Raw genomic sequence first — 114,706 nt, 5'->3', positions numbered from 1 at the left:
TGTGACAAATTAACTCATTATGGGAAGCATGTATGTATGTAGGTAGGAATATTAAAAAAAAAACTAAAAGAGATCAGTGAATCACTATAAATTGTATCTAAAATTACTGTGGATTGCACTGTTTACGTTTAAAATTCATTGTTGCGATAAGTTTTGGCCAGTTTTCTTTCACTGTTTTTTCATTTGTTTTGTTAGGTACATGACAACATCCTTACCATATATTTTTATGTTTTTTTTACATGTTACAGCTTTCCCATCTCTTTGTTTTTTCTGGTACAAACGCATCAGAGAACGCCTCACAAATAAACCAAAGAATACGTTCATAATTCTAGATCCATCTCAATTAAAATTAAAAAAACACTAAAAGGGCTTAAGAAAACATTATAGCCACAAAGTGTAAATACTGTGGACTGGATCAATTCTTATCGCTTGAAGGTTTGCTTTAGTGTTTTCTCATGCTAAGTTGGAATTCATGGAGATTTATTCCCTGTTGGTTTGTTGGTGTAGAATGAGAGTTTTTAAGCTGTTAGTTCTCGGCTGTGTGTGCTTCTATAGACGTGGGTGTGGCTTTAAAGCTGGGCTGGCTGATGGCTCTATCCAGGAGGAACATCGTCTTGGTTTCAAGAAAAACATTGGGCATTCTGAGTTCATTCACTGTAGCTTTAAGCAGTGTTTCTCATGGGAAGTTTGTTCTATTTCACAACATGTTTTGTTTAATTTCTTCTATTATTTTTATGTGTTCTTCATTGGTGTGTTTTCTTTTGTTTTAGAGAGCATAGAAGTGGTCACCACGAGAAAATCTAGCTTGATTTTAGGAGTCCTTTCTTCTGGATTATATGTGTTCTCATTATGCTACATTAAATGCAACGCCCACTTGGTTAGATTTGATTGAGAGAGTAGGTGAGTTATTTGTGATTAGTAATTTGGTCAGATTTTATATATTATTGCAGTGATTAACTAACTAGTTTTGGTTTGTGTTTTCTTTTGCTTTAGAGAGCAGAGACGTGGCCACCACCAGAAAAATCTAGCTTGATTTTAGGAGTCCTTTCTTCTTGATTGTATGTGTTTTCATTATACTACATTAAATGCAACGCCCACTTGGTTAGATTTGATTGAGAGAGCATGTGAGTTATTTGTGATTAGTAATTTGGTCAGATTTTGTATATTATTGTAGTGATTGACTAACCAATTTTGATTTTTTTAAAATTAATTTAATTTCCAGTTTGCTTTTTTATAAAATATCACTTGACGGTGAAGCTTTATTTATTAAGTGGCTTGGCATAGATTAAAAGGTTATTTGTAGTTTTTACATGACTGGTCTGCTTGTATTTCTCTGTGCTGGTACGCTTTTTTCCAAGAATTAAGGTGTTGATATGCATTTAGATGTCTCAGTTGAGGTAGTTGAGAGTGGGTTGGTTCAGCATGCTGATGAAAGAAGAAGAGGAGTATGGTTTTAAACTGTTTCAGCTGACAGACATTTAATGCACGTTAAGGTTGGCATGTTGCTGCCATTGTGATGTGCAGTTTTTCTTGAGCAGGAAATGTGGAGACAAAGTGAAGGGCTGATTTGTTAGTTTAGTTCTGACTTGGAAAAGTGATGGGTTGTCCTGTTGGAATATTTTTTAAGTAATTTATTTCATATATATATATAGTTTAGTTCTGACTTGGAAAAGTGATGGGTTGTCCTGTTGGAATATTTTTTAAGTAATTTATTTCATATATATATATATATATATATATATATATAGTAGGCAGGCATGTTCCCTTTTCCATTCAAAATTCGCAACATAAGCATCGGGCAAATTCTTGAATCTGTAATGGGATAATTAATTAGGACAAGGTTAGTGATCTTCCCTCATGCACCTACCCCCAATCACTGTCCGGTTCAAGGTACCATATATACTACTACTACTACTTAATTAATATATCCAGCTTTGTATTTATTTATTAATTAATATTCTTATATATGTATATATATATTATCTCTATGATGGAAAGTAAATGACTTGAGGAAACCTCAGTTTAGTCTCGAACAATTAATTGGCTCATTGAAAGTAGAGAGGAAGCTGGGAGTGTGTGTGTGTAGACTAGATTCATTGAACTTGGACATACGTGTGTGTGTAGATTCATTGAACTTGGACATACGTGTGTGTGTGTAGACATCCTAAGAACTCTGCAGTACTTGTCTTGTCAGAAGAGCAGTACCGCGGCTATTTTCCACGTCCAAGAATATATATAGGAAATTAATTAAGGAAAAGCATGGCTGGAAAATATGTATCCTTGATCTTGACATTCATAATTTACTTATTACGATTAATTGCTCAGCCTGTAGTCCTTGAGCAATCCAATCCTTGACTACTCGAGCTTTATTGGTCATGCATGCATATCACTGATCAACCCATGCACCTCTAATCTCTGCCATTCTCGTTAGAACATTATAATTAACAATCTCCCTTAATAAAAACAAAACATTAAATATTGATAACAGATCTTGATAAGCACTATCCGATTGATCGATGCGTTTGAAATTATTTCCAAGGTTAATTAATAATTGAATTTTAAATGAAATTCAAATCTAAGAATCGTATAAAAATTATAAATTAGAGATCACCTATCTTCAATCTATAATTTTCTTTCTAAAGAGGTGAAATTATAAATTAAAACTAATTCCTTTAATATACCTATCTATGCATGATCTCCTCTTTATCTGCTATTAAAAAAAAGTAAAAAGTAACGTATAAAACAAAATAAAATGAATTAATTTTATCTATTTTAAACATGAATTCTTCAATTTATCTATCAGTTAAATTCAAAATAATCACTATAATTAAATAAATTCAATTACAATAAAGAATCGATTCCGACAACAGCTATATATTCTTATGCTATTATATTCTAATTCCTTGGGGGTATCGTATAAAGTATATATTATTGTTATTGTTATATATTGTTACTGTGCTCAAGGATCACCTTAAGTGATATATATGTGTACATGTTGGGTCATGATGAACAATTAGCGTAGAATATACAGAGCTATGCATGCAGGCATCTCCCGAAAGGAACCCAATCAAAACCTTTTTAATTTTATAATTAATTAAAAAGAAGGAAAAATAACCGCATGTGTGTGAGTCATTCAAGTGAGTGAGCTGTGTTGATCGAGTAGTTAGACTCAACTCCATAGATTAGAAAACGTATTTAAAGAGGAGAAGTCAATAAACGCATGCACATCCGGCCCGCGTATCGTTTTAATTAAGAAATAAAATACTGAAAATCAAGCAGCAGCAGCTTCTCAGGTAGCCAAATTTAGAATATGGGCGCCGACAGGCAATGCATGCGTGCCAATTAGACAATTATGAACCTAGACCTTAAATAGTAGAGAGATTCTTTCAAGATTAACGTTATCAAGCCCACATACACACATGGACACAGTCATATATAGTCATAGCTAGTCCCACACACTTCAGCCCTATCCACCTGCCAGTTATATATATAATTGTCTTCACAATATCGACATCTTTGTGTCGCCCTTCCTCTCCCTTAATCTGAATACATTCAGCACTGTATCACCACATCTTAATTTACACCATCTTCTTCCTTAAGTTTCTGTTTAATTTCTACTGAAATCGATCATTCTCCTCACACACACATATATAGCATCAAAAGATTGGTTTCAAGAAAGCATGTACTAAAAGGCGAGGAGCTAGAGAATCAAGAAAAGTATATAGCAGTACTGCTTGTCAAGGAAAAATATGGCTAACACTGGCCCGGAGAGGTTCGAGAGGGTAGCTGCAGCTTTCAACGAGGCATCTCGGGTTGTTAGGCTTTACGAGAGTGGTGGGAGCGAGCACTTCTCTCCCGACAACAGTTCTGCTGATCTTGTGATCAATTCTTTTATTGAAACAGAATATAGGAATCAATTTGGAGGTACTGGAGGAGATCAAAACAACAAGGGTCATCGAGATCGTCTTGAAGACTCATCGGATTGCTCTTATTCTGAAAACAAGGAAAGGTTAGAGAATTTGCTGAATATCATAGATGACGTGAGAGAAAAGATTTGCAAAGAGATAGGGTTCATAGGAGAAAGATCATCCCAAAGCTTTAAGCATAGATTGATGTCTCGTTTACGTGACCGCGGCTTTGATGCTGGTGAGTGCATTTTCCCTATCTAGTATATACACAAACAAACAACTATATGTTTTTCCTTCTCGATCTGTCTTTCTATTAATTCGTTTTTTCTCTTACCTCTTATTTCTGCTAAAGCTATTTTGTGCTGTTGCAAAGAGAAAAGACATCAAATTGATGCTATCTTACTTGTTTTTTTCTCGTATCAAAACTATATAAAAAAAAACCTGCAATACCAAAAAAAAGATGCCTTAATTTGCTTAGATAACTTGTTTTACTTATTTTCTCTCATATCATACATACAATTTTTTTTTTTTTTATGAACATACGAATTATTTGAATATGTATGTAAATACAATTTTGCTCCAATGTCGGATGCCGACACTTATCTTATTGGCAATTTCATTTATTAACCATTTTGACCAATCAAAATTAAAATGTAGTAGCAATGTTACTTATTTGTCATCTAATTTTGTTCGCAATCGATCTGTCCTTGTAAAGGTCTTTGCAAATCACGGTGGGAGAAATTTGGGAGGCTTCCAGCAGGAGATTATGAGTATGTGGATGTGAATGTTAGTGGAAATCGCTACATTGTTGAGGTGTTTTTTGCAGGAGAGTTCGAAATTGCTCGTCCCACCAGTCGTTACGCTGAATTGCTTGATGTTTTTCCCCGAGTGTACGTTGGGACGCCTGAGGATGTTAAGCAGATTGTGAGATTAATGTGCAATGCAATGAGAGAATCCATGAAAGCCGTGGGAATGCACGTGCCACCTTGGAGGAGAAATGGATACTTGCAAGCAAAGTGGTTTGGTCATTACAAGCGGACAACATTAAATGAAGTGTCAACAAGAACGTCAGGATCGAAGTCTGATCACGAGGGCACTCCTGCAAAACGAGCTACTGGGTTTGAGACTTTGCCAGTCAGAGTTTATTACTGCAGAGATGATATCGCAAGTAATGGTGGACTGGGAGTTAGCCATTTAACTGCTGCATTCAGAAGCAATGGCATAGACAGGTGATCAACTGATCATGATCGTTGCCAATTTAATTTCCAGAAGATTGCTTTGGTAGCTACCACTAGCTAGCCAAAGGCCAAGGCCACGGGTAAATTAAGCACTGTGTATAAGGAAATAATAGCATTTGTTTCTTTGGGTTATACTTTTGATGATTTAGTTTTGTAACTACCTCCCATTTGGGAATCTTAAAGGGAGGAATTTTGCTTCGAAAGCGATAAAGACAAGGGAAGGCACTTAAGTTTGGCGTTCTGCTAGTATTAAAAACATCCAAATTGAGGTTTGGCATAAATCTCCACAGATATCTCCACAGATATCTCCATCTTCTTGAAATTACACTGGTAACTGCTGCTGCTTCAATTGTCTATAATGATAAAATGAACAAGAATTTCATTTGGAAAATATGCACATAAAACAACTGAGCTTCACACCCTATATGAAATTAACATGGTTTATATCCTCAAACAGTGCAGGACGTGTCAGAAACAAAATCCCAGATGAAATTGAAATAAAAGGCATTTCTTTTTGTTACCGTATGTAATTTAAATACTTATACAATTTAGGACTCTATTAATATTAGTTGTAGAGATTATCTTTTCATATATAGATGCTGAATATCAGGAATCAATTAGACTTCATGTATAGAAAACACTCATGTATAAGAAGCAAAACAGGAAACTAGAAGCAAAACAGGAAACTGACAGGGGTAGTTTTTTCATAAACAAAAGCTCACTTGGAATTCTTGTTTTCTCATTATACTGACATGGTATCAGAGCAGGTTATGAATCTTTATCTGTTTTGATCTTCTTCTTTTTTCTTCTCTTGAAGGTGTCTTTGTGACTCTCGGTAGTTTTTATGTTATTCCTGGTTTGGTTTTCACTCTTTCCAGTTTCTGATGTTCTTGGCTTGGCTTTAATTCTCGGTAGTTTTTTGTTTTAATTCCTAGTTTATTCATCTTTCGGCAATCTCTGTTTTGGTTGTTGGCTTGGAATCACTTGGCACTTTCTGTTGAGTTTCTGGTGTGCAATCTTCTAGTAGGCTATTTTTCTTTCGAGTTCATCATGTCATCTGAAAGGTTAGACTCGTTCCATATCCGATTTAATGGCAAAAATTATTCTGCTTGGGAGTTTCAATTTCAATTATTTGTCAAAGGGAAAGAATTGTGGGGTCATATTAGTGGTAGTAATCCCGCACCTAACGATGCCGATGCTTTGTCTAAATGGGAAATCATGGATGCTCGGGTTATGTCCTGGATCCTTAGCTCAATAGAGCCTCACCTTGTTCTCAATCTGAGGCCTTATAAAACTGCTGCTACCATGTGGAATTATCTAAATAAGGTTTACAATCAAGACAACACGGCTCGACGTTTTCAATTGGAGTATGCGATGACTAATTTCACACAGGGAAGTCTCTCTATTGAGGAATATTTTTCTAGTTTTCAAAATCTTTGGGCTAATTATTTAGATATTGTTTATGCTAACGTTCCTGCTGCAGCTCTCTCTGTTGTTCAGGTAGTGCATGAAACAAGCAAGAGAGATCAATTCTTGATGAAGCTCCATTCTAATTTTGAAACTGCACGTTCCAATATGATGAATCGTCTTCCTGTACCATCTTTGGATGCTCGTTTGAGTGAACTTCTTCATGAGGAGCAGCGTATCGTCACTTAGGCTGCTATGGAACATCAGGCTAATGTTAGTGCACCTGTTTCCATGGCTTATGCAGCACAAGGGATGAATAAGGGTAGAGACATGCATGCTATCCAATGCTTTAGTTGTAAGGCTTTTGGTCATATTGTTAGGGATTGCCTTAAAAAGTTCTGTAACTACTGCAAGAAACAGGGTCATATTATCTCTACTTGTCCTATTCGACCTGAAAGGAAACATGGTACTGCTTATCATGCCTCCATTAGTGCCTTTAGTTTTGCTGTATTGCCTACTACCTCGCCTGTTGTTCCTATAGCAAACCCAAATACACTTACTCCTGAAATGGTACAACAAATGATCATATCTGCTTTTTCTGCTTTTGGGTTTTCAGGTAATTATAAATTTCCTTCTAAACCATGGTATTTGGATTCTGGTGCCTCTAACCACATGAACAATACTGTAGCTTCTCTTTCCAATGTCAGAAATTATAATGGTAATCTGAAAATTAATATTGCTGATGGCAGTTCTCTGCCTATCAGTGCTGTTGGTGATCTTTCTCCTTCCTTAACTGATGTTTTTGTTTCTCCTAATCTCTCCACAAATCTTAGTTTTGTTGGTCAATTGGTTGATAATAATTGTGATGTCCATTTCTCCTATTCTAGTTGTGTTGTGCAGGATCAAGTGTCAGGGAAGATGATCGCGAAGGGGCCTAAAGTGGGACGACTCTTTCCTCTTTACATTTCTTCTTCAACTATTATTCCTAGTTTTCCTTTACTTTTTTTTGCATGTAATGTTATTAGTTCTGGACATAAAATATGGCATAAACATCTAGGCCACCCAAACTCGGATGTACTTCGCACTTTGTTTAAATCTGGATTATTGGGAAATAAAACATGTTCTTCTCTTGATCTTTCTTTTAATTGTACATCATGCAAACTTGGCAACAAAAGTAAAATTCTACCTTTTCCTCATCATGCATCTCGTGCCTCTCAATGTTTCGATATTATTCATAGTGATGTTTGGGGAATTGCACCTGTTGTTTCTCATGCACATTACAAGTACTTTGTTACTTTCATTGATGACTTTAGTCGCTTTACTTGGGTTTACTTTCTCCGGGTTAAGGCTGAAGTTTTTTCAGTCTTTAAGCGATTTCTTGCACTTCTTGAGACTCAATTCTCTGCCAGTATCAAGATCTTGCGTTCTGATTCTGGCGGCGAATACATGTCTAATGAGTTTCAGGACCTTCTTCAAAGCAAAGGGATTATCTCCCAGCGTTCTTGTCCTTCGACACCACAGCAAAACGGTGTTGTTGAGAGAAAAAATCATCATCTTCTTGATATGGTAAGAACTCTTTTACTTGAATCATCTCTACTTCAGTTTATTTGATCAATCGCTTACCCTCTCCTACATTAAATCATGTTTCTCCTTTCTTTAAGTTGTTTGGTCATTCTCATTTATATTCTGATCTTCGCACATTTGGTTGTGTTTGTTTTGTGTATCTCCTTACTCATGAATGACATAAACTTATTGCTCAGTTTGTTAAGTGTGTTTTTCTTGGTTATGCTATCCCTCAAAAGGGTTATGTTTGTTATGACCCTCATGTTTGTCGTATACAAGTTTCTAGGAATGTGATTTTCTTCGAAAATCAATATTTCTTTCCATCTCATGTTGAGTTGTCATCTACTTCTTTACCCTTTTTGCCTAATTTTTTTGATTCCCCAACAATTATGGAAAAGTTCAAACCTGGTTTTGTATATGAAAGACGTCGTCGACATGAGTCTGATTCCACTTCTTCTGTGCCCCCTTCCGATCTTGACCCGATACCTGATCCTGCTCCAACTTCCACCACTCTTTGTCAGTCTACTCGTCTTTCTCGACCCCCTGATTGGTATGGATTCTTCTCTCCTGTCTCTCTTGTCACTACTTTATCCACTATTTACATTCCATCTTGCTATAAACAGGTTATAGAACATGAGTGTTGGCAAAATGCAATGCAAGCAGAACTTCAAGCACTTAAGGAGAATCACACTTGGGATATTGTTCCTTGTCCTCCTACAGTCAAACCTATTGGGAGTAAATGGGTTTTCTCTATAAAACTTCGTTCTGATGGCTCTTTGGATCGGTACAAAGCTCACCTCGTAGCTCTGGGTTACAAGCAAGAATATAGGGTTGACTATGAGGAGACATTTGCTCCTGTTGCTAAAATGACCACGGTTCGAACCATCTTAGCAATTGCCGCTTCACAGTCATGGCTATTGCATCAGATGGATGTGAAAAATGCCTTTCTTTATAGTGATATCCAAGAAGAGATTTACATGAAGCTTCCCTCTGGTATGACTACTTCTTCTCCTCATGATGTCTGTAAGCTAAGGCGTTCTTTATATGGACTTAAACAAGCGCCTCGGGCTTGATTTGAGAAATTTCGCAATACACTTATTTTCTTCCATTTTACACAAAGTCGGTATGATTCTTCTCTCTTCTTCCTTATGTCTGTGTCGGGTATAGTCCTTATCTTGGTTTATGTGGATGATATTATCATTACTGGCACTGACTGTGGTTTGATTACTAAGCTTCAACAACAATTACATGCAACTTTCCATACGAAAGATCTTGGCCAGCTCACATACTTCTTAGGATTGGAAGTTCATCATCGGGCTAATGGTATTTTCGTGAACCAGCATAAGTATATTCAAGATCTTATCACTTTGGCTGGTTTGGAGGACACTTCTTCGGTTGATACTCCTATGGAGGTCAATGTCAAATACAGGAAAAATGAAGGGGACCTTTTAGATGATCCTACTCTCTATAGGCGCCTGGTTGGAAGTCTTATCTACTTGACTACTACTCGACCTGATATCTCCTATGTTGTTCATCAGGTCATTCAATTTATGTCTTCTCCTCGACATCTTTATCTTGCTGCAGTTCGACGCATCATCCATTATCTTCGAGGCTCGCCTACTCGTGGGTTGTTCTTTCCTACCGACTCCTCACTTCAACTAGTTACCTATAGTGATGCTGATTGGACTGGGTGTCCGGATACACGTCGATCTACTACAGGTTGGTGTATGTTTTTAGGGGATGCCTTGATTTCTTGGAGATGTAAGAAACAAGATCGTGTTTCTAAATCCTCTACTGAGGTCGAGTATCGTGCCATGTCTACTGCTTGTTCTGAAATTGTATGGCTACGCGGTCTTCTTGCAGAGCTTGGGTTTCCTCAGACTACTTCTACCCCTCTTCATGCTGATAACACCGGTGCTATTCAGATTGCCACCAATCCCGTCTTCCATGAGCGCACCAAGCATATTGAGGTTGATTGTCATTCTATTCGAGACATTTTAGAAAGTCAGGTGATATCTCTTCCTCACATATCTTCTGATCTCCAAGTAGCTGATATCTTCACCAAAGCTATAGCTCGACAACGGCATCAATTTCTTGTTGGCAAATTGTTGTTGGTTGACTTACCAGCATCAATTTGAGGAGGGATGTTACCGTATGTAATTTAGACACTTATACAATTTAGGACTCTATTAATATCAGTTGTAGAGATTATTTTCCCATGTATAGATGCTGAATATCAGGAATCAATTAGACTCCATGTATAGGAAAACACTCACGTATAAGAAGCAAAACAGGGAACTGACAGGGGTAGTTTTTCCATAAACAAAAGCTCACTTGGAATTCTTGTTTTCTCATTATTCTGACACCTTTCTCAGTGAAAACACGAAGAAAAATCAGAATTTAAAAACCTATAAAAAATTAAAGCAGCTTTAGTTAATAAAACAATAATTAAAACACAAATCACAATAAACAATCAAATTTCAACTATTTAACCATTATAAGAAGAATGAATAAACACCCTATACTCCTCTTTTTTTTAAAAAAAAAAAAAACCCCTTTCCCAGACTTACTCCGCTTCCTTCTCTTTTATACTCGATATAAACCATCTATCATGTTAAATTGTTAAGTAAACAACTTCTTCCACCCCTCCCTTCCCTGATGAACCAATCGACAATAATCTCGTGCCGACTCTAGCATCAAAAAACAAGCCCCACTTTCCTAAAGCTCCCTTTACTGGTTCTACCCCCTCTGCTTCCCTGCAAACAGAAAGAGGAAGGGAAGAGTAAAAGAGGGATAAGGGTTTTATTTTTCAAAAGCAGCCCCCTCTGCTCTGAATAAAAAGAAGGAAAAGGCAAAAAAAAAGAAGAACGGTGATTCTAGACGGCTCAACACCTAATTTGAGATAGAGGGAAAAAAAAGACTCGTAAACAAAAATGGGAAAAACAGTGTTGTGTGAGTGGGTATACAGTGTTTTTCCCACACCAATTGGTTTTTTCTGTAATGTAATGCTGCAATTATAACTGTTATGGAAGTGAAAATTAAGCAGCAGGGTAGAAAGGCAAACATCTATGGCTTTTGTCTATCGCTTGACTCTTTCTTTCTTCGATTAGTCCTTTTTCCTAACCCTCGGGAGCTAGGAGTCCAAGCAAAGCAGTTGGGCGGTAGAGGCACGGGCAGGAGTTTCAGTTGACCGAGTGGATCCATAACTACCTACGGCAAAGACAGTGGCATACTTTCCAAGTCGAGAGCTAGCATCAGAGGCAAAGGTTGGGAAGGCGCGGGTACAAAACCATAGAGATTATTTTGCCAGCAAGGTTGGATTGAAAGAAAGCCATTTTTTAATGTTGTCTTCAGAGAATTGATTGCCATGGTACCACAGCCTTCCACTAGGCAAAGGCAGAGGGCATTAGAAAAAGCTTATCCGCGTGCTTTCGCTTATAGGAAAATACTTGCATTTTTTTTTATCAACAAAGACGATTCAAACGACAGCTAAATAAGAACCAAGAAGATGATGTTTTAAAATCTAAAATACATAATTAATATGTTAAAGTATTTCAATTTTTTTTAATAAAAAAAACTCCTTAAATATCTGTAAAAACAATCCAATCAAAAAAATTTAATAATCATTCAATTATAAAATCAGTATATTTATAAACAAAATAATAAATAACTTAAAATAATAAATAATTTCAAAAAACTTTAAATTTCAATGACAAAAATATTTATTCTTAAGTTTTAAGTTCGTTAATACTCTAAAATCTTTGTATATTTGTTTTAGAAAAAAGAAAGTTTGTGTGTGATTTATCTGGATGGTTTAGAGGATATTTATACCCTATGAACCTTGTCGTTTCCATGAAAAAGAAAAAGCCGTAAAGTCTTATGCTTTCAGTAGCATTAATGGGAGGAACAACAAAACTCTTATATATTATTAATGAGACCGCACGTATAGGGTCCCTTAATAGATTTTATTCACACCTATAATCACACCTATAAGTATAGAGAAATCATTATCTTACTGTATATAATTATTTTAGATTGAGAGATACGATAATTTATCATGTCTTTAATATTATATTGTAAATAATCATCTAGAATCAAGCATAACGCCTTATAATTGGTAATATTTAAGTTTTTTTGGGATTGACATATTTGTTAGACTCATGTTACTTTAAACTTGACTAATTGCCAAGTCCAAGCACCTTGGACTTGAATGTCCGCCAAGTCCAAATACCTTGAGTCTAACATGTGTGTTAAACTCACATTACTTTGAACTTAGTTGTCCATCAAATCCAGGCACCTTGGATGGTAATATTTACCAAAATCATATTATTTTGAATTTGGTTGATTGCAAAGTCTACGTACATGGACTTGATTAATTATCAAGTTTAGGTATATTAAGTTTGATATATTTATCAAATCCATATTATTTTAAACTTGACTGGATGTCAAACTAATATATCTTAAACTTGGTTAATTACTAAATACAAATATTTTAAATTTAGTATATTTGTCAAACTCACGTTAGTATAGACTTGATAATTACTATAAATACGACTGATTGTTAAATTTATATATCTTGGGTTTTACATATAACCATATTACTGTGTATGTGATTGAACATCGAATCCAAACCAAGTACACGTTGCTTGGAATTAACTACCTGTCAATTGAATTTGATATATTTATCAAACATTTTTTATTTTAAAAATATTTAAAATAAAAATCATAATAAAAAGTTTACTGGTCAAAGCCTATAAGGTAATGGGCCACCCAATTTCTTTTTGTTATACAAGTGTTGTGGTGAGGGATATGGCTTTCAAAATGATTAGATTGGAGATGGGATAGATAAAAAGATGTTCAGAATAGACTATTAATATAAGATCATTTGGCCTCTGATGCTCTCTCCATGGTTCTGCTTTAACATGCTCCTCTTTTCTTTTCTTTTGAAATGTGCAATGCAAGCAGGAAGAGAGAGAGAGAGAATATAGTCACGGATAGACGCAGACTGCTGGGAGATTCAAAGCAGAGAGCCTGGAAAGTGACGATTGATTGATTGATGTAAGAGAGGGGTCCTCTTTGTAAACAATATGAGTTTAAAAGAATCTTATTGATTATATTCAGTATCATCACATGTACATTTATATTGTTTACAAAGGGAAGTTGTTACACGAGATAAGAAGATAAGAGAGAATTCAAAACCACTACAATAAGTCATGCATGGACTCCTCTGTTTCTGTTACAATGAGATAGAAGTCCTGTATGGACTTTCCTCTATTTCTGTTACAACCCCTCTCAAGCTTATGGGGAGAGAACGAATCATGAGCTTGTCTCTGAGCAGAAGAAAACGAGTTGTGGTGAGACCCTTTGTAAAAATATCTGCTATTTGATCAACTGTACTGATATACTGAGCTGAGATGTCTTTAGCAACAATTTGCTCACGAATGAAGTGATAATCAATTTCGATATGTTTTGTTCTAGCATGAAAGACAAGATTTGATGCCAGAGCAAGAGCTCTAATATTATCAATCCAGAGGGTTAGGGAAGCTGTCAAGGGAAGATGCAAATCTTTGAAAAGCATCCGAATCCCATAGAGCTCAGCAGTAGTGATTGTCATGGAACAATATTCAGCCTTTGTATTAGAACGAGCAACAACAGGTTGCTTCTTCGCCGCCCATGAGATTAAACAAGGACCTAAGAAAATCCCGTAGCCCGTGGTGGAGTGCCTATCATCCGGACTCCCAGCCAATCCGAATCACAATAGCCATGTAATTGCAAAAAACCTTTTGAAAAGTAAATGCCATGCTCAACTATAGATTTAAGGTATCGAAGGACCCTTTTTGCAGTTGTAAAGTGTGTAGTTAAGAGAGCATGTAAAAATTAGCAGAGTTGATTCACACTAAAGGCAATATCAGGTCTTGTCAAGGTACAATATTGTAATGCTCCAACTATGTGACGATAAAGTGATGAGTCAGGAAGAGGATCACCATCAAATTTTGATAACTTCTTACCATAAATACATGGAGATTGATATGGTTTAGCTCCTGTCATGTTGGCACGAGTCAATAAGTCAACAATATACTTAGATTGATGCAAATGAAGACCATCTCTATTTCGGTGAACCTGAATACCTAGAAAATAGAAAAGCAATCCTAAATCCTTTATTGAAAATTCATGTTGAAGCTTGGTAATGAGATCAGAAACAACAGTTAGCTTATTGTTTGCAACAATAATATCGTCAACGTAAATCAGAACATAAATACGCACTGCCTCTTGAAAAAAATACAAATAGTGATGTATCCATAGTGGATCCCATAAAACCAAGATTAAGAAGTACCTGGGAGAAACATTGAAATCAGACGCGAGGAGCTTGTTTCAAGCCATAAAGAGATTTGTGGAGGTGACAAACAGAATCAGACTGAGATGAATACATAAAGCCTGGTGGTTGTTCTATAAATACTTCGTCTATCAACTGTCCATGTAAAAAGGCATTTGAAACATCTAATTGCCGAATAATCCAATCATAATGAATTGCAAGAGCAAGAATGAGATGAATAATAGCTGGTTTAATAACTAGACTAAAAGTCTCAGTGTAATCAATGCCATCTTGTTGCTCAAAACCCTTTGCCACAAGCCTTGCCTTATAACGATCAATAGTGCCATCTTATTTTTGTTTAAGTTTGTAAACCCACTTGTTTTGAATCACATGTTTATAAGAGGGTCGTGGACACAAAGTCCAAGTGCCATTGGATATTAAAGCATTATATTCGGTAGTCATAACATCTCTCCAATGTTGGCTCTTTGAGGCCTGTGAAAAGGTAGTTGGTTCAGGAGGAAGGATGATAGTATGGAGGGCTTTGAGAGGATGTTTTGTAGAGTGATAGAGGTGAAAGTCAGAGAGGTGTTTAGGTTTGAGAGATCCAGTAATGCTACGAGTAATCATTTGAGAAGGCAGAAAAGAACACTCTAAGGACGGTGGTGTAGTAGAGGAAATGTCTGGGGAGAGAGAGGGTATATATTCTGCTGGTGCAAATATCTCAGGCATATGATGTGGGGATTCTGGAACTATAGGTGGCAAGAATAAGATTGGTGGAACTAGAAGAGATAAAGAGGATGATGGATCTTGTGGGGAAATATCTGCAGATGTGTTAGCAGCAGGAGAAATAGGAGTATATAAAGTTGAAGTGAGTGGAAGAGATAAAAACTTACTTGTCAATTCTGTGTGAGAGATAGTAGAGGGACAGTCCTGTTGTGGGGGAGTAGTTGAATATAATATCCTTAGCTGGAAACATATGCTCATCAAACATGACATGTCGCGAAATATAAACTCTATTAGTTAAAGAATCAAGACATCAATATCGTTTAGAATTGGAACAATAACCCAATAAAATACACTGTTTACTGCGAAAAGATAATTTATGATCATTATAAGGTCGCAGTAATGGATACCACACACAACCAAAAACTCTAAGAATAGAATAATCTGGTTCTGCATTAAATAACTTGGTGTATGGAGTATTGTTATTTAATGTTGGAGTGGGTAATCTGTTGATGAGATAGATGGCAGTAAGAAAAGCATCAACCTAATATTTGTTAGGCAAGTGTGAGTGAGTAAGAAGAGCTAAGCCAGATTCAACCACATGATGATGCTTGCGTTCCGCTATACCATTTTGTTCGGATGTGTATGGACAAGAAATTCTATGAACAATACCATTATTTGCAAGAAACGTTTTGAACTGAGAAGAAGTGAATTCTCCACCCCCATCAATTTGTAATTGCTTAATTTTTCGAGATAGAAGATTTTTAACTAAACATTTGAATTTAATAAAACAAGCATAGACATCTGACTTGTGTTTCAATGGAAAGAGCCAAGTGAAACGGGAAAAATCATTAACAAATAAGACATAAAACTTGCAGCCACTAATTGACTCTATTGAAGAGGTCCACACATCAAAGTGTATAAGCTCAAGAGAAAAATTTGATACGCAACTAGAAATTGAAAAATGAAGTTTTTTGCTTTTTGCCAATTGACATGGCTCACATAAAGATTCTTGTCGTTGTGAACCAGACATAGACAACTGAGAATGATGTAAAAAATGTTGGAATACAGAAAAAAATGGATGACCGAGTCGATTATGCCAAACTGAAACTAGAGCTTTGACACCAATAAAAGCAACCAAACTGCGACTTTTATTCGATGAGAAATGTTTCAAGTATATCGGATATAGACCAGCTTTACTCGGTCCCTGCAATAGAATTTCTCCCGTTTGCATGTCCTTCACAAGTAAACAACTAGAAGTAAGTTGAAAATAACAATTATTATCAGCACAAAACTGTTGAATAGAAAGCAGATTAGCAGAAGCTGAAAGACAATGAAGAACATTATTTAAATGAAATGTAAACGTAGGTGTTTGGATAAGTGTGTTGGAGATTTGCAAACCATAAACAAAAAAAGAGGAAAGTCTATGAAAAAGGATCTGTTTAAGAGTGTTAGCCAAAAAGCTCTGATACCTTCTAAATAATATAAGTTCACTGATTATATTCAAAATCATCACATGTATATTTATATTGTTTAATGAGAAAAGTTATTACATAAGATAAGAAGATGAGAGAGAATTCAAAACCACTACTAGAAGTCCTGCATAGACTCCTCTGTTTCTGTTACAATGAGATAGAAGTCCTGCATTGACTTTCCTCTGTTTCTGTTACACTCTTGATAAGGCTAAATCCTATGCCATTTCCCTCTGCTCTCCCGTCTAATCTAATCTAATATATCTCTGTCAAAGACAGACAGACAGACAATGATATGAATAGATTGTGAGAAGCTCGGTAAGCAGATCAGTCAATCGGAGATGGGAAAAACCACCTCACACAACAGCCGGCCAGTTAGCATCTCATTTGATATAGCTACAGCCGCTTTGGCAATTCAAGGAGAAGGCCATTTTTTGTGTGCCTCCCCTTGGTACATGTAGCTTACCCAAAAACATCCCAATACACTAAGACTTAAATGAATGAAAGCACCGTGACCGGAGAAGAAAAGACGTGAAAGCGGGGAGGTGTGTCTTCCCGGTGCTAGAGGCTGCTTTTTATATCAAGTCTCTCGCTGGAAGAAACATCTGAGCCGCACATCTAAAGCTCCATGCGAAGCTTGTTTACGTCACTCCATGCTGTTGCCCTGCCCATTCAAAGATGGACCAGTTTTCCTTTTCCACTAAAAGGCCCATTCAAAAATAAAGTCATTTGGACCACCTCCTCTACCCTCTTCGTCTTTCCAGATGGCTAATGAAATCTTCAAAGGCGAAGTAGCCACCGAAACCAATAATTGGATCAAATATCAGCAACCTCTCCTCCTCTCCTCCCCTCCCCTCCTCTAGAGGGAAAAAGAGATAGCGAAAGGCAAGGAAAGAGTCAAGTTTTGAGCTCCCAAAAAGAGTTACGTAACCGCCCTCGCCATCCTTCTCCATTCACTGCTGGTAGACATAAATAACCCCAAACCGCGTTCAAAATCAAACCTTCGAAAGCCCATCATTCCCCTCTCTCTCTACATTTGTTTTAATAAAAATAATAAAAGGAGGCAGAGAGAGAGAGACGAGAGAATTTTATTTTCCTTTTCCTTTTCAATTAGCTAATTGTACAAGAAAGGAAAGGATAGGAGAAGGATTACTACTAGTAGTGGATCCGGCACCGGTTTGAAAGTAATAATGGAAGGAGTCGGGGCACGGCTGGGGAGGTCTTCCACTCGCTACGGGCCGGCCACGGTGTTCAGTGGGCCGGTGAGGAAGTGGAAGAAGAGATGGGTCCATGTCAACCCATCATCCAACCACAACAGCTTTCACTCTCATCACCATAACGCTACTACTAATGCTGCTGCTGCTGCTTCTTCTTCAGCCGCTAATCATTCGAGCTCTTCTAACGGTAATAACGGCTCCCATCTGGTGCTTTACAAGTGGACCCCTTTGTCTCAATCCAACGGTTCCTCATCTACTACTAACCACTTCAACGGTAATAATATTAATACTACTAACGAAATTGCTAATCTCTCCAATGGCGACGTCACCGAGGAGCCTCCCAGGCGTAAATTCAAATACATCCCGGTATTGTTTTTCGTTTTCTTTTCTTTGGTTCAATTGGATTAATTGTTTTTTCTTTTTAGTATCTTGGTTTTAAAGATTACATGGGATTTTGTGGAATTAGGTTGCCTGATTTAGATCTGGATCCTGGATGAACAGTGTCTTTTGTTTTCTCAGTAAAACCCTAGCCTAACAAATAGAGGAATTCTGGAGAAAATACTTAACGGGTTTTGTTAGATTGTCAGGATTTTACGAGGGCTTTTTGAATGTTTTTGTTTTTCTTGCTTGTATTGATGTTTATTTGAGAAAAGCGAACTAAAATAACAAATGCCAATGGCGATTCAGGCTTGCACAAGGGACAGTTTGGGCTTGATACTGAAAAGGATTGCAACTCCAGTAGGATTTCAAAGCTATAATTCTCAGTCACCCTAGGACACTGTGGACTTGGTACCGAAAGACTGCCTCACTGGTAGTATTTGTAGATTGTGATGTAGACACTTTAACTTTCTGACATTCCTTTTCAAGTTTACTTTAATTTGCTTTTTGGCTACCTTCTAGAGTTTTTAGACATGTACCTGGGTATAGATTCCATCCTCATTCTATGGGCAATATAACAAATATTCCATTTCGTGGGTTTTCCCTGATCCCAAAAGGTTTTCCTAAGTTAATTACGAGGAAAATGACATTGTTGGATAGTGTCAATTACACTACAGGTAGTTACAGTTATAAAGCCTTTCAAGGATGCAATTGGTACAAGAAAACTTGCATGAGTTTTACACCTGTAAAGCACAATACGTTTGGTTATGTGATAATCAGTGTAGTTATATAGTCAATTACACAGAACATGGAATGATGTTCAGCTGAAATGAATGAGAGAACACAACTGTGTTTATGCTAATTGTCTATGGTTTTCGTTTTTCACTAGCTTATGCTTGGTTGACTAGCACAAACAAAAGGGTAAACTAGAGGTTCAGTGATGGTTCAAAGTAAGGTGTCGGTGGATGCACCCGTGGCTCAATTAGAACTTGGGTTGGTTCGAATTGCTAGCATATATGTCAATTAACTTTAGGATATTTTCCTTCAGTTCAAAGTGTTTGGTACCCATGCCCTTGTTAAAGTTAATTGGCAGTTTGCTGTCTTAACTTGATTTATTTGAATGGTAGTGAGGACAAAGCTATTGATTTAGCAATGCAAATACCTTTTTTGGAAAATACAGTTATCATGCATCAAATCCTCTATAAATCAAATTATTCTCATGTTCCAAGCATGTTCAATGAGGCTTCAGAAATTGGATGCCCTTGTAGCAATCAATGAAATGCTTTATTGGAGAGATTTTTAGAGCCTCTTTGCTTGTCCTTATTGAATACAATTGTTCCTTATCCTCAAGAATAAGAGAAAGTGAGAAACTAAAGCTTGTCATTATGTGCCTACAATTGTTGTGGGTTCAGTGTGAAAGAAATGCTTTAGAATTACTAAATCACAAGGCAGTAGCAAAGTTTTGTGAGGCTGTCTGTATACTGGCTACTCTCATTGCAATGCGAAGCTAATGACATCTACCCTTTGTTTTTTTGGTTGGTTCGCAACTCAATATTATAGCAAGCCAAGAGCCTGAAAGTTGTCTTGTTAGTTTAAGTTGAGTGCAGTAGATCATTATTGGAATGTCAAGATGTACACATGACATTTATATATCTTACATTGCGGGCTTTAAAATCTCTGGGTGCTTAGAGTGATGTCCTACATCATATGTCTAGGGTTACAAAACAATGCATCTAGTTATAAACAAGTTCTGTGGTCACCATTCATCTAGCTTTGGAAGACATGGTGCTTCATTGTGGCATGAAGATGGTACTGCCACACATTTTGAAACAGTTGCGTGGACAAAATTCTTGTATAGTTTTTCTTTTATTCTATTTGTCACACACTATTAAAATGTCGGTGTATTTAATGCACATAAGGAGAGTGGTTTTTAATTGTTTGGTGATTGGTTGAACTATGGGCCAAGCAGTAATTTTATTGAAGTTGCTGTTGATAGAGAGACATTGCAATGAAATTGTGATCGGAGAGCGCAAGATTTGGAGACTTTTTTTCCTGGTACAATTTTTTCTTAATTGACTGAAAAAAAATACGAGAGGCTGTCTGGTACCTTCAAATGGTGGCAAGTCAGTGGTGATAATCTTTTCGTAGTTCCTTGTGTAAACTTGAGTATGCTGGTGTAATACTTGACTTAAAGCTAAATGAAATAGTATGGTAAAAGCTTTTCCAGGTAGGGGCTTTTTATAGAAGCCCATAGATCTTCACGTATGGGACCATGGATTTCCATTGTGTTATGGTGGAAGAGCTTTTGGAGATTGTGAACTATGTAGGAAACAGACAGGATTGCGTACCTAAAGCATTACTTTGGGTTCTATTGTAAGAGCAAAACAAAAGAGTGTGCAAGGTAAATTTTTGGGTTGCACATTTTTGGTGTACCGGACAGTTTTTGCTAATGAAGATGAAATCTTAAATTTCATCAGTCATTGATTTTAGTTATATTCCATGTGGTGTTGTTTTTTCAATAAATCTGGCAGTTGGAAATGATATAAATACAAAAATTAACAATGAGAATAACATAAAAAAACTTTTGCTGTAACCACAAATGATATAAATACTACCTTTGTATTAGCTTTACTTGCGTCAATAGCAAATTTTTATGCATGCCTTGGTAAAAAAAGATTTGGTTAGGAGTATCAATACTGTCACATGAATCAATCTTGATCTTATAATAGGAATAAGAACAAGAGATCTTTCCCATTTGTTTGATTTTTTGGATGGTATGCTGTTGCTGGCGACATTCATAGAGATTTTTGCACTCTACATATCAAAAAGAGGAAAAGGAGTATGACGATAGATTAGTGGAGACCCATAGGGAAAGAGAACTCGGCACTGTTGAAGTGGCATTCAGTGCCTACCATTAATTAGTATCGTGGGTCCAAATGAATTGTTTTAAAATTTAGGGATTGGTATTAAAATGGGTCATAAATTAGGATTTATGGCATGCTTTGCGATGCTTCTGCGATGAGGCCAGATAAAGACACTAATTTGCATTTGTCTTGTTAACTAAGCTTATTGTCTGTTATTTGGCCTGTCTGACCATGCAGGTTGATTTGCTAGAGAAACAGAAAAAAGAGGCTGAAGAACAAGAGGCATCAGAAAAGTTTGATGATGAATCGAAACCAAGTGATACTGACCGTATTGCTGCAGGGCCAGTTTCCAAGAGTGACAGTGCCGATGAAAAACCTGACATCAATGATGTACCCATGGAAGAAAATCAGGTGAATGGTTAATGTATTTATATTCTTATTTACCATCCATATAGGGTGTCTTGTTTCAAAAGTCCATAAATTCCATATGGCCTAATTTGACACCCACAATTCACTTCTTAGCTTTCCAAAGGCAAGCATGCTCGGTATGCTGTTGCTCCACAATATACAGAAGTATTGTGTGAGGAATGTGATGGAATGTTCTCATTTGAAGTTCTTATCGCAAGTTTCCATCTAATTTTGGTTTGAACATGCTTCTATCTCAGGATGGTAATCAGGTGGTACGACAAGACCTGAATGAAAGCACTCTGGATTTGAGTCTAGGCCTGCTCTCTTGATGGTGACTTATTCAAAAGACCTGTCCAGAGATGGGCAGTTGAAAAGAGTGAAATAGAATGGTGTTGATACATTGCGGAACCATTTCTTAAGATTATTGACATACAGGATTTTTACCAAATGGTGTATTTTGTTGCGAAATTGGATACAATTTTCCCTATGATCTATTTGCCCGCCAGTTACTGAGGGAAAGGGTGTGAGTGGCAAATGCATTAACTTTTAGTTCATTTGAAGACCTGTACTGAGCTGATTGCATCTTGTAAGATGAAGACATCTATTTTTTTAATTATTGAACAATTGATTTTCCCCCTTCTATTTTTCTGGTTTTCTTGAAATGTCATTTGAGACTTGTGGTTTTGTATGCCCAAAGGTAAAACGATAGTCGATTGAATCTTCTGTTCCAAACATAATGTTAATGACTACTTTTTCTAAACTTGAAAGTGATGTTAGGATTGATCTATGAACGTGGTGGTTTCTGGTTTCTAGACCAACCACCATGAATTTCATCCGTGTAACTGCTTGGTAAAACTTGGATTGATGCAGGCAGGACTGATGTGCGCACAGGCGGTCTAAATTTAAGGAAAAGCTACTGGTGGATCTTTATTACATTTCTACTTCTATAGATCTCTTTCTTGTTATTGATCAATCAATGCATGAGCCAGTGAGAGGTTTTTTCTATTAATTTTTTTTTCCTTTTAATTTCATGTATGTATTGAATTCAACGATTTTAATTAAAAATACATGAAGGGAGCAGGAGATGATCTCAATCCGTTTTTATTATTGGAAGGCATGCTAGATAGACGATGATAGCTGGTTGAACCTATGCGACTCCAGGGACAACAAAAATTGAACGATTGAAGAGCAATTTACGAAGTAAGATTTTACAGTTGCTCAAACTAATAAGAACTGCAAGTTATTCACTGAAAAGGAAATAAGCAACAGATAGCACTTGTGGTTATCATGGCTTTAAAAAGCACAACGAAATCTTCTTCCACTTACCAATTGCCGTGTCCAAATCACAGCTAAACCAAGCCTTGCGAGAAGGCAGAGTGGCTTCCTTACAGGAGATTCAAAGTAAGATTATTCCTTTGCAACCGCAGCTTCTGCCTCAGAAAAGTAATCATGCCTGGAGATGTAGAAGTGGTTATAAATCTTTAATGGCAATAGCTAAAATGATTCATTAATTAAAGAATTCAAGCTCTGCTTCCTGTATTTTTCTACTGATTTGGCACATGCTTGTTGCTCCCATAGAAAGATTTACAGCACAAGATTTGATCACAAAAGATATAGAAATGGAAGTGGGAAATTCAAGACGAGCCATAATTTTTCAATTACGAAACACAAGTGATGTGCATGGTGGTGGTATTATTCCTAGGAGATGAGAGGAGCTTGAATGGGGCAATCTGGTGCCTTGCCCAACTTATCTCTCATCTTTCCAGTGTTGATGGAGATCTATTCATCAAACCCAATCAAGTTGATAGGAGGAGTATCTTCTTCCTTCTTTTTAGTATTTTCTGCTATGAATACCAAGGTTATTTTCGATAAAGAACAAGCTTAAAAATCCAAAACAGAATTCTCCTCTGCTACGTTTCTTCTTTGTTAAAAAATCCATTGCATTTCACTGAATAATAAATACCACATCTTCCATTTAATTTCTGGAGGTTCCCCATTTTATATTAACCAGCACTGATAGATTCCCAGAAAGGTATCGTATTCCTCCTATCCAATCATAATCACGAATAAAATTCAAGATTTTCCAATGAAGGCTCATTCGCAATTCATAATTCAGTTGTTGTGGTAGCATGAATATCCAATGCCATCCCTCCTGGATTCATTTTGTAAATCAAAACCCACAGAATCCTGTTCTATATTTCAAATTATTTGGTGGACCGAAGAAAGAAATATATTGCCGCATTGCTTGCCTTCCCTGTTCAATGGCCTACCCATACCTGCCGGCCGACTTCATCTCGTCTAGAGTAGACAGCAGTCATCAGCGCTTCCTCCTTTTACTTTTCCTTCCCTTGGCCCAACCAATTAAACAACATTCACAAAATACCCTCAGCCGACGTCGTTTATGAGTTCCCTATAAATATAAATAAAGCAGGCTATTTTATCAATCTGCGGGCCCCTCCTCCTAGGGAGAGACTAGAGGAAGAGAGAGAGAAAGGAGGACAGAAAAGAAGCGAGGAGTGGACTATCTATCGCAAGGGAGCACACAGCAATGGATTCCCAGACGCAAAACACATCTCTGCAGCGCCTTCAAAACGTCGAAAAGGTAATTTATTTGTTTAATTGATTTGACGACTTGAAATCTGGTTAGCAGAGATTAGTTATTTGTTTTGGATGGGGGCAACAGACAGTGGTTAGGGTTTTGGAGGTAGCAGGAGCAGTAATGGATGAGCTTTCAAATCCAACAGGTCCTCGAAAAGAATTCATCAACAATCATTGCCGTGACTTCATGCAAATGATCAAGGTCTAACACCTTCTTCCTCTCTTTTTTTTAAAATTTATTTTCTTTCAATTATTATAATTTAATTGCTGTAACGAGCAGGATATTCAGTTTACTTTGAGGAATGAAATAAAAAGTGCTTGTGAGTATCGTCCCTTCGAGAAGAGTGATTACACTTGTAGAATCTCTAATGAAATCTGTCTCAGCAAATTGGAACACATCCTTTCTCAATTGGATCTCATCACCCAAACTATCACTCCTCAATACCACCATGCCCATGATTCTACTGCTTCCTCTCCCATGGATTTCTAGGTACTCTCTATCTCCCTGGGCTCTCACCTTTACTTGCTTCTTTCCCTCAATGCAATCTTTATTTTGCAGGTCTTGGAGAGGAGATTCTACTTTCTGGTTTTTCCAATATCTGTAAGCATGTGCCTTTGACTATGCTGATTGTTTCTTGATCATCAGCTACTTCACATGTGGGGTCTCAATGTTGTCAAACAATCACCCTTGTTCTTTTGTTACTGCCACCTTATCTAAACCTCCTGTTTAAATTTTCTTCATCTATCTATCCACTTTACTGTAAGTTTTCATCTTAGACATATGTGCTAGCTCCTCGATAGACTAATGAGCTTTTTTCATACATTATTGGCGTGTACTCATTTATTTATCTATTCCATTTCTGATATTGATTTTTCGAGTTGCCTAAATTTTTCAAGCAAGCTCACCTTGTCTTTCCCGGTTCTTTTGGTTGTCCATTTGAATATAAGAATCATTTGTTTATACAAATAGCTAAAGAGTGTAAATTAACTAATGATGATTGTCATTCAATTATCCTTTTCTCAATATTCTCTAATACTCTATGTAGTAACAACAAATTGACGACTTTAGGACTCCCCAGCATTTAGATGTAATTCCAGTTAAGTGTGGGGCTGCTCTGAGCTGACACGCACGGTGGGGGGAGGGGGACAATGCACATGATAAAACCTTTTGCAAATCATGGGGCTAGCTGGAGATTGTTGGTGTTTGGGTTCTAAGAAAATGAGATTGGGGATCACAATGCGGACGATGAAACCTTTTCGGTTGCAGTTATCGCTCTGCAAGAAATAGCTTTATGGCCTTGTTGCAGCCGCTGCAAATCATGGGCCGGAGATTGTTGGTGTTTGGATTTAAGAAAATGAAAGCTAGTATTTGGTGAGCCAAGTTTTGTAACCATCCAAGAGATATGCTACGTTTGCGCTGTCACATGTTTGTTTCTATCAGCAGAATAGCTCTGAAACTTGCTTATATCTGCGTATTCATTTCATGGAGCAAGGTGAGCCCGTTTTGGTACCCCTTTTTTTCGTGTCAACACCCATTTCATGGAGCAGAGCACGCGTTACATCAAAACTCACATGGCATTTTGAAATATCAGAAGGCCCTTTTGTATGTAGGTGCGAAACCGTCTTGATAAGGTTAGTCATCCAGCCCATCTTGTAGAAAGCCAGACTCGATTGCTCGAGGCCTTTGTTGTATGGATGGATGCATGCAGTTAGGGCTGAGCATTTCCGGTTCGGTCCGGTTTTAAACCAAAATAAACAACCAAACTGAATTATTTTTTTTAATTTTTTGAACCGAACCGAAAACCGGTTCAAACCGATTAATTTCGGTTCGGTTCGGTTCGGTTTTTTTCCATTCCAAACCGGTTCAAACCCAATGGTCCTCTACCAACACTGTTCATCCTCTTCCTCCTCTGGAATATAAGAACCCGCCTAAAAAAGAAAAATAAATGTTGGCCTCTATTAGAACCATCAACACAACCAAATCCAATCCACATTATAGATCTGGTTGTCTACCACAAATCCTATTTTATTTCAGTTTTCTTCACCCCACGATGCGTCATTAATGTTAAGAAAACTCATCACCAGATCCAACAAAGGGAAAACCCAAAAACCAGAGAGGGGAAGAACAAGAAACAACAAGAAAAGGAAAGAGAGGATCGGGGTTCCATCCACCAAATCCAACAAAAACAAACAAAGGGAAAACCCAAAAACCAGAGAGGGGAAGAACAAGAAACAACAAGAAAATGAGAGAGAGGATCGGGGTTCCATCCACCAGATCCAACAAAAACAAACAAAGTCATTGTTGATTAATCTATGCTTTCTCAAGAACCTGTGCTTTCCAGGAAGAAGCCACAGCAAGACAAAAGTCTCGTAGATGGTAGAGGGAGAGGAGAAAAATCAATGTGGAGAGTAAAGTGAGAAATGAGATATGCAGAGAAGGGAGGGGAGGGGAGGGGGGCGGCTGATGGGTAAATGTTATTTAGGGTTAGAAAATATTCTATTTATAGTTGTTTTTTTTTTAAGTGGTGCTGGTTGAACCGGTTCGGTTCGGTTCAATCGGTTTCAGACTTTAGAAACCGAAACGTAACCGAACCAGAATTTTTTTGTGATTTTTTAATCGGTTAATTCGGTTTTTTTTTTCGGTTTGATTTTTTCAGTTATTTTTTTCTGATTTTCTCGATTTAATCGATTTATCGGTTTTTTGCTCACCTCTACATGCAGTCACTAGTTGGGTGCCTCTCTCAACCTAAAAAATGAAATGGGTACTTCTCTTCATTAGAAGGCTTAATAGTTAATAAATCTCAGGGGCCTTGATAAATTGTAAACTGGTGAGAGTGAACCCATAGGACTGGTTTCGTTGTTGGGGCAGAGTGAGTGTATAGCAAGAAGACCATGGCACATCGACCCAGTGAGGATCTTGCTCGGTCCAGAAAGGGTTCTAATAGCCCAAACTATTACACAACAGAGAAAAAAGAAAAAAATGGAGACACCTTTGATGCAAGTGCATTCAGCTTTGGTTGCAGCCAGGTTGTCTCTTCAAGCTCGGTGAGTTCCTACGGCATCAATCATGAGACCCGAATATTCTTCTCTAAAAGCTCCAAGCCCTTGTCGCTTCTTCGTATGCAACCATGGTCCAAATAGCATGCTAACCATAACGGTTTTTGGACTCAACTAAACACATCTTCACCCCCTCGACGTGATGGATTCCCTCTGAATATGTGCGCTTTTTTTTAGCGAAGTAGTGATGGAGGGTTTTTTGTTTTGGTAGGAATAGAAAAGAAAATTTAATCATTTATGGTTATTTTTATTATATAAAAAACTAATTAATCATATCATCTAAACTTTTAATTTAAATACAGATTTTTATAACTATGGAAAATAATAAATTTGGAGAGAAAAATGCTTAACGGATGCAGCCGTTAAGTTTGGGTCACCATGGAAGACCAAAAACAATGCACCAGCTTCTGCTGACACTGACAACAAGAAGAAGGCCAATAGCAATTTTTTCATTGACCCTCCTCTTGAGCACTGCTGTATTCTTCATAGCAGGTCCAGCCCAAAAACCCATATTTCTTCTTCTTCTTCGTCTTCCTCTTCTCAAACCATGGCTGCTTCTCGTCGCTTTGTACCATGGCTTCATGGACTGGGTGACTCGGGCCCTGCCAATGTACTCATCAAGACTCTCTTTACTTGTCCTGAATTTCGTACCACCAAATGGTCTTTCCCTTCTGCTCCCATTTCCCCTGTCTCCTGCAATGTAAGCCCCACACCATATTCTTACATGCATTATCATCATATATTATTTTTTTTAATTAATGACTTATGTGAAATTTAACTAATTCTACATATTTTAAAATTAACGAGATTCAAACTGATAACCTCTAGGAAACAAATCCAGAGTCTGTTTTTGTTATTATTAGTTGTAGAGTTCAGATTTAATCTAGTTTGATGGTTTCTGCTGGTATTGGTGAATCTGAGTGAACTTTTTTAGTTATTGGGCCTTCATTGTTATGAGTGACATCGATTTTTTTCTTTCTTTCTTTTTGATTGATCTCTAATCTGTTGAAAATATTTTTACAGGCCCTTATTAGCTGATAGCGTTTGTATTTTCTAGACTGATAATGGCAGAGGATCGTGGTCAATTGCTTGTGAATTAACTTAGAATGATTCTGTGAACTTGTGAGGTAGAGTATGCTAGCATTTTTTAATATTGGTTGAGGATTCACAGGGAGTGGAAGATAGAAGGTTGGAAATTTGATGTCTTTTAGTCAATTTATGAGCTGTTAGTTTGGTGGCAGGGAAGAGAAAGCATAAGGTGAAGCTACCAAAAAGAATTAGTGTGAAAGGAAATCATGAGAAGTCTATTTTAGTGCTCTGAGTTTTCAGTAATGCACAAGATTCATTGCTTTTGGAATTTGAGATTGGACTGCACATTGAATCAGCAGATAGAATGCAGCGAGTCACCTGAAACAAACCAATTTAATGGCACAATTCACTAAGAGTTTAAGAATATCACATCATGTGGTACTTTATGCTGGTCCTTCCCTTTTTATTCTTTACACTGTTTTGTCACAATCAATCTGTTTTGTGATTGGTCATGCCAATTATATGGCTCATCACTTTTGGGTATTGGTTATTTGGTTTAGTTCCTCTTATGCTTACATGCCTTGTATAATCATGTGACTGTTTGTTGTTTTTCTTACAATCTTATTAATTTCGGTGATTTAGTTAAAGAGTAACTATTTCATTTAGTTAGGGATAATTGAGGTCAGGGCTTGTTCAATTCAGCTAATCTCTGACTGGTGATTTGAATGGATTTTATAGTTAGACAACTCGATCATTGTTATGGGTTTGGGGTTTTTTGCATTCTAAGGAATTGATTTGCTTTTTCGTGGTTCCCTCTTTATGTGGTTTTGAATAATATTTTCATAGGGCTTTATATGAGAAATTTGCTGAACTCTATGTGTGTGCAAAATTGTTTGAAATAGCTGTTGCATGTTTGTTCAAAATGGTTAGGCTGGTTATGGAGGAGAAAGGCAAGAAAATCTCTGGGCAGCACACATTCTCTAGAATTTCTCTTAGATTCGAACCCTGGCCTCTAACAGCTGCCTTTTCTTCCTCGAGGGGATAACTCCCAATTGGTGTTGTTGCTGTTTCATTACCAATGGTTTAATTCTGTTTGTTACCAATCGCTTATCAATTAGGAATGTCATCAGATGAATGGCGTGATATACAATATTTATCGTTGTCGATACTGATTCATTAGAATGTTGGAATTTGGTGGGGATTTGACAAGGACGAGAAGTGAAAAGTCTGGAAATGCCATGTCTTTTATCAATTTACTTGTAGGTGGTTGTTTTAATCGTAACAAATGGAGAGCACAAATTGAACCTAACAAGAAGAGTTAGTGGAAAAAGATGTCACCGGGGAACCTTCTTTCGTTTTAGGTACTGTGAAGATTACATAGGACATTGGATCAGATTCATTGCTGTGATTTCCCAGAAACAAATTAATTCTTCATTAAGGGTTCAAGAAAATCATATCGTGTGGTACTTTCTGTGTGTCTTTCTTTTTTGTTGCTCTGTTTTTGTTACTTTATTTTTCTGCTTTATGATTTTTCAGAACAATCAGGTGGATTACCACTCTTAAATATTGATGTATTTGATTTACCTCCACCTTCATTGTTTTTGGTCACTTTTATCTCCAATTTATAATCCCCTTTTGTTTTTTGGGTGAAACAGGTTTTAACATAGTGCCCATATATGTGGTTTATTGATTATAGAGTTTCAGATCATATTAATCTTCCTAATTTCCTTCTTTTGGTTGCTTAATGTACCCTTGCCCCCTTCTTTTCAAAATTTTTAATTTTTATTCATGTATACCAATAGATGAGCTCATTGTGTATGCAACCTTACAAGTTGTTCATTTTAACAGTGAGATATTTTCAAATTTCTTGCTTCATGCAACCCAGTTCTCTACTAAGTAGTCTCTGGCTTGTCCTTGTAGATGGCGCTAAAATGCCATCATGGTTTGACATCCACAAGATACCTGTGACAGCTGTAAGAAAGTTTTCTACATCTTTTCAGATTGGTCTCTTCTTGATCCCAATTCTTCTGTCTTATCTTGTAACATTTAACCTTTGCATTGGAAAACACTTTGTTTTTTTGCTGGAAATAAATGGTGTTCACAATGGATTTATTGTTAATTCTTGTGGTTGGATATTTCTTTTCCTTGATTTCTGCAAATTTGCTAGTAGTGAAAGCAAATGTGTCTTCCGCCTATTGTTCTTCTTCTTATGTATAACCAGCCAACTCTCCATCTTTTCCTAAATAAGCTGGAAACTCTTTGTATAGCATTTCTGTGATAAGCTTGTATATTGTTGCTGCCTGGTGTTTCTGCATCAACTTTTGATTGTTCGCAGGCCAAATTATCTTAATCTTCTGATACTGAAAGAATTGACCTATGATCTTTTGATATTGTAGCTGCAGCTTGATTGAATTATTGCCCCTATATTAATGCCTATAATATCTTTTGTTTCTTTGTTTGTTTCTGTTTTAAAATACTAAATTCTGTGCTGGGATGATACACTCACAGAGTACCCATTTATGGAATAAGTTATGCAAGCCTTATGCGATGTTGCGTGATAAAGAAACACAATAGTTTATTTATCCATTTTCTTTTTACTCAAATCTTGAGACGATCCTTACAGTACTTTCCTCAAATATCCAAGATGAAAATGCTGGTTGCTTTTGATGCCATAACAGATAAGTTGCGGATTTTGTGTGTTGTAGTTAAGTTTGTTTTTTCAACATCCTTCAGGATTCTCCAAAATATGAAAGCGGTTCGTTGAAAGCTGTTCGGAATGTGCATGCAATAATAGACAAGGAAATAGCTGCTGGGACAAATCCTGAGAATGTATTTGTGTGTGGATTTAGCCAAGGAGGTCTCTTTACCGACACCACTTTGAAAAATGATTTTGTTTTTTTTGGGGGACTCTCAGATTCTAACGTCTTACAGGTGCCTTGACCTTGACTAGTGTTTTGCTGTACCCAAAAACTTTAGGAGGTGGCGCAGTCTTCAGTGGATGGGTTCCCTTTAATTCTTCTATCATGGAACAGATTTCAGCAGATGCAAAGAGGGTACTTCCAGCGATAAACACAAGTGCTATCAAATCTCAGAGTTGGAAAATGTTGATTCCCCAGAATTCTATTCTAATATGGTTTCCACTGCTGTCATCATATTTCTGTGATAGGAATATCATATTTCTGTCATCGTATTGCCAGCTACCTTGATCTTAGTTACAACGTGTATCGCTATCCAATTGACTTGTAATTAGGAATATCACTTCTTGGATTTCATAAGATTAATCCAGCTTTCAACTGCGTGCAGACACCGATTCCGTGGTTGCATGAATGGCTGAGCGAACAGTTTTGTTTGAAGCTGGACAAACAAGGCCTCGTTTCCTTGAACAAGCTGGTATAAGCTGCGAGTTTAAGGTGATATATCTTGATCTCTCAAATTTTTCTGTTTGTAATCATTCAATGCATGAAAACCTTGGTTATCCGAAATTGTACTGGTTTATCCTGGTCCTGGTCAGTCAATAAGCAACGAGGAGTTAAAATACCTGGAATCGTGGATCAAGACTCGTCTGCCAAGTTCTTCATAGAACTTTGGGTACTGTTGGACTTGCATACGTTTACTGTCATAGGTCTAGGACCTTTAGGAGAGCCTGTCACATGTTTTGGGGGGGGGGGGGGGGGGGATGAGATATTATGCATGTTGTGGCAAAATGATTCCAGTTTGAAGCAGTCAACTACGGAAACATTCTGAGCATTTTCATTTACTGATGGTGGATGCTGTATTTCTTCAAACTTTTCTTCCGTCGACTTTTGTGGGTTGACGGGGTCATAAAATAAAAGGGGAACGCAAGTTAGTGGCTTGAATTGAATCATGCTCCAATTGAACTGAACTGTAGTGAAACAATCCTGCTCAGGGATGGACTTGCATGGAAGGCAGGAGGGAATTGATAAGCTGGCCCCAATTAGAGCTTGCGGTCAAACTGTTATGCCAAGACTATGGAAGTGCAAAACGCGAAGGACTCACCAATCCAAGACTCGGCTGTCAACAAATTTCATGGAAGCTTGTTATCACTTAATAAACCATAAAAAAAAATTAAAAAAAATTCGAACATGGTCAAACCGTCCAAAAAGTTTAAGCCCAGATAAGGTAAAGTTAAGATAGGAGTTTTTTTTTTTTTCCAAACTTGCATACGTGTAAAAATTATTTCCAAACGAGCATAATTCAAAGTGATACACACGTCACGGCTAGTAGGCTCAGATTTTTCTGTTGTGGACGCGAATGGTACACGCAGAAGGAGGGTGAAAATTATTTGTTGGTACGTATAAAAGTGACAACAGGTGAGCATGTCACGTGACTTACTTAGAATTTGAGTTAGTTTTTAGTTTTTTTTAAAGAAAAATTAGCCCTAATCTGACCATCAATGCCACCAACTCCAATTAATTGAAAAGTGGCGTGTATAGAGGGACATTGAAGGGAGTAGACAGGAACCAAAGGCAAGGTCCCATCACATCAGTACTTGCTGCTTACTTTCTGTCTTATGATTCACTCAAACTCGGAGTACCGAAGACAGTACCTCTCTCCTTCATCTGACAAATATATAGCACTGCCCACACACTAACTTGTACTCCTCATGTCCCTCCAAAACTATGTCACCAACCCCTATGCTATCATAGTGTGTGAGGGTGTTTTATAATAACCTCTCCCCTTCATCTTTTCAAGGTCTTTTAACTTCCAGTCTTTGCCTCTGCTAGATAACCCCCCTCCCTTCTCTGCTCCCCTCCCCTCCCCTCCCACAGCATCCATTCTATCCAGCGTATCAGCTATGAAGAAGCTATACCGTAAAGGCAAGGTGCATCCATCAACGCCAGTAATATCAGACCACCTGTCCTTTCTTCCGGTCACCATCCTTGCCCTCACAGCTGCTCTCTCCCCAGAGGACAGAGAGGTCTTGGCCTATCTTATCTCCTGCTCAGGCAATAACAATATCTTCTACAGCAACTGGTCCAATATTAATAGCCGCAAGAGTAGTTGTAACCAAAAGACAACTTCTTACACCAAGAGCAGCAGCAGCAGCAGCAGTCATGACCACCCTCCTATGTTCAACTGTGATTGTTTTAGGTGCTACATGAGTTATTGGATTAGATGGGACTCGTCTCCTAACCGGCAGCTCATTCATGAGATTATTGATGCTTTTGAGGATTGGTTATTGAAACAAGGTAAGAGTAGTGCTACAAGCGGCAACAAGAACAGGAAAGACAGGAAAAGGAAGGGAAACAGTCGAGGTTCTGGTGAGTTGATCAAGAGGCCAGAGTTGCGAATGAAGGACAAGCAGCTGGATGAGTCTGATTCAGTGGATGGAAATAGCAGTGGTAGTGGTGGGAGTGGAGTTGGTGGTGATGGTGAGGAAGGGACAGAGAAGGGGTCTGTCAGGAGGCTGGTGAGCTTCATCGGGGAGAGGATTTGGGGTGTTTTGGGTTAGTGAATTAGATCGAAACAAAAATGGAAAAGGCCTGGTGGATTTGATTTGTCGTAGAACCTGCAGGCTACTTTTCTGACATTTCAATGTAAGATCATAAAGGGAAGGTTCTTCTTCTTGTTGTTTTAATTTCCCATCTTTTTTCTAATTTATAGTGTACAAATATGGTGGCTTAGTTCTGAACCCATCAACAATTTTGATGGTTTTTTTTCCTAGCGAATTCACATACTACATCTTTATCTAGCTAGCCTTCTGATTTACTTGATCAAGTTAGGTGGTGGTTCTCATTGGTATTAGTAGTTTTTGTTAATTAATGCTTAATATTAATCTTGGAGTTCACTGCTCCATTCAACATTCAAGAATTTGATTTAAGAGGAAAACGATTCGAGAATCAACCCTCTTCCTTTTTTACCATTACATTTAGAGAGTTTTCACCCAAAAACGGCATGCAAATCCATGAAATTTAACCTGGAGAGGCATGCCTTGGCAAATGGTTTCCAAGTTTGTAAATTGTGTGCTGATGGCAGAGATGCTAGGGCAAGTGTGATTCCGTGAGTGATTAATAAAAGCCTCCAATCAATGAAGAGAGCTTTATAGGTAGCTGCTAGCTAGGCGGTGTGAGTGGGTGATGTTTGCCTTGCTGGTGGGAACGGAATGGAATAAGTAGGTGTCATCGTCGTAATCGAGGTCGGCCAAAGCATGCCAAAAGAAATCTTCGATTAAAGCAAAGGGAAATGCATGGTCTGTAATTAATGGTTATTGCCTTGAATGGATGGATCTCTTTTTCTAAAAAAAAAAACGAGAAGAAAAGAGGTCAGGCCACCCTAATCCCCACCATTCGTGTCACCACTCCCGTCCAAACCTCTTTTCGGTGTTCCCTATGGCCAATAGTGGCATTCCCTTCTTCTTCTTAATTTCTACCCTCGGACCTTGTGAACCAGGCCTAGAGCCCAAGAAATTAATGGGTTTGGTATGTAGTTTTACACCACATGCATGCATGTTGATGCTGGTAATTAACTGGCATTTAGCAGCGGGTGCCTCCCCGATTGGAAACCCTAGCAATACTTCGTTGCGAAGCACCAATCACCATCTAAGATGGTGTCCTTTCGTATGCAGTGATGACTGGGTCTGTAACATGCTGCCTCCCTTCCACTACTGACAAGTCATTTCGTATATTTTTCTCAGTAAAGGAGAAATCAAAAGGATATCGGATAGCACACCTAACCATCCTTCCTTTTTTCCACCATGAACTATTTTTCAATGTAAGCATATATATATATATATATTCCACACCACGCTTGATATTAATTTTAGCTTTGGTGTGGGGAGGCATCTCTTGATAGACCAGCAACAACTAACAACCGGAAACATGAATGATTGGGTTGTAATGAAGAGAGAAACGAGAAACGTATCTTGATTTCATGGTGCGAGGGACCTGGTCAAGAGTCAATTCCAATTGTCATTTCCCACTGAAGCTCATCATGGCTTGTGTAATGGCGTCAAAAAGGTCTCTTTTTTGCTGATGATATTCGCACCCGCAGCTCTGTTTGTTTTCTCCGTATAAAATTGTTTTTAGAGTAATTTCAATTTAATTTCTTTAATTATTTTTAATACGCTGATGCTAATCGAGTCAATGAGTTTTATAACTGGAATGCGAATCTCTGCCTCCACTGTGTTTGCCCCTAATCTCTTCCCCTGGACATGCACACACCCCATACCTTAAATTATACTAAATGACTACCGCGTATTGCTTTTCAGATCTCTTTATTTTTAATTTCAGTATATCAGAATTATATTTTTTCCCAGCAAATATACTCTTAAAAAAAAAACGGAAAGTATTCAAAACATTTTCTTATAATTAAATTATACATGAAGTCGTCATAGCAAGTGGCTCTCAGTGATTTTTGAAGCGTGTTTGTTAATTGCAATCAAAAGTTTGAATTTATTTTGGAAATGGTAAAACAAGACCCGATGATACTCAAGGCAGTATCTATCTATCGATGACATGATGTTACACATTGACTCTCTCTGTGGGTAGGAATCAGTCAGTCAATACTTCGGTGAGAGTCGACGGCCACAAAGCAACAAGAAGCTCATCCACATTTACCTCACCTCCTTTATCAGCAGCTAATTCCATCGCAGCTTATCTTTGCTCCCATTTTTGTGTGTGACCCACCTTGAGATAAGTTAACCTGCCTGGTTTTGACTTGGTTTTCTGGCCTTATATTCAAAGGAACAAAGAGGGGTCACATTCCATACAAAAAGCCCTTCATAATTTACTACAGTTCATAGATCAAGCAGCTTGCATCTCCATCAATTTCCTTCGTTGGATAAGCCAACTTCTGGTCTCATCACAGTCAAAAGTTGAGAAATTCATGCATGCTTAGGATTTGAGGTTGAAGAACTAAATATTGTAATCTTCTCTGAAAAGGGTAACTCATGATGCCCATGCTCCTACTGCAAGTGTCATATCGTCCTGCTTTTCTCAATGGCATGTGACCAAGCTGCCTAAAAGGCTCTTTAATCGACTCAAAAGCATATTTACACCATAACCCATTACTGCATAGACCACCTTTTTTTTGTGTGGATTTTAATTTATTTCTCTTCTCGGTCATAAATCAACTCCCAACTACTTTAGTGAAGCAAAAAAATAAACAGTTATGAAGAAGACCAATATGGAGACAGAACATGGTCATCAAAAGCAACGGCACTATGTAATGTAAAGAAAGAATCTAAACTAGAGGATATGAAATTATTTAGAACGCATGGGAAACAACTAACAACTGCTTGGATGATGTTACCCTAGGACTACTGATGAGAAAATCATGGAGAAAAAACAAAAAAGAAAGAAAGAAGAAGAAGCAACAAAAATGCTGTAGGTATCAACTATTTTTATTTTTAATGGATGCTACTTGGACATAATCGATTTTCTATCATGATTTAGGGCTAAACCTAACTTTACTATTTGTATAGAAAATGATGATCAATTATTACGGTTGAAAAATGGTGGTATTAGGTGGAGTTTCCTATAACTGGATTGCTAGCTATCATAGTTCCAGCCTGCCTAACATTTCACCTGCTAGAAGGGAAGCAAGCCTTCAAATCCGGGATACAAACTGCAGAATTATTTATTCACAAGATCGACCCCTCGATGTAAAAGAAAACAATGATGTATGAGCTTAATAAATATTGAAAACAACATTGTTATTTATACATTAATGCCAGGCCTATGATTGAAGGATCTAAACATAAAGTTTATTTTTTTAAGCTTCCAAGGATGGTCCATAGCATACGTACAAAATAGATACACCACGTTATCGAACTTATAGCATCACAGCAGCATCCATATCCAGTACTCTATACCCTATAGAATTTGGCGTTCATTATAGTTCTTAGGAAGTGAGACAACCTTCTTTGGTCAATCCAAAGTTGGAAACTGGGACCCATTGAAAAAACCTTATTGATTGATATGCCTCCACCAGACCATAACCTCAGATGACTGGAAGAACATCGTGTGCAAGTGAATGGCTATAAAGGACTAGAGAGATGGCAATACCTTGAATTGGAGTCAAGCATGTACAGTTACAGATGAGCTCATGGATACACAGCCTTTCAAGCGTTCCAGAATGACATTCCGGTTGACAAGTCCCGAGTGTGAAGTAAGAGGAAGGCCCTCTTTGACACACTCATCGTACTTCTCCAAAGCAGAAACAATGTAACTGAAATCTGGTCGCTTGGATGGGTTGGCTGCCCAGCAGCGCTTTATCAAGTGTGCAAGTGCAGGCTGGCAACTAGCAGGCAGTGGAGGCCGCTCGTTCTGCCAAAGAAAAAAACTAGTTTAAATAAAGCTGGTGTGAAGCTGTCCTGTTATCCCAAGTTCTGATTAATTACATTTCAGGGAAAAAGCTGTTCTGGGATGTTACACCTAGCAGAGGTCCTTCATATTTCAAATGACCATCAGGTCATGTTCTTATGGTTATAGCCCCTAACATGACGAACCATGAGGTTCGGTTTTTATCAGCCTTCAACATGGTTCAATTGATGCCGACAAATCCTATTCTTGAATGCACAGATCAAATGTTCTTTCAGAGTACTACAGAGCGGTACAAGTTCTAACCAGTAACCTCATAGTCTTACCCCTAACACCAATGGTATTTGTCTGCAATTTAGATTCTTCATTGAAACAAATTTAACAGAGCATTAACTGTCAAGGTCACAGCGCATGACAGATGAAAAACATTCAATTTTGAAAACAGTAGTGCCAACAAGTAGTCAGAAGCCCAAATCTTTTTACAGTATCACGGGGAGAACAGAATTAATCTATTCTTCCCGAGGAGAAAATGTTTCAGATAAAGAAAGAAGATGATTCTGTTTACAAGCCTCAAGGATAGAGATCACTAGAGCGGAAAATCAACATTGTGTGACACACACTCTTCGAAACTTGTATTTCAAATTGCACTAATCTAAGCAAGTGCTGCCGCAGTAGTTATCAAAGAGATAGCCATATCAAGGCCAGCATTTTGCAGTGATTTGTTTATAGCTACATCTGGAACTGTTATTTCTCACCACTTCTAAGCTCTCAGAACTTTCACTTGTTAGGACTAGAAAACAACACCGTCCAATGTTATTCTTCAAAGACAAATACGAAATCAAATGGAGCCCTCTATTCATTATTACTGGTATTGGTTATCCAATGTTCACCAATGAGTGATTTCACAAATAAATTCAGATATCATCTTAATAGCAAAAATGAGTGCAAAAAGGATGTGTTCCTAAATAAGATATATATTTTGAAATTAGAAGATGATCAAAAGCATAGCTAAACTACAAGAACAGATAAAATCTCTTTCCTTCTCCTGCCAATTTTTTTCATGCAAGAGGAGACAATCTTACCATTTTAGATGATTTTTCTCTGAGATTATAGATCTCTTTGACCTTATAAACAGACGATTAACATGGGACGCTCCCACTGCTTCAAGTTCAGTATTTATTTTTCATTATGGAAACATCAAACTTTAAGAAACAAGAAAAGCATGCAGGAAAATCATTTTCAATGAAAGCTTGTAATTAGCAAATGCTTGTTGATGTGAACAGAAAAAATTTGCATACCTTCTCTGCTACAGCAAATGCAGCTTGCACAGGGGTCATTCCTTGAAAGGGAAGCAAAGCTGTAGTTAGTTCCCACAACACAATCCCAAAACTATACACATCAACTTTCCGAGAACAATGTTTCTCCTTGATCATCTCTGGTGCCATCCAGCGGTAGGTTCCCTTGTTCCCTTTGGTTTCTTGGCACTGTGTTTCTAGACATGATGTACCAAAATCAGCAACCTTAACCCGCATTTCATCATTTAGAAGCAAATTATTTGATTTCAGGTCTCTGTGGATGACTCCCTGTGAATGAAGATACTCCATTCCTCGTGATATATCAAGAGCCAATCTCAGAATTGTTTCTGTTGAAAGTGAGTATGGCTCTTTCTTGTTGAGATACATCCTCAGAGTTCCTTGTGACATGTACTCTGTGATGATACAGTACACGGGTGGCTTTTTACAAGCTGCAATGAACTGTAAAGAAGGCAGTTAGCCATCTTGCTATAAAACGTTCCAATTTTGATAAGCTATCACAAAGTGACAATGAGATCAGTTATTAATGGAACATGCTTCCTCCACCTAATGGCAACTGAATAAATCAAGATCACTGCTATACTTTGTTCTAAAGCATCAGTAGCATGAGAGATCACAAAATCAGTAAAGCTTCAGGTTGAGGTACGAAGAACAGACACGGATAAGAAATATGAGGTTGTTATCAAGCCAGTCCCGCGGAAATTTGAGGCTGTTTCCAAAAATCAGGTCACCCAGTATGACATCTTCCAAAGCTTGAAGACAACAAAGGATGAGAAAGAAAGTACACTTAATTAACAAAGCTTTCACATTGGAAAAGATTTCCTGCTCAAAATCAAATTACAAAATTAAGCATGTTAGACAAAATTGTTTTATAAAATTAAGAACAAGCACTTGTACAGAAAAAAAAAAGAAGTATCTAGCCAGTGCCAGGAACCACTGATTACATTTATCAAACAATACATAAATAAAAAAAACTAATATCTAATTGATAAGAATGCAAAACAATCTTAACAAAGTTTTCACATTGGAGCACAAAACCAAGCATGATAGACGCAAGAAACAGTTCCATCAATTTAAGAAGTAGCTATTTCATAGTTTAGAGATCAAAGAAATGCTGCAGGATTCAATTATTACGTTTAATTATTCATTAGCATGCTAATCACATCAACTAAGCCATTAATAATTAAAAAATAAATTCTTTTGCTTTTAATTAAATTGGAATGCAAAACCACACATACCTGCACTATATTGGGATGAAAGAGACGCGAAAGCAGAGCAACTTCACATTTGAACTGCTGTTCAAGGAAAGCTCTAGTCTCCTCCTTTTGGGTTGGAATTCTCACCATTTTGACAGCAACCGCTCGCTGCTTGTAAATTCCACGATAAATCCTACTATGAGCTCCAGAGGCAAACTTGTTGCCTATAAATAACTGCGAAAGGTCAGCAGTCCATTCCTCTTGGTCCTCCTTTGATGCCTCCCAAGTCTCTACATTCTCAGATTCCAAAATCATTGACCATGACTCCAAACTGTCAAATCTCTTCCTCTCCAAGTTCTCCATTTCAGAATTCGAATGGGATTTTGACGAGGAAGAGATTTTTAATGGTTTGCTCTTCGATCTTCGAAGTCGAAATGCATGGAAACATGAACTCGCCATTGAAGAACCTCCCTTGTTGTGTTTGATATTAGCACCAAAGATAGGGTGTGTTTTTTTTTTTTGAAAGACGCAAAAAAAAAGTGTCAAAACAAACAATCAAAAGGAGCTTTCCTCCTGAAAGTGTGAATTGATTTTAGAAAGTGCATGAACTGATTCAAAAACATGGGTTCTGTAGAAAATTGAAAAAGAAAAATGGGTTTTCATGAATTGATCAAAAACAGTACAAGAAACAGTCATGCACACATTCATCAGGTTTTTTAGTACATGAAAAAACCAGTCAAATGACGACTTTCCATGATGAAAATAGAGAATATAACTACTGAAAAACAAACAAGCAAAGGCAATGGAGTTTCATGACATGAAGAATTGGAAAGTAAAGAAAAGATAAAATTCATGAAAATGCAGGGGTGTTATTGTTGCAAAAAAGGAAAAAAAGAGAGAGAGAAGAGAGTTTTTCACGGCAGGGTCAAGAGATTAGGTCGTTTGGCAGTGGAAAGATAGATGAATTCAAAGCAAATATTTCAGGGGGGTCTCGTGACTGCTCCGTTCAAAAGTAAAGGAAAAGGCCTTTTAGTTTCTTGAGATAGCTATAGAAGCAGAGAGAGAGAGAGAGAGAGAGAGAGAGAGAGAGGGCTTTTTTCTGGACAGAATCCAACTCCTCTGTTTCTGCTGCGTCTTCCTTGCTTGTTTAGTTTTTTATCATCATTAATGCTAAGTGGCCACAGTTGCAGAGATTGGGTTTCGATCATCATATGAGATCAGATGATCCTGATTGATAAACATCATTACTCCACTTCTTCAAGCAAATCCTTGCATCCCCATGTTAGGATATTGAAAAACTCAGACTTTAGGATAGATTCCATCTTTAAATTACTACTATTTATGTACCTCACACAAGTGGCATTTACAGGTGGGCAACCCTTGATAGGACAAGTGGCGCATCATTCACCATCTGACACCACTTTCTGTTCTCAACTATGTTCTCTTCTTTCGGAGGATATGGTCTTCGCCACAAAGATTTCATCAGAGACAAACAGTTTTCAAACATTCAACGGCGTGTTTTGCCGGGCGGTTTACGCTGAATTAAAAAAAAAAAAAGGTATTTTGTAAATTAATTGCTACCGCAGATACCATCTCATGAAGGTTAAATAATTGATGATAGACTCGTATGTTATGGTCTCTTATGAGTACGATCAGGTGATGTAATGGATGTCTGAAACTGTTCTTGGCTTAGGATTTAAGTTAACTATGGATTTCTATTGTAAATGGATCAGTCGATATGATATGAAAATGAATTCAATTAACGTAGGCTCTAAGCCAAGGGCTATATTGGCAACGGCTTTCGCAGTCTGCATGTGATTTGCAACGGTAAACGATGTTACGTCCCATAGGCGAAGATCTTCTCATCTAACACCACTAGCTAGCAAGTGGCATGCGAGATAATTAGTTCATACTGATGAACATATATTTCACTTCATATTCTGATTTTATTTTATTTTATTCATATTTTAGCTAATGTTTTTCGATTTAATTACGCTACTTCTCAATTAACTCTACCTAAAATTCCCACGTAATTTGGAAGAAAGAAAGGAAAGGACCAAGTGCATATACCTTGGATAATAATGGAATTGTACTCGTGCTTGCCAGACCCATGATCACCACTTTATTCCAAGCCATTGGAGCTTGTATTAATTTGAGGTGGAGTTTAAAAAACAAATTAATTAAAAGTATAGCTTCTCTTTCGTTTTATTGTGGTACAAGTATCAAAGAATCAAAGCAGGAGTTCTTCTCCCCTCCATGATTGGCTTATAAGCTAAGTCTACTAGTATTCCATGAGTGTATAGGATAGGCACTGTGAGCATAGAATAAGGTTAAGCAACAAGGACGTCGTTGTCCAAAAAGCAATGAAAGGGACTTGCCCACCTCATTAATTCTCAAACTCTCTTTCACACACAGAAGTATTCCTTTCCTATCTTTTGATCAGAAACAAAGGGAAAAGATTTTATGATTTGTATCATAGTGCCAAAATAAGTTGTTCGTCAATTTTACTTCCTTTTCTATTCTAGCTGCACAGTTCTCATGAAACAATTAAGATTGATGTGGATGGTCATTGAAAAAATCTCTTGCCCATGCGCGCAGTTGCTTCTCAACTCGTATGGAAGTGTATGGCCAAATCCATTTGCGACCCCAGATTGATACAATCCTTATTGCAAGTGGTGGCTGCTTGCCTTGTCTGTGTCAGCTATTCTGCCATTGTGGACTGGATCGGTCCTGGGATAGTGCTAAGGAGTCAAAACGTGTTTGCAATAGAGCTCGCCCTTTCATTTGATGTCAACACGCCGGGGCAGGACCAATAAGAAAGGATAACAATTCAATTTGGGCAGCTTGAAGAAAGGTGCAAATATCACTTCTAGTGGCCCGAAGCCTGGGGTGCTGTTGATAAGCTTAGATCAAGATGCAATGCTTCTCAAATCTTTCTTCTTTTTAGGTTTGAGGCCAGACGCCTCTGTGCCAAGTCCAGCTAGCTTGACCTTAGCCCAGGAATGACAAATTAAGGGATCCGTCGCACTAGACCTACGACCATCATTATTATTAAATTGTTAAAACTCATACGCTACCCTACCAAGACATGATAAATATGTCCTTGAAATCATCCAAAAAACCTATGTATTGTTCAGAGTCTAAACCTCGTGTTAATACATACAACTACTGCAAAATCATACCTTCCATTTCCAACAATGTTGGCGGAGCGTAGCAATGGCAATAATAATATTGTGTGCCTATTAATTAAAATCATGTTGGCTGAGCTGAAAGTGATTCTATTACCACACTTAAAATCCCGTTTGGTACTGGAGAGATTGCGGTTATATTTGCCTTTGAGTGTAATCCCTAATTAACAGCACAAGAACACAAACAGCAAAGCCCCACATAAAAAGCTAGCTATCGCTAATTAAATGGAGGGTTGCAAATGAGATTTGCAAATGACAACATATATGATCACGGTAGAGAACCAATAATGTGATAGTTTTGTTTGGCAAAAATGGCTAAGCACAAAAGGAAGTATAGAAAAGAATCTGGTGCCATTAAAAGGGATAGTGGAGAGAAACAAGAGCACCTTGAGAGAGAGAGAGAGAGAGAGAGAGAGAGAGAGAGATACAATTACATAGCAATACAAATCTACTACAAGAAAACTACAGATTTCTTTTGTATTACGGTAGTTAGTTTTTATGATGGTTGCGGTTTTAAAACATAAATTTAAATATATATATATATATATATATATATATATATAAATTATAGTTTTTTTAACAAAGAATTATTACTGAATTAGAATTCTAAAAACAACAATTAATTGAAAAGGTCTCTCTCACACACAATCTTATTATTGACTACCTACAATAAAAGGGCATATATATAAATCTCCAAGTCTTATGTTTCCTTGACAGGATCTTGATAACGAACACTTAATATATATATATATATATATATATATATATATATATATATATATATATTAATCAAATTATCTCTTCTAAATCAAGGAGAAAGTGACCCCAGTTCTTGTAAATACATCATTTATTTTTATACGTGTGTGTATGTATATATAGAGAGAGGGTGGTCCTGGCTCTGAATCGAGAAATCCCAGCATCTCTCGATCGGAAGAGGAATAAGACTTGATTTTTCATAACGTGAGGTGGAGACCATCTTCCACAAAATGAGCCTACCTCCCCGCAATCAAGTTTTGATAAATTGGGTTATGCCATGCAACAATTATTACCCTTTTTTCCTCCTCGTGAGTGAGAGAATATATTAAAAATAAATTTTAGAATACTTTTATAAATAAAATATTAACCAAGAGACTTGGTGTCTGTTTAGTAATACAATGCTATGATGTTTTCAAAATATATATATCTTAATTAAAAATATATTAAAATATATTTTTTGAATTTATTTTAATTTTTAACATTATTACATCATATAACACCTAAAAAAACATTAATTTGATATTTTTTTAAATGAAAAATAATTTGAAAAATATTTTTAAAAACGTTACTAATTAAACACATCGAAGACTCACAAATTGAATGATTTCTTTCTTTACCTCCAACTCAAGCTCTTGGAAACAAATATTTTTTTGTCTTAATTTCGCTAATCTTGTGATTAAAAATAGATTATGAGATAAAAAATTCATAAAAATCGGAGTTTTAGAGTTTTAAACTTTAATGATAAGAAAGAATATCATCATCAAACTAATTTGCTCTACAATGTTTATGTCTATTTCCTCTGGTTATTAGTAGCACAAGTTTACATAGAAAATGAAGCCCTTAATTATTCCCTCTCATCATTTATGAATCAAGGGGCCGGGGACAAGAAAAGATGCAAAGATGGTATATATATAAGGCTAACGTAATTATCAGAGGAGGAGGAGGAGGAGGAGGTGCGTGGAAGGAAGCTAGAAAACAAAGAATCCTTTTGTAAAACGAAATGCTACCTTCTTGGACAGAACACGAAAATGAAACGACATGGACAAGAGTTTGTACATGATTTTCAAAGGTAAAAATCACCATCTTAATTAGAGATCGATGGGCCCTGCACTTTCTATCCAACACAGAACAAATTAATCGGGAGAGAGATGGAGTTTTCCTAATTGCGTCAATCTATGCTGGTTGCAACCATAGGAGCTGGCCCGAGTTATATTAGAAGTTGTTTGAACTTTTGTTTCTGAATTTTTTTAAAAAGAATATTTATCTTGAAAAAATATCAAATTAATATTTTTTTAGTGTTGTTTGATGATTTTAATATGTTGATATTAAAAAAAAATATATGTAAAAAAATTATCTTGATATATTTTCAAACAAAAATTATATTTGAAAGCATATCGCACCACAATTCTAAACACACATATTATTTTGATGTATTTTTAAATAAAAATACTTTGAAAAATAATTTCTACTACACTCTCGAACACTCACTTAGTTCATATCAAGCAAGTTAGGTCACGTCTAACCTAATTCTTCTACTTTGGTCTATTATAACAAAAGTTAAAAGAATATAGTGTTTTACTATGCAAATTGCATAGTGAAACTACGATATGGCTATTGATTGGAAAAATCAATCGACTTTGTTTTAAGAGCAGGGAGTTTTTTTTTTCATAAGATCTATTAGTCATTACAAAAAAGAATAGGGTTAAATTGTTTTTTTGTATTATACAATGTAATTACCTTATTACCCTTGACAACAAAAAAACATTAAGCCTTTGGTCAAGAGGATTTTTCGTCATTGACTTAATTTTTTAAAAATTAAATTATATCATTGCCCTTAGAATGTAAACAACTTTGCCTTTGATGGAGGGGTTATTTTGTCTTTACATTTGATTATTTGATAGTTATTAGGTATTATTAGAGACAATAAGGTAGTTTCGTAAATAAGCAAAAAAAAAAACAAAAGGTTTAGAAGCGCATTAACAATATCCAACGAGTTCAAATGGCGTGTGCAACACCATGGCGTGTGCAACACCATATATTGGTCAAAACCACGCTTCCAAGGCAACAACCAAAGCACCTCGATGTCCCCTCCATGTACAAGTAACACTCGCCGGTATACACGTGTGTAGCCTTTTGTTTTTTTTTTCTTTTTCCCTTTTACTCAATTTTCATCCTAGCCTTGAAAAAAATTTAAATCAACCCCTAAGGTTGTCCTAAAGATTTCGTCTATATTCTCTTTGTTACAATTTTGTTTATTTAGAATAATTTATGAAGTTATGATTTTTTAATTTCATCTCCAATAAATATTCTCACAAGCCAGATTTGATTCATATTTTTTTATTACAATTTATTTTATTTTAAATGATTTTTGCAATGGTTTTTTTTAATAATTTCATCACTCTTGAGTTTTTTCTTATGAAATCTAATCTTTTTTTATTGTTATATTTTTTTCCTTGCAAGATTTTTTTAAGATTGATTATTTCATCCTCCAATATTTAATTAGCCTGGTGTTTAGTATTTTTAGTTGAGTTCAAGTCTTAAATTTAACGGGTTGCGGGTTTAAAAGATTATTAAGCTCTTTTTTCGGCATTTTGTTATTTTTTTTCACTTTCTATGAGATTTTTTAGTCATCTTGAAAATAGCTTAGGTTGCTTTGGTTTTTGTTTTTCAGGTCTTTGTTAAATTTAGTTTTTCTAAAGGAATTTTGATTTAAAATTATTTGATTTCATCCTCCAACATTTATTTTTTCAAGTGTTGAGCTTCTGAGTTGAGTCCAAGTCAAGAATTTAATAGATTATAGGTTTGACAATTTAACCCAACTTTACAAGTTTTTCTCGGCCTTGCTTGGTTTTCTTCTTCTTTTTTAAGCATTTTTTTTTTGCGATTTCATCCTCCAACATTCTTTTTATTCACTTTCTATGAGATTTTTTTTAAAATAATAAAGGTGCGTCGGGTTTTTTTAGGTTTTTGTTATATTTAATTCTTTAAAAGAAATTTTGTTTTCGTAATTAAATATAATGTATTGATTCATCTTCCATAATTTAATTTGACCGGTGTTGAGCTTTTTTATTTAGCCAAGGTCTACAATTTTACAGATTACGGGTTTGAGAGATTAACTTGGATTTGCAAAGTTTACTCCGGTTGGCTCTTCCACCAACATTCTGTTATTTTTGTTTATTCGCTTTCCATGGATTTTTTTTGTGGTTTTGAAAGTAATAAGGGTTAGCTCGATTTTTTTCTCCAACCTTTGTTGAATCTAACTTTTTAAAAATAAATTTTATTTTTTAATTAAATTAAATTAATTTAATTGTGTGAAAGTAAATATAAGATACCTGATTCATGATTTTTTGTGTAATCTCTTTCAATTATAAAAATTTTAGATTTTTTTTCTTTATTTTAAATCGTTGATATCACATGAATATTTTTTTTAATGCTGGTAAAAAATTAACCCGGCCGGTAGTTAAGTGTATTTTTATATAACCTAACTCCAACCATTTCCCATTTTTATATGAAGAATTAATCAAATCACTATGCTCACATCAAAATTCCCCTAAATTATCAACTCACTTCTCTTGCTCTTCTGGTTCCTTTTCCTCTCCGCTGGGTAAAGAATTTCACGCCATGTTATAATTAAGTGTATTTTCAAGCAATACAGTTTAATTTTCACTTGGCTTGTCTACCGGAACAAAACACCATTTCAAGCCAAAAAAAAACATAAAACATGATGTAATTTAGCTTGAAAAATGCAGCAAATCACGTAGATAAAAGGGCACTCAGCCACCCTCCCTGTTCTTCTTAATTGTTTCTGATTTTCTTTTTTTGATCAATAGATAGCAGTTAGTTTAATACCCCTAGGATTCTGTCAGCAGAATGATTCTTTAAACTGTCTCCACAACAAGGATATATTCGTCCAACTTTGACAGCCATTGAAGCTGCCTGCCATCTCCATCACCACCGACGTGGTTGAATTGCAATCTTCCAACATCGCCACATTCCCACCATGTGTAGCTTGAAGAACTACCACCATCCTGCAATAAATTCTACTGCCGGCCGTAGAGAGTAACTACATCTTGATTTTTAACAACCTTGTCATCTCCAGACATTAACCTATTGTCTGCTAACAAATTTCTGATTTTCTTTCCCCCCTTTCGATGATATTCCTACTTTCGAAAATTGAAGCCCTTTGCATTAACTAATTGATTGAAAATGTTACTGTTAATGTTATAGAATTTAGTGATGAGGTAGATCTATATGTTTAACTTCTATTTATATTTTAAGATGTTTTCTAAAAATATTTTGGATTTTAAAAGGTGTTAAATTGATTTTTTTTAGTGTTTTTATATATTGACATTAAAAATATAAAAAATTAATTTAATATTTTTTAAAAAAACTATTTTAAAAAACAAACAGTAAAAGAAAACCTTACACCCCTGTCAATGAATGAATGAATGGATGGATGGATGAATACTCGGTGGTATTTTGCAAGGTTTTACTGGACCCACTTCACCTTCCAAAATTAATTTCTTTTGGCTTTCTGATTGTGATTGGATTTATCCTAACCGTTGAATATGCCTAATCAAATTGCACAGGAAATGATACAAAATGTACAAGATCTTCTGGGAAGCAGATCTACAATGTAGGACCTATTATCTAACAAACAACTAATTCCTTGTAGGACCATGTCCTCGGCACCCTGACGATGACAGATGATGATAAGGAGCTTTCGCTCTATGGATAGAAATCGCTTCGTGGGTACACCAGTCCAATGCCATGGACACGTTCCTCTGCCCTCGCAAATCCACAATTCACTGCACTCCTACACACTACTACTGGTAGCTAGCCTGCTCATTTACAGCTCAACTAAAGAACCGCACGTCCGTAGCCATCCATTTGCAATCAAGATCCATTCTCATGGGGTAACTCCCAAAGAGATGTTGCTTTTCCATAGGGCTGTATGAACGATATATAAGATGAGTTTAACGCCACTTAGTTTGGGAAGGCAGGAGCAAAAACACTTGCAACTACAAGCTATAAATGAGATGAATGGAGCCATTGCCAAAAAAGGGAAGGCAGAAAAAGAATGGAGGGAGTCGATATATAGAAAGCTACTCGGTTCAATTTGGTAGAAACTTTTCCACTGTAACCTAAACATTGAGCAAACTCGACCAACAATAAATAAGAGAAAAAAGATTAGAGAAAGGAAAATCTGATCAGCTCTCATTGCTGCAGCAGCTTTACTGTGCTCATCCTCCTTTTCCACACCCAGGCCCTTCGTCTGGGAGTCCATGCAAAAGAAGCATTAGCATGGTGATGCAAGTATAAAAAAGGAGGAGTCCACTTTTCTCCACTGTCACTATATGCATGGATAAAATGGTCAAATAACTCAGCCAATTGTAAGCACAATCAGGCTCGTGACATCGAATCATCCCTTCAAGTTCCCACACCCCTTTCTTCAAAAAGAGGAAAAACCTATATAGTCCCATTACCATACTGTATTATACCGCCCATACTACTACTAATTGAAACCTCAACAGCACACAAAAAGAATGAAAAAGAGTCAATAGTCCCATTCTCAACACACAAAGACATCATTATCACATTTCCCAGACCCTTTCTAGTCATTTTACACCCTCCTCTACACCCTCTCTCTCGCTCGCTCCCATCACCAAAACACACACTTCTCGACCACCATCACCAAGTAACTACTAACCCCATCACTCTGTCTTCCAAATACCCTGTAAAGTCTCAAACTTTAAGCCAATGGGTACCCGAATTCAGTCTCACCAGCTCAAAAACGGGTTGTTCGTGTCTGGTCGACCTGAACAGCAACAAAAAGAGAAACAACCCACCATGGCTGCACGCGCAGTGCCTTACACAGGCGGTGACATTAAGAAATCCGGCGAGTTAGGCAAAATGTTTGACATCCCAGCAGTGGTTGAACCACCAAAGGCACCACCTTCACGTGCTTCTACTTCTTCAAGTGGATCCATCAGAAACTCTTCTTCTGGTCCTATTAGAAATTCTTCAGGTCCGTTGAACGTTGTCCTACCGACAGGGCTCTTCACCTCAGGTCCACTTGGTTCCGGCCCATTGGGCTCTGGCCCACAAAGAAGATCGGGCCAGCTTGACAACAGCGCTGTCGGTTCGGGTACAGGATCCGGATCAAGCAAGGCACTTTATGGGTCAGCAGTGACTAGCTTGGCTGGTGATGTGAAGGTGGGGTTTAGGGTTTCAAGGCCAGTGGTGTGGGTGGTGATGGTAGTGGTGGTGATGGGGTTGCTTGTTGGGGCTTTTTTGATGGTTGCAGTTAAAAAAGCTGTGATCTTACTGGCTGTTGGGGCTGTTTTGGTGCCTTTGATTGTGGGGTTGATTTGGAATTATGCATGGGGAAGGAGAGTGTTGTTAGGGTTTGTTAGGAGATACCCTGATACTGAGCTTAGAGGAGCCATTGATGGACAGTATGTCAAGGTTACTGGGGTAATCTCAATGTCTCTCTTTACTACTACTATTGTTTATTTATTACTATATGTGTTTCTCAATCTCTGTGTTTAGTGCTAATTATGGTAAGAGTATCAATTAAACTAATGCCAAAAAATTACCATACCGTCCATTATTGTTTTATTATCTTCTGGTCAATTCTGGCGTTCATTAGGTCTATTTTCGTGGTATTTTCTAAACTTGTAAGATTTATCATAGATACGGAATTTGTCATTATTGAATTTCATTTCAATGGTTGGTGATGAAGAAAGGCAGCGATGGAAAGAAAACTGAAAACTACCAAAATGAGAGATTTATGGAACAGATTGTGGATGGGAACTTGAATCTTATATATAAAGGGTTGATTTGGTGGTGTGTTCCAAAGGATTATGTGTTAAATTTCATTGAACATAATAATTTTGTAGAAAGGTTTTTTTATTTTTTTTAGCCGGAGGATTTTAGAGGTCTTGTGTATCAATCAAAGGACTCATCTTTCTGGATGTAGATGCAAACTTGCAATATTATTTGGGTGTTATAGAACCCTTTTTGGCCTGGTTGCATTATCCAGGTAACTAGTCTGGAGTTGTTTTCTGGGCATTCACCAAAGAGGAAATTTTGGTCTACTTGATGGGTGGAGTTGAGCCATCTAAGCTATTACGAGTTATTTCTTGCATGTATGTTGGGGTGGTGAGTGGACCATAGTCTACTTCTTTAGGGGCTAACGTATAGAATCCTGAAAGATGTCATAGTTTGCTTGATGAATTATTGCGAAGTGATTGTATTTTTACATGCCACTCTAGGAATTTACATTTTTGGTGGAGAGTCAAATTTGTCGGTGAGTTAAGGAAATTTCTTGGAGGTTTTAAATTCACATAACAACAAATGTTGAGGAAATGCAGGTGTTATGGTTGATTTTTGTTGTTGCATGTGCAAAGTTAGAATTGAAGGGAACCAAAATTTGCTTCTGTCAGGGTTAAAGGATAAAAAAAAAAAGTGAGATGACTTCCAAACTTGCTACGAGAATTAATATGAGGTTCTTATTCTTTCTCTAGAAGAGCGGTTGAGTCTTCACCTTGAGTCCCTTGTATAGTCTTTGGAGTATATGTTACTGCAAGTCAGTTGGTTTATATGGAAATATGAGGAGGAAAAATGCCAAGGACTTCTGTGGTGTAGAAACAATTACTCTGAGAAGTCTCTTAGAGGCTGTTGCAGAGTCTTGTGGAAAAAAAGTTTTCATTACCAGGAATAGGGGATCAAGATGGTACGACAGATTTGTTTAATATGACAAAGATTTGCTGAGTTGAAGTTACAAGGGCATTTTTAAAAATAGGCAGGGGTGGACTGAGTGGTCTCCAGCTCTTTCTATGCAAATATAGTGGAGGCTTGATTGAATAATTTCCTTCTTTGTTGTTTGAACTAAAGCCATGTGAAGATGACAAAATGGATGCCTTGTCTATCAATCCTATTAGTGTCTTGAACATTGAAGGTATTCTTGGAGACTTAGCTTCAACGTGGAAAGTGGAAATAAGCCCTTGTTTATTTGTACACTCTGTAGACTTTTGTTAGGTGAACAACTTAAATGATTTAATAGGGCCAAGGCAGTGCAAACTTCACTAGTTGCTATAGAAACCAGTCATCCCTTATTCTATGGCCTCCATTTTTTGTAGAGTATCACATCCTGAGAGTTTACATTTATTATTGCAGTGATGCAATGCGCAGCTTGAATGTAAAATTTAGGATGCCAAAATTAAAAGATGAAAAGGGGTTTAAGAAAGTTGAACAAAACAAACGGCTAGTGTCAAAATATAAAATATTTTTGAGGGGGCAACATTGTACAAATTTGAAAAGCCTTAAATGTTGTTTCACAGTTTAAGCTACCATTTTTAGCACTTGCTTCAAATTTGTACTTTATTCTTGCTATATTATGTCACAATATTGTGTCTGGTTTATCTTTTTATGTAGGTTGTCACCTGTGGCAGTATACCTTTGGAGTCATCTTACCAGAAGGTACACAGATGTGTATATGTTTCAACAGAGTTGTATGAATTTAGAGGGTTGGGTGGAAAGTCTGCCCATTCAAAGCATCGCTTTTTCTCATGGGGATCCAGACATTCAGAGGTGAGTTTGCTCACGTTGATTTGTGAAAATATTGATGTGAAAAACAGTTAGCAAATGATGATTCAGCTTCAGCTCATGGCACTTGGGTTTTAGTAAACGATAGCACAGAGTTAAATTTACTTAAATGCCTAGGAACGTTTGAGCAATAAACAAAGCACCTGACACTTAAATTATGTTCCTATACTGAGGCATGGCCGCGTGGAGCTGACCGAGGAAATGTAAGTTACTGATTAGGGAATAAAAATCAGGTTCTGGGCAAGTTTATATGAAATTGGAAGTCAATATTTACCTGTACTTCATGTTTCACTGAATGCCTTAAGTTTGTAAACACATGCATGACGATAAGGTAATATGCACAAGGAGTTCTTCATTTGATTGGGCCACTGAATGTCTTAATTAGTACATAGCTATTTAAGAAACCAGAAAATGCAGATAGTTCTAATTGGTGTGCCATTAATGAAAAAACATAACTTGACTCCCTATGATTATTGAAAACTGGGAATACTATCTTTGGTGTCTCATAATGCAACGATAGCTTAATTGTGTGCATTATTTACTGTAGCTAAGGTTTTTTTTTTTTTTTGAGAAAGCCTCTAATTCAGCATTTGTTATGACGCGTTGCTTCTGGTGAACAGAAGTTTGTTGCTGATTTTTACATATCAGATTTCCAATCTGGACTAAGAGCACTAGTAAAGGCAGGCTATGGAGCCAAGGTTGCTCCATTTGTCAGGGAAGCTACAGTAGTGGACGTGAAAAAGGAGAACATGGACTTGTCTTCCAGCTTTTTACGCTGGTTAGCTGATCGCAACCTTTCAAGCGATGACAGGATCATGCGTCTCAAAGAAGGGTATGGCTTAAGAAAAGGGTTTTACGAACTGATTCCTTGATTTGGCAGTTCTAGTGAGTTTTCTTGGTTGGGATACTTCTGAGATATGTTTGCATCCAGGTATATCAAAGAAGGGAGCACTGTAAGCGTGATGGGTGTTGTTCGGCGACACGATAACGTGCTGATGATTGTCCCCCACCAAGAGCCTCTCTCAACAGGTTGTCAGTGGTTCCGATGCCTCCTCCCAACCTATGTTGAAGGCCTTGTTTTGACATGCGATGATAATCAAAATGGTGACGTGGTTCCCGTGTAGGTATTTAGCTGTTCATCTTAATCAAAGTTTTCTTTTGAACTGGATTTCACTAGTAAATATTTGAAGGGTGCCAAGCAAGGCAATGATCAAGCACCCTCCAAACCACTCTGTACTTACCTTCCTTTAAGGTTTTAAAGGAGCATGTAAATGGCACAGAAGTCGCAGAGATGGAAGAACCATGAGCATGTAGTAGTCAAGCATAGTCTAATTTATATGTGCTGTGGATGGAGAGTAGTATGCAATGGGGAAAAAGAACACCCAACGGAAGATGGTGAGAAATGTTGTAGGGTGGTAGCGCTAAGCATTTTGATATTGGCTGATTTGTGTACATAAGTACAGAGCCGCGCTACGGGGTATGGAATTGTTGCCTTCTTCTGAACTATAATCTAGCAAATGCACTGTAATTGTATTTGGGTTCCTCTTATAAATTATAGAGGTTTTCATGTATGTTTGTTTAATAGGGACGCACCTCTTGAAAAGCATGAAATTCATGCTTTCGGTGAGGTGCGCCATGCACCGCACACAACCACATTCTTTGTGTTTGTGTTTGCGGTTTTTTTTTTTTGGGATTGTTTAATTTAATTTAATTTATTTTTTTTGTGTACGATTAGGGCCTTGTATTGCCTATTTGCTTGTATTGTGAAAATGGCATCTACGTTAACATCCTGTTGGCTCTGTAGCGTAGAGGCGCGTATATTATATTCAAGGGGCAATTACCCTGTGAGTTTGAGCATCATCGTAAAATTTTCTTATCTATCAGGTTTAAGCTGGCACTGAAAAACTAAAATATGTTTCTTACGAGAGTAAAACTTTAAGATAGGGAACTTAGTCTGGACGGCATCCCTCCGGCAACCACCAAAGTTTCTCTTGTTATGTAAGAAGCATCATCGGATGCCGAAAGGGCAACTGCAGAGACCATGTCGTCCGTGGTACCAAGCCTGTTGAGCAAGGCCTGATCCTCAATCTTCCTCTGCAACAATTAACAATCCAGTCCAGTCCAGGACATGTCAGCGACTGTTCCTTTTTTAAATTATTCAAACAACTCGAAGACAGAAATCTGAACTTACAATCGTCTTATTGCTTGTAATGAAATCAGCAAGGTGTGTTGGTACAATCCCAGGAGCCATACACTTCGCACGAGTGTATTATGCACAAAAATGACCAGAACAAAAGCATGGTGTGTCTACACAAGCACCTACAGTCTTTCAGATAAGGGTAACAGCTTCAAGTTCATCATCATATTTCAGACATAAATGGAAGAACACAAGCGGACAATACCTTGGTAAGCCCCAATATTATGGATGGATGAGGATGCCACCTTCTGTTCTGTAATGTGATACACACCGTAGCATGTCTATGCCTTTCTGTTCATTTGAAACATCGTACAAACGACTTGCTTGCTTGCTTTGACATCGATACTGTTTCTGACAACGAGTCAACGACACTTGCTGGTGTCAGATTATTGGCCCTTCTATTCTTAATTTTATCATACTTTGATCCTCTTACTATTTTGTTTTGCTTCCACCCCCTGTGCTTACATGAGACTTTCGCCACTGCCATCAAAGAACTTCAGGAATGGTGATAATTAGCTCCTGTCATGATTTGCTACTTAAGTAAACATACATGGTTGAAATGATAGTATTTATAAATTTGTGATCATAGAGGCAACACCTATTTTAAGGAACAATATTAACTTAATTTACATTTTATTTTTCCATTAATTCTAAACTTTAGTATGGTACTACTATCTACGGATGATTTACCTCTATGAAGCATATAAAATTTATTGTACACAAATCAATATATTTTTACAATATTATAAGATTGTTTTTTTAAACATATTATCAGTATTAAAATGAACCTACTCTTGTAACTACAAAGTATTTTCTAAGAGTATTTTTTTATTTAAAAATATATTAAAATATTTTTTATTTTATTTTTTACTTCAGCATAAAAATCATTGGAAAAAAAAACTAAAAAACATTAATTTGATATTTTTTAAGTCAAATTATACATTTTTAAAATATACTTATACATAATCTCAAATACAAAAATAAAATGTTATGTTTTTCTTTTCAGTGGCGATAACAAAGCCAATAGCCTAGAGAGAGATCAAGATTTTTATAATGTCAAATGAGTTTTGATAGAGAGATGGACCGTGAAAGAGAAAAACACATTTGAACACACTAAAAATGAAAATAATATTTTCAACTAGATTAATTTTTTATCTTTTAATTTATATATATTGATTATATGATGATTACACATGACTTTTTTAAATATCTATATATGTTGATTTTTTTTTCTGAGCACTCATAAGTTTATTAAATTTATATTCGCATTTTATTGATTTAATTTTATTCGGTATATTATTTGTTTGCTTTGATATACATATATGTGAGAATATTTGTTATGTCTGGATACTAGGATACTTGTTAAAAACTTTATACTAATAAAGAATAGTTAGTCTATGTATACTTAATAGTCTGTATACTATCCTTCCATAGTGACCGAGGTTGCAAACCTCGTATATTATTGAGGTTGCAAATCTTGTTTGTTATCAGAACTTTAAGGTTTCAGTTGATATCTGTTATCTAATATGATTCTACTATTATATATTAATATGCTTAATATGTACATACACACCTATTTGAGTTCTTATATTATTATTGTTATATCACAATTTATGATTTATAACTTATAAATATTTATAATATATATTAAATGTTTTTCCTCCATTAAATTAGTTGAACTCATTTATTAAAATGCTCGAATACTATTATACGGTTTTAGTTAAAGTTTGAGTTTTTATATTATAATAAATATTATGAAATATTATTTATTTTGATTAGTTTTAAAACATATTTTGAAAGTTCATGAGATGAGATGATATAATTTTTTAAAAAAAAATTAATTTTTTTTTAACACCCTCTTGCGTTGCTCGTCACCGGCCTAGAATTAAGGATAGACAAAACGGTGATTGCAAGGAAAGCACAACAATCAATCAAAACAATGAATGAATAAGAAATCCAAAATTTCTGCAACGCATCATCATCCCTTTCAAAAACTGGCAATCATGCTTAAAATCCAAGCAAGCTTTTCAGCAAAGCTCCAAATGTTATGTTAACAAGCATGTAATAAAATATATTTACATAAGACAAGTACGCGTTAATTACCACAGCACTTCTTGCAACGAACACCCTTCTGCCTTCATCACACCACTCTGTTTCACTTCTGAATTTGCAAATTCATCTTCAAGATTATTGATAAGGCGTTTTTGAGTCTCAGTCTTGCCCATTAGAGAAGGCATCTCCTTGAGATGGCTAATTATATATGTAGGCATGCTCATTGATCTGGAGGATGCAGATACCATCTCACCATTAACTAGCTAGTAGTTTCAATAAAACTATAACTGCCCAGGAATTAGATATATACAGATATACAAAGCATGCATTATAGAAACACACAGGTGCTCATTAGACACATGCACAAAAATGAGAATCACATACGGATATGCATGTCAGGATAAGCAGAAAACCACAAAATGGTGAACATACTCGACGATCACAAGCTTTCTTAGGAATATCAAGCAAGTCCATGAGAAGGTCATTCTGTTCTTCTTCAAAAAGATCACAGAACATTGGGCTGGCAGTTTCTTCATCAATAGGTTTGTCATTGAATGAGCTGCAAGAAAAACAAAAGACTAATAGATTTAGAATCTACAGTGGCAAATAATGCCAGGATCTCTTAAATGACATTGGATTTGAACAAGTAGAACATCTAGGGTCGACCATGTAGATATAAGTTCCACAATCGACAGAAATCAAACATATATGAAAGGAAAATCTTGCAGTAAAATGATAGAAATTAATCAGATGAATATAACGAGAGAAGAATAGGCAGCAGCAAATGAAATGGTCAAGGGGGCAGCATGGCAGTCTAAGGAGAGGTTAACACTTTAAGAGCAAATAATGCATGAAAGATCAGAAAGGGCATATACACAATATAAACACGAGAAACTTCAGGAGTATTCAGAACTTTTCCAAGCGACCACATTAGTGCCCCATAACTCTCATCAACTATAAAATGATGTCAACAGATAAGCAGGTTACATGGCCCTGTTGAACTCAGTTTTTAAAAGTGAAAGTAGGAGAAAACAAGCATCTAACCTGTTGGGTATTGACTTGGACAGCCTTGTTCAACACAACACGTACGTATTTTGCCATCATTGGCTCGTAAAGATGCAATTACTCGCCTAAACTCATCACTGATATCAAGTTTATAAGGATCAAACAAAAGAGAATCAGATCACCTTTTTCTGCAAACCATGATATAACACCAGTAAAATCATAACTCCTTCGTGCTCGTTGCTTTTCTCCAGAGAGAACCCCCCAAGAGTGTCAATAATTGTGATTTCATCTAGCAGCTGCATGTGCATCGACAGCAGGAACGGTAATAAATAACAGAGTAGAGAGTAGATCATAACAGCTGAGAAAAATTAAATGCAAACGTAAACTTACTGGATGAGGCATTTGAGCACACTCAAACTTTGATAAGAATGCTCCTCCAAAACTTGTTAAGCCCCTAAATGGCATATCTGCCTGAACAGCAGCAGTGTTCCCAGGTATGCTTCTTTCGTCAGATGCAGACTGAAGTTAAGAAGACTATGAGCAAGTGGAAACAATGATAAAACAAACTGAACATCCATCATGAAAATAAAATGAGGTAATCATAATTAATGATTATCATCAAGTCACAAGATCTGTTAGCAACTCAAATGATTGGTTACTTGGAGGCTTTTGGTGTATTGGTATGAGCTTGATAGATGTTACAAAATGCAAAAGCCATGAATGTAAAAAGATATAAATGCTTTCAAAATAAAACAAGAGCATGAAAATGTTTATACCATTACAGCAACAAATCTGTCAGTTGTCGGCTCCGGTCCAATGTGAGCTCCGGCCAATAAAAAAAAATGAGAAACAAGCAACCAAAATCAACATGACGCAGACAAGAGTCTTGCAAGATGTTACGAACAACTAGTTTAATCCAATTATCTTTGTTTTGGTAATGCTGACCAAATAAAGCTGCACCCCATATATAGTGCAGATAATAAAGCAACATGACGCACACAAGAGTCTTGCAAGATGTGTGTATGTAGGTGTCAAGATGCTATGATAACAGTTGATTTATAGCCAAGGCAAAGAGAATAAACAATCAAATTACGTAGAACTATCAAAGTTGAAAGATTCAGTAATAATAAATGATATAAAATGTATGCGCAAACACTCACCAATAAAGGGGAAACAAAATCATTAAAACGATATGTAACTTCCAATGGCTTTAGCTTTTCTCTATACAATCTTGTCAAGCCATCAATTATCGATGTAACTGAATTGAGCGGCATCTGAAGAAAAACAAAGAAGGCAAGAAAGGGAGATCATCAAAAAAGCAAATCAAAGACACGATCATTTCATCAAGGGACGAGTTGCTAGGAACAAGAATCTAGCTAGTGCAAAACTATTGCAGCCACAAATTATAGATTAAGCAGTTGAAGTATGATCAGTCATAACAGAATTTCTATACAAGTATCCATAATCCCTAAGCAGTGTAACTTACAATCTTTCGACAAGAAAGAGGTTGGCAACCAAGAACAGAGGTCAGGGTTTCTTCTTCTTCTCTTCTTCTTCTTCTTCTTCTTCTTTTTTAATGAATTATGACGGTACATTGGTAGATGAGGCTCACCTTTCTAATTGATGATTTTGGACCTGATTGCGGAGAGCCTGTTGATAGTCGTAGCTGCATGGAATACTGACCCAATCTAACTAACGATCAGGGCAGCCTATAAAACCGAAGCTGGGGAATTACTTACCATTAATTTCAAATGTTGAACTCTTATTTTTCCGGAGAAAATAGAGGGAAATATTTAGAAATGACCCCAGCATAAGAAAACGAGATAAAGTACACAGCTTACAGCTAGTAAGTCATCAATGCCTTCCATCGATGGCGGCTGGCATGTGAATGAAAAACAACATTATTATTTTATATTTAAATTTTATTAAATAAAAAAAATAAAATTTAAATTTACAACCATTATCAAAACTTTAATATTATATTAAAAAAACTATTTCAATCCAAAATCTTAAACTATTATATAAAATTTTAAAATATAATTTATATTATTCTTTAATATAATACCTTTCATACTCTTTTGAATATGAACAAGTGACTGCATCTCCCCTCCATCTCTTTCGATCCCTCTTTTAATTTAATTTAATCAATTTCAGGAGGTGCAACACAAGCATAAACTATGATCCCTCTGTCTCTCGTTTCAAGGGAAGTAAATAAGAATGAAAATTAAGAACTATATAACGTTAGCAACAAAAAAACATAACTGGCTAGTTAGGCCTGTCTTCACTTTGATTTACAAGTGAAGACAGGCCTAACTAGCTAGCTAGCCAGTTATGTTTTTTTGTTGCTAACGTTATATAGTTCTTAATTTTCATTCTTATTTAAGAATGAAAATTAAGAACTATATAACGTTAGCAACAAAAACATAACTGGCTAACGGGCCATTTTCGATTTATTTTTTTTATAAAGGAAATCTCAATATATCTACCCGTTATATATCTCATATATACGAGTTTCAAACATTAAACAATGTCACTCCCTGATTCATTCGTTATCAGTTAAATATTCTGTTTAATTTACAAGTGTTTGTCAAGTGTTTTTATTAAAATAAAAACCAATATATCATAATAATTAATCTTGGTATAAAATTATTATAAATTTTAGTCTTACACAAGTACTAGTGAGTGAAGTGAAGAAAAATAAATTTTTAAAATACTTATTATGGTCTGATGTTGAAATGGTCAAGACATATCAAGGCTTGTTTTAATTTGATGTCGTCTTGGATGGAAGCATGCGCCTGTTTGATAAATTAAATATTTAATTATCACTATTTAATTATAGATGGAGGAGGGTTACAAGGATAATACTGCGTACGTACACCTCCAAATCCATGCATGTAGCCACGAAGACTAGCTAGCAGCTAGCTAGTAAAACGTAAGAACTAGGCAGATGCAATTAATTCATGCAGATACTCTCATATATATCTATCAATACCCTTTGCGTTGAGGCCGGAGTCCAAATCCAAGAATCTGGATGGAGAGTTGCTTGCCTTCTCCAACTCATCAACCCTAATTCCAACATTCTTCTTAAGCTCTTCCATTGAAGCCACATACCGCTCAAGCTCCTCCAATCCCATGTCTTCTATACTTAGATCCCACCAAAACCTATCCCGTCCAAACCCAACGTTCCCACCTTCTTTCATCGTCTCCACTCGCTTCTTTTCCTCCTCCTTCTTCGCAAGGGCCTCTGCATATTGCTTCCTGCTCTCCTGGACCACTCGATGATGACTAGCACTTGTATTCACTGATCTTCCCTCTTCTGTATTTTCGCTCATATAGCGGTCTATAACGGTGTCCACAGAGGGAAAACCAAAGGCGAAGGCCTTCTTGCCCGGAGAGAATGCTATAACTGCTGCCTCAGCTCCGGTTAGGACGCAGAGCTCACTAGCCTTGTTAAAAAGACCTTTGCGACGCTTTGTGAAAGTAACTTCTAGGGAGCTTTTGTTTTCTATTTTCTTGATCTCGATCTTTTGGCGGCCTAGGCTTTGCTTCTTGATCACTTTGGTGGCCATGACCTTTGATTAATTAGCTTGGAAGCGATTAGGGTTTAGGTTTTCCCTTGTTAATTTTCTAGAGAAGGAATTAAAAAGCAATAAATTTTCTTACGGGGTTAATGCTAGAGCTTTATTCATGAAGGCAGCAATATATATATATATATATATATATATATAAAGAAAGTTAATTAATTTTATAAGCTTATGATGAGTATCTTGTTATCTTTTTTAATTATTAAGAAAGATTATTTCCTTTTCTACTTCTGTCAAAATTTGAAAGTTTTTAGCAGAAAACTCTCAATTTCACTCTCTTTGTTTTATATTTAGAAAATATATATATATATATATATATATATATATATATTATAGAACTCCTCTCGTATTATAATATTTATATTTATTATTGTATATTAATCTATATATAGAAAAGATTGAGTATCTAACATGTTAAAGTTTCTATTTCTTTTCAATTCAATGTTAGCTGAGAGTTTTCAATTTCTCTTTTGAATCAATTTTTTTTTTTAAAAAAAACAAGTGCTTGATTTGTAGGATTATATGTGCGCATAATTACAGATTTTTTTCTCCAAAAACCACATGTGTGTGTGTGTATCAGAAATTATAAGAGCCAACACATGGCCCTCCATGGATGATTTCCAGGACATCTTTGGGAACATACATGTGCATGGGTTGGGTAGCAACTTTAGCCCATTAGGTCTTGAATGTATCGAATAAGAAGAGCCTGGTCTAGATTCGATCTTAGTTCAAACTAGGCTAGGCTCAAGCTCGTTGGTTTTTTATTTTAGGCTTTTTTATATATAAAATAAATATGTTTACACAACAATTTTTAAATAAATTTAACATATTTTTATCTGTCTCGACCATCTTTAATATTTTATTTCAAGACCGCAACTAGCTACAGATAGCTAGGTAGACTCACGAGCCTGCCTACTGGTCCCCAAAGGATTTGGTTGGCATTTGAGCAAAACAAATGAGCCAATAACATCGCTGCAACAAGGACGACCCAAAACCAGATTGGAAAATCCAGCAAAGAGACAGCCACATATTATAACCTTGTGGTTTTTGGTAGACTATCCCTCAGAATTCAAACCAATTTTCTCTCCAGAAAAAAACAATTAAATGAAGGCTTAAACTGTAGGAAATTCTTTCCTTATATTCATTTAGGGACTATAATACTAGGAAGAAAAGCTTGACAAGCAACCACATGAAAAATGAGCTAAATCCAAGATTTCTCTTCCCTTTACCGTATTAATAACAAACAAAAATGTAATGCAAAGAGTAAAATCTTAAATCACAGAATCCTTGGGCACTAATTGTGGGAAACCATTGATATATGCATTGCATCAAACGACATGATCTTCTGCTCTTAAGCAAGGTTGTAAGAAGCTGAAGTAGCCATCTAGTCGCTCATTCCCCCCTCGGAAAGCAACAGCAACAGAACTGCATGATCATAGTAGTATTGTTTTCATAAATGAGACAGGTCAAAGTGGAAGCATAGCAGAGGAGAATATTGAAGTTTATAAGTTGTTAAGAGCTTTTAGACTTGAAATTGTCTTAGAAAATTCTCTCCAATAACTAGAACATCTGCTGCATGCTGCAGAATATTTAATATGTTATGGTTATGAAGTTGATCGTATGAAGTGAATTAGCCAACACCTTAATTACCTTTGATCGAGAGGAAGAATTTCCCTTGTTTCTTAGACTTACTGGTTGGGTTGGCACAGAAGGAAATGTGGTGGATGCAATTTGTTTTTCTTCTTTCACTCTGTTGAAAATCACAGTAAAGCCTTCCCCTGACCTGGGGTCTGTTTCATCCCATGCTCCAAATTTGGGAATTGATGCTGCCCTGTGATGCTGCCATCCCCATTTAACTTAAGAAAATTAAATCAAAGTTGCGGTAGCAGAACGACTGCTTGCAGTATGAAAATGTCTAAAGGAAGAAAAGAGTAATGATGGCTATTGGTTCTGCTGCTGAGGTCTTTAAAATTTCAGGTTAGAGGGAATTCTACAAATATTAGGATGCTATCAGAAGACTTACACCCTCATGATCAAATGGATGAGTACTTCCACTTCTCTGTCTAGAATGTCGTGATGAAGACAAGGCTTTATTTCCCTCAACAGCCAAACCAGTCTTCTGAGCCTGCAACAGTGAATGGTCAGAACTACTTTTCTCACTTCCTGATTCTGATGTCAGGTTATTGTGCCTTGCATTCTTTCGATGGTCAGAAGGGCTCATCGAATGTGCATTGTGCCCTTTGAGTCCCTCAATGTTCTGTTTCTCTGAGTTAGTTCCCTCAAAGGCTCCGGAAGCAAAATCAACATCATCTTCCATGCCCCCACTAGCATACATGAAGGCCTCTGGATTCTCCTCCGGATCATTTGGGTTCATCCTCACGCCGGATTTCCCTTTCCGTGCGTTATCAAAATAGGCAGTGTATGGCACATTATCTTTATCCCAGCCGCCGAACTTTGGGACATGGGACCGTTGCTGTGACAGAAAATCATGGGAAAGAAAGGGGAAATGTTGAGCAAATTCTTGATTTCAATCTCGTTACGACCGTGGACTAATGTATGCAAATACTTACAGACTACAAACTAACACAACAGATTGTTATACATGAAGATTGGAAGCCTGTTAGGGCTGTAAGGAATCGATGGATGAAGATTTTTTTAGGCCAGCTCCTGGCCTGGGTTGGTAATTGTTTATTGTTCGGAAAGCTATCATCATTTCTTCCCTCTAATAGTTTGAATTGAAAGAAACAAAAAAGATAAACAACTACGAAGAATCCAAGTTTAACACGTGCAATATATATATATATATGCCTCATCAAATCTATTATCAAAACCATTTAAAATCCATTACAGGAATTTTTACTTGAATCAATATTTTTCAAGCATCAAATCACCAAGACATAGCATAGTATAGCCTAGAGTGCCAAGTGAGTGAGTGGAACAGCTTTACTTCATTTGAACATAGTATAGATTATGGAGGGAGTGGTTGCTGACAACTAAATCATCTTATTACGAAATACCATTTCAAGCTAAGATTATTCAACATGGTACAAGTTTTATCAGAAAACTAAACCTGCTGCAAAAAGGGCTTACTAAGATGCTTAAAACCTGGACTGATGAAACATATTACATCATGTAGGACTGTGAAAAGAAGATCCCAATACTGAGAAACATCATTAAAACATAAAAAAAAAGGGGTGGTCATGAAGAAAGAAACCAAATACTATATTTTAGTTGGAAAATCACTTACAGACATTGATGGATCAGATGATTCAAAGTGGTTGAGAGACGAAGCACTGGAGAAGGAAAGGACAAGAATGATAACGAGTTTAGCTTGGAGGCATTTAAGTTGAAGAAGTCCAGGAAATGCCTAGGAATGAACCTGCTGTGATGGCAAAGTTTGACACAGTAATTCGATTCTTACAAAGTTGACAGAGCCAATGAGAAGACATATGGAAACACCTAAGCCGGTAAAAAATTGAGGCGGCATCCTTCAAGAAATACAGGATCTTGTCCATCATTTGCTTTGAATCAATGTCTTTTGTCCTCATCCTTGCAACAAGTAATGTTTCTACATATTGTGCTAGACTTTCTTACAAAACGGGAAAAATGTTTTTAAATTTGGCAATCTTTCTAGGACTACCAAAAGAGTTTTTATTTTTTTTCTCTCGGGGAAAAAAAACTATTACAAGAGTCCTGTAATGAACATGTTTGTTTTATAAAGATAATGGATGTTAGAGATTGTGATGAAAGAGGGTATTAGGAAGGATAGGAAAATCTAGAGATTGAGACCGTAGGGACCTCTGTAAATGCTCAAAGAGTGCAGCTCTTGCTTACAATGTTGGCCCTATTGAAGTGTTAAATTAAGACAAAACACTATTGAAGTCAAACATTATTCATATATTAATTAACGTGAAAACATTATAAGAAATTGAAATGATAACTACTAAAATCCTTAGTGTAGAAGAAAAGGGCAGGCATTCAATTTTAATAAATTGGGGGGCTTGGATATTCTCATCATGGGATGGTGACGCTGTGTCCAATTCACATGGCGTTGATCCCTATGCCCAAATAAACTTGGCAATTTTACTTCTTCCACGCCAAACCAACGTGATTGATTTTTTTTTTCTTTTAAAACAAAATTATTTTGAATTAATCTCCATGCCCACGAATACACTTAGGTTTAACAAATTAATTTCAGGCATTAATTTAACTTCCTCGTTTGTACAAAGTCCCATTACCTCTTTACCTGTGCCCATCGAACCCCAAGTCGACTGTGACAGGTGAACAACTATGTCTCTTTGCTTCTTCTTCTTTTTTTTATGAATTTAATTTATCTTCACATTAATTTGTTCTTCTCCATGGTGTGTGTAGGATCCAACCTCCTTTTGATTAACAAGTAGAGATGTTTGCTTAGAAGAATAAACTAGAAAGTGTAGCATTGGATTAAAACTAAAAATACACACACACAGAGATATATAAGATAACAATAACATGAGAAGACAGGATTTGAAAACAAAGGAAACAATCATTAAAATGGAAATTCAAATACCCTCTTGAATTTTCCATGAGTCGAACTTCTTAAAAATACACACACACAGAGATATATAAGATACACACACAGATGTTTGCTCTGCTGAATCCTAGACTATTGTATTGCTTCCAATTAGATGTGCCACCTCCAATTCTCCCTTCATTTATGAAGCTTGGAAGCTGATCGAGCTTCCATCAACTCAAGGTGGTTTCATTTCCAATTCACTGTAAGAAAACACTCTTCGATATATCAGCTGGGATTGGGAAGAATATCGGTTTTTTACAGCAAGAATATTTCGTTGCTGTGAATTTGTTACACTGCATTTCTCACCTGATGGATGAGGTGGAAATACAAAAGGAAAAGGAAAACTGAAGGGTTAGCATTCAGTTAAGACTACAATGTTGGCAACTAAGTAAAGTCTACTTTCAGCCCTCAAATCTAGAGCACTTCTACAAGCTTCTGCAATCTTTGCAGCTCTCAATTCTCACAACTTCCTTCAAATTTTCAAAGCAGCATTTATGAGGGAACTCACATTGGGATCAGACAGCAGTTATTTTGTTTTTTCCAGACACAACAACAATGTGAAGTTATAGCTAATTTGTTTTGGATCTTACTTGTACAAATGCGGTTTATTTTCAAAGCTCAATGGAACATTTTCTATTTATTTATCATTATAACTCTTAATTATTATGTTGTTTTGCATCTACCATGAGAAATTATCCAAGTGGATATCAATATGAACTAGGACTTAACGAGAGGATTAAAACCAACAAGGATTAATCAAGGATACCCTTTACTTCTATAAATACTGCAGTCCTTCACCTCATTTGAGGGATACCAAGAGAAACCTAAAACAGAGAGCTTTGTTTCTCATTTGGGAATTTGCTAGATTCAGGATCTGATAGCGGAGGTAACTGCATGGGAGCGTGAACACATATATGCGCGTGTGATCAGTGATCAGGCAAGGCTTAAACTTTCTACTCTCTTTTCATCATGAATAAAATATAGTGTGTGATTGACAATCTCAGGGCTGATATGGCTAGCCAGTTATTGCCACCAGTTTTATTTTATTTTGGATATTCATATCCATTGCTTTATTCTGCCAAAAAGCTGTGTTGTATTTTTACATTGACTGTTGAATTAAGCTTATAATTAATTGCGGGATGATCTTGGGATTTAAATCTATGACCCCCCACCCCAGAAAAGAAAATCTTGGATCAAGCTGTCAACTACACGTTCCCAGGAAAATCACAACTGAAAAGGGGCATTATGATCATCATCTATATGATATGGTTGCAAGTCTTCTCCTTTCTTGTGATCTTTTGAGTTCTAGATACTAAAGAATATCCAACCTGTCACAGATTCGATGTATGTACACAATGACAACAAATACATGAACGAACAGTGGCAGATGCCGACATGGATTATAACACTTACTGTGAAAGCTTCTGTATTTTACCAAGTAATAAGGGAAAAATCGATTTGATCGGCAGCGCCACATGTCCTAATGTAAAGGCCAAGCTTAGAAAGTTTCTTTTCGGTCCTCTTTTCTCAGTTGTATTATTGAAAGGGTTCATTCATAGATTCAAGGGGAGACTGGTATGCTAAAACAAAAACAGAAGAAAAAAGGAGTAGTGGCTTGGGGCATAGCATCAGCGGTGTACTTATCCACACAATCGAGGCTAGCTAAAATCAATAAATGAATCATAAACCAAAAACAATCACTGAAAACTCAATAGTACACTTTGTTTTTTTTGGGCAAGTTGATTGAAATAGACCATAACTAAATAATAATAATATTAATAAAACTTGAAACTCAATCATTGTATTATTATTATCTAAAAAAATAAATTGCTTTGTTTACTGTACCCCAATCTACAGTAAAATATGTTTTAAGCTGTAGTAAAATTATCTTTGTATCCTTTGGTCCAAAGAAATTAAGCCTTTTGGGTGGGGGTGTTCACCTTTTTTTTTATTTTTTTTACAGTAAAAATATTATTTTACCCCTAAAAATAATAAAATATAAAATTGTTGACTAAAAACTTTCTTGACTTTGCATAAGCTTCTTAAAAGTAAAAATACACATTTTCTTCTAGTTTAGATTTTTGAATTTTAATATACAGTGCAATTATATCTTTAACCTTGAAAGAGACAAAACATAAGCTTAGTATTTTGGGGTATTTTGTTTTTACTTTCATATGGGTATTTTGTATAATTGTCGGGCTGTGGGGGTATTTTGGTATTTTCATATTTTTCCTAAATTTTTTAATGTCTAAAGTTGTTGGAGCGTGCTCAACACGTGGGTGGTACCCATGTTATTCAAATGACACGTGTGATGTCAACCAATGGACCTAATTGGCCTTTCATCATTTTCCTATATGCGTCGTCGTGTCCTCTTTCATTTGAAGTAGCTTGTGGCAGCTGACGGTGGTTGGATTGTTGATAATGGTCTTTTGAATTTTTCCCCTTCTTTTCTCTCTCCTGATAGGTAATATACACCATTATCCTCTTTGTTTCTTACTTTTCAATTTCAGTCCTCATTCTATTAATTTCTTATTTCGTTTCTTTTCCATTTATAGAAGTTTTTATTCTTTTCAATTTAGTCCTTCAATTGTAATTTCTCATATTTTGGTTTTTCATTTCAATCCTTATTTTTTAAAATTTTTAATTTTTTCATTCACATTTTTGTTGAAGTTTTTTTTTCTTTCAATTTCGTCCTTCAATCAAGTTTTATGTTGCTTTATTTTTTTTAGTTTGACCCTCATTCTTTTGATTTTTTTCCTTTTATTAAAGCTAGTTTTTAATTCAATTAAACCCTCCAATTGAAAATTTTTATTCCTTTAATTAATGCTTTTTCTCAACCTCATTTTTTTTATCCTTTTATGTAATAATTTTTTTTTCTGATTTCATCTTTCGACATTTAATTTGTTTGGAATTCGGCTTCTGCATTAATTTTTTTAATATTGGTTCTGTGATTATCTTCAAGTTTTTTCTATAGTTTTATCTCGGTCTCATGAACTAGGTCACGTTTTTGCATGTTATTTTTTAATATAAGTATTTTCAGTTTTCATGGTCCTATTTTATTTTTCAAGTTATTATTTTAATTCATCTATAATTTGTTTTTATACAAATGAAGTTTATTTTTTAAAATAAGAAATATTTGTTTTTAAATTATATTGTTGATGCATTCGGCCTTGCGTAATACTTTTTATGACGTGGGTTTATTCAATCAGTTTCATTTGTGTTTATCTTTTAAGTCATAGGTTTTTTAGGGTGTAGATTTATCTTTCATTTATTTAAATATACTGTGTGATCTTGTTTGTATAGGCTTTTTAATTTGTACTTTGAATTTTTTATGTAAAAACATATTGACGCAACCTGCATACTCAATATTTTTTTTAAAAAAAAATTATAACATGCGGTAAAGTGCAAGTTAAATAGCTAGTACATAAAGCTAAACACATGTGGTGTTTTTACTATTCATAAAAACATTGTTCACACTCTCACATTTTACCATAGATTACAATAGTGCAATTTTTAAAAGTTTTCAATTTGATCCTTTGATTATTTTTGCACAATTGAGCCCTTTTGAGACCAAATTACAACCTAATTACAGGTTTTTCTGCAAGAGAGTGTTGAATTGAAAGAAAGGGGACTAAAGTGAAAAAAATAGGTAATATAGGTGGCAGAATGAAATTTTTTATCAAAAATTCATTTGAAAACCCAATCTTTCTTAACTATTAGGTGACTGATTACTTGGATTTTACAAAATTGGTTAGGAACTTTGTTTTTTGGTACCGAACTGTATTTTACTTATTTTCAATCCTTTTTCGGACGTTGGAGAGAGAGGATGTCGCCAGATTTTAACATAGAGAGAGAAAGTGTTTGTTAGTGAGGAATTCAGCCATTAAAACGGTTATTTTTTTGTGTCAAATGGTTCCATATGATTAGGGGAGTTAAGATTATGTATTTTTTTTACCTTGAAAATACCTAAAAATCATATATGAGATTAGGAATTGTGTTTTATTTCGGGTTTTAGGGTTGTTTTTATGTTTTTTGTGGTTATGGATTGATTTAAAAGAGTCTCTAGTGTGTTTCCTAGGTGTTTTAAGTCAAAAATAGATTGAAGATGAGTTTTTTGCTAAAAAAAGAAAAGGCCCTATTTTTCTGGCCATTATAATGGCCGGATTCTGGGGATGAACATATGATGCATCATTTCTTTTTTTATGATGCATAAGGCGGACGACGTATCGTCCACCCCATTAAACTTAAAAACATTATAGGGCCGCACATAGGTCACTGCTTAATTGGATCAGACATTGCATGCCTAAATTTAAAAAAAAAATTGATTTTTTTTTAAATAATGCATTAGTTGATTTTTTTTCAAATAAATTTTGGGTTTATTTTTTAATTAATCTGTGATGATTTTTTTAATGATATTGAGTAGTTCGAATTGCATAAGGAAGGGTGAACCTTACTGAGGTCAGCTAATGCTTTAAACTACTCAGGAGTTTTTTTTGAATTGCATAAGTGACCATTGAACCTTACTAAGCCTAGTTCCCCTGTACTATGGGAATGGTGCCTGAGCTAACTTGCATGAGCGATTTCTCAAGCGGTATCCAGTAACTCAATGGTTGCTTGGTATGGATAGAGGATTTGTGTAGCGAGATGGGACTTCAACTTTTAGAGGAGATCCCACTTGTTTCTCCTTCCTTCATACTTAGGCGTGACGATAAATAAAGATGGGGGGTGGTGACCCTTAGAAAACTTTATTTAAGCTTCACACGTTATACCTAAACTCAACATAGGCTTCAACCGATATAAATATGGGTCAAGGGCCAATCAGAAGCTTTTAGCTCTCGATTGGTAAGCTATTAGAGCATCTCCAATGGGTGTGCTAAATGGAAAGCTAAATATTAAAAAAAATATTGTTTTGGCTTTTTATGTTTATTTTGCACACTTCAAAGGAAGTGCTAAACAAAATGCTAAAATGCATTTTCTCTCCCACAAATGATATATTTCTCAAAAGAGCCAAAACCAATAAAGTGGGGCCACTAAAAAAATAAACCAATTAAATGTAGCCACGTGGAAAAAAAAATAACATCAAACTTATTAAGAAATAATAAAACACTCGTTTTTTCCACTCCAATATAAATGGCTTTTCAAATGGCTTTTTTTCATTGGAGTAAATATAGTAAATAAAGCTATATTTATATTATTCAAAATGCTATTTTATAAATTTAGCTTTTTAAAATATCATTTTGCATTAGAGACGCTCTTAGTCTTAGTGAGAAAGCAAATTAGCTACAGTAGCAGCAGAGAAAGAAGCCCTTCGGGAGCTTAGCATTAAGACCTCCAATAGCTGAAGAGTTGGGTTCTTCTATATAAATGCAATTTCATTTCCTAGTTGCTTTAGTTAGGTCGTCTGTAACTCCCAATCGAGTTCATTATGTATGTTGTCCCTTATCAATACCACCCCATCGATGACATGACTTGATTGTTCCTTTTCGTTTCCAGGCACACGCGCTAGATACGGACATTGAATGTCCTCACCGATCAACCGCTTATGAATGTTGTGTTTATTTTTTAAAGATGTAGGTATGATTCTTGTGATTTTTTTAATTTATATATATTAAATTTGTTTTTTTAATATTGATTTTTATAAGATTTTTTTTAATGTGCATCCTTGCATTTGTTTTTATTTTTATTCAATAAATTTTACGTGTGTGTTGGTTTCTATTACAAATTTTATATGTTTTTCTATTACAAATTTATTTTGATAGAAAAATTCATTAAGCATAACATGGTAAATTACCTATGTTGCGATGTTAAATATTTTGATCTTCATTTATCGCTTAATTTTTTAAAACATCTCAGTATTAGATTGGTGTTTTTTTTTTTTTTTGCGGTTGTATATTTTTTTTATCATGTAGTTAAGTAAAAAATAATTTTGAAAAAAAATTATAATCTCACTAGAGTCCATAACCCGGTTGACAGATTTAGTGTGTTAGTCCGAGTTACCTGGTTCATAAGTTTGGGGAGTTCACTCACTAACCAAATATTTTTTTTGGTTTTTGGTTCGTTAATTATTTTTAATATTTCTTTCTTTATTTTATCCTTAAATATTGGATTGATTGTAAAATAAACTGTATGATTTGTTTTTTGCTTTCTTTAGAGTTATCACTGTCTTAAATAAGTTTTTATTTTTAAGTTGGTACTCAATTTTGTAATCATTTAATTAAAAAAATAAATTATTAAACTCAATGGATTACATGACACAGTTTGCTTAGGAATTAAAATCGATCTGTCATTGTCTTAATAGTTTTTATGAAAAAAGTTATTATCTTGAAATTTTATTAAAAACCAAGCCGTGTTTTTACTGGTAATTAAAATTACATGTTGATCCATGAAATCAATCAATTTAATTCGAATCAACTCCCGTATGCTTTCATTTGAAACTCAAGTTAAACAAAAAATTAAGTTATAAGATTTTAAAATTCATCTATTAAGTCAGAATTAATAACACAATATAAAAAAATTATCACATTCTTAACTATTTCTTTTACATTTTAAAACATTACCACGCTCTTAACAATTTTTTTACATTTTAAAAATTTAATCACACTTGTGACAGAAACTAATACAAGATTATAATCTTTGGATGATTAAGAGTTTGATAAATCAATTACCATGTCATAAATATTTTAAGCTGCTGTTACACTAAATATATTTTATTTTATTTTTATAAAAATACCATACAATGCATTAACAAATATTAATTTTTCTCATATCTAAATTTTTACCCTAAGTTTAAAAAATAAAATTAAATAATTTTTAAAATTATAGTCAAATAAAAAATATCTCAAAACACACAACTAGATACCAAACGGAGTCTGTCCGAATCCAACCACAAACATCACCATTACTATGTTTGTCAATTTCACAGTTCCTATTTCCATTTCCTTACCTTAAAATAATAAAATCAAATCAACTCACACTTTTCTTCTCTCCTTTTCTTGTCTTTTAACAATTTGATAATTCCTCCCCCCCCCCCAAAAAAAAAATGATTCTCTCTTCTTCTTCTTCTTCTTCTGCTACGGTATTATTCACAATCTCATCCTCTTCCTCTACTACTAAAACCAGGAGATATATTGCTAAAACCCCACGAAGCCCTTTTCTTTTCAAACGCAACTACAACCCCGCTTCACTTCCATTCCCTCCTTCCACAAGGAGGTATTCTTTTATTATTTTATTGTTAATCAACTACAATAATCATCAAATTCTTCATCTTTATTTACCTTACTAATAAAAAGTTTTTATCTTTTCTAGTACAAAGTTTTGTAGAGTTCAAGCAACTGTATTAAAGGAAAATGAAGATGAGAAAGTTGTTGTAGAGGAATCATTTAGACCCAGCACTCTCACTCATGGCCCGGAGGCCTCACCACAACCTTCATCCCCTACTGAATTAGACAAGTGGGTTGTCAAGCTTGAACAATCTGTCAATATCTTTCTCACTGTAAGATTTCTTGAATTTGTTTCCATATTACAAGGGCTTCTAGTTTGTTCTTGGCATAATTTATTTAATTGTTCCCATTTTTATTTCTAGTTTTTTTTTAATTATTATTATAGGAGAAAACACTTGGGGCTGTAGTATCAAGTATGTATTTGACTGTTGTTTTCGTTTCTTGATTTCTTTTATGTCAGGATTCGGTGGTAACGATTCTTGATGCATTGTATCATGGCCGTGATTATGCTAGGTTCTATGTTTTGGAAACTATTGCTAGAGTTCCTTATTTTGGTGAGTACTGCTCATATTTATTGATTTCTCTTTCAATTTTGATTAAACCCATCAAGGGTTTAGTAGTTTGACTAAACAAGTTTATGTTCTTAAATGTTATAACTGAGGTTATTGATGGGTTAGAATTTGGATGGTCATGCTAGTTACTGATAAAATGATCTTTTTGATGTGGTCTACTTTCGACAAGAGAGAATTTGACTCCCCATTGATTCATATAGACATCATACTTCACTTCCAAAATGCAATAAGAAATCATTGCAGTTCATCAAAATTGAATTTGCTGACTTGGTTTTGAGGTTTATTGAGTTGCTCTCTTTATGCTATAGATATATTGAATTTGATGGTAATTGCCAATTTCTGAACTATGGCAGCCTTTATATCTGTTCTTCATTTGTATGAAAGTTTTGGGTGGTGGAGAAGATCTGATTATATCAAAGTGCATTTTGCTGAGAGCTGGAATGAAATGCATCACTTGCTTATTATGGAAGTAAGTAGTTTTCGTAGTTTTATTGGTTACATGTTTCTTTTATCGATTCTGTTAGGAGGACATTTTTTCTTTTTTTTCTGTTGGTCATGGTCTCAAGTTCACTAAATGTTGTTATTTTCAAACCCTTCACTGATTCAGTTTGTGATTCCTTCCATGGGATGGCATTTGAATAATGAATGGTCTGTAAATTTAATATAGATATAGTAAAGTTAGCATGAGAATAGTCTATAGTAAATTGAAGAAGAAAATAGAAACTGCTCCTTTTCCAATGAAGATTGGTTGTAAATACAGAATACACAAACTCAACCTATGGCGCACTCATGAGTCATAATCATGCATGTGCAAGTACAAACCTTTGCAGGTCCAATCTATTTATATGCGGTACAGTGGCTCCAAGTAAAAAAATACCATACCAAAATCCTCATGATTCTGATGGCCTTGTAATTTGGTTGCAGGAATTGGGTGGCAATTCTTGGTGGTTTGACCGCTTTCTTGCTCAGCACATGGCATTTTTTTATTACATCATGACAGTCTTAATGTATGCATTAAGCCCAAGAATGGCATGTAAGTACTTGCATCTGGATTTTGCTGGTTATGAACTGTCTTGCATTATAACATCCCACTCATTCAATCCTCTAGAGTCATGAGAGATTAAATGATATGAGAGTTTATCATTTAATGAGAACATAACTGAAAAAAATGATGAACCAGGTGTTCCTGTATAAAATTTTCAATTCTGACATATTTTTGGAACTCTTGCAACCATTATTTGAATTCATAGAGCTCAAAAAAGCCCCATATTTGTTGATTTCTATTGTTTTGGATTTTTTTTAGTTTGGAAGAGGATAAACTTCATTTGCTTTATAGCTACTTTTATTTTTTTTTTCTTTTTTACTGTTTTTCTTTATGTTGCTTCAAGCCCACTGGAAAAGCACCTTAAATAAATCATCTTGTAGACAAAATAATTGCTGAATAAGCCCACCCTCAGTCGTTTATCTCAGATTGGTGAGTAATGGGTTGTTTGGGACTCAAACCCTGAACTAGTTAGATGGGGGAGCAGAGAATTTATATGTCAAAAAAACTTGATACTTGTTTCAAAATTTCTGATTTTGGTAACTTTAATTTACTTTTATTGCTTTATCCCCATAGGAAGAACTCCCAAAATAAATTGTCTAATAGACAATTCCATTGCAGAATAACCCACAAGTCATTTATCTCAAAATGGTGATTTTGATAAATTCATTTTGATCATTTTTTCAGATCACTTCTCTGAATGTGTTGAGAACCACGCATTTGAAACTTATGACAAATTTATCAAGGCACAAGGAGGTATGCTATGACTTTCATATGTTCGTAGATGATATTAGAGTAGTTTCTTGCACATCCATCATCTGCGAGTATAAATGTTGAGAAAAAAAAAATTGTCATTATCTTGCTCTCACTTTTTGCTGGTCAGTTGGCCACTATCACTTCATTTGTTCGTCTTGTACATGTTTCCTTTTCTTATTTTTTGAGAGGAATTATGTGAATAGTGTTGCCTAACCCGTAAGATGACCTTTTATGTGAATAGTGTAATATGATCAATCACTTGGGAGTTATGACACCTCTGGATGCTATTAATCCATGGGTTGATGATACTTAAAAACCTTTATATGTATGCAAATGCATTCAGGCCATGGGGCACCCCAAAAATCTATCAGCATGCAGAACAGTTTGATGAAGGATCTCTATCATATGCTTAACATTATAGAATATAGATTCTATTTCGTCCAAAATCAATGGACTTATTCTGAGTTGTTCTGGTTGCTTTGCTTCATTGTAGAGGATTTGAGAAAAATGCCTGCACCTGAGGTTGCTGTAAAATATTACACTGAGGGTGATTTGTACTTGTTTGGTAAGTTTTTATGTAACAAACTACAGTTGCATCATATATGATGTGAGAGCATGGCATAACAACTCTATTATGATCCCTTCCAGATGAATTTCAAACTTCCAGAGCTCCCCATTCTCGTAGGCCAAAAATAGGTAAAATAAATTTCAAGTCTTTTTTCGACAATTTTTATTTTAAAGAGGATTTTTTTTTGTTTTTTTTTTTTTTTTTTTTGGGGGGGGGGGGGGGAGTTAAATTTACGTAGAGACTAACAGAACTTTTGTTCGCTGTTTTTAAAATTTTCCTTTTCTTTCCAGAGAATTTGTATGATGTATTTCTGAACATCAGAGATGATGAGGCTGAACATTGTAAGACCATGGGGGCCTGCCAAACTCATGGAAATCTCCGCTCTCCACATTCATATCCAGAGGATGCTTTCGAAGATGATACTGGCAGTGAGCTTCGTCAAGCAGATTGTGGAGGGGTTGCTGATTGTTTAGAGAAATCTGTAACATCTCCTCCGTCAAAGCAAAAGCAAAATATTTGAGGAAAGGAGAACAAGGAAACAGTATACACTTCAGGTGATGAATAGTGAGAAATTGTATACACAAACATAACAAAGTTACAAATTATACAGGCCTTTAAGAGTTGTATATGAAAATTCAATACCCCTTGAAGTTGCGTTTTTAAAGTAGTTTCCTGGATAACAGAGTTGCCCACTTGATATGGTCCCCTGTTATTGCAACTGCCTAGAAGGCATAGACTCTGATAGAATTTAAATCCAAAAACCTGGCTCTAGTGCTTTTCCCGGATCCCTGTTGGATTGACTGGAACACTGAACATTTAAAGCTTCTCGACGGTCACAGGTCAAGTAAACCGAGCCTGTGCAACCATCTCTTTAAAATCAAATGGACACAGCAAGCCTGGTATCTTCAACACAGGAATACCAGTGCTGTCTCAAAAACGTCATTTTGCTTATTGCTTGGTCTGGGTGGGGCTCACGGGCATGCGCAAAATTTTGTTGCAAATAAAGCAAGTCAACAATCAGAAATGAAACAAGAGTTCCTGTAGAACAATTTATGTGATGACAGCTTGTCTTACTGGTCGCTCAACGAGTTGATTTCTATTGTGGCAAAGGAAAAGAACCAAGGGGAATGCTTATATCAATGGTGTGTGTTTAAGATTGTTCAAGGACACTAAAAAAACCCAACAACACTCTAATTGGTCACAACTTGCAAGTCCACTTACAACAATCAAATGAAACTAGACTAGAATGGAGTGGAGGAACACATGAGAACAGTAGCAGAAACAAATTAAGACAAGAAGATTAACAGAAGACAAGTGGGATCCACTGCTTGATAATAGACAAGCTAAATTTAATCTTATTGACAAGAAAGCATGTATCACTTTTTTTAAAATAAAAAAAAAGAAGAAGAAGAAGAAGAAGAAGAAAGAATGAACCAGGGTCAACCACGTCGTTTTGATATGAAACTTCTCTACGTTTTGAGACCAAAACTATCCCCCGCCCAACGTGGGCAGTTTGCACCCTCACAAAGCACATTCTTTACTCTCTCTAGTTAGCTAACAGCCACCTTTTCTTTTTCTTCCTTCACCACAAAAGAAGGGCAAAGCATTCACACCCTTCAACAACTCCTCCTCCTCCACATGATCGCATCACTCACTCACACCCACCACACAAAAAAAAAAAAAAACAAACAAACATGGGTGGAGAGAGCTCTATGGGGGCACTTGTCCCCTCTGTGAATTCTGAGGCAACAACCTCCAAAATGCAACCACCAACGGAGGAGTTAGACAAGGATATGCTCTGTCCTATTTGCATGCAGATCATTAAGGATGCTTTTCTCACTTCCTGTGGACATAGCTTCTGTTACCTGTGTATTACTACTCATTTAAGAAACAAGAATGATTGTCCTTGTTGTTCTCATTACCTCACCAACAACCATATCTTTCCTAATTTTTTGCTCAATAAGGTTTGTTCTTTCTTTCATTCTTTCTCATCTTTGCCAAATTTTATTTTTATTTTGTAATGTTCTGCTTGATATGATAGTTTTAAATGTTTAGAAAACTAAGCTTTTGCGTCCACAATTGTGAAGCTAGCTTATTTACAGCTTTATAAGTATTGAATGATGTAGTTATTGGAGAGAACTTATGCTCGTCAAGCAGCCAAGAATGCATCACCTTACGAACACCTTCGCCAGGCATTACAGCAGGTCTCTTGTTGTAGTTTTGATGGTTAATTGGGATTCAATATTATCTACTTGGATAAATTGTTGGCCACGTCTTCTTGCTCTTTTGGTTTTCTCTTTATTTTTTAATGATTTTCTTGGGATTCTTAGACAGGGTTGTGAAGTCTCAGTTAAAGAGCTAGATGGCCTATTGACCCTCCTTGCAGAGAAGAAGAGAAAGATGGAGCAAGAAGAAGCAGAGAGAAATATGCGGATTTTGCTTGACTTCTTGTGCTACCTCAGGAAGCAAAAGCTTGATGAGCTCAATGAGGTTCCTGATTTTTTATGGCTTTAGGCTAATTTGTAATCTGATTTTCTTTAAGTCGAGAAATTTTTGTAGGCAGTGCTACATTTCTATAATTAGAAACTTAAAATCATATGCATTTGGTACAAGAGAATATCAAACTACATTGATTGTGTCTCATATTTCTTGTCGGTACTAGTTTGATTGCTTACTGGTGTTTGATTAATCTGCAGTTGATAGTCATTTGTGCCCTTTGCAGATTCAAACAGACCTGCAGTACATTAAGGAGGACATAAATGCTGTAGAGAGGCAAAGGATAGAGTTATGCAGGGCAAAGGACAGATGCTCACTAAAACTTAGGATGTTTGCTGATGATCCGAATTCTCAGTTTGTTACTCAATCAGGACCAGTTGCATCTAAAAAGAAATGGGCCCAAGCACAGGTAAGTGATCTTTTGAACTTGCATATGTGCTAGTCTCTTCATGTTTTTAGTGGTTGTGTGATTGCATAAGGGTTTCGCATTTGTTCTTAACACTTGGTTGGCCAAAATAATAACCGTCCCAACCTCCCGGGCTTGCAGCAGACTTGGATCATATCATTGAATTTCTTGCAATAGTAGCTATGCTGTTTAATTTGATTGGATATCCAAGTAGGTCATTATTCATCTTCTCTCGCTACAGTTCAATGATTTGCAAGAATGTTACTTGCAAAAGCGGCGAAATTGGGTAAGACAAGCATATAAAGAGGAAGAAAAGGATACAGATATTATGAATAGAGAAGGATATAATCCAGGTCTTGAGGATTTCCAATCTGTGCTGACCAATTTTACTCGATACAGGTGGATGGATTTCTAAGTGTTGATTCTTTGTTTTACTTGCAATTTGAAAACTGCTTTTGTCACTTATACTTCTGGTTGGTTGTTGTTTTAGTCGGTTGAGGGCCGTTGCTGAACTGAGACATGGTGACCTTTTCCACTCCGCTAATATTGTGTCTAGGTTAGCTGGAATTTCTACCACTCTCTTGTAATTTCACATGTTTTCTGCTTTGCTCATAAAGTTTACATTTCCCATGGTTTTTCTTTTCCAACTTTTATATATACAGTCAAATATCTTAATCATTGTAAAATCACATTATGCTGCAGCATAGAATTTGATCGTGATGATGAACTGTTTGCTACTGCTGGAGTTTCTAGGCGCATTAAGATTTTTGAGTTTTCCTCGGTAAGTGTGGGAAAGAGGGTTATAGAATTGAGTCGTGAAGTTCATTCTTCTTCTAGTTTGTAGACCAGTGAAAATTTATGGACTCGAACTCTTGTCATTCAACCTTTGTGATGTGGCTAAGATGTTATTGAGGATGTGTATAATATTACAGAATGCAAGTACGCTGTAACCTAGCCAGCATTTTACAAGTTTGTTGTTGTGTAATGAGATTTTTTGTTTCATTTCTTTCTAGGTGATGAACGAACCGGCAGATGTGCATTGTCCTGTTGTGGAAATGTCCACGCGATCTAAACTTAGTTGCTTAAGTTGGAACAAGTATACGAAAAATCATATTGCTAGCAGTGATTATGAGGGTATAGTAACTGTTTGGGATGTAACTACTCGCCAGGTACATCATGATACTTCATTTTTGTTGTTCCGCCATATATGCTCATGACAGGCTGACACCAGTGAAGGAAACTCTGGATATAGTCCTACGCTTTAATGTTCTTATATGAAATCGATGTTGTTCTCAGGCCTGAGATCTGCAAAGCTGGAATGCAAATTTATGATTTTTCCGTTGCTCTGTAAAATGGCCTTAAAGTTCCATAAACCTGTCATTTCCCAATTGTTTTTTTTTTTTTGGATCGAGGTGCTAAATTACACTTAACAAAGCCTCTTCCCACCAGAGCATAATGGAATACGAGGAGCATGAAAAGCGAGCTTGGAGTGTTGATTTTTCACGGACTGAACCTTCAATGCTTGTATCTGGCAGTGATGACTGCAAGGTATTATTGAAGTGATCCAGAAACTATTTTTCTTGTTGGTTATAGACTGAAGACTGGTTTAATTATGCATCCCTGCTGCTTAGATATGATTCTATGTTGAACAGGTCAAAATTTGGTGCACACAGCAAGAAGCAAGTGTTCTTAACATTGATATGAAGGCAAACATTTGTTCTGTCAAGTATAATCCTGGATCCAGCATTCATGTGGCGGTATGTCTCTGTAAGATTCTCGCTAAATGATTCGTGTTCCTTATGATTTTTTCTAGCACACAATGAAAATCTTATGCCTGAATTTTTTCCTTTGAAAGCCCGTGGCCTAGAAAGATCCACTAATATCATATTTTCCATTAAAATAAAAGCAAAGAAATAAAACACCTTTTTCTTCTTTTCTAATTAGAGAGCAAGCAAGAAACTTTCCAGCGCCTTTTCAATCATCCAGTTTATGTTGAAAATCTAACTGGATGGAACACATTAGATATTCTTCTGAATGAATTCATGCTTAAGAGAAATGACACTTGATATTCTGCAGGTGGGATCTGCTGATCATCATATTCACTACTATGACTTGAGAAACATTAGCCAACCGCTATATGTATTTAGTGGGCATCGGAAAGCTGTTTCATATGTGAAATTCCTGTCTAGCAACGAACTGGCTTCTGCATCTACGGACAGCACATTGCGCTTATGGGATGTAAAGGATAATTTAGCAGTAAGTTATGATGGTACTTTCAAAGAAAGAAAATACAGTCCTCTGAACAAAGCACTAGTTTCATTGCTTTCTATGGAAATGTGCTTGCATCTGTGTTGTACTATTTTCCATTTCTCTCCATGGCGCTTTGATCTTGAACCTATTTCAACTAACTTCCAGATTTCCATGATCCTTTTATTTTTTCAGTTGCGGACATTTAGAGGCCACACAAACGAGAAGAATTTTGTGGGTCTCACAGTGAACAGCGAATACATTGCTTGCGGCAGCGAAACAAACGAAGTGTTCGTGTATCACAGGGTTAGAAAACATTTGAATTGGTTTCTCTGGCATAAAAAAAATCCTTTAATAACACAGTTTTGCCAACAATTGCAGGCTATCTCTAAACCCGCAGCTTGGCATAGATTTAGTACGGATTTGGAGAACGGTGAGGATGATTCTGGATCGTATTTCATTAGCGCTGTGTGTTGGAAGAGTGATAGCCCTACAATGCTAACCGCAAATAGTCAAGGAACCATTAAAGTGCTTGTTCTTGCTGAATGAATGATCTAACTCTTTAAATCCTACTCAACATTGACTTCTGTATCCAGATGGAGAATGCGTTTTACTGTACAAATTAACTGGCAAGTAACATGCCTATCACTAGGCATGAAATTGGCAGGGATTAGGAGAGTGTGCATTCCCACCTACGAAGAAGCCTTCAGTTGTGTTTGCAATATCTTTTTTTCTTGCCACTCCAATTTCATACATGTCAGAAAACTCACTTCTTTCAGCTCAGTTGCCAGAATTTGCTTTGAACAGTTCTATTCAGGTCTTGGCACTTTGGGGAACAAACTTTAATGGGAAATTGCCATGCTCAATTAGCAATCTCAAATCCTTGAGAATCTAAGACCTGAGTGGCTGCAAATTTTGTGGAGTTATCCCATCATTACTTGCAAACCTTACCTAGTGAGACTAGAATTACATTTATTTTTGTGTTTTAAAATTATTTTTATTTTAAATTAATTATTTTAATATTTTTATATCATTTTAATATGTTAATATTAAAAATAATTTTCTTGGTGCACAAAACAGTTCCACCAACAAAATTCAACGTTATGTTCCCAGCTGCATATGGAAAACAACTCTCCAAACCTTAGATTTGTCCCACAATCCAATTGATGTTTTTCCTAAAGCTCTTCCTTTTACCATGCTAAACAGCACAAACTCTTCTTCTCCCGTGCTGCAGCTGTTGACAATATCTTGCTGTGACTTAAATAGCTTTCCAGATTTTAGAAAAAATCAGAAGCGTTATCTCGACCTTTGAGGAAACAAACTGAGTGCTCAAATACCCAACTGGATATGGAATTTGAGTGTATCATATCTTAACCTTTAGGAAAACTCCCTGGAGTTTTTGAACCAAACTTCACCAGTTATTCCAGTTAATTCCTTAGAAACTCTTGATCTTAATGCTAATCTATTGCATGGTTCATTCCCTAAACCTATGTGCAATTGCAGTCAACTCTCTTTTCTTGAATGTCTTATAACCACTTTAGTAGTCAAATCCCGGATTGTTTGGGCAATATTCCATACCTCAGGGTGCTGTCTTTACGAGGAAATAACCTCAATAGCATGCCCGATCTTGCATTAGAAAGAAGTTTGCACTTGCAGTCACTCAAAATTAATCCATGGCAATAAACTGAAAGGTTAATTGCCAATATCCTCAGACAATTGTTTCAAGCTCGAGGTTTTGGACCTTGGACACAACATGATACGTGACAAAGTTAGTCATTTCATATTAAAATTTAGCCACGTGAATTAGCTTAACATTAAATTTATAATTTTTAAAAGTTGAATATCAATTTGCTTTAAAATTAGCTTAATATCAATTTGCTTTAAAATTTAATTCATATTAAATTTACAATTAGCTTAACATCAGTTTGCTTTAAAATTTAAAGTTTAATTTAATATAAGGGTAAGCCAATTTAAAAAAAACAAACAAAAAAAAACCCATGGGATTAGGTTTCCCGGTTTTTTCCTTAAAAAACCGGATTTAACCGAACCGAACCGGTTTGGTTTGAACCAGTTTCCGGTCCGGTTCAGTTAATTTTATACAAAAATACTGTAATTCAGTTTGGTTAGTTTTTTGAGTCTAAACCGAACTGAACCAAACCGTGAATACCTTTACGTGACATATTCTCATTCTGGTTGTGGCTGCCACCTGCATTGAAGATTCTTTTGTTGTGAGATATTAAATGTTTTGGTTGAATTTGACTTTTTTCAGTAGTGTGAATATTTTTCCAAACTTGTCAAATTTTTTGAGTCTAAACCGAACTGAACCGAACTGTGAATACCCTTATGTGACATATTCCCATTCTGGTTGTGGCTGCCACCTGCATTGAAGATTCTTTTGCTATGAGATATTAAATGTTTTGGTTGAATTTGACTTTTTTCGATAATGTGAATATTTTTCCAAACTTGTCAAATTTAATGGATTTAAAAAATTATGAGATTTTTTTTATCTCAGATAAGAAAAGACTCAACTCTCTTGAACTCATTCAAGAAAATAAACATTTTTTCTTGGGCTCGACCTAGAAAATAACTCTTCTCCCTTCAGCATGATAAAGGGAAGGACGCCATCTTTCTTGGGCACAACCAAGAAAATGACCCTTCTCCTTTAGACCCGGCCAAGAAAATAACTCTTTTCTCTTGGACATAGTCATGAGAATGACCTTTTTTCTTAGGGCTCCACCAAAAAAATAACCAAATATATTTGGATTCAGTCATGTGTCGAGCCTAGAACAATAAGGGTTTACAAGTTATCAGACCCAATATAGTTGGGTTCAATCAAAGAACAAGCCTAGCTCCCTTGGACATAGTTGAGGGACAAACTCAGCTGTCTTTGACTCGACCAAGCAAAAAGCCTAGCTGTCCTGGGTTCAACCAAGAAAAAAACCCAGCTCCCTTTCTCGTGCTTAGTTTAGTGGTAGAGTTCTTGGATGTAGTCTAAGGAAAGAGCTTAGCTTTTATGGGCTCAACTATTTTTTATATCTTGCTTTCCCTACACCCCTAAATATAAAAAAATCTTTCAATAGCTTGCCATATCTATCCTCATTAAATGCTATTATTTCAAGATGACACTTCAGTTCCTTCTCTCCATAAAAGAACAAAACTCAGGAGTTATAAATATTCTCACGAATCTTTCAAGCTCCAGATTTACAAACTTTTTATTTTTAATATTTTTAGCATATATATTTTTAGAGTCTATTTTTCTAAAATATCATTGTAATTTTTTTTAAAAAAATATTTATTTAAGCATATGAAAGTTCTCAAATCCATAAAGAAAAAAAAATTACAAGTACCAGTAATCAGTCATATTAGCTTACCAAGCATAAGATACAAACTATCACCCACATTAGTTAAAAAAAATAAATTAAATTGCTAAAACCAAAAGAAAAACATCAAATATCATGTTCCTCGACATGTTGAATTTTGGGATATTATCACATGCCATGGACCTATCTTCCAATGAAATTACGGGTAATCTATCAAAGAAAATGTAAAAAGTTTAAAAGCTATGCAAATTTACAGGTGACTATTATGAACAAAGGGTTGGAAATGCATATGGCGAGAATACTGAGCGTGTCCACCTGTCTTGGCGTCTCTCAAAACAAAATTCCATGGGGAAGTTCCTGAGGAGAGAAGAAATCTCAAATCACTGAAAGCCCTCTAGCTACTTGTCTCCAACTTCCTTGGTCAAATGCCATCATTAATGATGAACCTAACCAAGGTCGAGTCCTTAGATCTCTCACAGAACCAACTGTCTGGGGAGATTCCTCGTCAACTTAATTACAAGCCTGACATTCCTTGCTGTAATGAACCTCTCATGTAACCGACTGTGATAATTGTCAAACGCTTCTTATGAAGGGAACCCACAATTACGCGGCCTCTTTTGACAAGGAAATGCATTGTTGATGATCCCATCCCTCCACCAGTACTTGTCAACGATGACGATCCATGGACAAAGTATATGCTTGATATTTGGAAAATTGTGGTGATGTGGTGTCTGTGGATGCGGACTAGCAATTGGTTTCTCTATGGGATATATAACATTAAGTAAGACGAGGATCAATCAAATGGTTCACTGATATTCGAAAGGAAAGCAAGGAAGCATGGGAGAGGGTTCAGGCAAGGTCGTCAGAGGAGGCCTCGAATTGGAAGGTGATCGGAGTTGGAAAGCAGATATTAATTATCACCAGGTATGTAAACCATGCGTTCTCAAGTAGAAAATTAAAAAAGCTGGCCGTGGTTATTAAATTTGGAAGTTATTTCTGTGAAGAAATATTTATACAATGAGTGAACTAATTTTTTTTTATGCAGGTGGAAAGCGCGCACTCGTTGAAATTCGACTCTCTCTTCTACACTCATTCATTGATGAAGCAGCTTTTGGAATAGATGAATTATAAAATTCAGTCTTGGGATCGACAATAATTTGGTACGAAGTTGTGGAAGCCAGGAGCTATAACATTGGAAATTAAACTCCATAATTAACAGAGCTTGCTTTTTAGCACGAGGGATGCTTTGATGCTCCATTCTCTACTCTTGCAAAACCACACATTTAGAGCTTTTAAAAAGCTGTAAAGCTAGCCTTCAATTAATTGTGGTCCTAGCAAGTGACGATGATTATTATTATCACGATAGACTTGAAAAATGAAGATGCTGGTAGCCTTGAGATTTCATTGTCAGGAGCTTCCTACTTTTTGGGGAGGCTGATAACCCACATAGAAAAAAATAATCGTCTCATCTCAATCAAAGACTGGAAAGTGCTATAAAGGGTGTCTGCCCAATTTGCACCAAGCTTGGCCCGGGATAAAGAATAAAAAGAAGAGTTTCACAGGAAAATCATCGGTCGAGGGTTTGGTTTTGACCGGATTAAACCTGATTTGATTAAATGAACGAATTAATCTAGATTTTTGATTAGGATAAACAGATTTTTTTCTTTTTATGTTTTTTTTTAATCTGGACCAGTTGAGCCCTCAGCCGACATGTGCTTACAACTATTGGGGGGGGGGGGAGATTAGTATCAGAGATTATATATATTACATAAGCTAGCAAGTAATCCTCCACCATCACGTCCTCAAATTCATTCTTTAAGCAGCAGCCACCACCACCACCACCACCACCAGTAATGGAGGCTCCCATTAACCTCTTTTATCATTCTATTAGTATTGGCGCTGACGTCTTCAGTACTTTTGCGTATTTATATATTAAAGACTTGTCTATTAAAAAAAAATTCACTGCCCTTATAGACCTGCACCCAAAGCATACCCTGCCGGCCGTTGAGTGCCCAAAGAATAACAGCTAAAAATAGTTTTTTAGTGCCTAGATTTAAAAAAAAAAGCTATTTTGATCCTTATGTTTAATATTGTTTTATAAATAAATCCTCAACAGGAAGGTTTTTGGGTTTTATGTTAAATCAAATTGGAGTTGTTACGTTAAACTCAATTTATCTTACAGGTTAAGTGCTATCTAATCAAAATCAAAAGCTTTCATTTGAATTAGAGAGTGCTTGTCGGTGTAGTAGTGATTTCTTTTTAATTAACTTTTTATTCTGAAATATATGTCAATGATATTTTTTTATTTTTTAAAAATTATTTTTAAAATCAGCACATCAAAACAATCCAAAACATATAAACTATATTAAATTTTAATAAAAAAAATATTGAATTTTTTGAAAGCACGATTTATATCGCGTTCCCAAACACATTCTTAGTTTCATAAATAATGTAGTGTGTAATAGTGATAGTGGTTGTTTTAAATTTTTTTTAAAAAGATATATCAAAAAAATATATTTTTTTATTTTTTAAAATTTATTTTCTGTGTAAAAAATAATTTAAAAATATTAAAAATATTTAATTTCTTTTAAAAAAACAATTTTTTCAACAATATAGAAAAAAAAAAAACACAAACAAACAAAGACTGCCTGAATACTCAGGCACAACACGCGAAAATATTTCAAGGAAGAGGAAAAAAAGGGAGCATGTTACACACTTGTCAGTCCATCATTGGGTACTAGAGTTCAAAGTTGTGTGCAATCTAATCTGAAGAATCCCATTGATGGGGCGAAGCACTCCTGTCTTTCTGCGATCCCTACTTTTTAAGGAAACCCCTCTTTGCAGATTCATTCTTATAATTATATAAAAAAGATCCTATCTTCTCTCTCTTTTTGGCGCGAAAGCGGAAAATGAGAGTTGGTAGCAGGAGTGATTTAGGAGGGGGAGAGAGAGGGAGCCTGATTGAGGTATCGCCGGCAGATAATAATCGGCCGGCCATGGGAGAGGAGAGGGAGGGAGAAGAAGAGCTGTTGGTGCCACCGCTGAATTTTGCGATGGTGGATAATGGAATATTTAGGTCGGGTTTCCCTGATTCTGCTAATTTCAGCTTCTTGCAATCCCTAGGTCTACGTTCCATTCTGTAAGCATCCACCACCTTCATCTACTTTACTATTTTATTTTAAATGGCTTTAATCTTCTTCTTCATCATCTTCTTCTTCTTTATAAAGATATTTGTGCCCAGAACCATATCCAGAAGCAAATTATGAGTTCTTGAAGGATAATGGAATTCGGCTTTTTCAGTTTGGGATTGAAATGTGCAAGGTAATTTTTTCTTTTTAAGAAAAAGTATTTGCTTTTCTTAAATTTTTTCAAGAATAATTACAATTTTGGATTTTCAAATGTTTGGTTGATTAATCAAAATGAGTGAAAGTTTGCAAATTTAGTGTTCCATAATCTCATGTTGATGTAAAAACATGACTAAAAAGATGGTATCAGGATAGCCCGGCTATGAAATTTTTAAATAATAATAAAAAAAATTTCACCAGGAAGAAACTTCTTTATTGTGCAATTGACTAGGTTTGAAACAATATTGGCCTTCTTCTCTTAAGAGTTGAGATTTGTAGGATTATATTCCTTGCATTTGAAACAATATTCTTCTCTCCAAGTTGATGGCAATTGATAATGCGGAGTGGACAGGAACCTTTTGCAAACTTTCCAGAGGAAACAATCCACGAAGCATTGAAAGTAATCCTTGGTATCTTGAAAGCTTCCAACTTTTTAGACTAGTCGTTCGCAGTTTGCTTGTTTTACAATATGCTCATGCTCGTCTTTTTCCCATACCAAATGTAAAGAATCACCCTGTCTTAGTTCATTGCAAGCGAGGAAAGGTACCTTGCTTATATTACTTCGCTCTGCTTTCTTAGAAAAAACGTATGTGCATGTGCTGATAGTTGGATCTTTGATCTATTTCCAGCATCGTACTGGATGTCTTGTGGGATGTTTGAGAAAGTTGCAAAGATGGTGCTTGTCATCTATATTTGATGAATACCAGAGATACGCAGCAGCCAAGGCTAGAGTGTCAGATCAGAGGTTTATGGAGTTGTTTGACATTTCAAGCTTTAAGAATTTACCAGTCCTTTTCCTCAACCAGATCTTCTGCAAACAGATAATATATAAACCTAGCGAGGATAAGAGTGTCTGTACGAGATTGACGAGTGCAGAAACTGATTCGAGTTCAATGGTATCGGAAGCTAGAGCATATCAGTATGCCTAGTGTTCTGTTTCTTCTTCCCCCCCATCTTATTGTGTTATGCTGTACCTGATGCAAATGTCTAAGGAAATTGGACCTGAAACCCAGTATCTTTACATGGTTCTCACTGTCCTAAGCAAATTAGTACAAACTTGAAATCCAGTATTTTTTGAGAATTTTTTTATTTTTTTTTTGTTGTGTTAAAAATAAAAAATAAAATAATATTTTCATGTATTTTTAAATAAAAAAATATTTTAAAAAGAGTTTTCCAAGTCTAAATTTGAATCAAGGGCATCCAGTTCCAGTTATGTTGCTGATTCCTTGTATCCGAAAGACGCTACATCGGCAGAACTATATTAGAAGACAATTTGAATAAATATTTTCAAAACCCAAAAGCCAAAAGGAATTAACCAAATCCTCAAATATGATTACCTCCGATCTTTTCAAATGATCGAAAAAGATTATTTTTAATAACAAAAAGAATCAATTCAATAAAAAAAACAATTCATTGTAAAATGAAAGTGACAGAAATGTGGACGAGCAACAATCGAATCGTCAATCAAAGAATGACGACTGAAACGATATCTCGGCCATTACATTTGTTCTACCTCTGTTCTTTCGAGCGAAAGAGACACTGAATCCGTCTCTCATCCCATTGACAGAACTGAGGCTTTGATGCTAAAGATCTTCACTTTAAGCAAAAGGAACACGACCCCTTGAAGTATAGACCAGAAAACTCAAGCTTTGATGCATAAAAACGTTGCTCTAAACAAAAACAAAGAAAACAGAGCCCCGTGTAAGGGTCAGGGAATAAAAAATGTTGTTTCGATGTTAAAGATCATTGCTTCAAATTCAAAAACAACAAACCATTAAGACACAGGCAGAAATTTTTTTGAAGTGACACCGCTAGTTTCTAGGGTCTGCGGGGTGGTTTACAGGAGGTCACAGAGGTTTTTATAAAGGAATGATAAAACCCTAGAAGCCTTTTTACTATTACCATATCACCCTTTGAAATTCTCATATTGACGTATCTGTGCTACAACGTGTTTATCTCCCACTAGACTAGATCCTCTGGGCCATGCATGATGTGATGAATATCCAATTGGGTTGCTAGCCCAAAAGTCGGATTTTTCTCTTCTAAAGGATCGTCAGATCAAACGGCTGACAATGACTTCACAACGGAGTCCATATTTGTTTATTGGACCCAATAAACTGATCCCTACCAGCATCTTCTAGGGTTTTCTTTGAAGGTCCCCAAAACCCCATCTAATCCTACACTGAACTGAACTCCAGCTCAACGTTTCTCAAAACCCCTCTCAAACTCAGCTTTTTTGAGCCTTTTCAAGCTGTAAAGGTATCGACTGTTTTTCAGTAACTGTAAGTACTCTTTTCTCTATGCCCCTTTATAATCAGAGCTCAAAGATTGCGACTTTCAATGTTATTTTGATTGAATTTAAGCTCAAGTAAGTAATTTTCCAATTGGGTTCCTGAGATTTTGTGAGTTAGGGAAGGTTTAATCATATGGGGAAATCTGGAGGTAAGAAAAAGAAGGGAATTGGTGCTGGTGCAAACCAAGCATTGAGTGGGGAAAATAATGGTAATTCAAATTCAAAAGCTATCCCAAATGCTAATGGGGGTATTGGTTTAGACTCTTCAATATTTTTGAAAAGAGCCCATGAGCTTAAAGAAGAAGGGAACAAGAGGTTTCAGAACAAGGACTATGCAGGTGCTCTTGAACAATATGACAATGCCCTTCGCTTAACTCCCAAAACACACCCTGATCGTGCTGTGTTTCATAGCAATAGGGCTGCTTGTTTGATGCAAATGAAACCTATTGATTATGAGACTGTTATTGCTGAGTGTACTATGGCACTTCAAGTGCAGCCACAGTTTGTAAGGGCTCTTCTTAGGAGGGCTCGTGCATTTGAGGCCATAGGGAAGTATGAAATGGCTATGCAGGATGTTCAGGTTTTGTTAGGGGCTGATCCGAATCACCATGATGCTTTGGATATTACTCGGAGATTGAGGACTGCGTTTGGTCCTCGCCAAGAGGCTCAGCAGGACCTCCAGAGCCGTCCATCCCCCGCTGCCTTAGGGGCGTCTGCGGTGCGTGGTGCCCCCATTGGTGGTCTTGGGTCTTGTTTACCAGCCCGGCCAGTTTCGAAGAAGGCAGCTGCACCACCTGGGGGATCTGTTGTATCTCCTAGTAATAAGATGGAAAAGCCTCTGATGGATTTGGTCAGTGAAAATGGTGCTGTGACCAAAAACCAGTTACCGAAACTTGTGTTGAAGCCTTTCAGTGATTCTTCAAAAGCTTCTGCTAATCCAGGAAAGGATAGACAGGGAAAGGAGTCCCTATCTTCCTCAATGTCGTTGCCTAGACAGGTTTCATTGTTGGCAGTTCGATTAAGACCATTGAAACTTGTCTATGATCATGACATAAGGCTAGCACAGATGCCAGTTAATTGTACTTTTAAAGGGCTAAGGGAGATGGTGAGCAAGCGTTTTCCATCATCCAAGTCAGTTTTGATCAAATACAAAGATACTGATGGGGATTTGGTGACTATAACATGCACAACTGAACTCAGATTGGCAGAGTCCTCTGTAGACAGCCTTCTGGTAAAGGAGCCTGATGCAGATCAAACAGATTCCGTTGGAATGTTGAGATTGCATGTTGTTGAGGTGAGTCCAGAGCAAGAGCCAACATTACTGGAAGAAGAGGAGGAGGAGGATGAGAAGCCTCTTGAGAGTGAAGAGAACAAGGGGGGTGAAAGTGGGTCGCATTCATCGCTTGGTGAATCTGTGTTAGAAGTGGTTGATACTGAAATTGACAAGGCAGAGAAAGAAACTACAAAGGAGAAACCAGGAGCTTCAGAGGATCCAGAAAGCAAGGAAGTAGAGATGGATGATTGGTTGTTTGAGTTTGCTCAACTATTTCGCACCCATGTTGGTATTGACCCAGATGCTCATATTGACTTGCATGAACTTGGGATGGAGCTTTGTTCAGATGCTCTTGAGGAGACAGTAACAAGTGAAGAAGCTCAAAGCCTTTTTGATAAGGCTGCCTCAAAGTTCCAGGAAGTGGCTGCTTTGGCTTTTTTCAATTGGGGAAATGTCCATATGTGTGCAGCAAGAAAACGCATACCTGTAGACGAGTCTGCTGGAAAGGAGGTTGTGTCTGCACAGCTTCAAGCAGCTTATGGCTGGGTAAAGGAGAGTTATTCTTTGGCCAGGGAGAAGTATGAGGAAGCACTCTCAATCAAGCCTGACTTTTATGAGGGTTTGCTGGCATTGGGGCAGCAGCAATTTGAAATGGCCAAACTTCATTGGTCATTTGCTCTTGCTAATAAAATAGATCTCTCAAGCTGGGACTCTGTGGAAACTCTTAAACTCTTTGACAGTGCAGAGGAGAAGATGAAAGCAGCAACTGAGATGTGGGAGAAGCTGGAGGAGCAGAAAGCAAACGAGCTAAAAGATCCAAGTGCAAGCAAGAAGGATGAAATGTTGAGAAGAAGAAAGAAACTAGGAAGTAATGTTGAATGCGAGTCCTCTGAAAGTGGTTCTCAGGGTGAGATTACGCCGGAAGAAGCAGCTGAACAAGCAGCAGTGATGAGATCACAGATACATCTTTTCTGGGGTAACATGCTTTTTGAACGATCCCAAGTTGAGTGCAAGTTAGGAATGGATGGTTGGAAGAATAAACTTGATGCTGCAGTTGAGCGCTTTGGGCTTGCTGGAGCATCTGACGCTGACATTTCAATGGTTTTGAAGAACCATTGCTCCAATGGAGATGCAGCGGAAGGAGATGACAAAAAGGTTCAGAATTCAAACACTGATAATGTTAATGGAGCAGATAAGAGTGAGGTAAATAAAGTATGATAGAAGTATAGACTGATGTTTCCTTAGTGTGAAATGGCATCCATGAATAACCTCCTTGTGTTCCCGTTAATGAACATAAAGCCGGGGGAAAGAAGTTCTTTTCTCTCTGCTGGAGGATGAATTCTGGAAATGACTGTTTGGGTCTCAGCATTGAAAAGGAGTGTACCCCAACAGATATTTACAATATTTGCATTGCAAAGTCTTCATGTTAACTTTGGAAGTGATGTTTTTCTGTTTGAATACCAATGAGTTTTCCATAAACAATTTGATGCTCCTAGGATTTTTGACATTAGCGTGGTCAAATAATGAATTCTTGATTTTTATGGAACACAGCCTATACTGGTTGTAGTTGTTGCAGATGGTTATGCTTTAATTATCGATTCTCTTAGTGTTTTAATTTGTTGATATTCTGGTTGTAGCATGTAGGAGTTTTTTTTTTTTTTTTCCCTTAAGATAGAAATGAAGATTTGGTGTTGAATCAAGTTAAATTTTCTTCCTTTTTAAAAGGAAGGAAAGGATTCCATGTAGTATGTCATGTTAACGTACCCACGAGCATCCAAGCAACCCTTCTGCATATCCTGTTTCTGTTACTGCTGTCCATCCATTAGACTTTGAGGATTTCTACTCTTTTTTTCCCTTGATAAATAACCTGGCTGTACTTTAACTCAGTCGCCAAGGATGAATAATCTGTTCTAAAGTTTTTGAGTTTGCTATAATACCATGTTCTTCATTTGTGTTGGTGGGTGTTACCAGTTGTCCCTCCTAGAGAGAGTTTGGTTGATGCCACCACTGTAATCAAGCGGCACATTAAAATGGACTGATGCTAGAAGACCTAAACCAAGAGGTAGTGTGAGAGCTGCTGATGCTTGCTTACCCCCCTCCAAATCACCACCCACCTTCTATCTTGTTAGTTGAATTGGCGAACAGTTCGTTGAATAATCACATGATTGTAGTCTTGCTATTGGCAAGTGAAACTAGCTGACATTTTTATTTGATTAGATTCGTTCAATGATAGCAACAAGTCACTGTGTTGAATAAATGAATCGTTTGGAGTGATTAGCCATCTGTCGTTTCGAAACTGTAGGCATGACCGTGCAAATGAGTTGGATTTTTTCTTTATTGATGGTTTGACTTGACAACACTTGTATGTTGTTGAAGATATTCAGATTGCATGATAGATATTTGATAGCGAAACATATGGCAGAGTCGTCATGAAACATGAGCATTTGCTTGAAATGAAAGGGGTAGGTCAATTCTGTGCATGTTTCTCGCAAACTGTTCCTCGTGGCTGGATTCGTTTAGCCTTGCAAGTTGCAACTATCTTTCAACAATTTTTTCAACACTCGGAAGATGGCGTTCTATAGGGTTGTGCGAGAAAGGAGCTTCGATGTGAGACAAAACACTCCCCTAGTCTCTCTGGTGGTTGCGTATGAACCATTACCGTCATAATTTAAGAGGATGGCTGGTATATACGCTGTTATTCAATGAAATCAAAGCACTTTGTTGCCATTAAATGACAATAATTGTTGTTATAATAAAAATAATCGAAACTCTTTGTGTTTTTGTTCTTGGAATGGTAATGGATATGTTACATTAGATTCAAAAATTTATGTTTTATAAATATTTCGGGATGAGTTTGAATGGGGTTTTGATTTCGAGTAAAATTGTAATCCTAACATGTAAGAAAAGCTTATTAATATAAAAGGTTCATTTAGAATTATTAATGAATTCACGATGACAGCAGCCACGGTCTTAATTTAATATTTGCCAACTCTGTGATCTGCGACTGCAAACTGCTATTTAAAACTATGGTCGTCAATTCTCATGCCAGCTTCCTCCCCCTTGTAAACAAAACAAGAAAGAGAGCAAAAATCTTGAACGAGTTTCGCCATTGTTGCCTACGGGGCTCAAGGTTGAGAGTAAAGACAGCAGAGAAGCAATATTTTAAAGCAGAACACTAGCACATGGTATTCAAGGACAAATTACATGTCAAAGTCTCAAGGAGGATTTTGGAAATGTTCTTCTTTCTACAACATAAACTCCTGTTGAAACCTTAGCCACCCCACCCCTTACACATGATCACATGAACTACGTACTACATATATAGTCCAGGCTTTCAGCTTATTCAAACACTATCAAGTTCCACGCTAGAGCAATATAGATAAATTAAGACTTAATTAATCCCAACACTAGAACCTCAACACTCCCCATCAGCACAAACACAGCACCCACTTTCCATTTCTCTAAGCAGTTGCAATTGGACCCATGTTGATTGTGGATTCTACAGCCTTCATAGCTTCAAACCTTGGCTCCTTGGCTTGGAACTTGAGGCCTGCATAGAGCTTCATATAGTCCTCAAACACAAATTTCGGGTAGATTTGGCTTTCCTTTTCTTCTTTCTCAACCAGTTCTGGTGCTGGGTAGATGACAGCATCACTTCCCGGGTTGTAGAATGATGCTATGGACATCCTGGTACCATCTGTTTGAGCTAACACACGGTGCAACACACTCTTGTATTTCCCATTGGTAATTACCTATATTAACCACACACAAAAAATTAACGGTTTAATATTGTGGTGGTGAGTTTTTTAAAATATTTTTTATTTAAAAATATATTAAAATAATAATTTTTAAAATAAAATTATTTTTTTTATTTTTTAAAATTTAATATTGATTTTAGTATGTCACGATCTAAAAATACAAAAAAAAAATTGAAGCAAATAAAAATTAAAATAACTTCAAATTTTTTTAAAATAAAGCTCTTAAAAAAAAAAAAGATCCGTTCATCCACAGGGGAGTAAATAAAATAAAGAATAATTTTTTATTTTTTTTCTTCTTGAAACAGAAGAAACCATGTAGACAGACAAACAGGCACTGAAAACTAAACCATGATGCCAAATTTCATTAAAGTTGTCTTCCCTTGGTATTCCTGTTAAAACACAGTCGCCCATTGTTCATGATTTGATCAGAACTCCATATTCTCACACTTTAAAGCCACAAAATGAAAGCGACCAAAAAGAATGGAAAGTAGTGGTCAGGATTAAAGGGAGAATAGTTGTACCTCAAGTTGGTCACCTAAGTTGATAACAATGGAGTGTTTCATGGGCGGAACATCGATCCATTGGCCATCCTTGAGCAGCTGGAGGCCACTGACCTTGTCATCTTGGAACAGTAAAATGATGCCCCCAGCATCAGTGTGGGCCCTCAGACCTTTGATCAGGTCTGGTTTAGGGCATGGAGGGTAGTTGCTGACCTTGGTTCCAAAAGTCGGTCCCCTGGAGCCACAAAAGACTTTCCTCAGGTACCCCTTTTCCAACCCAAGATTCTCACACAGCAAGTCTAAAAGTTGCTCGGCGAGTCCTTCCAATTCCAGTGCAAACTCCTTCATTGTCTTTCTGTTATATTCAGGAAAACAAGTAAACAGAGACTATTAATGAATAATGATCAACATTCATCAAGATCTAGCCCAGTTCTTTTCCTGGAGCTACCACAGAAAATTGAAATCAGATGTAAATGTAAATGTTGTAACCTGTAATCTTCTCCGAGATCAGGGATTTCAGCCAAGTTGGATTCAGGAAGGTGGCGCAAGAAGAAAGTGCTTTCCCAGTCAAGGTCATCGATTTCAGATTGAACAGCCTCAAGACCCTTGCTAGCCACCATCTCCTTAAACCTTTGCTCCATGCATTTCCTATAGTGCTCTTTTGTGAGTCTCTCCACAGCATCCAAGAGATCATGAGATATCCCATGGTTCACCAACTTCATTTGCAAGTAGTGAACATCAACAAACACATCAAAGAGACTGTTAGTATAACTAAAACGTACAAGCTGCTTCGAAGATACTTCAAAGAATTACATAGTTGATAAACATATACAGGTTAAAAAACCTTCAGATACCTCAAAGAAACCCCAGTTCTCACAGGCATCATTGATCACCTCCATGGTTAGCTTCCTCTCTTCACCATTAAGCTTTGACAAGTCAATAACTGGGAAGGTCTCCATTCTAAATTTTCTCTCTGACTATATATCTACTTCTCTGACACCAAGTGTAAACTCTTTCCACTCTCTGATGTTGTAACTCTCTTATGTATGAAATGCGTTGATGGGAAGATGCAATTTATAGACCCTGAAAAGAAGCAAAAAAGGAATAAGCTTAAAAGTTGGGGTAGCTATAAGAACTTGAAGAAAAAAGAGAGAGGGATCAAGTAAATTAATAAATCCAAATCTCATGGAAAATAAAATAAACAGAACTCGTGGAGCATGTATGGAGATCACATCATGATGGACCCCTACAACTTTTGTCTTGAAGTGTAAGCTTAAGCTGGCTGGCTGGCAGGCTACTGCCATGATTTTATGATATTTTGTGACTTGTGAATTTGTTGTAATCTCTCTGGCTAGCTATAACCTATGCTTTTATGGGGTATGACAGTACCCCACCTATTTGTGGCTGTACACTTCCTAGCTTACGTTCTTTTCTTCAGGACTTGACCAAGCAAGGGCCCGACCAATAGTGGCAATTCCTTTTTCCATGCATCCCCATCTCTCTCTTTCCTTGTGTTCGAGTGGCTGAAAGATCAGGCCACGTCCATGTCGACTAGCTAGAGAAGGTGTCCACGAAATTGCTTCTTCTTTATGTTTTTTTTTATATTATTATTATTGAGTAATGTTAAGGGGATATGTTAATAATAGAATATTTCACTTTTTATAATTGAGTGGATTCACCTTCTTCATAGTTAAGTGAAATCCTAATCCATAATTTATAGGTCTGGCCAGCTAGAAATGAGTTAAATATCTACAATGAAACTAGCTAGGTTGGATTGTGATAGCATTGCTAGTATGTTTTTGCCTACACTTGATTTTTCATATATAGTGCGGCTTAATGGCCAAGTGTATGGATGAACCAGAAATGACCTGCTTCGTGGAGCTGAAAGCATCCAAGCTGTGGTTAAATCTTGCTCGGCAACCATCTTTCTGTAAAGCACTTCCTCAAGGATCTTTGAGATGAAACTCGAACGGATCTTCTCTGGGAAAGCTCGGGAATAGGTGGCCATTAATTTGAGGGATCATGAAGGAAGAGTTTTGTGTACCTTTTTCCATTCCAACATTAATTCGGATTAATTAAGCGGAAGTGCTTTCTTTTAGGAAAGCTTGCCAAAGCCCCTTGTTGCCTATGGAAGTTGATTGGATTCTCGAGTGTGATTCATTAATTTAATGTGATAAGCTAGTTAAAAGATTCTTCAGGCCAGTAAGATTGCAAGATGTCTTTATCGTACCCTAATTTTCTTAGCTTAGGAGATGTCAAATGAACTTGTTGATGGAAACTAATATAAATTTTAATATAATCATTTTGAAATTTTACTAGAACATTCTATATAATAAAATATGTTGTCTTTTCATTTCACTCCTTTAATTTTTTTTATTTAATCCCTTAATATTTTATTATTTCATTTTTTAAATAAGATTAAACAAGGTTAAAATAATGATTACATGAAAATTCCTTTTTAAAACTACGTTACTATTTAAATGGACCGATCAATACGTTTTTGGCTTGTTTAGATCAAAGAAATCATACCAATTTTTTTTAATTTATTAACATTCATAGTGATCAATTAATCTGGTCTTATACACACACTAATGGAGTTTTTAATATTTATTCACTAATGGAGTTTGTAATCTTTATTTGAAATATTTCATTACATGCGAGCAAAAATAACAACACTCATATTTATTTATGCAATTATTAGCTTCTTAGCCGACTCGCAACCAAGCGCAAACTCAAAGATTGTTATATTTTTATTTCCTTTCTAATTAGATTTGTGATATATATTTTTTAATTCAAGTTTTCACTAGCTAGGTGAATTAGCTTGTTATTTAAAACAATTTTGTATATTATTGGTATTTGACATTTAGAGTTTATTAAATCGAGTTTTTTTAATATAATTTAGTTATAATTTTAAAATTTATAGAACTATTTTTTGTATATTACATAGATTTTTATAAAGGCTTAAAATAATATTCCAAGAGAAGCAAAACATGGTTTGAACAAAAGTGACGCTGAGTTAGTTATTTGGTTGTAATTCTTTAATGTAAAGGGACCAGGTGGGCAGGTACGTACCACCCAAAGGGTGACAGTGAGCAATGTTGACCAGGCTTAGTAGTCAGTGATTAATTATTAAATTAGAATATTACTATATTAATTAATTACCAGAGAGAAGCTATTGGCTTCTTTCTCCACAGGAAATCAAAGAAAGAAAGAAAAAATTACTAATGGGAGATGTTAAGTTGTGATTAATGTTTTTGAGCTCAATTATATTTGAATTCAACTACTTCCAAGTTTCTTCTTGGATTGTGGGATAACAAGGGAGAGTTTGGTTGTGTTATATAACCGGCGGGTGTGTATTAAAAATATGTTAGAAACTAAAAATTAATTAGATTAATATTTTTTATATATTTTTTATGATTTTGATGTTTTAATATTCAAAATTAAAAAAATAGTTAATATATATTTTTTTAAAAAATAATTTTTGAAAACATTGTGCATCAAAATATCTCTTATAAATAATAAACTCAAAACTCTTGGAGGGAAAAGAGAGAGGAAAAACTATATATATAGATCACACATACCTACCCGTCATTAGAAAGAAAGTTGCTAGATGCAAGCAAAGTAACAATTCCATGGATGAATCTCGATCACGGCATGCAATTCCACTGAGAAAGAACAGAGAACACAGGAAGACGTGGGTGTCTAGGGTTTTTGTAGATGGGGAAATGGGCTAATTAATTAAATTAAAGTAAGTGTGTGGATCATCATCAGTCGTCTCTTTGAAAATTGATCTAAGACCAGTACCTAATTAAACATGAGTAGGAATTGACCATCCAATTAATTGTAGCAAGAGTACTGGAAATCAACAACTTCATTAGTTTCTAATCAAACTTTAATATTATTAGTTTCTACGACTATAACTATAACTATATATATATATATATATATATATATATATATATATATATATATATATATATATATATATATATATATGTGCCACTTAATTCCAGGCTGAGGTTTGGATGTTTACCAAATAATGTATATGAAATTAACACAAGTTGGGGGTAAACCACATGTTGTGTCCTAACCCTGAACTGCTAGCCACTTCGATCGTATTAATGTTTACTTTTTATTTTATTTTTAATATGTTAAAAATGTAAATCGATATAAAAGATATATTCCTAATTAAGATTATTTAGAGATCTAATGATTTAATCTGTAATAACATGAAAATTAAATAGTCTGAGAATGAAAACCGACGTACCTTGACAATATCTATGTTTACTCCAAGTCAACAATTAGGCAATTAGATATTGTTATTTCTATTCTATTCTTGAGATAAAGTTCTTAACAATATCTATGTTGAAATAAACACGCAAGTCTCCACTAATTATACATATATATATAGCTAGCTAGTGTGTTATTACCTAATTGAAGATAAAGGAACAACTCTACCTCGAGCAATATTAGATGCCGGCCATACTAAATTAACTCCTTAATGAAAACACAGCACATGATCGGTTAGCTATTAACTGGAACAAGATGCATGTGTGGTCACTGCTACGTACGTACTCTAGGTCTCTTGGATGCATCTCCAAGTTCCATGAATACTAATTCCCCTCGTGCATGCCCTGCTAGCTAGCTAGCTAGCTTTGTGTTGTTGTTCCTTTGTGGTCTCCGTCGACCGGACGTCAAAAAGAAAGAAGAAAAAACCTGGGCTTTATATCATCCAGACTATGTACATGTAGTTATCCATCCCAAGCTTGTCCTACCTCTTAAGTTTCTCCTCCCCCTTTTGGAATTTCTTTTTAGTGGGACACTATATATATATCATCATCAACAATTTCACGTAAATATTGTTTTTGTGGATGACAGATTCCCATAAACTTAATTATTGTGTTGTTTGGCCATGGATATTGCACCCTCGATCGGCTTGCTTTGCTTACAAGGATAGATCGAAGACCGACCAAGACCCGCATTTCTGGAAAATCTCTTGGTCTCTGTTGACATGATATCAGTCTTTCCTGGTGCGCATGATATGTTCTGTTATTTCAAAGCTGGTGAGGGTACGTGGTCCATGTTATACCCAATATTATTTTATGATCATCAGGATACACTTTCCATTTCTCCTACTCCTCCATTTCCTACCAAGTATGTATAGTCAGAAGTCAACAATGAAATTAAAGATATTATTTAGTTAAAATAATTAATTATACTACTGTTTATAGAATAAGCTCGTGTTTTATCTTCAATATCCATTACCCTTTCTTAATAACGAAAGATAATTAATTTATCGTGCTTGCTACATGCAAGTGTATTTTTCTCACCACTTCACTAATTTCTTTTTAGATTACAAGTTCTTAACCTAACCATAAAACTAAATTTAATCTTTATATACCACCTGATGATTCAAAGACACTTTTCTCATCATTCCACCCGCAGTCTTCAATGGCGGCCACCAGTTTCGTTCTAAATCAATAATTTGAATGCTCTGCTCGATTTTCCTTAATAAGAAGACAAAAGAAAAGGCATTCGATTAAAATAATATTGTCACGTAATATTGGCTATGACTTATGGTGAATTTCCGCATATATATATATATATATATATATATATATATATATGAAGCATGGGTCAAGTGGGCAGATATAGGATGTAGACAATATTATTCAATCTCCAACATTATCTATGTCATGAAACTAATGAAGATGACACATGCATGAACAGCTAGCAGCCATGCAGAATCATATATAACCCAACAAAGATTATTATAAAACTGGAGTAGAGCTATCTTTTAAGGATCTAGTTCATTATAACTAACGAACTAACAAATGATTCTCGATTAGACAAATGGATAATTAAATTAAGGTTGAATTCCAATTCCAATTCTTGATCAATGGACATCCAATTCTCCCGAAATTAATAGTTATAATATTATTCTTTGCGTATGATGAAGCCCTTTACGAAGTCTAAAAGGCTTTCATTTATAAATCATAGTATAATATGGCATAAGACGATGGCTGCGCGCATGATCAGTAGATTATTGTTCTGTAAGCGTTTATGCATAGAGTAGGGATTATATTAATTTCCAGTCAAGTTCTACTTTTGGGTAGAATATTCAAATAAAAATTAATATATGCTCCATTTGATTATATGTTCGAGCTTTGTTTGAAAGTATTATTTACCAAGCGCTTGCTAGCTACAATTATCATTAAAAAATATATTTTTTTAAATCTCATTAATTGGTATCCATTTTCCAATGATCGATATATATATTACCAAAATATGTAAGTGGATACCAAGTCAAGTTGCACAGTCTAGCTCCTACATGGGACATAGATTTTATTGATCACATCATCATTATCATCTAAATGCCATACAAGTTGTGACCGAACCGCAATTCCTTGCTAAGAAGGGAAAAAAAACATCAATAATTGAATGACTTGTGTGTTTGTGTCTCTTTGCCTGGCCAAGAATTCATGATGATGATGATGATGTTCTAGTTAGGTTAGGCATGATTGATGAAGCGGCCCGCAATTACCGAAGTAGAAGAAAGGGCTCCATTGCGCGATCGATAATTAATGGTCTAAAATTAGAATATAGGTCACACATGATCAAATCATGGAACCATTTGATTGTAGATCTTTTGATGTAAAATGATACGAAGATGGGACCCTTTCCCAATATAATTCACCAAAACATATCGTTCGTCATTCAACATGTGATTTTTCTTTTATATAATAATTGAGTATGTTAATTAATTAGAAGATAATCATTCAAAAATTGATTGATTTTTCAAAAGTTAAATGATTGTTTATAGGAAAATAAAATATTTGTGATGTATTTTTTTGCAAGTGATACAAGAAGAAACATATATAATAGAAAAAAGTAAATATGGAATAAGTGATGTATTTATTTACATTTGAATATCGTATGCACTATAAATAAAATCATTACTAAAAATTAGATTTACCGTACTTTAACCAAACAAATAATCTATACAAGATTAAAGAAAAACCAGATCATTTCTTATGAGCCAAATATTCCATGTTATGCCAAAGTAAAGGAAATTACAAGCTCGAGTCAGAAATCTACCTTTAACTAAAGAACATCACCGATAAATCAAGAGTATAAGAGATGCACTAGGATACTCCCCATCATTGTAAGAATTTTTTTCATAATTATCAAGTACTAGAATAATGGAATAACAAATTATTTGAAGTCCCACTCTGTGGCAAAAAATGAACATTTAGATTGCTTTACTGGTGGTAATAATCAACGTCTAAGAATAAAATCACTTATAGAAAGTTGATTTTAGACAGCCAACAACATATATAAATGTTTGTATTTTGAGTTGAGCCATTTTAGACCATAAACTAGTTACATGACCCGCGCGATGCCACGGGTTAATTTTTTTTACATAAAAAAATATCAAAAATAACTAACATCTACAAATGTTATGTCTTTATGCAAAACTATATTCAAGAGTCTTGGGTTTGGCTACAATATTTGATCTAAGAGTAATATTTATAATATTAACAATAACATTAAACTTGCATGATTTAAGTTTAAAGTAGGTCTGACTGCAATACCAAACCCAATAGCCTTGGATGTGGGTCTGGCTACAAAGTCGTGTTATAAAAATGTGATAATCAAATAGATTAATTAAAAAGAAAAAAAAACCAACAGGAAAAAAAAAACTAATGAAAAAAAAAATTAAATTAACCAGGTTAACCCTTCAAACCAGGTTAACTCATCAAACCTTGGATTCGTGTCGTGAAAGTTTGATAACTAAATAGAAAAAAAAAAATGACGGGTTAACCCAGAATTAATTGGGCTAACCCGTGAAACCAGATTAACCCGTCAAACCCGAGATCCATGTCATGAAAGTTTGATAACTAAATAGAAAAAAAAATTAACATTAACAAACTAAATTAAACGAAAAAGATTAACTAAAAATGAAAAAAAACAAAAGGCATCAACCTTTTTACTGTAGACTGCACTGTGCAATCCACGGTCAAAGGCATAAAAATCATAAAAAAACAAAAAACTAAAAGCATTAGCCAATAAATAAATAGAAAAAAATTACATATTAATGAAATAAATTAAATAAAAAAATATTAATTAAAAAAATAAGAAAAAACTGAAGAAAAAAACTAATGAAGAAAGAAAACAAATCTAAATTAACTCTGAATCAACTGGGTTAACCCGTCAAATCAGGTTAACCCGTCAAATCTGGGATCCGTGTCATAAAAGTCTGATAATTAAATATAAAAATTTGATATTAAGAAAGTAAATTAAAAAAATTAATTAAAAAACAAAAAACAAAGAAAAAGGTTAAAAAAAAAACTAAAAGCATCAGTTTTTTCACTGTGGACTGCACTGTGCAGTCCATAGTAAAAGGATTAAAAAGAAAAAAAAACAAAGGCATATGCCACGGGTTAATTTTTTTTTCTTGCATAAAAAATATCAAAAAATGCTAAGATCTAAGAGTGTTAGGTTTTTCTGCAAATATATACCCAAAAGTCTTGGGTCTAGCTGCAACGATTGACCCAAGAGTAATATTTATAATATTAATAATAATATTAAACTTACATGACTCAGGTTTAAGTGAGTCTAACTGCAACATCAGACTCAATAGCCTTGAATGTGGATCTGGTTGCAAGGTCGTGTCATAAAAGTGTGATAATTAAATAGATACTAAAAAGAAAAAAACCAACAGGAATAAAAAAACTAATGAAGAAAAAGAAAAAAAATCTAAATTAACTGGGTTAACCCTTCAAATCAGGTTAACTCATCAAACATGTGATTCGTGTCATGAAAGTTTGATAACTACATAGAAAAAATTTGACGGGTTAACTCGGAATTAATTGGACTAACCCGTGAAACCAGGTTACCCTGTCAAACCCGAGATATGTGTTATGAAAGTCTAATAACTTAATAAAAAGAAATTTAAAATTAACAAACCAAACTAAAAGAAAAAAATTAATTAAAAAGAAAAAAGCAAAAAAAAAAATCCAGGTTATTAAAAGAATTATTAAAAGAAAAAAAACAAACTACATTAACAAAATAAAAAAAATTAAACATTAACAAACTACATTAAATAAAAAAATTATTAAAGGAAAAAAAATTGACGGGTTAACCCAGAATTAACTGGGTTAACCCGTAAAACCAAGTTAACCCGTGAAACCTGGGATATGTGTCATGAAAGTCTAATAATTAAATAGAAATAAATTTAAAATTAACAAACTAAAGTAAATGAAAAAAATTAATTAAAAAGAAAAAAAAAATTTCGAGTTAACTTGTCAAACCATGGTAACCTGTTAAACCTAGGATCCGTGTCATGAAAAACTGATAACTAAATAAAAAAAATTAACATTAACAAAAAAAATTATTAAAAGAAAAAAAACAAAGAAAGAAGCAAAAAAAACCTTAAAGGCATAAAAATAATAAAAAAAAAAGCTCAAAAAAGAAAAAAAAAGTTAAAAAAACAAAAAATAAATAGCTCATCTTTTATTATAGACTACACTGTACAGTACATAATAAAAAACTAAATCATTTTAGTTATAGTTTAATTAGATTTGAAATGGCTAGATTCTTCAAAAAAAAAAAAAAAATTCTTGTCAATAAAAGAATAGCATGATTTGATCGATTAGTTGTCATTCTTGTCTAGACTACAAATATTTCAATCTTATTTACTACGGGAAAGTTTCACTCCATATTAGAATAAACAACATGATTGTTGGAATAAACAAATCATTTTCATGCATGCCCATGGGGTCTTAAGTAATCCGAGATTAGAACTTGATTAATCGAAGTTTCTAGTTGGTTAATTGCAAATTGAATAAGGTATAAGCTCATGTGACCACAGTATAATTAAGAAGCAAGCCCACTACTCATTACTTGGGACCATTCTTTAGTGGACCATGAGATGGGTTTTTTGAGGAGTACCAATTGTTGTTAAAGATGGTACGCACCGTATATATTATGAATTTGAATATTAATATGGCTATAAGAAGAATATATAAAAATTACTATAATCGAACTTTGATTTGGGACCATATAATTTCATTCACTTTGTCAAGAATCGAAAAGTCTAAAATTAATCAAGAGAGAATTAACTCTGATCCAAAGCTATAATCAATATATATGTTGTTATTATAATTGCACATATTTCATTCTAAAAATAATAATAATAATAAACATATATATATATATATATGCCCTTAATTAATGAACCCTATTAATTAGCGCACGGTGCACCGGGTCCTTGGAATAATTACATGTTGTTTAGATGTGTATTGGAAAGAGACGGGTTTCGATATGGGTTCGAATCAAGCATCCATTCCACGCAAGTTCAAGGTTTTCGGAAAGGTTGGAAAATGACAAGAAAATAGCAAGCACTATTTCATTATTCTTTATGCAAAAAGCATAAGCATCCAAGCAGATATGTATAGCTCATGACAGCACAAACTCGGATGGATAGATTTGCATTTGCGTGTATCTATCCATGTAGAGTCCAATACAGTGAATGTCCGAATTAGCATTAGAGGGACACCTCATGACTACTCGAGTAAAATTCGACATGTTTTTGCCGTCTTTTTGCCCCGTCCCTTTACTTGTTCAGCACTTAATTTGTTCTTGTTCCTTTACTTGAAAAAGATAAGAAAGAGACGGCTATATTCAAAACCATATATATATATATATATATATATATATATATATATATATATATATATATTTGATAGCCAATAAGCTCTCCATATATCCCTTTCGTGGCCTTTCCACCTGGGTGCCATTTCAGCTAAGCCCATACTTAGGGTTACTGTAAGTAAAGCCCATTGAAAATGGATGGTGGTGCGGTCCAATGTCTCTGAAGGTGCCAGCCAAAATCATTGCCTTCGATTGGGTAAAAATATATAAATCCTTGAAAACCGTATTATTTTATTCTTTGACAAATCGATGAACTTTGACTGCGTTCCATCTCCTATCTTGAGATGGTTTGCGTAAGCTAAGGCAGATTCAGCTCTTAGAATAATAGTCAACTTGTCTTTTAGCCCGGACTAGGTGTCTAATGGACGTGGTTGACCCGGCAAAGCAACCCACGATACAATTAATGTGCTAGTTTTCACAATACATAAATGCTAAACAGAGAGAGTGTAAGATGATGATGGACATTTAATTTATTTATTCATTAATTACTACTCTCTGTGATAGTTTCTGATTTGCGAAATAATTTAATGTAATCACGGTATATTATATTAATTTATACCACCACTTATAATCCACACATTGCAATTACAACTAACAAATTGTATGTTGATTTCCCCCCTAGTATCAAAATGATCAATATATCATGAATCTCGAGGAAGCATCACACGCTTTATCAGCAACATGATCATGATGATGGACAAAATGGCAGTGATCATCATCAATTTCCTTTTCTTTTTCTTTGGTAGAAAGATCATATCATCAAATTAAACATTAGAAAATGTCGAGGATTTCAAGAATTGACCGGTTACAAAGGGGACAACTACCTCGATTCAACCAAAGCTCCCTCGAACACACCCTGCAAAACGTGTGCCCACATGGGATAAATGCTGCTCCTTTTTTCCTCCCCATGCACACGCAACACACTGTATCATTCCCCACCGTCGTCTCCGTAATTACCCCTTCTCCTCCTCCACCACCTTCCGTGCTCTCCTCTAACAGCCTCATCAACGACACCCTTAACGGCGTCCCCGTCAAACCAACATTTGCGGTTCCCACATCAGTGACACTGGTGGGCTCCATGACGTTACTTCCTGCCTCCCTGAATTGTCTTTCTGCGGCCAAAGCAGCAGCTAAGTTCATACCCGAGGAATGCTGTTGGTTCGGACTCGGGTTCGGATCCAAACAGCCCGGATCAGAAACTCTCTCCTCCTCCTCCTGGCCCGTGTTTACCACAGCCTCTATCTCTTCCCGTTCTTCATCAATATCGAGATCATCATTGGTGACGATGGTGGTGGGACTGAAACCCCAAGTGGCCCCACAACAACCCAAACCTCTTAGTCCTAGCCGTTCCTTAAGACTCATTCTTCTTGATCTTCTCCTTGAAGAATCTACGCCGTCCATATGGTCACCCAGCAATGCAAGAATTGTTATTGCTTCTCTTTCTGGTTCCTGCAGTAACACACTGAGTTGACTCATTTTTCAACAAGTTAATTAACAAGAACCCAACACAAAAAACGAAAGCAACAGTGCTACTGCTATGTGTTATAGATAGAGAGAGAGAGAGAGAGGAAATAAGCTTGAATAGTGTTTGGATACATACAGGTGAAGAGGGGTTAATTATAATCGTGCATGGGAGTCTCGTGAAGAGTTTATTGTAGAGTGAAGAGAAATTTAATGGACACCGCCTGGTTCTTGTTGTTGAAGATGATGTTGCTGTACGTGTAGGAGTAGTCAGTTGTTGATAATGGAAGTGAAAGTGACAGAAAAGAAAGGTAAATTCCATTGTAGGATCTGGGAGCTGATCATCACCATCATTAGCTTGATATTGGAAGATAAAGATGATGGGATTTATGATTTGTGTGTAGATATTAATTATTGAAGAATAGAGAGAAGGATGAAAGGACAAGATAGGAGGAAGACAAGGAGGTGTAGAGAAGAGGAAAGATGAGTTCTTTCCACTTCATTACAAGGAGCCGGATCAGTTGCTAGAAACTTTGGAGTTGCAGAAGTAACGAAAGCAATACTTCGTTGTAATTAAATACCAATCCTGCTCGTTAATTGGTGGAATACTATCTTTATTTTTCTAGTTAATAATGTTATAATAAAAAAGAGGAATGATTATTAATCATAGCCGTCCCATTAATCTTATTATATATAAAATTAATTATTACTTTTTTACATGACATATAAATAAATTCATTTTTTTATATGCATTCGTGATTTTCTCATAATTATTGGATTGTCTTATAGAATCTTCGGCTACAGGCCTGATCAGCCGTGAATAAATTGGTTCAACTCCTCCAGAATAATATCATTACAATGGTTTCTTTTTTAAATGAAACTACTTTATTTTATTAATTTATAAAAACTAAAATAATATTGTTCAAATAAAAAAAATATTCAAATAAAAAAATAATTTTTTTAAAGTAAACTTAATTAGATTTTACTTAAGTTTTATCGAATCAATCAAGTTACGATTATAAGTTAACTTAATGGATCATCTTGATTTAATCAAGTCAAAATTTATTATAATTTTTTTTAAAAATTAATACAGATTAAGATTCTAGATAAGTGGATAACCTAGTCAACTTATTGGTTGAAATTAGCTTGATTTATGACTAATTTTATTTTCTAAAATTACTTTACAACGGAATTCCATTCATAATTTCACACAAAATTTTACTATTTCAATAGTTGAAAAGTTATTAAGAATAATGTTAATTCTTTCTTTTGATGAAACCAACTCCATCCAATTCATCACTTGGTGTTCATTTGGGAATCACAACTCTTTCATATGTTATTTTAAAAGCCGTAAATAATAGTTATTTAAAAACCACAACTATAACTAATAACCACAACTTTTCAAATAATTTTTTTCAAATTATTTTCCATTTCAAAATATTTAAAAATAATATTTTTTTATTTTATAAAATTTATTTTTGATATCAACACATTTTAAAAATATAAAAAATAATTAATTTAAAAATAAAATTCAAGCTTTTACAAAAAAAAAAATATTTCCAGCCCTGAAAATTAAAAATGCGTTAATCATTCTTGAAAATCATATTAAACCAAGATCATTTTGGTAAATATATATATATATATATATATATATATATATATATATATATATATATATATATATATATATATGTTTTTGGTTAGCCGGCCACGATAAAGTCAAAAGCGATAGGGGTTGGCGCAAGAATCGAGGGTCAAGGAAGGTAATTGGCAGTTCTCATTGGGTATTTTATGGATCGGAATCTATCTTTCGTCCGGAATACCTAATCTCGTCGTCTCCATATTTAACTATATAGGCTTTCTGCTTAATTGTTTAATTCATCCCATCCCCACCATTGATTAATCTTTCTTACACGTCATCACTACACACACATAAATTAATGGCTTGTTTGCTAGAAATCAAATGTTATCGAATGCAACATTGAGAAAAATTAAATGAATGCTACTGTCTTAATTTTTATAGACTATAGTTTTTTTTATTTAAAACTTATTATTATCTTTTTAGTCATTATATAGAGTCAAATATCCACAAGGAAGATTTTTGGGTCAATGATTGTTCCATTTTTTTCAACCAACTACGAGGCCTTATGTGGACTCCACGTGTATAGTACTGGGCATCCCTCTCCAGGCATTTCCTTGTTGTGGCACCATGGGGCGGTTACGTACGAGAAATGAGGGGCTTTTCACAATGGATGGTGTTTTGGAGAGGCTCCAATCGTTTGATATCCCATCCATGCTTGCTTCGAAGGCCTGGCCCAAAAAAGCAAGGCCTGGCCCAAAAAAACGAGGCCTTGTAGAGATGGAGACGTGAAGTGAAGCGTGTGGGTTCTTTGGGGCAAGGCTAAAGCCTCATACGATTCATAACAAACCAGACATGTCAAAAATGTGATCTTCCCCGTTCCCAGGAGGATGCCAACTCCAACACGACTACATTTATTGCTGGAAAATAATATCATTTTTTTATTAAAAAAAAAACATTTTAAGATATTTTTGACACCAATAATTGACAAGCAAGAGAGGATTCTAGAGTTTTCGTCAACTCCATAAAACACCAAGATTTTCTCCGCCTCACAGCACCTTGCTTCGTCTCCCTCTCCTTCCTCTCTCCACGTGTCTATACCTGTAGACACTACCGAGTACCGACTGACTTGGCATTGCTATAATTTCAATATCTATAACAACAGCTTTGACCATTATGGATTAATTTTTATTTTAGAGATTTTAATAAAAATTTATATATATATAACTATTTTAAATATTAAGAATTGGATTTCAAATAAAATTTAATCTTTAAAAATAATTCAAACGTTAACCTCTCTAATATATTACAATAAAATAAAAAATTTAATGCTCTCTTGTAACAATACTCTTACATCTATCCCCTTCTGTAAGAAACATTTAAAGGGACAGGACGAAGCTAACGGAGATAATATACAAAATAAAATAAATTGGTAATTCCAAAAACGGGTGCAAGCCGTATCTTTACAAGTTTAGGACAACGGGTGGGTGACAACATCATAGTTTAGTTGCCTGTCTTCGATACTCTGTTTCATAGAGAACAACCCACCTCTCTTCCTCTCTGTCTTGGAAACCAAAGTTCAAAGAATGGCAGCCATCTCTCAATTAAATCAATTTCCATGCAAGACTCTCTCTTCAAAAACACCTCTATTCTCCCACTTTACTTCTTCAAGACCCTCGATTATCCCTCTAAACTCGATCAAGAACAACCCAACAACCAACAATTCGATCTTGAAACCAAGAATTCTGGTAACCAGAGAACAACCCACCAAGAAAAGGAATCTTTTCTTGGTTAAGGCTGTGGATGAGGACGAGGGGAGTCCAGAAAATGAAGGCCCTCCGGTTGCTTTGGCTGAGAAGGGGGAGGAGGAGCTGAAAGAGCTGGCAGAGGTTGATCGCTTGAAGGGACAGCTGGTGGATACTTTTTATGGGACTGATCGTGGACTGAATGCTACCAGTGAGACTAGAGCTGAGGTTGTGGAGCTTATTACTCAGCTTGAAGCCAGAAACCCCAATCCTGCTCCCACTGAGGCCTTGACTCTGCTCAATGGCAAATGGATTCTTGCGTAAGCTTTTCTTCTTCTTTATATATATATATATATATATATATATATATATATATATATATATAAAACTAGGATCTGTTGTGTGCGTATTACTGAACATAGCCAATGACATCTTGCTATGTAGTATTCTGGTTTGGGCGCAGCTGCCTACACCAAGATTTAATCATCTAATTATGATACAAAAGCTTATTGAATCCATACAAGTTTCAACCATAGGTTTAGTTTTGAGGCCCACCATAATGGTTTTCCAGGTTTCTACTTTCACTTTTCATGCTCGTTCTGTATTTCATGCTTGTTGCAGTCCCGAGCTATGCTCGCTGCAGTGCCGACTGTATTTTCTCTCTCCCATTAATGATAATCTTCCTTGAACTAGTTCTTGATGTTCCCTCAAGAACTAGTCTTCCTTACCTCCTTGAAGAGAAAAATAATGACGAAGAAGCCATTCTTTTTTAAACAATGTAAAATATATTTCTTGATATACTTCAATTCAGGAAGCCCATAATCGATTCTTCATTCTGCTTTAGTTACCGTGGCAAAAAAAAGCCAGTACCTGTTAATAGTCCTACAGAAGCGTGGACTATTATATATCTTGCCAAGCAATGACCCCTATAAAGCGAGTAAAGATGATCAAAATAATTAATGGATTTTGTTGTTGATGGTTATTATAGAGTTCGATTCAGCATGAACTGTGACTGATGCCATCTTGTACTTAGTCTACTTGAACGAAACTAGATCTGAATCACAAAACACCACTAGCTTTAGTCTCTCTTTGGATTTTGATTTGGTGACTGTTCATGTACTTAGAGATCTTGTGCTACTGCAGATACACATCTTTTGCGGGCTTGTTCCCATTGCTGTCAAGGGGTACACTGCCATTGGTAAAGGTTGAGGAAATATCTCAGACGATCGACTCGGAGAACTTAACTGTCCAGAATTCTGTGCAATTCTCAGGGCCGCTGGCTACTACATCCATTAGTACCAATGCCAAATTTGAAGTCCGAAGCCCCAAGCGTGTGCAGGTTTGTTTTGTACTACATGTCTAACATCACCTATCTCCATTTTAATGGTGCAAAAACTTTAGAAATACCAATCAATCAACTAACATCCCCTATCTCCATTTTAATGGTGCAAAAACTTTAGAAATACCAATCAATCAACATGAAATCATTTCTTGAGCTTTTCAATGTAGAATTTCACTCTCTTCCTTGTCTTCTAAATGTTTCAAGATTGTCTTTCTACATTTAGGCATTAGACTATACTGGAAGCAGACTTTAACCAGTGAAAGAATTACCACTTACCACTTAATTAACACTTGAAACCAATTGATATTTCTAATTTTCTATTCAAAATATTCAGTCAGTTCTCTTTTTTATTGGACAATATTAGTTTTTGAAAATTGGCCTGACAGTCGTTGTCAATTTATTCATCTATTGATTTAGATCAAGTTTGAAGAAGGCATTATTGGGACTCCGAAGCTGACAGACTCAATAGAGTTACCGGAAAATGTGGAATTTCTGGGACAAAAGATCGACCTCACACCCTTTAGAGGCATAATCTCCTCTGTGCAGGATACAGCCTCATCTGTTGCAAAGACCATTTCCAGCCAACCACCATTGAAGTTTTCTATCCCAAACAGGAATGCTGAATCATGGTTGCTAACCACATACCTTGACGATGACCTTCGGATTTCAAGAGGTGATGCTGGCAGTATATTTGTGCTCATTAAGGAAGGCAGTCCCCTCTTGACACCCTGAACAAACCAAAAAAAGAAGAATCTCCCTATCATTTTTCTTTCTTTTCTTCCCCATGTTTTTCCACCTTTTCGTACAGTGCTGCTTTGCGAAGGAGATATTAAATTATGTATGTAATATTATATGTGTGAAACTAGAAAACTTGATGAAGATGGTTTTACTGGATATGACAAGACTCCTTTCCCCATTTCAACAGGGTTTACACATTTTTCATGTACTTTGCCCCAAAGTTTCTGTTCAGGTAAAACTGCCTCGACGCTTGAAGAACCATGATAGCTGATGGAGCTATATTTACTTCTGTATGGAATTCAAGGACTGATCGTTTCCTTCATTTCTATGAAAGTGAGAAAACAGAAAGAAGCTACTTATTTGTGAATGTTAGATAATGGAAAACAATGTACAATATCCTCTTGTTTGGAGATGTTAGAAAGTGTTTTTGAATTTTTTTTTGTTTGAATTTTTTTTTTGTTTTTAGATTATTAAAAAAAATAATTATTTAAATATATTTTTAAATAAAATATATTTTAAAAAATAACCACTATTATAATAAGAATGGACATCCCTAGCAGCTTTATTTAATTTAATTTAAGTAAGTAGTTTAAAAAGATCATCATATGAATAGTGTTTACATGGTTATTATACATTAATTTTTAATGTAATAGAAGACTATGTTGGCCATATAAAACTTTTTTCATTTAATAAAATAAAACAAAATAAGAATTATATAAACTAATAATTCATAATGCTAATTAAAAATTAAAACAGGAAGTTAAATAAATTCACATGAAAACATTTGATTTTATTATATGTGAATCTTTGTTTTTTTATTTATTATATGGAAATAAAAATAGATTTTTTATCAGAAATGTAAGAATTTAAATTCTATAAAAAAATATAATTGGTAGTATAAATTCTCTTTTTGTTGTTAACATATTTTTTTAACCAAAAATATATTTGACTTAAACTATGTTGTTTTATTGAAAGAAATTAAATTCAATATCCAAAAAAACCTTAATGATTTGAAATAAGTATAAAAGGGTATATTTTTAATAAAGAAAACTCTTTCTCTGAACTTTTTTTTACATAACTTTTAATTTATTAGAAGTTTTAATTTTTAAAACAAAAATTATCATAATCTTAAAACCAAACTTTTAATAACAATATAAAAAAATAATGGATTGATAATTTTTACATGAATGTATTGAAAAATATATAACAATAATAAACTTAAGAAATATTTTATAAAAAATTAACAATAAAATTAAAAAAAAATTTCATCTAAATTTAGAAAATTATGCAAATGTTATTTGAAAATATTTAATGCATTAGGGTATATAATTATTCAAAAAATAATTGTTAATATTACAATAAAAATACTAATATTATTTGAAAATAATTGCATAATTATATAATTATTTAAATAACAT

The 114,706-nt window shown here is 35.5% G+C and overlaps 15 protein-coding genes, 1 long non-coding RNA gene, 2 other non-coding genes and 2 pseudogenes across 27 annotated transcripts; 11 read left to right on the top strand and 9 right to left on the bottom strand.

Moving 5' to 3' along the window:
- Positions 1-3,464: 3,464 nt before the first annotated feature.
- LOC133698257 (uncharacterized) lies at positions 3,465-5,404 on the top strand. Its single transcript, XM_062121128.1, has 2 exons — positions 3,465-4,146; positions 4,624-5,404. Exons 1-2 carry the CDS (start codon positions 3,750-3,752, stop codon positions 5,139-5,141), a joined length of 915 nt encoding a protein of 304 aa, XP_061977112.1. The 5' UTR covers positions 3,465-3,749; the 3' UTR covers positions 5,142-5,404.
- An 11,522-nt stretch (positions 5,405-16,926) lies between these two features.
- LOC133700271 (small nucleolar RNA snoR109) lies at positions 16,927-17,029 on the bottom strand. The gene has a single exon (XR_009843371.1). It is a non-coding gene; the product is annotated as a small nucleolar RNA snoR109 (small nucleolar RNA).
- Positions 17,030-17,341: 312 nt separating this feature from the next.
- On the top strand, positions 17,342-22,133 carry LOC133699828 (uncharacterized). The gene is made up of 3 exons (XM_062123308.1): positions 17,342-18,207; positions 21,321-21,494; positions 21,749-22,133. The coding sequence occupies exons 1-3, from the start codon at positions 17,815-17,817 to the stop codon at positions 21,818-21,820; spliced, it is 639 nt and encodes a 212-aa protein (XP_061979292.1). The 5' UTR covers positions 17,342-17,814; the 3' UTR covers positions 21,821-22,133.
- Positions 22,134-23,920: 1,787 nt separating this feature from the next.
- LOC133698678 (mediator of RNA polymerase II transcription subunit 11) lies at positions 23,921-24,967 on the top strand. The gene is made up of 4 exons (XM_062121694.1): positions 23,921-24,093; positions 24,175-24,291; positions 24,370-24,579; positions 24,649-24,967. The coding sequence occupies exons 1-3, from the start codon at positions 24,040-24,042 to the stop codon at positions 24,577-24,579; spliced, it is 381 nt and encodes a 126-aa protein (XP_061977678.1). The 5' UTR covers positions 23,921-24,039; the 3' UTR covers positions 24,649-24,967.
- Positions 24,968-27,510: 2,543 nt separating this feature from the next.
- On the top strand, positions 27,511-32,037 carry LOC133698506 (probable carboxylesterase SOBER1-like; annotated as a pseudogene).
- Positions 32,038-32,549: 512 nt separating this feature from the next.
- LOC133698505 (uncharacterized) lies at positions 32,550-33,793 on the top strand. Its single transcript, XM_062121452.1, has one exon. The coding sequence runs from the start codon at positions 32,992-32,994 to the stop codon at positions 33,646-33,648; it is 657 nt and encodes a 218-aa protein (XP_061977436.1). The 5' UTR covers positions 32,550-32,991; the 3' UTR covers positions 33,649-33,793.
- A 1,753-nt stretch (positions 33,794-35,546) lies between these two features.
- Positions 35,547-41,534, bottom strand: LOC133698702 (serine/threonine/tyrosine-protein kinase HT1-like). 4 transcript variants are annotated; one of them, XM_062121728.1, is made up of 5 exons: positions 40,008-41,534; positions 39,427-39,591; positions 38,755-39,210; positions 37,202-37,462; positions 35,547-35,860 (listed from the first exon to the last, which is right to left on the bottom strand). In XM_062121728.1, exons 1-4 carry the CDS (start codon positions 40,422-40,424, stop codon positions 37,214-37,216), a joined length of 1,287 nt encoding a protein of 428 aa, XP_061977712.1. In that variant the 5' UTR covers positions 40,425-41,534; the 3' UTR covers positions 35,547-35,860; positions 37,202-37,213. The 4 variants fall into 4 exon arrangements, with proteins under 4 accessions (XP_061977712.1, XP_061977710.1, XP_061977713.1 ...); XM_062121726.1 differs by having other exon boundaries at positions 35,547-35,865; positions 40,008-41,533; XM_062121729.1 differs by lacking the exon at positions 35,547-35,860 and adding an exon at positions 35,880-36,277.
- Positions 41,535-48,805: 7,271 nt separating this feature from the next.
- LOC133698344 (uncharacterized membrane protein At1g16860-like) lies at positions 48,806-54,247 on the top strand. Its single transcript, XM_062121232.1, has 4 exons — positions 48,806-50,386; positions 52,349-52,504; positions 53,140-53,351; positions 53,451-54,247. Exons 1-4 carry the CDS (start codon positions 49,670-49,672, stop codon positions 53,641-53,643), a joined length of 1,278 nt encoding a protein of 425 aa, XP_061977216.1. The 5' UTR covers positions 48,806-49,669; the 3' UTR covers positions 53,644-54,247.
- A 64-nt stretch (positions 54,248-54,311) lies between these two features.
- Positions 54,312-55,010, bottom strand: LOC133698345 (uncharacterized). Its single transcript, XR_009843097.1, has 2 exons — positions 54,711-55,010; positions 54,312-54,613 (listed from the first exon to the last, which is right to left on the bottom strand). It is a non-coding gene; the product is annotated as an uncharacterized LOC133698345 (long non-coding RNA).
- A 2,799-nt stretch (positions 55,011-57,809) lies between these two features.
- Positions 57,810-59,571, bottom strand: LOC133700184 (EH domain-containing protein 2-like; annotated as a pseudogene).
- Positions 59,572-60,745: 1,174 nt separating this feature from the next.
- LOC133700183 (agamous-like MADS-box protein AGL62) lies at positions 60,746-61,427 on the bottom strand. The gene has a single exon (XM_062123726.1). It carries the CDS (start codon positions 61,340-61,342, stop codon positions 60,746-60,748), a length of 597 nt encoding a protein of 198 aa, XP_061979710.1. The 5' UTR covers positions 61,343-61,427.
- Positions 61,428-62,685: 1,258 nt separating this feature from the next.
- Positions 62,686-65,613, bottom strand: LOC133700182 (RPM1-interacting protein 4-like). The gene is made up of 4 exons (XM_062123725.1): positions 65,596-65,613; positions 63,381-63,830; positions 63,141-63,196; positions 62,686-62,782 (listed from the first exon to the last, which is right to left on the bottom strand). Exons 1-4 carry the CDS (start codon positions 65,611-65,613, stop codon positions 62,686-62,688), a joined length of 621 nt encoding a protein of 206 aa, XP_061979709.1.
- Positions 65,614-72,903: 7,290 nt separating this feature from the next.
- On the top strand, positions 72,904-76,762 carry LOC133699335 (ubiquinol oxidase 4, chloroplastic/chromoplastic-like). Its single transcript, XM_062122558.1, has 9 exons — positions 72,904-73,121; positions 73,218-73,404; positions 73,593-73,686; positions 74,058-74,173; positions 74,629-74,737; positions 75,434-75,502; positions 75,996-76,067; positions 76,151-76,198; positions 76,361-76,762. Exons 1-9 carry the CDS (start codon positions 72,952-72,954, stop codon positions 76,588-76,590), a joined length of 1,095 nt encoding a protein of 364 aa, XP_061978542.1. The 5' UTR covers positions 72,904-72,951; the 3' UTR covers positions 76,591-76,762.
- A 788-nt stretch (positions 76,763-77,550) lies between these two features.
- On the top strand, positions 77,551-81,997 carry LOC133699334 (E3 ubiquitin-protein ligase COP1-like). Of its 2 annotated transcripts, none has more exons than XM_062122556.1 (13): positions 77,551-78,034; positions 78,197-78,274; positions 78,405-78,560; positions 78,793-78,975; positions 79,214-79,371; positions 79,463-79,528; positions 79,675-79,753; positions 79,986-80,141; positions 80,422-80,520; positions 80,625-80,729; positions 81,049-81,228; positions 81,415-81,525; positions 81,601-81,997. In XM_062122556.1, the coding sequence occupies exons 1-13, from the start codon at positions 77,765-77,767 to the stop codon at positions 81,766-81,768; spliced, it is 1,809 nt and encodes a 602-aa protein (XP_061978540.1). In that variant the 5' UTR covers positions 77,551-77,764; the 3' UTR covers positions 81,769-81,997. The 2 variants fall into 2 exon arrangements, with proteins under 2 accessions (XP_061978540.1, XP_061978541.1); XM_062122557.1 differs by having other exon boundaries at positions 77,819-78,034; positions 78,401-78,560.
- A 5,225-nt stretch (positions 81,998-87,222) lies between these two features.
- Positions 87,223-88,964, top strand: LOC133698486 (probable tyrosine-protein phosphatase DSP4). Of its 4 annotated transcripts, none has more exons than XM_062121425.1 (5): positions 87,224-87,678; positions 87,767-87,860; positions 88,205-88,283; positions 88,383-88,426; positions 88,513-88,964. In XM_062121425.1, the coding sequence occupies exons 1-5, from the start codon at positions 87,449-87,451 to the stop codon at positions 88,810-88,812; spliced, it is 747 nt and encodes a 248-aa protein (XP_061977409.1). In that variant the 5' UTR covers positions 87,224-87,448; the 3' UTR covers positions 88,813-88,964. The 4 variants fall into 4 exon arrangements, with proteins under 4 accessions (XP_061977408.1, XP_061977409.1, XP_061977411.1 ...); XM_062121426.1 differs by having other exon boundaries at positions 87,227-87,678; positions 88,236-88,293; XM_062121424.1 differs by having other exon boundaries at positions 87,223-87,678; positions 88,205-88,426.
- Positions 88,965-89,318: 354 nt separating this feature from the next.
- On the bottom strand, positions 89,319-89,447 carry LOC133700279 (small nucleolar RNA snoR111). Its single transcript, XR_009843376.1, has one exon. It is a non-coding gene; the product is annotated as a small nucleolar RNA snoR111 (small nucleolar RNA).
- A 495-nt stretch (positions 89,448-89,942) lies between these two features.
- LOC133698485 (protein CLMP1-like) lies at positions 89,943-93,024 on the top strand. The gene has a single exon (XM_062121422.1). The coding sequence runs from the start codon at positions 90,310-90,312 to the stop codon at positions 92,665-92,667; it is 2,358 nt and encodes a 785-aa protein (XP_061977406.1). The 5' UTR covers positions 89,943-90,309; the 3' UTR covers positions 92,668-93,024.
- Positions 93,025-94,609: 1,585 nt separating this feature from the next.
- Positions 94,610-96,857, bottom strand: LOC133699948 (1-aminocyclopropane-1-carboxylate oxidase-like). The gene is made up of 4 exons (XM_062123477.1): positions 96,562-96,857; positions 96,197-96,423; positions 95,729-96,062; positions 94,610-95,201 (listed from the first exon to the last, which is right to left on the bottom strand). The coding sequence occupies exons 1-4, from the start codon at positions 96,664-96,666 to the stop codon at positions 94,911-94,913; spliced, it is 957 nt and encodes a 318-aa protein (XP_061979461.1). The 5' UTR covers positions 96,667-96,857; the 3' UTR covers positions 94,610-94,910.
- Positions 96,858-106,946: 10,089 nt separating this feature from the next.
- On the bottom strand, positions 106,947-108,463 carry LOC133699075 (putative E3 ubiquitin-protein ligase XBAT35). Of its 2 annotated transcripts, none has more exons than XM_062122212.1 (2): positions 108,024-108,463; positions 106,947-107,872 (listed from the first exon to the last, which is right to left on the bottom strand). In XM_062122212.1, exons 1-2 carry the CDS (start codon positions 108,204-108,206, stop codon positions 107,195-107,197), a joined length of 861 nt encoding a protein of 286 aa, XP_061978196.1. In that variant the 5' UTR covers positions 108,207-108,463; the 3' UTR covers positions 106,947-107,194. The 2 variants fall into 2 exon arrangements, with proteins under 2 accessions (XP_061978196.1, XP_061978195.1); XM_062122211.1 differs by having other exon boundaries at positions 106,947-107,885; positions 108,024-108,137.
- A 2,468-nt stretch (positions 108,464-110,931) lies between these two features.
- LOC133699612 (plastid-lipid-associated protein, chloroplastic-like) lies at positions 110,932-113,720 on the top strand. Of its 2 annotated transcripts, XR_009843304.1 has the most exons (4): positions 110,932-111,528; positions 112,352-112,547; positions 112,968-113,433; positions 113,476-113,720. XR_009843304.1 is itself a non-coding variant. In XM_062122923.1 (3 exons), exons 1-3 carry the CDS (start codon positions 111,050-111,052, stop codon positions 113,280-113,282), a joined length of 990 nt encoding a protein of 329 aa, XP_061978907.1. In that variant the 5' UTR covers positions 110,932-111,049; the 3' UTR covers positions 113,283-113,466. The 2 variants fall into 2 exon arrangements, 1 of the variants encoding a protein (XP_061978907.1); XM_062122923.1 differs by lacking the exon at positions 113,476-113,720 and having other exon boundaries at positions 112,968-113,466.
- The last annotated feature ends 986 nt before the right edge of the window (positions 113,721-114,706 follow it).

Source organism: Populus nigra, chromosome 7 (genome assembly GCF_951802175.1).
Source record: "Populus nigra chromosome 7, ddPopNigr1.1, whole genome shotgun sequence".
NCBI lineage: Eukaryota > Viridiplantae > Streptophyta > Magnoliopsida > Malpighiales > Salicaceae > Populus > Populus nigra.
The sequence above is the reverse complement of the archived record's forward strand: the minus strand, read 5'-3'. Positions and strand labels throughout refer to the sequence as shown.

Bases quoted from the DNA above. Each gene is read 5' to 3' on its own strand.
- LOC133698257 (XM_062121128.1), top strand. From the start codon at position 3,750: ATGGCTAACACTGGCCCGGAGAGGTTCGAGAGGGTAGCTGCAGCTTTC. The intron at 4,147-4,623 runs GTGAGTGCATTT...GTCCTTGTAAAG, and splicing joins TGACCGCGGCTTTGATGCTG to GTCTTTGCAAATCACGGTGG.
- LOC133699828 (XM_062123308.1), top strand. From the start codon at position 17,815: ATGGAAGGAGTCGGGGCACGGCTGGGGAGGTCTTCCACTCGCTACGGG. The intron at 18,208-21,320 runs GTATTGTTTTTC...CTGACCATGCAG, and splicing joins GTAAATTCAAATACATCCCG to GTTGATTTGCTAGAGAAACA. The intron at 21,495-21,748 runs GTGAATGGTTAA...CTTCTATCTCAG, and splicing joins TACCCATGGAAGAAAATCAG to GATGGTAATCAGGTGGTACG.
- LOC133698678 (XM_062121694.1), top strand. From the start codon at position 24,040: ATGGATTCCCAGACGCAAAACACATCTCTGCAGCGCCTTCAAAACGTC. The intron at 24,094-24,174 runs GTAATTTATTTG...TGGGGGCAACAG, and splicing joins GCCTTCAAAACGTCGAAAAG to ACAGTGGTTAGGGTTTTGGA. The intron at 24,292-24,369 runs GTCTAACACCTT...TGTAACGAGCAG, and splicing joins ACTTCATGCAAATGATCAAG to GATATTCAGTTTACTTTGAG.
- LOC133698505 (XM_062121452.1), top strand. From the start codon at position 32,992: ATGAAGAAGCTATACCGTAAAGGCAAGGTGCATCCATCAACGCCAGTA.
- LOC133698702 (XM_062121728.1), bottom strand. From the start codon at position 40,424: ATGGCGAGTTCATGTTTCCATGCATTTCGACTTCGAAGATCGAAGAGC. The intron at 39,592-40,007 runs GTATGTGTGGTT...GATTTTGAGCAG, and splicing joins TTCATCCCAATATAGTGCAG to GAAATCTTTTCCAATGTGAA. The intron at 39,211-39,426 runs GTCTGTTCTTCG...CCTTCTTTACAG, and splicing joins ACCTCATATTTCTTATCCGT to TTCATTGCAGCTTGTAAAAA.
- LOC133698344 (XM_062121232.1), top strand. From the start codon at position 49,670: ATGGGTACCCGAATTCAGTCTCACCAGCTCAAAAACGGGTTGTTCGTG. The intron at 52,505-53,139 runs GTGAGTTTGCTC...TCTGGTGAACAG, and splicing joins GGGGATCCAGACATTCAGAG to AAGTTTGTTGCTGATTTTTA. The intron at 53,352-53,450 runs GTATGGCTTAAG...GTTTGCATCCAG, and splicing joins ATCATGCGTCTCAAAGAAGG to GTATATCAAAGAAGGGAGCA.
- LOC133700183 (XM_062123726.1), bottom strand. From the start codon at position 61,342: ATGGCCACCAAAGTGATCAAGAAGCAAAGCCTAGGCCGCCAAAAGATC.
- LOC133700182 (XM_062123725.1), bottom strand. The intron at 63,197-63,380 runs GTAAGTCTTCTG...TGGGGATGGCAG, and splicing joins ATCCATTTGATCATGAGGGT to CATCACAGGGCAGCATCAAT. The intron at 62,783-63,140 runs GTCAGGGGAAGG...ATGATCATGCAG, and splicing joins TGGGATGAAACAGACCCCAG to TTCTGTTGCTGTTGCTTTCC.
- LOC133699335 (XM_062122558.1), top strand. From the start codon at position 72,952: ATGATTCTCTCTTCTTCTTCTTCTTCTTCTGCTACGGTATTATTCACA. The intron at 73,405-73,592 runs GTAAGATTTCTT...CTTTTATGTCAG, and splicing joins CTGTCAATATCTTTCTCACT to GATTCGGTGGTAACGATTCT. The intron at 76,199-76,360 runs GTAAAATAAATT...TTTTCTTTCCAG, and splicing joins TTCTCGTAGGCCAAAAATAG to AGAATTTGTATGATGTATTT.
- LOC133699334 (XM_062122556.1), top strand. From the start codon at position 77,765: ATGGGTGGAGAGAGCTCTATGGGGGCACTTGTCCCCTCTGTGAATTCT. The intron at 78,035-78,196 runs GTTTGTTCTTTC...TGAATGATGTAG, and splicing joins CTAATTTTTTGCTCAATAAG to TTATTGGAGAGAACTTATGC. The intron at 79,529-79,674 runs GTTAGCTGGAAT...ATTATGCTGCAG, and splicing joins TCCGCTAATATTGTGTCTAG to CATAGAATTTGATCGTGATG.
- LOC133698486 (XM_062121424.1), top strand. From the start codon at position 87,449: ATGAGAGTTGGTAGCAGGAGTGATTTAGGAGGGGGAGAGAGAGGGAGC. The intron at 87,679-87,766 runs GTAAGCATCCAC...TTCTTTATAAAG, and splicing joins CTAGGTCTACGTTCCATTCT to ATATTTGTGCCCAGAACCAT. The intron at 87,861-88,204 runs GTAATTTTTTCT...CTTCTCTCCAAG, and splicing joins TTGGGATTGAAATGTGCAAG to TTGATGGCAATTGATAATGC.
- LOC133698485 (XM_062121422.1), top strand. From the start codon at position 90,310: ATGGGGAAATCTGGAGGTAAGAAAAAGAAGGGAATTGGTGCTGGTGCA.
- LOC133699948 (XM_062123477.1), bottom strand. From the start codon at position 96,666: ATGGAGACCTTCCCAGTTATTGACTTGTCAAAGCTTAATGGTGAAGAG. The intron at 96,424-96,561 runs GTATCTGAAGGT...TTGCAAATGAAG, and splicing joins AGAACTGGGGTTTCTTTGAG to TTGGTGAACCATGGGATATC. The intron at 96,063-96,196 runs GTTACAACATTT...TGAATATAACAG, and splicing joins GATCTCGGAGAAGATTACAG to AAAGACAATGAAGGAGTTTG.
- LOC133699075 (XM_062122212.1), bottom strand. From the start codon at position 108,206: ATGGAATTTACCTTTCTTTTCTGTCACTTTCACTTCCATTATCAACAA. The intron at 107,873-108,023 runs GTATGTATCCAA...GTGTTACTGCAG, and splicing joins TAATTAACCCCTCTTCACCT to GAACCAGAAAGAGAAGCAAT.
- LOC133699612 (XM_062122923.1), top strand. From the start codon at position 111,050: ATGGCAGCCATCTCTCAATTAAATCAATTTCCATGCAAGACTCTCTCT. The intron at 111,529-112,351 runs GTAAGCTTTTCT...GTGCTACTGCAG, and splicing joins AATGGCAAATGGATTCTTGC to ATACACATCTTTTGCGGGCT. The intron at 112,548-112,967 runs GTTTGTTTTGTA...CTATTGATTTAG, and splicing joins GAAGCCCCAAGCGTGTGCAG to ATCAAGTTTGAAGAAGGCAT.